This window comes from Diadema antillarum, unplaced genomic scaffold, assembly GCF_040938485.1.
Source record: "Diadema antillarum isolate AM-2024a unplaced genomic scaffold, OU_Dant_1.0 seq00001546_RagTag, whole genome shotgun sequence".
Classification (NCBI taxonomy): domain Eukaryota; kingdom Metazoa; phylum Echinodermata; class Echinoidea; order Diadematoida; family Diadematidae; genus Diadema; species Diadema antillarum.
In genome coordinates this window covers 77501-182957 of record NW_027272275.1, presented here as the reverse complement: position 1 = coordinate 182957, position 105457 = coordinate 77501, and the positions used below count along the sequence as shown (strand labels likewise).

Genomic DNA, 105457 nt, shown 5'->3' with positions numbered 1-105457 from the left:
TATATATAAAACAGATAGATAAAATGAATATATTTGGATTTGGATTATATCGGAAAATTGTTCTCCACACGCTCAGGCATGACGGTCGCCACCATCTTTCTCGAGTTACCTAGGGCGCACGCCTGAGAAGCCTGCGAAACGCACTTCGCCGGGCTGGTAAGACAGATCTGAGGGTGGCAACGTGGCCGTTTTGACTGAGCGAGGATAACAATAAATAATTATTTTTATACTTAAAAAAAATATGGTTGGAAATAAAAGAAATATGTATATTATAATAGAATTTGAAATTTTTAAGAAATATTGGTAATTAATTTATAGGGAAATATAGATATTATATAGTCGGGCAAAAATAGTCAAAATTATGACTGATTGCCATTAAACCTAAAACAACAACAACAACAACAATTACTTGTATGCGCCGCATCGCTTGAACGACGTAAGTACACCGGTGTAGTTAGAATGGATAGTAGATCTACACATAAACTGATTGCAAACACGTGACGTTACAAATTGTGGTACTAGCTCCCTAGTACCTCCTTGGTTATACTAGTTCTAATACAAGTACATTTTAGTATAATTATGATGTCGTGACTACGCTGTATCTTGATGTTTGTCGTTGATGGTGTAATTACACACGATGTGTAGCTAGCTAGGCGTTGTGATCAAGCAATTCTACTGACCTCAGGAAAGATAAAGTCAAGTGTCATCTGGTCATACCGAACGGTGTGGCCTATTTATCGTACGCAGGGGATAGGATAACAACTTAATTGTCTTGTACATGTACCTGTCACGGCGATGGTACTGGTTCGACCAGGGAGGTGTTACAGAGATGGAGTAGCAACTCTTCGTAATTCATGCAAACACATGTTTGGGTTCAAGGCGTTACAATTGGATGTCTAGCATTCCACAGCGCTTTGAAGTCATGCTCGCCACCGCTCTAGTTGCAAGATGAAGTTCGGAGACGAAGAACGCATTTCACCTTTCGTTGAATTACAAACTTTACTTCGCCGTAAGATTTTAAATGAAATACTCGAATTGATTTAGAATAGTTTAGGAAAGAATTCAATATTATAAACACGTGTTTCTCTAGTTTCTTCGTAATGCGCAAATCGAAATGAAATGAATCTTAGGCCCTCTTAAAAACATAATATTTTTCTATAATGCGCACATTTCTGCATGTTAGTTTTTCTATCTTTTAATCTAGGACATTTTGATCTTTCAACTAAAGTACTCCGCTGAAGCGTGTTCCAGCGTGCCTTTGAACTATTTGCTGTTAAAATTGTCAGTTTTACACTGCATTTTGTTTCGCTGCTCCAATTCAAGGTACACAAATCCATTGTTGCCATCACATTAAAAGAGAGAGCGAATTGCAGTAGGGGAAAGTATTTCTAGATGTTGGAGCGCTAGTCCTGATTATTGATGCTCTCTTTTGTCAAAGCACCTGGTTTCCACCTGTAGTTAAGCGCATAACTTCTCGGCGGTGCCGCGCATGACTTCAAAGGAGAGCAGGAGTTGCATCTCCTTCTCTAGCACCTCCCTGGTTCGACAAAGGTTCTGCTGCGCAATCACGCTGCATGGCACGCAGCAGTCGTTGGTTTGTGCGCCATGTGGCTTGTTCGAGTGAAGATTGCGCAATGTACCATTCCAAGATTGGTGTGCTGTAGTGTAGTTATTTCGGTTACAGTTCGTTATTCCGAAGGATCGTTATTACGAAGGCTCTTTGAATAGTCCGAAGATTCGTTATTCAGAATTTCATTTTTGGATTAACGAACCTCCGGGATACTGACTAACGAATCTTCGGAATAACGCCACAAAATGTTCAGATTAACGAACCTCAATAGGCCTAGGTACAGGGAATTTGTGTGTTTCGGATAAACGAATCTTCGAAATAACGAACAGCACCCGTTATTTCGAGTCGGCAAATTGTCTCCCCTTGTCCAATTCTGTTCTTGTCTCGTCTGCTTGTGCCTCCTTCCTATTTTTTTTTATTTGTTTTCGTATAGTACCATAGCAGGCTCGACACTTACGGTGGCTTGGGGCTACCAAGAACGCACGTCGGGCCACCAAAATTTCAGAAATGAAGATTTTGGTGGCCCGATCGGACCACCAAAAAAAGTCGGGATGTTTGCCTTTATTTTTGGAAATGAACAGCGGTAACAATTGGCTCCGTAAGATGCTAAAATGAATGTCAGATGTATGCTTTTAATATTGGAAATGAATAACGGTAATTGATTTCGACTCTTTGCTTATACTTTGGGAAATGAAAAACTGTAAGATGCAGCTCCATACGATGCTAATATTAATGACAGATATTTGGTTTTGCGTTTGGAAATGAATAAGGACAACATTCGGTTCCGGAAGATGCCGAAATAATGCCGAATGTTTGCTTAGACGTTCGGTAATGATAATAATATATTCAACTCCGAAAATGCCGGATGTTTGCTTTTACGTTTGAAACTAAATAACAATAAAATTCAGCTCCGGAAGATGCTTAAGCGCATTATGTCGAATGATCCCTTTGACGTTTGCAAATGAATAACAATAATATTCAACTCCATACAATAATTAAATAAATGTCAAATTAGTGTGAATAGCAGTCATATTCTGCTCCATATATGCTAAAATAACCGTCGGATGTTTGCTTTTTAATTTCGAAATGAATAACAGTAACATTTAGCTTCGTCCGATAGTAAAATTAATGTTTGATGTTTGCCTTGACGTGCCGAAACGAATAGCAATAGTATTCATCTCCATACGATGATAAAATAAATGCCGGATGTTTGCTTTTACATTCGAAAGTATAGCAATACAATTCAGCTCCGGAAGATGCTAAAGTAAATGTCGATGATCCCTTTGACGTTCGGAAATGAATAACAATAATATTCAACTCCGAACAATGATTAAATAAATATTGGATGTTTTTTTTTTGTTTTTTTTTTGTTTTGTATTTTTACCGACGGTACAGCAGGATTCGCCTTCGTCGCCCCGCACTCTACATCATCATTTCGAGCACTAGACGGATCTTCAACAGTCCAGGCAGAACTCGCAGCCATCAAAGAAGCCATCATCGACTAAAAGAACCAGCCGGAGGACATCATCGTCATCCACACCGACAGCCAAGGAGCCATTGACAATATCAGGAACCCTCATCGCGACAACATAGGACTCAACAAGGACATCCAACAGAACATGCGATCGAGCACCAAGAAGTACATCATCAACTGGATCCCCAGCCACGTCGGCATTCCAGGAAATGAAGCAGCAGACGCCGCCGCAAAGAAAGGAACGAGGAAACGATTACCAGACGTCATCATCAGAATCAGCCAACACCAGACCAAGACTCAGTTTCGACACACAGCAGATGCCAGATGGAGGAATGTCATCCAACTCAGCCAGAGCGAATCCCTCAAATGCACAACACAACACCAATGAATCCAAGGAAGCCCTCAACAGACTACCAAGAAGGACCCATAGCAATATCAACAGGATCAGGACCAGAGCGAAGACAAACAGACAGATCATCAAGAAGTCAACCAACTGCGCCTACTGCAACCAGGATATCAGATGCCAACACGTCCACGATCTCACCGAATGCCCGCGAACAACAGTACTACGTCAACGCCTACTAGACCAGCTGCCGATTCAGGACCACTCCATCAACAAGGAACTTCTAGCCATCAACATCATCAGATCACAGACCATTAGGAACTACAAGGAACTTCGCAACTACAGGCCGTTCATCGGACAAAGAGGATAACCCAGAGGAAATCAACAGGAACTCCAGGGGACAAGTTTTTACAACAATGTCCCGTCCCCACTTGAGGGAAAACCTACCTACCTACCTACCTACCTACCAGAAAAGCTGTCATTCTTCATTCAGAGTTCTTACTATCAACACGCTTCCCTACTTCGAGATCACCGTATTATCTTCCATCAATGATCATGAGTGTTCCCAGCTGGCTCGACGAAAGTCCCAAGAGGCGAAAACCGCGTCAACAACATACGGCCAAGCAGAACAAACCAGGACGCCAAACGCTACATGAAAAGTTTCCCGAAGTCATTCCCGCAGCGAGAGATTTCATCCAGGTCAACGGCTTTCGCGCTCATCGTCGGCAACAGGATGAAGTTGGTACCTGCGGCACGACTATCCCACAACTTAAGGACCATCTGCTGACTGCTGTCCCTGGCCTGAGAGAGTTATACCCCGTGCTTGGTAAATATAATACCCATTCCTGTTGCTGTCATAACTATACAATTGCAACGTTTATTTCTCTCTTTTTTTCTTCTACGATACTCCGTGATTGGTGAAAAATTGCTGAAAATGACTCTTCGTAATATGTAAACGGATATAACAAATTCATTCTTAACCACGATGAGATTTTCATACAAATGAAATGTTTTTTTCCTATTTCTGTAATCTGTATTTCCTGTAATCAGATAATTCAGATTTATAGTATCAGACATAATTTCATAAAATTGCCATGTTTTGTATGCAATTCTATATTTTTTTCTCTCTTTTTCATTTCCTTTTCTCGTGCAGATAATCGCACCATAGCTCGACTCATGGTTCCACCAAACAGGGGCAATCGAGCTGCGAAGAGGTACTTTGATCTCCGTCATCGAAGCCAGAGTCCCAGCCAAGGACAACTCGGCGCGCCCGGAGAACCCGAACAGCGGATGAAGTACATGTGGAGCATGGCGGCTAGGCTCGGGGAGCGTGCACTCATCTATTCTGCCGACAAGAATAAGATCAAGGTCGGCGACACCGCACCAGCTGTCGACAGGCGAATCCACATCAATAGGATCTTCCCGATCGACGACAGTCCGACGTACTTTGACCACGACTTCCCCATCCCTGGTTACCTGCTGACGCCGAGCGGCTACTTGGAACTCCGGGCCACCTCGGGTTCAACCGTTGACCATGGAAGAGAGCAGTATATGTAGGTCATGTCACTTATATTAAGGTTAATAAATTTGGGATGCGGATCATTACAGATACAACGCGGCAATGCCTGAAAAAAAAAATATTCGTGTTATTACTCTTGATACATGTATGTGTATGCAGTTGTATTTCAAATCATCCATTAATGCATGATTACGTATAAACATCCATGCCAACATGCAATGTCGATAAGATCAAACAAATGCTCAAAATTTTAATATTCAAGCAAGAATAATTTGTCTTATTTGTACAGAGCAGAGCAGCAGCCTTACGGAGCGGACTACGACTACGTCAAGACAACCATCGGGGGATCAGCCAGGACACTACGAGGGAGCACCATCGACGAGGAATACGCCTTCATCCACCAGCACACGGACAGACGGATCGGATGCATCATCTTCGCGACGTGCGACACTGCGACCTGCGACCACTGCACAGAGCACCCTCCTTCACTGAGCGCCGACGAACTTCGCATCTTCAGGGAGTTTCCTTCACCATCGCCGTCGACAGCAACACTGGGACACTTCATCACCTTCTCGGAAGCCCTTCAAGCGCCCAGCGTACCACCCTGCCAGCACATGCCCCTGTTCCACGAGAAGGGGCTTGGTCGCTGCACCCGCGACGGATGCCGCTACGTCTTCAGCAGTAAGAAGGATGTCGACGACCACCGACTGATGGTCCACAGGCGTTAATCCCAAGTTCGTTATCGACGAGATAGCCCGTTGAAGGTTCACAGCCGCTGCTACTATGCTGCATTATATATATTTATGATGTTGGAGATCTGGTATACATATCTGTGTTTATCCGAATAAATCTACATCTCCCGAATATATACACTTGTCTCGTCTCATTTTTTTATTTGTTAAGATACAACTTCCCTTATTTCGAAAGAGTGAATCTACCGTGCCGATGAACGTGTGATAGATAGATGCATGATTGCAGTGATACCGATATTTCATACACCAACAATATCTCACTCACAACACATAAACAAAAATATGACGTCATTCTCAGGGCAATAATGTTTTTTGTTTTGTTTGTGCGTGAAGTGTGTGCGTGTGTGATTGAAAAAAAAAAATGTCATCATATTCTTAAATATATCCAGCCCAATAACTTCGAAATGTTAAACGAACTTTCCTTTTCGCCGGGAAAATTTGCGGCAACATGGATGGATAAGATTTAAAAAAATGGACAATATTACGAGTGGTAATAGGTATGATATCTATCTCACAGAAGAAAGACATTTTCGCAAACATTGATAAAATATGAATACTATGGCAACGACCTGTTACTTTACAGTTCCACAAATTTGCCTGCTTATCAACATGGTCACCAAGGTTAGCTACAAACACATCATCAACTGGAACCAAGAAAAAAAAAATTAAAAAAAGATGGACACCACTTAATTGTATAACAATGTTAATGATAATTATAATATCAATGATGACGACGATGATAATAATAGAAATAATAAAAGAAAATGAATGATATATGTATAATCATAACTATATATATATATATATATATATTGTTTATATACTCCATCCTTGAAAGTAACTAATACGGAAATATTTCATTACAATACATTGCAAAAAGTCATGACGACGAACAGAGGTTATTTAATAATAGTACAATAAAAATAACTCGTGGCAGTCATCATGTAATATATATATAAAGCGACATATCTTACTGCAAAATTACAATGTATTCATAACACCAGGGTCGTCATCACAAAAAAAAAAAAAAAAAATAGAGAAGGAAATTAGGTAAATATTTAGCCGTGTCGTAATTCGAATTACTACTTGTACGCGACGCAAATATTAACACTGTGTTCGGAATTTAGTCGTGTATTTCTTATTTACAATACAACGCAATTACATGCATCGCGCTGTACAAGTAATTGCAATTACTACACAACGACTCAGAGCTGCCAACCGTTCCGAGAAAAAAAAAATCACAGGGAGTACGAAAATACGACAAGTACGAATTCACAGTGGGAAAAAATACTGCGTAAAAAAAAAATGGCAAGCGCACATCAATGTTATCAATGTGCAATGTTATCATAGAATAATGAGTAAAAATAGCAAACGCACACCGCATGTGCAATGCTATCATTCTATACCCGGCTGGGATATCGATGCAACGATATTTTCGTCCTTTCTCACTCTAAAACTTTATTTCATTTGCATGCATTTCTATTGATCTCACTCATTTTGACCCCTAAATTATTGCTACCAATATCAACAAAGAATAAGGAGAAAGCACGAATGACGATAAATCAAAGCGAAGAGATTGTGTTACATGCAGTCTCTTCGGCTCGAAGAAACTTGACACCCCACCCCTCTCCCCTTGTTGAAATTTCCACAAAAGCAGGTGCCACACCCAGGTGCGTGCCAGACGAAAGAATGCGCGCACTGGAATAAACAGTTTCTAATAGGTGTTAAATGAAGGTTATCACTTAACTGATTACTTTTCGGTTAATGTACTTTTCGGCAATTACTTTTCGCCAAACCCACTCTAAAAGATGACGGATACGTAATGGTAAAGACATGGAAATGCGCAAATACGAATTAAAATGAAAATCAGAATTAATCGATTGGGCTCGTGCGGGCGCTAATCTGACAGTTCGACTTATAATATGTATAAGTATTATACATTATGTAGGCCCTACTTAAAATTATACCACGATAAACTCCTATTCACTTTGCTTTTGATAAAAATCGGTTTTCCAGGAGGGAACAGTTCCAAAAAAAATTTCTCAACGGCTCGACACTAACTTTTTTGTTTGGTGGTCCGATGGGGCCACCAAAATCCTAAATTTCAAAGTTTTGGTGGCCCGAGAGAAAAATTTGGTGTCCCGAAAAAAACCCAATAAAAAAACATTAAAAGTCCTTCTTTTTAATGAGTCAAATATTTAAGTTTTATGATAGTAAGAATTAGAAGTTGGACATAATTATCTACTCATAAATAAACTTCAACAAACTTGCAACACTCACTCTCAGGCACTCATTCAGTCTTTTTCATCCATCCTTTAAACAAATCTAACTGCTAATTTCTGGCGCAAAAAGTTACGAATTTATTGACATACTTTTCAAAAAAAAAAAAATTGGTGGCCCGAGGCGGGCCACCAAATTTGCCCTTTTTTGAAATTTGGTGGCCCGACTTTCATTTTTGGTGGCCCCGGGCCACCGTTAGTGTCGTATAGCACTGATTTGCACTTTTGCAGATCTTTTAGGATGGGATCGACACTGTATTTTTTATCATAAGGGGAACTTTCGTTTCATGTTATTGAACAAAGGAGCAAAATAAATCCGATATTATGAAAATGAATTCTCAGATTGCTCAGAAAGAAGTCCGCGTCCAACCCAAATCACCAACAGCGCAAATGCATCTGTAGAATTCTTTTGCACATCAACAGAAAATATTCTTCTTTTTGTCATCATAATACATGTAGCCAGTTGGAACTTCAGCTCTTGAACCTCCTTGAACAAACAATAACAGAGCACACAGAGAAGTCGTCACGCTACATGTATCTGATCATGTCATAATTTAATGATAAACAACTCTTCTTTTTGCTCGTTTTTTAAGATAATACATTTTAATACATTTGCACAGGACCAGGGCATACATACAAATGCACATCACAAGCGACTTCAATACTTTACACGTTATTTACCTGTATACTCACAGTGATAATTATAGACTGTTACGAACTTTATAATAAACTCTGTTGTACACATCTAATTTTGCTATGTACACGGTGACCTAAACAAATGTTTGCTCTCTACTTCATCAGATACATACAGGAAATACAATATATTTTGGGTTTAAAGTAGCAATCGAGATGGTCACTTCAGCTAAAGGACACATAAACTGTATCATAATTATTACTGTATAGTGTCGGTCAAAGATTAGCCACAGGTTCAGGACTGTTATCATGGAATGTTGACCGTTCATTAATTTATTTCTATTCTACTGAGAAGTGACTCTTATGAATAAAACAATTTAAAAAACTAATAATCATACACCATAAGTAAATAATAGACAGTTTCGACTATCCACTACTTGATTTATGTTGTTATTGTTTGAAATGTTGATGGCTTATAACAAGAATGTCGCAGGTATTCACTATACAATTCGTACACTAATTTGTCACTACTTTGAAAACTTACAAATAAATTAACATCTGTAATGGAATGCATATCTCTTCTCCTTGAAATAACAGTATTATTTCATCTAGATCACTAAATCATTTCCTTCATCCAAAATGATCTCATATATTACTTGATAATGGTCTCCGTTTTCCATAAACGCAGAATACAGTTGCGCTGCAGTTTACAGAAAAAAAAACAAACACAAAGTCTTGTCTGACTAATTACGGATACAGGAAACTTGACAATAAAATATTCGAAAAATAATAATAATATTAGCTTCATGTCCCTGAAGGTCTCTGTACATTAAAAAACACAAAGAAAAAAAAACTAGAATAAAACAGACGGCACCACTAACTAATGAAAAATATTTCAACATTATGGAATACAAGAAAATGAATTTGCAGCTAGAAATCGTGTGGGGACTGTCAGAATCTATAATAGTCTCTGTGAAAGCAACTAAAAGTATTCGACACACTAGATTTGCGTGAAACAATCGTCAGGTGAACCTGAAAAACAACAAAATGTGTGTTAAAGTCAGCCTGCTGAACAAAACACAGTGTGAGACGCAATGTTACAAGTACGATGGGAAGTTTTAACAGTGTGAACACAGTGTCCCCACAGTGATTTCACAGTATGTACATACAGACTCTGTGAACACAGAAGGTCCATGTGTAAACAGAAGGTCAATGCCTAGATACAGTGTGTTGCCAGAGTAGGGCTATGTAAACACACAGTGGAACACTGTGTACACTGAATGTCCGGGCTGTGGACACAGTGTGTTGACAGAGTAGGACTATGTGAACATACTGAGGATCCCTGTGTGACACTGTGTGAAGACAGTGTCCCCACAGTATGTTTTACAGGGTGTTCACAGTATATTCCTACAGAATCTGTGAACACACTGTGTAAACAGAAGATTCTGGGCTGGAGTCTGTGTGTTCACAGAGTAGGACCATGTCAACACACAACGGGAGAATGTGGGGCACTGTGTAAAAACAGTGTGTCCCCACAGTGAGTTCATAGTGTGTTCACAGGATTTACACACTGTGTTAAAATTGAAGGTCCAGGGCAGGACACAGTGTGTTCACAGAGTAGGACTACGTCAACACTGTGGGACATGGTCTTCTTTCCAACATGGCAGCTTTGCATACATCAACCATACACAAAACAACTAGATCTTCTATTCAATCCCTTTAGTCTGTGATACTGTAATACCCCCATAGGGATAAATACGCAACACACTTGCCTCCCATCGGTAGTGAATTTGATGAAGTTTGACACAAGCCAACAGCCTTTCTTGGTTCCCGTTGACTTTGGTTCCAGTTAGTTGAACTTTCAAACTTTACTCAATTAGTGAACGCATGGTTTCCAGCTAGCTCTTCTTGTATGTCAATTACAAGAAGGCTATATACACACCAAAATAATCTACATATGACATCATTTGCCAGTAGGACTTTGGTCTACATGCACACTCGCATTCAACATCTACCCTGTGAAATATTATTCATCCAAAATGTACAAGTAATACATGGTTAGCACATCTATAACAATATTTTATTTCTTTTCTCTGCTGTTTTATCTATTTTGCTGCTGAAACAAAGTACATGTAGTTGGATACAACAGATTGTGGAAAATGACATTTTTTTTCTCCACTCTGAAAATTCAGTCATGTTTGCCATGGGATTATACTCATAGTTATTTTATCAACAGAAAAAAAAAACATATCAAAAATTATGCTAAATAGACAAAATGAATAAGAAGTTTCAACAAGGGACAGCCAAAGTTGCTGCTATGATCACATGTCCCTTTACCCATTCTTTATGGGAACCTGGTAAACCAGGTTCCCAAGATGAAGACAAGAGTGTCTGCTTTCGTGTCCTAAATTCATGTTTCTTTGTGTTATAATGCCCCCCAAAATTGGCTTGATTAAAAGATTATTAGAGTTTATTCTATCAGCATTTGCTCTCCTTTTGTTGGAAAATGCATATATCACAATTTGCGCTTGTTCTGCTGTAAAACTTGTATGAATATGTACATAGCGATCAAGGCTGAGCTCTGTAGATTTCGGTGTTCGCTGACCCCAGTCACCCCATTCAGGAGCCTGGTTTTGTGTAGAATAAAAGATTCTGTGAGCCCATCAGCGCATGCTCTATCAATACCTCCCACCTGATCGATATTTCCATTGTTCACTAGCACATGTACTTGACCGTGGAAAGGTCAACAAACCTTTTCCTACATAACCTACAACATATACCTACATCATTTTCATGTAACAAGTCTGTATCACGTAAGAAATTTCTAGCATAAACACACTCTTCAGGTTATTCCTCTATTACAATGTGTGAATAACCATTGTTAATGACACACATCCCTTGTGTATCATCACATATTCATTCTACAAGAGAGCTACAGTCTTTCTAAATGTCATGAGGATTGGTGCATTCACACTAAGAGGCAAGAACAATAAAGGTATTAACAATCGTGCACAATGGTATATTTTAGTCATTTTTGCCTGGTCCTGCGGGTCCAGGCTCACCTGGCTTCAAGCTGGCAGGCTGTGTCCTCTCCCCGTTCTAACCAACACCAAAACCCTGGACGAATGCTTTGGGCGAGGTCAAAGGTTAAGGTTCAGAGGTCAGGGAGATAATCTACATTCCCTTCAGATGCCCATCTGAGATGTCTCTGGCAAGAATTAAAAATAAAAGGATGATCACATATCTCTGTTGTTATCCACAGTATGTATGTCGAGTCATGTTCTCACGTATGTAATTGGAATCAACTACCGGTACTCCAAACTCTCCGCAACCAGCAATCAGTCAACATCTCTAAAAAAATATATCTTAATCATGGTAAATGTACTATATAAATATATTGTCATAATCATCATCACATCATCATAATTATTGTTATCACTATCATTATCGTTATCATTATCATGGTTCCATGACATTTGCTCCCTCGACAATTGCTCCCATGAAATATCTGTACACTATTAAAGCCAAACACAAATTCTACCCACAAACATAACCCTAATCCTAATCCTAATTCTTACATCAAACTACACCTAAAACCCTATCACAGCCCTATAACCCCTAACCCAAAGTCCTTGAAGAAAATTAAATCAGAACAATTGTCGCTGGAGCAAATGTTGCGTTATCTACTATGTGTACATCCACTATATTCAAACTGAACAAAGTAGAAAACAAATGATGGATTTTTTTTTTTAATCCACAAATTGGATAAACCTTGTGACCACAACTTGTTACAACTCCAACAAATCAATAGTAGCAGTATGACAGTCACACTAACATGAATCCGCACGATACCAATCTCATCATTTTGCTAGTGTGCACATGAAAATCTCACTAAATAGTGCTATCAGCATTGCTACTTTCAAGTCTTAAGAAATCCTGTGATTATTTTGGAATCAAAGCAACAATTTCAGGGAATAGTCTGATGATTTGCACTGCAGTGAGTATGGGAATACTATGGAAAAAAAAATCGAGATTTGTTATCCTGTCATTCAAAACACAAATCACAACCACATGCGAACTCAAGGACAAAGGTCATCATTTCAGTGAGTTTCAGGGATGAACAGTTTGGTTCACAAACTATGGAGATCAGCAATTAGCAAGATACATGTATTTCTGTCCATGTGAACACTCACAATAGTCTAAGGATCTGGATCACAATAAACATTCCACTATTGTGTGTGTGTGAATGACACTACAACTTGAGGGGTGTCTGATTTTGAATGTTAAGTAGTTTATTACCATGATGAGAAAACATGTGAATATCATTTAAAGGACAAGTCCACCTTCATATACATGTGGATTGAGTGAATGCAGCAATATTTGTAGAACACATTAGTGAAATATTGGGGAAAATTGGACAATCCCTTCAAAAGTTACGAATCAATGCTGAACGAGAAGTCTACTAGAGGGTATGATGTCACATGCGTAAAGTGATATAAGGAAAATATAAAGAGAATTTCAAAAAATGTTACTTTTTGAAAAAGGTGCACATTTCCTCGAATCATCACTGACGTATGTTGAGGGTAATATTTTTCCCCCTCGTGTTCTGAAAGAGGGAAGTCATGTGTTCTTTTATTATGCGAGAAAAGTGAAAATATCTTGAATTTTCCTTATTCTTCCTTTATATCATTGTACACATGTGACATCAAAAGCTGTAGTAGTCTTCTCAACCAGCAGTGACTAAGCAAAAACTTTGAAAATTCATAACTTTTAAACGGATTGTCTGATGTGTTCTACTAATATTGCTGCATTCATTCAATCCACATGTCTGTAAAGGTGAACTTGTCCTTTAACATCCTGCAGTCTCCAGTTTAACGCTCTCTTTGTCGCTGTCTGAAAAACATGTCTTTGCAATTGCACATGGGAGTCAAAGAACTAGCATTCAAGCAGTTAACAAGGTAATAATGGTTACCAGTCCAAAAACCAACAATCGTACTCTACAGTTGCTGCACTGTACTTTTTTTCTTCTTTTTTTTTTTTTTTTTTTTGGGGGGGGGGGGGGGGGGGGGCAAATCCATAACTGCGACTAAGTTTTCAATGTCCTGTGCCATATTGTGATTAATTGATCGGTTTGTGAGCGGCTGTGCATATGAGTAAAAATGATTGCGCAAAGTTGGCAAGCAGTTGACAGAGTCAGGTGTACAAACATGGACACACAGGGCTAATGAATGTTTTTTTTTTTTAATACAAACACAAGGGGAATTCATTTGCTATTTGTACAGCTTCATCCAACTTTTTTTTTTCACAGAATAGCTAGTTTCTTTTATTGTCTTACATTAACAAAGACTCTTGAGAAAGGAATTATTACAGTCAAAGACAAGATACTGGGGGGAGAGGGGACAGTATTGCCAACCCTATCGATCAAAAGAAGGCTCATTTTTTTTCTAAAATTTCCTTTATATTTTTCAACATGAAAGAGCTCAACCAGCATTGTGGCATTTGTGGTAAGCACACTCTAATAGCAACATCAACACTGTATAAAGCTTCCTCTTTAATCATCCTTCTGGTTTTTTAAGCACAATGTACATTTAACATCCAATATTGCAACCTGCCACAAACCCATGAGCGGAACAAAAAAATAAAGACATACTGAGACACAGAGACCACAGATAATTAACCCGTTGAGGACGAGTTGATTTTGCTATAGCACGCATTTCCCACAGACCCCTGCCGAGGCATACTCAAGAACGGTCTGCAATGGGTTAAAGGGGAGGTGGTGAAGTTCTGGATGACCACACTCTCCCATCGCTTTCCTTGACAAATCTACTTTCCTTCAGTCGCTCATCAGACCTTTTTCCAGGGCCTCCTTTTGTAGGTCCGCAAGTTGCCTAGACGAGGAGAAAACAAACGAAAAATATACTTAACCCTTTGACAATGAGCTTATTTCCTATATAACACGCATTTCCCCATAGACACCTGCCCAAGTTTATTCAGGACTAGTCTTCAATGGGTTAAAGGAGGAAAAAATAATAAGCTACGTGACAAGCAGGGCCGGCGCAGTGTTTTCAAAAGTGTGGGGGCCCACTTCCGGGTTTCATGAGCTAACAAGCAAAAAAAAAAAAAAAAAAAAAAAAAAAAAAGTCCTCAGCTCATCTCTCCCCGTCCCCGTCCACTTCCGGGTTTCTTCAGCTGACAAGCACAAAAAAAAAAAAAAAAAAAAAAGGTCCTCAGCTCATTCTCTCCTCCCATTTTAGTGCCATTTACGTACTTCCGGGTTGAAAAAAGTGTGGGGGCCCAAAGTGATGACACCTTATGTATTCCTTTGTATGGTGCACAAAAAGTGTGGGGGCCCGTGCCCCCACGGCCCCCACGGCTGCGCCGCCCCGGACAAGAACAACAGCATTCATTTTCTTTTAGTTCTCTCTTTTTTTTCACTGCTTTCCTAGAGAGGGAGAGGGTCATCAGTCAACAACTGACATATCTATAATACAATTAGGGGCCAATAATTAGCTTTTTGCGACTGAGGAAAATACACTGATTTTTGTTGTGCTTCATCTTTGTTTTCTATGAAAAACTGGATTTCAATTGATTGTGGTAACAGATCAGGGAGGTACAAAATATGTGACCCTGCATCACAAAACCAACAAAAAGTCGCCAGACATGGATTTTTAGTTAAGGGCAGATTCTGAAAGTGCGGACTCTAAGCTTTACAATGATGTATAACTCAATTGACATGGACTCTCCTAACCTATCTAAATATTGGAAAGAAAGCGCACACTCTGGAAAAGTGTGAACCAAGAAAAAAGGCTCTGAAGTACAGGGTCTATCTGTGTATTGAAGTGCTTAATCGTTACCAAACCGTGCTAGCTGTGCGATGAATGGGACAAAAAACAGGATGTTAACCACTGGAGCAACAACAAAGAAGGGATTATCACATTAAGTTGAAATTGAGCATGCTGTATCAACACATTCTGTCCATGATTGATGCCATTTTTCAAAGCAGTAGCATCATCCCTTCAAAAGTTATCAGACTTGAAAGTGAAGAGTGTGAAAAGGATTATCAAGAAATGAAAAGGGACCTCTAAGACATACCTGATCTCACTTCTCTACGAAATAGGGTTGTAGAAAAAATGCTGAAAATGCACTTTCCCATTCATTTTATGATCCCAAACTTAAGAATAATGTAGAATAAGGGTAGCTCTTTCAGAAACTATGAAAAACTCAAGATTGACCTGGTTGACTCGTTCCACCTTTTTTGAGTCCTCACATAAAATCAAGGGGTGCGACTTTTTGTTCGTTTTGTGGTGCACGGTCACATATGAGAGTTCCCAATGACCTGAATAGATATGTTAACTGTATAAGTTTCTGTGGGTAAAAAAATATGGAAACATATGGTTTTTGACTGCTCAATACTTGAATATTTGCATCAAAGGCAGCAGTGAGAGCATTTCTGACTTGTGAAGCAGGTGTCGCTACTAATGCTCTCTTGCCAAACCTGCTGGTAGAAATGAAGGAGTGGTACAGATGGGAATAAAATTTGAAAAAAATAGCCTTTTTCATCAATCTCTCCTGCTTCACAATTGCATGGAACAGATGTTCATAACAATGGGAACACAACATTTGCTGTACACTTGTATAAAAGCCAATCTCCTCTCTTTAAAAAAAAAAGAAGGGATTTTTCAATGAAAGAACAGTTGGCAGGAATGCTAAAAGGAAAGACTTGGTTTGACCTTCAGCGCATACACTACCAAGGTGATCGATCTGTATTGTATATTTTGAATTTGTATTATGATTCAATTCATAATGTCAGAATGAAGATAAAGTGGCTCCCCCTTCCCCCTCTAGAAAGTAGGCTTCCCCATCGTCCCTCCCCTCCCACCCCCGCCCAATGATGAAATTAGGACAAAGTGCCTTGCCTTGGGGCACAACAGCTGACTGCTGCAACCAGGGGATTTGAACCATGGACCTTGTTTCAAGAATGATGCTGTTTCTACTTAGACACACAATTTTTCATGCTCAGAATTCATCGTTTCAAAGAGAGAAATTTGAAAGAGAGAAAAAAAATAAAAAATAGCAGAGTGACCAAACTGGGCAATCCCTGTATAGAGAGACCTTGGATGCCGCTACCCTTGACCTTTGACCCTTGATCTTACCGTCTGAGCTCGTTGACCTTCAGTCTGAGTTCCTTGTCCGACTGCTTGATGTTGGTGATCACTTGAGACGGGATGAGGATGGACGAAGCGCTCAGCGTCCATCGCAGATAGAGACTTGACCACAAGGCCTGGGGCAGAGAGAGTTAATGGGGAGAATGTTTGTACAGAATACTTCTTACACCAGTCATCCCTTATTTGAAGACTAGTCCCATGTACTGTAAAACATGATATATACTCGCGGCATGAAATTTTTGCAAATTGGAGCTGGCGGCCTTTTTTGTGGCATGAAACTTTCGCGAATTGCCACTGGCATTCAATGCATATAGTGTAGACGAGAATTTCGCATGCACTTTAATTTCACGAATCTTGGCACTTGCGAAATTCGTGAAATTAAGATGCACGTGAACATTCCTCGTTTTACAGTATACTCGGACAGGTGTCTGGGTGAAATGCATGTTATAGCAAAGTCAATTCGTCCTCAATGGGTTAATGATCTTGACAGGCCTGTATCTGTAAAAGCAACATACAGAATGCTACACTCAGTAGTCTTGTATTGCTCTTTAAGGAGGCCATTTAATTTATAGTCCCCTTTTTCAGCTCTGGACACATCACCTTTGAAACAACAACAACAACCAGATAAACAAACCTAAATCTTGTTTGACCATTTTGCATACTGAATTTTGAGAACACAACACATTTCCTTGTATCACGTGAGCATTTCATCCAAGGTGAGGTGACAAGTACCCCATGCAGTGTTAATGATTTAGACCGGGCTGATTTTGCTATAACATGCATTTCCCATAGACACCTACCGAGTGTTCTCGGAACTCGTCTTCTATGAGTTACAGTTGTAAGTGGATGAAAAAGTACAAGAATGCAGCCCCTTTCTCTGTTGAAACTACAAGAGAGGTATTAAACTAGATTGCTGTCAGCATTTTGTAGCAAAATTCACAACTAATATTAAAGAAGGAATTCATTTGAAGAAGAAGCTCACATGCATTTACATTTCACACTGATGGCATATGGAGGTATCTACCAGCTGCACTGGTTAAAGTGACGGCATGAATTATGCCAAAGTAATGTTGTGTCTTCTCAGCTCTCTCCCAGCTCATAATTATGACATCATTGTCACAGATCTCAAAGGCTCTCGAGCTGTCCTCTGCTTTTGCTAATGCTGTGTTTATCGTACCATATTTCCGATGGTCAAGGCAGCAATGTTTCAGGGCACCATGGACAAAACAGGATTGACATGAGACAACACAGTGAGATGGGATAGGAAAACACGAATGGTTATAATTGCCTTGGATGCTGTGTCAGATTTTTAAACAGTTAAAAAATTTGCCACGGCAGTCTCAATGCTAATGAGGGGAGCCTTGTATGTTGTAATTAAATAATGGGCCGGATGCATAAACGCTAGCAATTGCTTGTGCTAGCCTTTTACTCGAATCCGTATGCATAAAAACAAGCAATTGCTTACAAGCGGAAGCTTTTGCTAGCAAGCACAAGCAATTGCTTGCTGCCCGCAAGCAATTGCTTAGAGACCAAGCGTTTGCTTAAAAACGTATGCATAAAACATGCCTTTTGCTTGTTCTTGCTAGCAATTGCTTACGATTTTCCAAGCTCTGTAAAATGAGCTTGAGCTTTTGCTTAACTGGGACATTCCCTTTTCAGTATCATTTTCACATTCATACAAGAAAGACCACACTTGTGCAGGAGTGGTATAAATCTACAAGAAATTACTCTTCAGCAGTGTAAGAAACTTTTTCGTTTCAACAACGGGAATGTCCAGTGGTCAGCATGCAAAACGTGATGAAAAACAAGTAGGATGTTTGACTTCGGTGGAGAGCAAGGAGACCTCTCTCCACGTGAGATCTGGCAGATCCGGGCTATCTCTATAAGCAGTGATGAGAATTAGCCAATACGTGTGTGTGTGTATAGATGTGTGTGCATCTGTGTGCGCATTTATGAGTGCCATTTCATAGCTCTATTGCTATGTCAGGAAATGTTTCGCACACACACGTCCTTTCAAATATTGTACATGCTATCACACTCGCATTTGTTCTTGTGTTCGCACAGGCGTGACGTCCCTTTTGTAGGAGTATGCAAGCAATTGCTTGTGGGGAACAAGCAAAAGGTATGGGCAGAAGCAAAAGGTTATGCATATGGATTTAAGCAATTGCTTGAGCTAGACCTTTTGCTAGACGAGCTAATGCTTTTGCTTGAAGCAATTGCTTACAAGCAATTGCTTGTTTTATGCATTCGGCCCAATATCTATGCAACAGGACATGATAGCATGTACGTAATAGGCCGTAACAAAACTTGGAGGTAGTAGCCGCAGTACATAGTGGGACACGATGAAAAATATTGATAGTCTAGCCTGACCAGACACCATGAGAACAGCATCTGATAGCTGTATACTGTAAAACACGATATATTCGCGGTATGAAAATTTCGCGAATTGCAGCCGATGGCCTTTCTCGCAGCATGAAATTTTCGCAAATTGCAACTGGCATCCAATGCATACTGTGTAGGCAAGAATTTTTGCGTGCATTTTAAGTTCGCGAATGTTGGCGTTCGCGAATGTGTGCGCTCGCGAAATTCGCGAAATTAAAATGCACGCGAACATTCCTCGTTTTACAGTATGTTCACCAGGGCGAGGATTGGGTCGAACAAGGCTAGAATACCAAGGGGGAGAACGGGAAACAAGTCTCATCTACCGACGGCGCACTATGTTTCACGCAAACGGGGCTGCCATGGCTGCGGGAACATAGTGTAAACGCAGGATTACTGGCTGGGCACTAACAACAGCGTGAGGGTGCTCTTGAAGAAGATTTATCCTTACCAAACTCTGGGGTGCTACAGAGGGCCAGATGATTGTCTGATTGGGTTGGTACAGGGGGTTGAAGTATGTCTGTAGAATCTTTGGCCTGTTGACATATGTCCTGAGAAGAAAATAAAAATATCATAGAGCATTAATGAAAAAACATAAATATGCAAATAATCTACTAAAATTACTTTCCAACAAAAGCAGAATCATACTCATACAAAAGTGAATGTCATTGTCCTTTCGTTTTGTTTTCTTTTGTAACCCGTTGAGGATAGGCTGATTTTGCAACAACATGCATTTCCTATAGACACCTGCCCGAGTAAACTCAGGACTCATCTCCAACGGGTTAAGAACTTGCAAAAAAGTTAATGCTGCAAAGCTTAAAGGTTCATCAATTTGGGATTCATGAGGGTGCTGTTGCATGGATCTATGCTTGCACATGTATCACGTCTGAATGTCTGAATAATTAATGCAGTAAGCATGTCCCAAATGCTCAGAATAATGTCCATTTCATTTCGACTCTTGATTCAGCCATTGCTCCTGGCTGGTTCTACCTACTGCAAAACGATCCTGCAAAGATGAAATTTGCTTGCTACTTTACGTAGCTAGCAACAGAAACATGCTTGCATGTACTTCAATCTACTTTGATTGAGAGTTAACTAGCTTGACATTATTGATCATTGTAATGAAGATGATGGTGATCATCATGCCATCAAACAGCGCCCTCTGGTCACGGGATGGCAATATGGCAATCCCTGTCCAGTATTTAAGTACATCATTTAACCCACTGAGGACGGATTGACATTGCTACAACACGCATTTCCCACAGACATCCCAGTGGCAGATCCAGGAGGGAACGCACCGGGTGCGTGCCCCCCTTTATTTTATGTTAAAACAAAAGAAATAAAAAGAAAAATGGGGGGACGCATGCGCCCCCCTTTAATTTTGTAAAGGCGCCCACTCTTTACGGAATTTCTGGATCAGTCCTTAGACATCTGCCCAAGTATACTTGGGATTCGTCCTCGACAGGTTAACATTCTGTGATATAGACTGTGTAGCCTTTAGTTGGCTAGGGTGTGAGACGTCAGTTTTCTCCAGGTACTGACGACAACACACCCACATCTCCTTCTCTCGGCCAGGCAGCACTACTCACCAGAGAGACACTGTCTTCTCAGACACTCTGGCCATCCTCCGCTCATTCTCATTATTGCACAGAAAGGTTCCTGGGGCAAAGATAGTAAAATTCATAATGATATATTAAGATATGAATATAAGAAGCTACATTGTTGTAACCCTCTGAACCCTGAATTATTTTGCATATTTCGTGAGCTATACCCTGAATTATTTGACATATTTCGCATATTTGATTCTTGTCAAAAACCTGTCAAAATAAAAGTCAATAGATGTAGGAATTTGAATAATTCTAGATTCCAGTAATATAAATTTCCTGTTACTGTCTACTATAAAAAGTATAACCAAGTAGGTTTGAGAAATGGAGTTCCAACTGGCTGTAAACATTCAAACAGCTGTCAGTTTTCTTTTAACGTTCAAAAAAATTCCACAGGTGAATTTGTGACTTTGATGATCGGGGTTCGGTGCCGCCATCTTTCCGAGCACAGAAATGATTCATTTTGGAACGCTAACATAATGTCGGCTATATTTAGTTTGTTTTTGTATCGAAGTAAATTAAATTTCAGCTAATGATAAGGCATATGAAAAAGAAAGTAACTCCTGTCCAGGATTATATGTCAAAAAGTGTATTAATCTGAGCCGTACGTTGTGAAAATATTTGAACTGCACCCTTACTGGAAAGTCGATTTTATCATCTTTCCGATCACATCCGACAAATGAAACTGATATGGTATAATCTTCAAGTGTAGTTCTTTATTCATTTATATGTTAGATTAGTGTAAAAACATGTAAAGTCAGGTAATTTTAATTCTCATTTCATCAATTTTCGTGGAATTTTAATTCGCATATCCCTGTCACCTGCCTGTGTCTGTACCTTTATGTACCGCTCATGTTTCATAAGAAGGGACAGCGAAAAGTAATTACCATCATAAAGACATTATCTTCTATTGAGAGTGATGAGTCATGATGCAGTGCCACATGAATCAATTGTCTTCCTATCTGTGAGGCAGCTCCAGTTTAGCACATACTTCAAATATTTCTTAGTAGCGGCATCAAACATGGGATCAAAGGGAATAACAGCGTTGTTACTCCATGTCTTGAACCTCCTTGGTATAACACAAAGAATAAAGTCATGATTATCATATTTGAAGGAATGTGCTGACACTTCTCACTATTACATTTTCTTCCATGTCTTCACTGTGACTATCACCATCTTGGCCATGACCACTTACTCCATCGGCACACTGACTATGATCTCCCCCACTTGCACCGGGCTGGAGGCGCTTATAGGAACTGCTAAATCCACCAACATACCTGCTGCAACCTCATCCTCCATATCAATTTTGTCCTCGAGTTCACTACCTTGACAATATTCAGAGTCATCAATGTCTTCCGTGGATTCTCCCAGTATTCCCTTGCAAGAGCCTCCTCGGCTGTGTACAACATTAGGAGGTCAGATATCACTGAGAAATAAATGACGCAAACCCTTGACTTGAGGCTAAGTACAAATTAATGTAGTATTATGGGATGAACACATATACACTTTTTGTACACTGACTTCTGCCAGATTGTATGCGTAACTCACCAAATTGACTGGCATAGGCATTCTCAAACAGCATTATGAGGAACTTCTCATTGAACTCAAAGGAGCACGGGAACTGCTGAAATATCTGAAATAGAAGAGAATTGTTTAAAGTATCACGTAATATTTGGTTGTGACCTCATTAACCCATGACAGACAAGTCATAAATAAATTCGGGCAGGTGTCTATGGAAAATGAGGGTTATAGCAAAATCAGCCCGTCCTCAGCAGGTTAATTTGGGTTTGTAAATTGCTCCCTGAGTGATGAATACCACAGCATCACTCAGATGAGGAAAGAAAAAGTCTGGAAAATCTCAAGAAATATACAACAGTTATCACAGAGCAGAAGAATTGGATCGATATCAAATGTGAAGAGAAGATAAAGTGTGGCTTTATTAGCAAGCAAGAGACTGAGCAGGCTTTGTTAATGATTTATGCTGGGTTCCCGCTGTTGTGCAGTCCGCTCCGCATACCATGATTGGCCATTAGTAGCTTATCGTAGAATTTGTGTGTACATGTATGTCTATCACAATTCCTGCCATTTTTGAAGCAGTGGTCTTAATTGCAGAGTAGTCATGGTGACCTTATCAGATCTTGAGGTCAGTAATGGCAATCACATTGATCGTAGACAATTTTTGAAGCACCTAAAGCTCGTTTGTGATCAAGGCAATTGCAACCATTGAAATCTAGATCTAAAGATCTGATACAAGCTGATAAGATCACCATGACTACTCCATGATTAAGACCACAATTTCTATCGTGGTGCAAACTTTTATAGACATGAGCAAAGATTCCACGCTCAGCTACGTACTAATAACTAATCGTGGCATACGTAGCGCATAGCACAACAGTGGGAACCCAGCATAGCAAAGAAAGGATTGCTTCGATTAGACTTCAGCTAAACAGAATACAGTCAAACCTGCCATATCGGTCACCTGCTGTATATGACCACTTAACTCAATTACCCCAATAGAAAAGTCATGTTGAATACACCGTCTATAGTGGCTACCTGTCTACAATGGCCACTTTTTTTGTTTCCCTTGGGTGGCCACTACAGACAGGTTTCACTGTAAAAATGTCATACTTTGTGTCCCTACATCTGGGAGAGTTACAGGGAGATGACATTATCATCTTACTCAATTTTATATGAAACACGACACAGAGATTTTCTTCCGAACAGTACCAGTCAGTGTACTTATCTCGATTGTTCAGATTATCAAACACTTTTGTTTTGTTAATCCTTTCCAAGCCCAGTACTTTGGACAGTGTATACAACGCTATGGGGTTATCTGTGCTAATTGACACTCAAGCATGCAAGGGGTTTAAAACCAAGCAAAATCCTAGCCTTTTGTCAAGGCCCTCTTGCTGTGTGGTGAAGAGAGCCCAGCCGAGTGGGGTTGCGCGAGGGCCTTTTGAGATCTGCTTCGCATCTTTTTGTTAGCCCTTTGAATTACCGACTTTTGCTCCCCGATTTCGGGAGCAAAAGTCGACCAATCAGCGTGTCTGTCCTGCCCGAGCCCGATTTGCATACGGCAAATGCATGCCACAGACCTCCACAGGTGGCAGGCGAACAGGCCGGACACGCCGAGACGAAGGACGTGGGGAGCGCACCATTCCATTTGTCGAATGGAACCTGTTAATATGACTATTCATTAGGGTTCATGTGTCATGAATAACAATGTGTGAAGCAGATCTCAAATGGCCCTCGCGCTGTCGCACTTGGCTGGGTCTCGCTTCGCTCGCCCGTTACAGCGAGAGGGCCTTGACAAAAGGCTAGCGAGATCCCCACCTGCCACACACAGTCCAGGAAGAGGAGAAAGACCGGTCCCGCGTACTTGTTCTTGCTCTGGGAGAAGACCGACTTGGCGCACCGGCTGAGGAACGGATGGCCCGCCTGGATCCACTCCCTCTCCACCAGGGCCTCAAACCTGGACGAGGGAGGAAACACAGTGGTCTCTTCTCACATACAACTTGATAAATGAAGAGCTTTATGGCAAAATGAGCTAAGCACCATTTTTAAACATTTGAAAGTACGTCTATCGTCAGATGGAGCAAAATTAAACCTTTCCAGTGATGCCTCACTCATGACATAACAAGGAATATTCTAAAAGTTATGATTAAAAATATCCGACATTTTCTTATTATTTCCTTTGTTTTTTAGCAGCTTTTAACCACAAATATCACAACTTAACAAGAATGGAGACGGATCGTTTTGTGATAAAACTCTTCCAATACCACCCAGAGGAACCCACCCTAGTTGCCATGGCAACACAAGAGGTATCTATCACAGTCATGATGACAAAGGCAATGCAGTCTTTAGTCATTACCGGAAGCTTCATCAGTGTTGATACTGTACAACGAGTAATGTTCCCGTGCATTTTGATTTCGCAAATTTCGCGAGCGCCAACATTCGCGAAATTAAAATGCACGCAGAAGTTCTTGCCTACACAATATGCATTGGATGCCAGCGGCAATTTGCAAAAATTTCATGCTGCGAGAAAGGCCGTCAGCTCCAATTCGCGAAATTTTCATGCTGCGAATATATCGTGTTTTACAGTAATACTGCTCTTATTAAAAAAAGGCAGTAGTGTAAATGACTTCAATTCAGCTCTAAACCCATTTTGGACTTTTGTGTCCACAGGAAACATCAAATGGACAAGCATCTTGTGAAGGGGAGTTACACACTCATCAGGATTCAAACCCTATAGATGAGGAAGTGAGCTATTAACATGCATCCTAATGCACAGTAACAAGGCAAACGGCAAGCAATGTCTTGTCTGCATATCGCAATTTGTGAGTAAAGGGTTTTTCAACGTAAGTTCATTGACCTCTTGACCCTTGACCTTGTTGGACTTCAACAATGTTCAAACTTGACTGGTATCTTTAGGTGATGTACATGTACATGTGGTATGAGTGTCATGGTCATAGCTCAAAGCTACAGTATTGAAAGGTTAATATCAAGAACACACCACAATGCTTTGAATGCAGTGCCTACAAGGCAAAGTTGATTGACCTTTTGACCTTCGACCTTGTCGGACTTTTGCTCTTGTTGAACTTTTGACCTTATCGACCTTCAACCTTGTTAGACCTTACCCATATATGCTCTTGATCAGTGTTTTAGGTTATGTATGTATGTCTACATCTTCCACTACGCAGGCAAAAAAAAAAAAAAACACCTACAACAAAAACCATCAGTATAACTCTGGTGGACGGACCTTACAGCTCTAATCATCCCTGCAACCAACAGATTTATATTGTGAAAAATTTTGCATTTGCGCAACAAAAGGAGGAATTCGTCCTGGCAATGGCTAGCAATTATCCTGAGGAATGCCACAACTCACCCTCTCGTTGTCCGACAGTCTGGGTCCAGGATGACCTGGGATAAGGAGGTCACCTGCAAGCTTGCGTCGATGCCCTCTGACCCGTGAACCAGCACGGCCGAATCTACAAAACGTTTGCAGCATGCACATACAGGTCAAACTTTGAAACCAAGTACACATGAGACCGCGGAAACAAAAACACTAAATTTACTGATTTGAAGTTTTTCATCCTGCTCCGTTTTTACCATATGTCCAAAAAAAAAAATACAACAGAACACTCTGCAACAATAACTTTAAAAATAGTGCATCAATCCAAAGACAATTTCAGGTATGAAACTTACTATAAAACTTATTATCCACATCCTACAGAAAACCCCATCGAATTTGCTTCAGTGGTCAAAGAGAAAAGAGTTCTGTCCATTGTGTTACACATTAATATGCAGTTCCAAGAGCATCCAAGTGCTAAACTTGGAAGAAACAGACCCATGACATGCTTCACAATGATCCACATTTCTCTTTGATCACTTAACTAAATAAAATTGGGTTTGCTCTGCATAATTTATGTAAAATATTATATTTTTAGACCCCGAAATAGCATTCAGACAGTTCAATCATATTGAAGTTATCGATGGGGAAATCCAATTGTAATTTTTGGGGGGAGACATACTGTACATTCTGATGGTACGTACATTGTACATGTATGTAATTAAGGAAGAACAAAAAAGAACAAAGTCAGGTGAATTCTTTTACTATATTCTTGCTTGGTGAGCTCTTAAAACAAGATTGAAAATTTAGTTTGGTGACAAGTGCAATCCCCCAAACAGATAGTATTGAACTCACTCTCTCTGTCCACACAGTGTTAAAACACACACACAAACACCAGACACAAACACACACACAAACACCAGACACAAACACACACACAAACACCAGACACACTCTGACCCAAACACTGCGCCCCGAGCACCACTATCACGCAGAAACAAAGTAGTACTGAACTCAGTTTTTCTGTCCACACACTGTGATCCAAAACACACACACAAAATACACACTCTCTCAAACAATCCCAAAATACATGTACAGTATTGATCTCACTCTCTCTGTCGACACACTGTGCCACCAGGCATGCTGTGGTGAGCGTCTCCTTCACGTGGTGAAGCCAGCCACAGTTTGTCAGCCGACTGATCCACTTGTCGGAGGAACAACCAGTATCCATACAAGCTGAAAAAGAGAGAATATTTAATGTTATCAATAATCATCATTTCAACAGTATACACCTTCCCCCCCCCCCACAAAATAATGGTGCAAACAATACAAATATTACAAGTCATGAAGACACAACAGCTTCAAGCAATTCATACACAACATAGGCTAAATAGGCTAAATAAGCATACTGCAACAGTCGTTTCCAGTCCACACCTAAAATTTATTGTTTTATTCAGAGAAGACTTTCTCATACTCTGATACTACACGATAATGTGCAGAAATACTTCAGAGATTTAAGTTTGCTTGTAGTCAACCTTGTGAAATCTGCCTTTCATGAAAATTGAAAACGCTCTCATGAAATCTTTATCACGTGCTTACACTTGTATAGCAATACAAGGCGATATCCAATATTCAGTCTGTCATGAACCAAGATGCATTTCTAAAAATGTAGCCCTACTTATATTTTGACATTTGCACTATTGCACTGAATGAATGAATGAATGAATGAATGAATGAATGAATGAATGAATGAATGAATGAATGAATGAATGAATGAATGAATGAATAAATGAATGAATGAATAAATGAATGAATGAATGAATGAATGAATGAATGAATGTATGAATGAATTAATGAATTAATGAATGTGTGAATTAATTAATTAATCAATTAATTAATGTATGAATAAATGAAGGAAGGAAGGAAGGAGAGGGTACAGAAATCTGTAAGTACTGGAGGGTTAATGTCTTTATTTCCATTAGGATGAAAGGATTTTGCTTGAATCAAATATTGGTTGACGGTGATAACAATACGGACTCTATTAAGTCATTGAATCTCAGACTTTATATTTCTATGGTTTGGATCTGTGTTTCGGCATCATTAGCTATATTATTCTTTGTGAGTGTTTCATAGGGTAGACTAAAGATTCATGGGTGTCATTTGATTTTCATGTTTAACTGTTTGTTCCAAATTCAACATTTTCAAAATTTCAAAAGCCTCTTGATTGGTCAATTTATCACATATTCTTAAACTGGCAACACATTGAAGTTCATGATTTCTCTCTCTCAAATTGTCGATTTCTCTTTTCTTTCTGATTTTAAATTTTATCTGAATTCAATACAAAGTTCCATCTAGGAGTCTTTTTTTTAGAACAAGAAATGAAGCATAATTTCGGAGTTGCCAAGTACATGTTTGTGAATGAGAATAAGAGGACAATTTCTGCATCTAAATTACCCCTCGACTTGATAAAGTAATGATGGTGGGCATACATCATAATCTCAACTTCGATGAAAATGAGTGCATCTGTTGATACTCTCTCCCACCTCACCTTCCAGCAACTTTGTCAGGGATTCCTGGAGAATGCTTGGCTTATCCAGAGGTTTGTTGACTCGTCTCCACTGTGGGTAGTTCACCTCCGTTTCAAAGCCACCCCCTGTCAACACAAATTACAATGCATAACATTGGCTTTAGAATCTCTGCAGTCTGATTGGTCAATCACCATGCACTGATTTTTACTGATCCGCACTGAGCCATGCGTCCGGTAAAATCCAAACGCACGGCTCAAGCATTGTATAGTGTTTTAGGTGTACTGGACGCATGGGACAAAAAGGTTGAATTTCATGAATTTACAGGCCCATTATATAAAATGAATGATGCACAGGCCTATTTCGTGGATCGGTAAGAATTAGATACTCTAAAACCCACTCGCTGTGCTCGTGGGTTTAAACAGTTCCAAAGTTAACTCAGGTATCCAATTCTCACCGACCCACTCTGTCCTGTGCATGATTTACGTATAAAATACACCACACTTAAAATAGTCTGCATTTTCTTGAAGAAAGGCTCTTTTCATGTGACATTGGGAATTAAAGTTCAGTGCACATTTTATCTGGCTTCAATTCAAAGTAGGCAACAAAAAGTTATATTTGAATACCTATATCTAATAAGAAATAAAGACCTCTAATTGGCACACTTTTCTATGTTGTTGTTTAGGAGTGTCAGGTGATATCAACAGGCGATAAAGACAAGGGAGCTAATTTTGCCAATATTGCTCATTCTTTTGTAGAGGTCCCAATCACCTTAATAATTTATATTCAGGGACTTTGGACAGTGTGTACAACCCTATGGCCCGAATTCACGTAGGTGGTACAAATGAAACCATGGTTTAAACCATGGACAAAAACTATGGAGTGCCAAGTGTCGCACAGAATATTTCGTTACGAAATTGGTCATTTCGTCGACAAAATGACCGTTTTGTTAACTAAAGACGAAATGTTCATTTAGTTACAAAATGTTGTCATTTCGTTACAAAATAATCATTTCATCGACGAAATGACTGATTTCGTAACGAAATATTCCGTGCGACACTTGGCGCTCCATGGTTTCATTTGTACCACCTTCGTGAATTCGGGCCTATGGGTTTTTTGTGCCAATGAGCACTCAAAGCTCACAGAGGATTAATTGGAAAACATGGGCAACTACATTTGTAGAATTCACGCACAGAGAGGGCCATCTACAGAAAACACACAAACAAATGAGCAAACCTTTTGTTCTCGCTGCCATGGCTCCATTGATTGAGCGCGTGTCGATGATGTAACCCCGTTTGCCGACACTGAGGGCAGCATTCAGGAGTCTCTCGTCGTCCTTGCTCCGCTTGGTGTTGGTTCCCGTCATCGGCTGGCCGCTGCGCAGGATGACGGTCTGAGGGTTGAAAGGGAGTCACAGATTTCTAATCAGTGTAAAATGGCACGAATTGGGGCGTAGCAGAGGAAGGGAGTTCGCCTACCTATAAACTGGCACCCGTTACAACAATGGTGTGTGTGGCGGGCAGGGTGAACAAATGTTGGTTGACAGGTTGGGTTAAAGGGATGGTATAGTATTGGTGGAGATGAGGATTGGGCTTTTAACTTCATGCAAGATACCAAGAAACCACTTATGAAATAGTACAGAGTGTACCATTCTAAGAGGAATTCCAAGTTTATATGATGAAACTCCGTGTTGGAATGGCTGAAAAGTAAAACAAAGCCATCCTAATAAAAGGTGGGTCCCAGCTTTTATCAGGATTGCTCTTCTTTGGATATCTCAGCCATTTCAAAACAACTTTTTCATCAAATAAACATTTAATTCCTCTTGAAATTAAATGATCTTTCAAATTTCATATGAGGTTTCTCATTATCTCACCAAAAATGTTAGAAACATGAAGTTAGGTCTCAACCAAAACTATATGATACCTTTAAAGCATCTTTACACTGTGAGGGCTATAATTATGTTTTGCAAATAAGGTCTCGTGCAAAAAGTTTACATGAGGCTGAACTCTGCATTCATGGATCACATACATAGAATAAGAAAGAGAAATAGAATGCAATAGAATGAGAAATAAATTATACGCCATACATTTGGCGAGACTATTTTCTTTTTCGTTCTTTTTTTGCAAATCAGGACTTTTGCAAATAAAATTCACTGTCATGGAGTACAGTAACGAACAGAGAAATGTATGGCTGCAATTCCCATTTAAAACAGGGTCAGACTTGATATTTTCACATGTTGCTATTGAATTCACAAACTAGAAAAGCACTCCGAGAGCGCAGACCTCCGTTAAGCAGTTACTTTCCACTGATGATCTTGCTCTTCCATAGAGATAAGTGATTTTCACCCACTGAAAAATCGCCCTATTTCCCAATATAGAAGCCTTTGTTACGTCATAAACCCTCAGATGCGCGGCGCGCCTCTCCCCAGCAGAAACAACAGCACGCACTTTAGTGCGCGCATGCAAACCTCAAATACGAGCAGCCTGATCTCCCAAGTTCATTGACCCTACCTGCCAAAATATCAAAAATCCTTCATACTGTAATTCCCCAAAAATTCTCGGATCACTACCAAAAGTTATCCGTTTGTTACTTGTGTCATTCTCAACCTTTCCTGCAAGTTTCATCTCAATCCGTTCACTACTTTTTGAGTTATTTTGCACACAGACAAACGAATGAACGAACGAATGAACAAACGAACGAACGAACTAACTACCTACCTGTAACTAACAAACAAACCAACGGTAACGAAAACATAACCTCCCCCCTTGGCGGAGGTAATAACATCCGACTCCAAAAATTTACATTCAATAAAACCTCCTGATTATATGACATACAATGTATTGTACAGCATTATACAGTTAATCATGACAGAACTAAGAAATGAATTGACCTACATGTAGGCAATATTTGACCTCTGCATGTACAGATGAGTAGCCCACGTAAAGCTATGAATGTGATCTGAGACCCTTTTTATTTTCAGCGACTAGGGCGACTATTTGAAATAAGCACCGTCAACTTGAATAGGCAAAGTTGACTTCGCCAGTCCGTAGACCGGTAAAAATCCCTGACGGGCTGGCGACTTTTCAGGAACTGCCAAATTAACTGGCAGGTCTAATATTTAATTCAATAAATCAAATTAATTAAAATAACATTGTAGGGGTCAGAAGAGAAAAAAAGTACAGGACCAGTAATTTTTATGTTAGGATTAGTAAAAAATTGGAAGAACCGACTATCTACTGGTACAACAGGTGCAGATTGGACCAGCAGAAAAAAATAGGTGAGAGTGCAATCCTGATTTTATTATACATCAGTGTGAGTCTCTGTGCTTTTATTCATAAAACCAAGATGGGACTCTGAGTTGAAGAAAAGAAGCAGATTGTTTGACACTGATACCGTAATCTGATCTGATGTCCTCTTCATTTCTCAACCAGCTGAGGACGAGTCCCGAGTATACTTGGGCAAGTGTCTATGGGAAATGCTCGTTGTGGCAAAATCAGTCCATCTTCAATGGGTTAACCCATTGAGGACGAGTCCCGAGTATACTTGGGCAAGTGTCTACGGGAAATGCATGTTGTAGCAAAATCAGTCCATCTTCAACGGGTTTAGTTTCGTAAATCCTCCATTCACACTTCAGTTCCTCCAATCACTCGCCGCATCTACTTTCTATACATCGTTGTCATGTTCATAATATTCTCAACTTAAACTTTTCAGATTCTCAAGTTACATAATGAAACTCTTCACTTCTCTATACGTTGAAGCATACTGTAATAATCGCCTTTTTAATTCACAGCTCACCCAACCAGGATGTGCAGTGCATCAACTCTACATGGAATTACCAAGTCTGAGTGACAATCGGTTAAGTATTTTAAAGTTCTTCTATTACAGATTGTGACTTGGCTCCTACCTTTTGAGATGCGTGCATGTAGCTGAGCACAGGAAACCTGCCTCCATGCCGGAATGCCGCCGACTGAACCAGGGTGTCGTCATCGATGGACTTCGGCACTATCACCGCAGGGGGGTATGATGGGCACACCTGAGGGAGGAAAGGGAAGGGGGGGAGGGGGAGAAGGAGAGATGTGAAAATTCTTCAACGGTCATTGACTGAAAGGTCATCGACCTCACTTGAACATTCGCACCATGTGGGAAGTTTAAATGGATGTGTGTTTAACCTGAATAATTTTCTGGTTCATCAGATTCTAAACTACAGGTTGAGACAAATAAAAAAATGATCTGTATATGCCTTTGTATCACTGTGTTCTTTATCACTACGGACTTTTCGATTGCGTGGACGTGGCCGCCAGTCTTGTACAAAAGCGGCTCGAAATGGCCGCAGTCCACTCGGCACGTCCGCGGTGTTATCACACATTTCAATTTCAGTGAACGCCGTTCGTGACATACTGCTATGACGTCATGGCCCCCCCCCCATCTCATCTAGAGGGCTGGCGAATGGTTGCGCCATGCGATGACGTCATCATGTCATAAATCTCGGGTGGACGTGATATCCATCGAATACGCGTTAGCGATTCTGGCGTTGGACGTGCTGGAGAACCTTGAGCATGCGCAGTTCCTTCAAATGACGTCATTTCCTCGACGGCCACGTCCACGGGGTGAAATTGAAAAAGTCCCTAAGCTGCTGAAAGAGGTGAACGACTGCCTTGAACACTCAGGAGGCAAAGGTACAATATGTGACCCTGCACCTCAAAACAAACAAAAAGTCTCCAGACATGAATTTTTAGTTAAGACCGTATTCTGAAAGAGCAGACTTTAAGCTTTAAAATGATGTATGAATCAAATCACATGGACTCTCCTAACCTATCTAAATAGTGGAAAGAAAGCACAAACTCAGGAAAAGTGTGAACTGAGAAAAGAGGCTCTGAAGTACATTCTCTATTCAAGCGCTTAATCTTTACCAAACCGTGCTGGCTGTGCGATAAATGGGACAAAAAACAGGAAGTAAACCACCAGAGTAACAACAATGAAAAGATTATCAGATTAAACTGAAATTAAGCACGCCTCATTAACACATTCTGTCCATAATTAATCCCAACTTTCAAAGCAGTAGCCCTATCCTCTCAAAAGTTATTAGAGTTGAAAGTGAAGAGTGTGGACAAGGTTTTTCAGAAATGAAAAAGGGATTCTAAAGACACACCTAATCACACTATTCTACCAAAAATGTTCGAGATAAACTGCTAAAAAAACACACTTTCCTGCCCGTTTTATGATACCAAATCTAAGCATAATGTAAAAGAAGACCCGCTCTTTCAGAAAATATGAAAAAGTCAAGTTCGGCTAGGTTGACCCATTTCACGCAATATCAGTGTGTGCGACTTTATGTTCGTTTTGAGGTGCACGGTCACATATGTGTGGCTGGGCGAGATTCCTAATCCATAAGTTGCCTTCAACTGAGACAGTGTAGACCTGGCAATTCTGACTATACCATAAAACCAGGAATGTTCACATGCATGAAACTTTTGCAAATTTTGTGAGGAGCCAAATTTCGTGAAAGTGTTTTTCCACACAATGCATTGAATGCCAGTGGCTTTTTGTGAAAGTTTCATGCTGCAATACAGGCCGTCGGCTCTAATTCACAGCAGTTTTATGCTGCTAATGTTTCTGGTTTTACAACACTCTAGACTGGGCGAAACCTTCAAAAAGTCTTCAGAATGTTAAAGGACAAGTTCACCTTCATAGACATGTGGGTTGAGTGAATGCAGCAATATTAGTAGAACACAACAGTGAAAGTTTGAGCAAAATCGGACAATCTGTTAAAACGTTATGAATTTTTGAAGTTTCTGCTCAGTCACGGCTGGATGAAAAGACTACTATAGCTTGTGATGTCACCTGAGTACAACGATATAAAGAAAGTATAAAGAAAATTCAACATATTTCCATTTTTCTCCCATAACAAAAGTACACTTGACTTCTCTCTTTCAGAGGGCAGGGGGAATAATATTACCCTTAACATACGTCAGTAGCAAGTCGAAGAACTGTGCACTTTATTCAAAAAGAAAAATTTTGTGAAATTCTCTTTTTATTTTCTTTATAAAGTTGTACGCATGTGACATCATATACTGTAGCAGTCTTTTCTTCCAGCAGTGACTATGCAGATACTTAAAATATTCGTAACTTTTGAACGGATTGTCCAATTTTCCTCAAACTTTCACTGATGTGTTCTGCTAATATTGCTGCATTCTCTCAATCCTTATGTATATGAAGGTGGACTTGTCCTTTAAAGTTGGAACATGTATCTAGCCCATGATTTTTTGTTTCTACAAGATGATTCAAGAACATCAAAACGTAGATTCTTAAATGTGTAACTTACAAAATTTGCCATCCCGATATGTGCTCTGGACTTGTACTGTCACTGCCTGGTAATAAATGTTTAATAAGTACAATTTGTCTCCTACACTGTATATGGCGACTAGGGATGACATTTCATAGCACTTTGTATCCAGTGGAAAAGGCGCTCTACAGATCAACCATTATCATTATAGAAATTATAGCTTATAAAAATAAGCTAAAACATTTTGTTTTCTCTTTGCAATCCAGACTCATGTCTTATGATGAGTGAGGATAGATAAGTTTCTGTATTCCTTTCCCACACATGGTACCCACTGAACCCATTTTGCACAGGTTAAAAAACAGGTCACGACGATGATTTGGTTTCGCTGTGTCGACGGACAATGTGCAGTACCTGCAAGAGGATTTCATCGAGAACCTCAACAAGGTTTTCACAATGAACACACACAGAAACTGAGACTATAAACTAGTTCCACTCAAAGGCTCCACAATAGGATGCAATCCCCTTCCTCCTCATCAGACAATATAGCTTGTCAGTAAAAAAACAAACCACTCAGAAAAGCACTTGAATCACAATTTAATAGAAAACAACACTCAACCTTTCCATACATGTAAGCCCTTCATTGAACAATACATGAATCGAACAGGCTATCATATGCAACAGGTACATAAGAATGTTGAACAGCACATGGCAAAAGAGAGAATTTGTGTCACATGATGGTGCAGCATTGTGGGTGCAGTGAGGGCACGCAATACGTTAGAGATCTGTCGGTCGGTTGTGCAATTTGATCCCGAAATGATGCAAGTCGTGGGCTCAAGATAAAGTTGTATCAATCAAGTTAACTGATGTGGGTTGAGTGGCAGTTTGGGAATGCTTAAAATTTACAAAGCAAAGCAAAGCAACTCGACTGCAGTGAGCATTTAACCAGAATGACTCCACCTTCTCAAACCATCACTATTATCATTCTATCATCATCAAAATCTTTAATGGCCTTCATTTACAACCAGATGGACTGGATTAGCCTTGACCACAGGGTCAAAGGGTCAAAGTAAAAGTCTCCCCTCCTCCCCCCCCCCCCCCATTAAAAGAAAAGTCACAAAAATGGAAAAAAAAAGTGATGAATGTTTTGACATACCTATCGATATGATACAGACATAATTTTGATGCAACGCCTACACGTTGTAAATAAAAATACAAAACAGGCAGATATAAAGCAACAGTGAAAGGTGTTGTAAAATGCACACAGCAGGAAGCATGGAAGAGTTTGCTCTTTTTTTTTGCTCTGTGTTCTTTTGATACAAAGGATAATCACACTGCAGCTGTTCAGTGTGGACTCTCCAAGAACTAAAACTACACATACACAGTTGTGAGGCAAACCACACAAACACATTTATTTCCTAATCTCCCAGTCAATATCACTCTCATATCCCAACTGAAAATAGAAAAAAAAAATTGAATAAAAAGATGGATGGAGAAAGAGAGAAGGAGAGTTAGGCTATTAACAAGTCATAAAAACTTTCAGGTATAAAGCATCAAACATGCCACAATTCCATTTAATAGCAATACAAGTAAACCACAAAAGCACTCGGATAGCGCAGACCTCCGCCAAGCAGCTAATTTCTACCCATACACACATCCTGACGAAAATCTTCCTTATCCGCAATGATACATGTACAGAATCCTTTCTAGCGCCTCAAAGTTGAGTCTATGACCCCGTTTACAGTGCGGGGCTGGGCCGAGCCGCGGCCGAGCCCAGCCTCAATTGCGAGGCCGGGCCCCGCAATTTTGCCCGTTTACACAGCCGGGCTCGGCCGCGCTATTGATTCAAACCTTTCAATATTTTGTCTTAGTGGCGCTCTGCTTGTAAACAAATGCAATTTGGTATTGTCCGGTTTTCAGACCCTTTGCCAAATGAATTCCGTGGTGACAAAGTCGCCGTTCAAGCAAGGGCCTTTGCCAAAGGAAAAAATCCTTCGCAGGACAATACCACCTTAAACTATACTAGTTTTCAACGTTGAGGGGTTAATATCCTGAACAGCGAAATAGTACAGGCAGAAGGTTTGGAAGCCAGACTAAAATTGGCCGCGCATTTGGCCCAGTTTATGTTTACACTGAGAAAAGGCCGGGCTCGGCCGCGGCCGAGACCACCTCCAGAGTGAGGCCAAATGAGAGGCCAATTTTGGCCTCGCATTTGGCCTTTTGCGCGTTTACACTGAAGCGGGGCTGGGCCGAGCCGCAGCCGAGCCGCAGCCGAGCCTCGCACTGTAAATGGGTATATGTCCCTCACTTTCCTGCTGCATCTAGAGCGCGTGCTCAGTGCGCGTATGCACGCCTCAAATACGTGCAGCTTGAACTCCTTCGTCTATAGTTTAATACCCTGTTTGCCAGTGCTAAAGGATCGTTCAAAAACATCAAAAAAATTCCTGGATCTAGACAATGGTCCAGATCACTACAAAAATGTAAATCATCTGTTTCTTGTGTCACTATCAAATTTTGCTGTAGTAAGTTTCATCTAAAGCCGTTTGAGTTATTTTGCAAACAGACAGACAGACGGACGGACAGACAGACAGACAAACAAACCAATGTCAGCAAAACATAACCTCCTAGACATACACGTACAAACTACATGTATGTAATTTAAGGACAAGTTCACCTTCATAAACATAAGGATTGAGAGAATGTAGCAATATTAGTAGAACACATCATTGAAAGTTTGAGGAAAATCAGACAATCCGTTCAAAAGTTATGAATTTTTGAAGTTTTTGTACAGTACCCGCTGGATGAGAAGACTACTGCAGTGTATGAATAACTTAGATGTCACATGCGTACAACAATATAAGGAAAATATAAAGAGAATTTCACAAAATTCCATCTTTTGAAAAAAGTACACATTCCCCTGACTTGTTACCTACAAATGTTATGGGTAATATTATTCCCCCTGCCTTTAGAAAGAGGCAAGTCAAGTGCTCTTTTATTATGCGAAAAAAGTGAAAATATGTTGAATTTTCTTTTACATTTTCTTTATACTGTTGTACGCATATGACTCACAAGCTGTAGTAGTCTCCTCATCCAGCGGTTCCAACACAAAAATTTAAAAAATTCATAACTTTTGCATCGACTGTCCAATTTTTCTCAAACTTTCACTGATGTGTTCTACTAATATTGTTGCATTTTCTCAATCCATATGTTTATGAAGGTGAACTTGTCCTTTAAAGGAGACCTCCAGATGACTTTTAGACTTTTGCATCTGAACGTCACTGGGTACAGAGTTTTAGAATCTATCATGATTGGGATGGGGAATAAGCATGTTTTTCTAAATTTATTCATAACAAATCACAGTGAATGATGGTGATGGCATTGCAGCTTAACATACACTGTAGTGCATGATTGGGTGCTCAGGGAAGCAGAATAAAAGAAGAAAATATGCATAAATTCTACACAGGTGAAGTGGTACACTGTATTGTAATGAAATGACATTTACTGGAGTATGCGAGCCTCCCATAGGCCATGTCATTATCCTTGTTCAGCATATATATTTTTTTTTTCAGAGTATTGTTTTATCTGCTTTAAGGACAACAATGAATTCCCACCAGTTTAAACACGGCACAATCGATATGTGCTGTGATATGAAATTACATAAAATTATGTGATATACTCCTTTAAAACTCATGGCACTCATATTCTGCTGGAACATCCACAGTAGCCAAGAAGGATGTGGTCCCTCACCTGAAAGTTTTTGTTGACGTAGCTGATGCGCCAATCTTCGTTGGTGAGGCGCGCAAACTCGTTCTCGGGAAGGAAGGCGTGCCACCCATCCTCCAGGGTGTCAAAGGTCACACGATAGAAGAACGGGTAGGTCAGCGTCACGGGTTCTGCAAGGGAAGCAGGTGCAATGCTCATACATCATCCAGGCATGCATTGAATGCATACTGAGACTCCTTCACAGGTCATCATTTAGAAACTTTAGTGGAATGACTCCCATTATAATGAACATGGTTACAACAAAATTCCGGTTACAATGAAGTAAACATTCAGGCCACAACATTACCAGCTCTTTGTTTTTTCTTGTTTATTTGTTTGGTTGTAATGAAATTTCGATATAACAAAAGAGAACTGCCGGTCCGGAGGACTTCGTTATAACGGGAGTCCACTGTAGTGTGATTATGTTTACAATGCCTCTATCAGAATATCAATTGAAGGGATTAGTCTAGTAAACATAGTCACTGTGCAATACAAATGCATGTTGACATGTTGATTCAAGATGCCCTCAACATCACTCATTTGGCCAAATAAATATCTCAATAATATACATGTATGTGCTGTATACATATTTTGTGTTAATTTTTCTACTTTTCATCACATTATTTGGATACACACTGTTTTATAGACTACACACACCAAAAAAAAAAATGCAAACCAAGATTTTGTCAATGACATCTTCTGTCAATCATTGCTAAAATAAAAATGCTGAAATAAAAAATGTGATTAACAAAAACAAAAGACATTGGAATGCCCCTAACTTGCATGTTTATGCAGCATATTACTATAGCTGTAATATGATTAGCAAAAGACAATGCAGGGAAATACATGCAAGTTATGCTCAGTCTATGGAAAGGTGCATCCCAATGTCTTTTCTTATTCATTATCGTACTAGCAGCACCCGTGGAAATCCACGGGTCTGAGGGGTTTTATTTTTTATTCTCATAATACGATTTTGCACATTTTTATTGAAGAAATAAAAAGAAAAGTCTTCTCATTCTTTCGTTAATTGTGCTGTCTTCTAAATGACCACCCTTCCCAGAAATTTTATACTTGTAATACATTTTTGTAGTATATGCCAGGCGATCCGGTCCATTGGTAGGGATCATTCCCGCCACTACTTGCTTTTATTATAGAACTTGAGTTTCGAGGGGTTATTTGTACCCGTTGAAGTCCAACCGTTGTCCTGTTGCCCCTCACCCCTCCCCCCCCCCCTCACGCACACACACATTTCCACCTCCGCAGGGCAAAAAACAAAAACATTCAGGGAAAAATTACCAAAAACGCAAATGAGATTCACCGAAAGTTCTGCCCACAGGTTGTTCCCGTCGAAACGGGAAGATATTAACACTATGACTTTGATTACCCCCTGCTCTTGCATCCACGCGGGCACCCGCGGGAATCCACGGCTGGTCTCAAGGCCTCGGTTTGTTTTGTGTTTTTTTTTTCATGTTTCTTTTCCCCACGTTATGAGAGAAAAATAAGATATTTTCGTCTTCATAATTTTGCTCCCTCCTTTTTGTTTTTAATCACCAAAACTTGGCTTGATATATCATATTAATATAGAACTACATCTGCTTCAGATTGTACATTATCATAATTAGGTGATACGCTATCAGCGTATCACCTATTGTGATTGTCAAAATCTCTCTTTATTTCTTTTTATTCTTCTTTCTTTCTGGACAATTTTGTGTCATCAATATCTCAAGAATGACATTACGGAATAACATGACATTTTCAGGGAACATGTCTCATGACAATATCTAGCCACAATAAGGTTTTCATGACAGTAACATATCTATGACGTCGTCTAGGCGCCATTTTGTGATTTTTGGACCATGTTACATGATCGATCATAACTTCATAACTAAAGGTCATTTCTGTATCATTTTTTGTGGACATAACGTTCAGGTCACGTTCTATCTTACTTCTTTTGATGCTAATTACCTAGGACATCATTAAGTGCGCGTAAGCGCGCGTCAAAATTTTAAAAGGCTCAAAACAACTTTCCAATGGGAAATCTCGAAGTTTCAGACAATTTTATGCGTTTCAAACAATTTTGCGCGTGCGCGTCCGTCCGCGCATTTTCGCGCGCACAGCGCGTCAGCAACATGAAAATACACTTTTTTTGACAGATTTGGATTCCTGATACTTTGAGCAACAATATCCATTGATTTCTAATCGATTCCTACAAATAACAAAGCAATGCACTTGCGTCAAAGTTCAAATTTCGCGTGCGCGTCTATGTGCAAATATAGTGAAAAAACATGTCTTTGTTTATTTCGCCATAGCTCTTTAAAACGTCAGGTGACCCTATGTTTTTATTGCATATTACAAAAGCATATAAATTGGACATGACGTTTCAAGTATCATTATTTCCATAATTACATTATGACGTCATCATATCGTCATCTGAAATCAAAAAAGTGGAATTAATTTTTTTGAGGTACTGTTTCTGACATTCATTTGCTCGTATCTCTGTTGTTTAAGCTCAATATTATCCCAAATTCAGATATGTTGTACTTTGAACATTTGCCTTTCAAGTCCATGTCATGGTTTTGAAATTTGATGACGTCATCATGCTTTAAATTGTGTTTAAAGGTAAAGACGCAAAATCGGACAAGTTTACGTGTTATGTCTATGGGAGGTGATTTTTTTAGAAACCATGCATTGACTTGACAACGTTTAAGCACCTTTATCTCAGCTGATTTTGCTTCATTTCCTCTGAAACTTATTTATGTTGTAGCTGTGACAATAAGCTGCAGTAATCATGCATTTTATTCTTTGAAATCTCCTCATGAGGTTGACAATTTTGCAATTTAAAACTGAAAATGAGAATGGAATGCGGACCAAACGATTCCTGATTCATCTTTCACGTACATAAGCTTACGTTCCTCTAATTTTCTCGTCGAGACGTATGGCCGAGTGGTTAGAGGCGTCGTCTTAGAAACGTGAGGTTGCACACGTACGGGTTCGATCCTCACAAGAGCACGAAAGAAAATTATTTATTTTTTTAACTTTTTTTCTTCAATGGAGTACTACACCTTCGTCCATGTAGAAATCACGTTTGCAAGTAAACACACCTATACGCACACACTCACACAGTATACCTTTGTTTTGCGTTGGAGACTGCATTACTTCAACTGCTGCAAAATTATAGTTTTGCAGGTTGGGCTTTTCAAACTGATATAGTATACTGTAACAAAATGAAATTTGTTCATATCAATTCAGTAACACAATGTAGTCGTGGTTACTTTGTGCTGATTTATACATGTAACAAGCTATACATTGTAAAAAAGGTATTCAGTCTTCTGTATTGATGATTATTTGTCAATTAGTGGTTTTTGTGGAGTTTCAGATAGTGATAAAAAGTATGGATGATAAGTGCAGCGATAATTCCTATAGTTAGTTCAAAGCTGTATTACAGATGTTTGATACATACATTTAGCATTGTGTGTGTGTATATACGTGTGTATACAGGTTGGCCATATGACACATTCTAGACAATTACTCTTAATTGATTAGCAAACGTGATCAGCTATGGAACTGAATATGGTACTAATGTATGATGTTAATGATTCTAATTAAACTGTGACGAGTTTAAAGGGATAGCGTAACTGTGTGTAAAAATAAGGCAATTATAAGGATATTTTAGGGCAATTTGATAACCATGCCTATAATAATTTCATACAGGTACTAATGCCTGCCTCATATTCATGTGGTAGATCGTCATGTCAATAGCAAACTGACAACGTACGATGAATGTGTTACATACTGAACAACTGTCTATCAAGTCCATAACGTTCCCCATATTTTCCCGTCGAGACGTGTCGCCGAGTGGTTAAAGGCGACGTCTCAGAGACTTGAGGTTGCGGGTTCGAACCCCACAAGATCACGAAACAAAATACTTAGCTACTTTACTGTTTTTTTTCTTCAATTTTGTATTACATATTCGTCCATGTAGAAATCACATTCGTATATAAACGCACCTATACACACACACAGACACACACACACGCCATATCCCTCTTTTTTGTGTGTTGGAGACCACATTGCTTCGACTGCAGCAAAATTTTGCAGGTTGACTTTGTCAAACCGATCATAGTATGTAATGACGACGACTGAGGTGTTGTACTTTGAACAATTTTCTTTCAAGACCATGTCATTGTTTTGTAATTTGATGACGTCATTACACTGAAAATTGTGATTAAAGGCAAGGTATCAAAACCAGCCGATTATAGGTTTTATGTCTGCGGGACGTATTTTTCCCAAGTTGCCAGAAATGGCATAGCGACCTCAGTCGTTACAAGGCCGCTTTTCCGTCTAGCAATGCAATAGATGTTCACACGGCCACGTTAGTTGAGTGGGCATTGACTTTCCCCCCGTTATATCAATACATTGTTGTTGTTTTTTTGTCTTACCATTTCCGTGGATGACCCGTGGCCGAGTGGTTACAGAAACGGTTTCGCATGCACGCTCAATATAACTTCAAGGTGCCTATATCACATTCTTTTCTTTGTCGATCACAGATGACTGTCATCTGATGACCACAAGCGTATCACCTAACTCGTCCTCAATGTGACGAGTTTTCATGTCTCGTTATTCTTCTTTCTTTCTGGCACATTTTGTGTCGTGAATATCTCAACATTGACATGACGGAATAACATGACATTTTCAGTCAACATGTCTCATGACAATATCTAGCCACAATAAGGTTTTCATGACAGTAACATATCTATGACGTCATCTAGGCGCCATTTTGTGATTTTCGGACCATGTTACATGATCGAACATAACTTCATAACTAAAGGTCGTTTCTGTATCATTTTCGTTGGACATAAAGTTCAGGTCACGCTCTATCTTACTTTTTAATGCTAATTACCTAGGACATCATTACGCGCGCATTAGCGCGCGTCAAAGTTTTTAAATGCTTAAAACGACTTCCCAATGGGAAATCTCGAAGTTTCAGACAATTTTAAGCGTTCCGCGCGTAGGCGTCCGTCCGCGCATTTCCGCGCGCAGTGCGCGTAAGCAACATGAAAATGCACATTTTTTGACAGATTTGGATTCCTGATACATTAAGTAACAATATCCATTGATTTCCGATCAATTTCGACCTATAACAAAGGAATGCGCTGGCGTCAAAGTTGAAATTTCGTGTGCGCGTCTATGTGGAAATATAGCGAAAAACATGTCTTTGTTTATTTCGCCATAGCTCTTTAAAACGTCAGGTGACCCTATGTTTTTATTGCATATTACAAAAGCATATGAATTGAAAATAACGTTTCAAGTATCAATATTCCCCTAAAAACATTATGACGCCATCATATCATCATCTGAAATCAAAAAAGTGGAATTATTTTTCTTGAGGTACTGTTTCTGACATTCATTTGCTCGTATCTCTGTTGTTTAAGCTCAATATTATCCCAAATTCAGATATGTTGTACTTTGAACATTTACCTTTCAAGTCCATGTCATGCTTTTGAAATTTGATGACGTCATCATACCTTAAATTGTGACTAAAGGTAAAGATGCAAAATCAGACAAGTTTACGTGTTATGTCTATGGGAGGTGATTTTTTTTTAAACCATGCATTGACTTGACAACGTTTAAGCACCTTTATCTCAGCTGATTTTGCTTCATTTCCTCTGAAACTTAAGTATGTTGTAGCTGAGACAATAAGCTTCAGTAATCATGCATTTTATTTTTTGAAATCTCATCATCAGGTTGACAATTTTGCAGTTTAAAACTGAAAATGAGAATGGAATGTGGACAAAACGATTCCCGATTCATCTTTCACGTACATAAGTTTACGCTCCTCATATTTTCTCGCCGAGACGTATGGCCGAGTGGTTAAAGGCGACGTCTCAGAGACGTGAGGTTGCGGGTTCGAACCCCATAAGATCACGAAACAAAATACTTTGCTATTTTACTTTTTTTCTTCAATTTTGTATTACATATTCGTCCATGTAGAAATCACGTACGTATATAAACGCACCTATACACACACACAGACACACACACACACGCCATATCCCTCTTTTTTGTGTGTTGGAGACCACATTGCTTCGACTGCAGCACAATTTTGCAGGTTGACTTTGTCAAACCGATCATAGTATGTAATGACGACGACTGAGGTGTTGTACTTTGAACAATTGTCTTTCAAGACGATGTCATTGTTTTGTAATTTGATGACGTCATTACACTGAAAATTGTGACTAAAGGTAAGGTATCAAAACCAGCCGATTATAGGTTTTATGTCTGCGGGACATATTTTTCCCAAGTTGCCAGAAATGGCATAGCGACCTCAGTCGTTACAAGGCCGCTTTTCCGTCTAGCAATGCAATAGATGTTCACACGGCCACGTTGGTTGAGTGGGCATTGACTTTCCCCCTGTTATATCTATACATTGTTTTTTTTTTTTGTCTTACCATTTCCGTGGATGACCCGTGGCCGAGTGGTTACGGAAACGGTTTCGCATGTACGCTCAATATAACTTCAAGGTGCCTATATCACATTCTTTTCTTTGTCGATCACAGATGACTGTCATCTGATGACCACAAGCGTATCACCTAACTCGTCCTCAATGTGACGAGTTTTCATGTCTCGTTAATATTAGGCCTACAATTATTGCTCCTATTATTGTTAGTATTATATCATCATTATCATTATCCTTATCATTATTATTATTATTATTATTATCATCATCATTGTTATTATTTGGGGAGGGGGAGATCATAGTCATTAGGTTTAATAGGCACTCGTGGGAGTAGGTTCTCACGACCTCGTATTTTTTTTTCTTTAATATTTTTCCCATGTTATGGAAGAAAGAAGAATATATACATCACTGCATTCGTCTTCATTTGCTCCCTCTTTTTTTTTTGTCACCAAAACTTGGTTTGAGAGACCATAGAACCACACATTCTATTTCCACTTGCAATTTTAAAAATAGGCGGTCGGCAAAGCGAGGTTTTCCTCTACGTCCGCTCATCTTATGAATATGTATGATTACAGCAGCTCTGCAGTAAACGAATGGACACAGCTGCGCGTGTAATCTGATATGTAAGGGTACGATCGGCAAATATATTTAGCCGCGTCCTAAACAGTCTGCGTACAATGACACCGGACTTGAGAGCAAACGGCGAGCAAACTAAATGACGTACCTGAGCTGCATATAGTATTCTGCAGTTGTGCAAAATACAATTACGTATCAACGTTCGTTGTTTTCATTTGGGGACGCCAATAATGGCGAACTGTACGTAAATGCCCTTGTAGTCCATATCACGCACACACAGAATACATTACATACAGTACACGTAACAGGCGGAGACAAAGGTACATCACAGAACTATACACACAGTGTAGAGTGTGTAGAGTTCTGCGAGATACATTGTGTGTGTGCGTGCGCGTCCGCCGGAAGATGTCAGAGATTTCGCTGCACCATCATCTTTAGTATCCCCCAATGTCTCTGCAAGCTAAAAGATGGAAGATCGAGAAAGCAGGAGGCCAGCGCAGGTTCCGTGAATATTGAAACGCTCGGCTCTTTCGTCACGCACAAAAATGCATTATGCATGTAGCTAATTAATTTTCCTTTTTCGTCCTCGACGTCGACACGGAGGCGGAGAGGGGACGAAACCCGCGCCATTCGATGTAGGATACTCTCCTGCGGCCGACGGCACCGGTCGCAGCTGCCCGGAGCCGACGGCTCTGGAGGAGATAGAGAAACCAGCAACGCCGAAATAAAACAGGAAATACATAAGGCCGCGACAACAACAACAACTTCGAGTATTATAGTATAGGACTCTACTAGTGATTGGCAGTATGATGTCATTGATTGACAGTATGATGTCATTGAGAAAATTGGAAGGTTTGTTTGTGTTTTTCTATTCTTTCCTTTTCTTTGTGTTGTTGTTTTTTTCTATTTGGTGGGCACATTCAAGTAACTTGAAGAAAAATAGTATAAAACTAGAGAAGCACTCTGAGAGCGCAGACCTCCGCCAAGCATGCAGCCCATTTCCACCTGCACTGATCTTGTTCTTCCAAGATCAGTGATTTCCACCCAATCACTGCATACGTACTGCATTGTGTGCTGAAAGCTGCCCGATTTCCCAATATAGAAGCCTTTGTTACGTCATAAACCCTCAGCTGCACAGCGCGCCTCGCCCTAGCAGAAACTAGAGCACGCGCTTTAGTGCGCGCATGCAAACCTCAAATACGCGCAGCCTGAACTCCCAAGTTCATTGACCCTACCTGCCAAAATATCAAAAATCCTTCAAAAATTCCAAAAAAATTCTCGGATCACTACCAAAAGTTAATTGTTTGTTTCTAATACTTGTGTCATTCTCAACCTTTCCTGCAAGTTTCATGCCAATCCGTTCACTACTTTTTGAGTTATTTTGCACACGGACAAACTAACTACAAGTTTGTAACTATTAAACAAACCAATGGTAACAAAAACATAACCTCCCCCCTTGGTGGAGGTAATGAACTACAAGATATACGGCACAGTTTTAGATATGATCATTTTTATAATAGCCATACAATGTAAGTGTTGAACAGGTACAGTATATTATTAATGAATCAATACAAGTCAACATGCATTTGAATTGCATAGTCCTGTTGAAAGCATTGTAGTGATGATTCTGACAAGGGATTACAGAGCTGTTACGTAATGAAATACTCATTTGCTATAATGTCTCATCGCAGGATGTGATTAGAACATACGTGACACACTATATGACACTCTATCACATTGTACTTTTCTAACTGTACATTATAACAGCCACAAGATTTCTGCACTCGGGGCAATGACATCGTCAGTTTGAATATTTGATTCGTTCAAGAATGTTTTCAGCAATGACATTGTTTTATGAAATGTGTGAAGCTTACAAATTCCTTAGTTTTCCTGATTCATGCTTGATCTGGGGGTGTGTTCATCAACTCACGTCTGGCACAGAATTAAGGTTTCCAAACAACTTTCTTGGAAATTTGGGCGGTTAATATCCAAAATTCAAAGCTGTTTTGACTATGGGATTAGAAATATGTTTCTAAAATACTGAAAACAGCGTCTCAGTAGAGTTGATAAAAGTAACATCATTTTTTTCAAACATGTTTAGACTTGGACCTGCCCACGCCAACTACTGCCAACTAGTACACATCTCCACTCCTCAGATCAAACTACACAATGGAGCTGAACAGTGATGAAGCCTTCCTCTTGTTTCACGACAGAGTTGATATGCACCAATTTGACAAGCGCAATCAGAAAGGCATTTGCAAACGCGTTTTGATAGTGGGTATTGAAATGCATCTAAAACAGGGGAAAGTCACTATATGTCGACCTTTTATTGTTTACTTTAATTGATTTTTATTACAGCCAATCTTAAGTTGGAGGCAAATGTCCCCATTTACGGAAGTACTCCTTTTCGACTATGTGAAGAAATTAATTGCATGCCAAGTTGGTATCACGTTGCACTTGATACTGGAATAAGGTGTAATTATGTCATTACACTATGACAGTAATACTAGGGGTAATGTATACCCTTTTTGACATACAGTGTATGAAATTCTTTAAAGTGTGGACAGGGTTGGGCATAAACCACAAACTAAACATCCATAGATTGTATATCAATTGCTTCCGTTGGGACAGCCCTGCCATTAAAAAGACAATTTGCGAAAGTTCTATATTATGTGAATTGGGTCTAGCACAGCTGCTTGTCATACAACAGAAACCTAATGGAAGGCTTGAATACTTTTAATAGCTCTCCAATTTAATAAGACTTTCATACTCCACTACATTCCCTGCACAATCAAATGGTTAGTACACACATGGTGTATGCAGCACACCTCAGTGAAGGCATTTAGAAGGAAATACTTGCACAAGGTACCTTTGGAACACATAAAGGCACAATTTACAATTTGCAGATGAAACAAACACCCAACATTAGTGCTTCAAAATAGTTATAAAATGTGAGTTAGGGATAAAAACAACCACTGTAAAAATTTAAATTGGTTTAATCGATGTTAAGTATTGTTAAATATGCAAAATGTGGACAATAGTTATAATAGAAATGTTTCCAGACTAAACTGTCTACAGTTACGGTTTATTGTGGAAAAAATACAGGTACACGTATCTCCTTATATTTTAGGCTTTATCACGAAAATTCTATATGATAGGGTATTTTGTGTCACAACAGACCTACACATGTGTATAATAGATGTCACATCTTGAAAATGTTTTAAATAACTGTTCTCAAAGGTAAAAAGGACCTTTAAACATCCCACCTACAATGTATAGCCAGGGTGTTTGAATTGTTTTGAAGGTACTGGGATGAGTCCCAAATACAAGTATAAAGAGTAAAATGAGAGGAAATGAGTGTTGTCCGTCCTCAACGGATTAAATCACATTTGATTATGACCTGCTCTGGACATCATTGTTCAGTCAGTCATCCAACCATGAAACTCTCTCAGATAAACACAGTTGTAATCTAATTAGCCTCAAAACTCTTTTCATCAAGAACCTTCTGCCATTAACCCATTTCAGTAGTAAGACCTGATGGAATTTTGCTGCAGAGATTATCATCTCATCATCACTTTTAAAATTGGCCACTCTGAATTTCACTGCATCAGTATCTTATCTTGGAGAAAAATTGTGCATTATTTTATAGAAATGTTTAAATTCATAAAGTCTGCACAAAGTAAAAAAAAGTAACATTGCCAATTTGAAACCTGAAGGAACGTTCTCTATTCTTTCAAAATGTGTTGCCAATTTAAGGACCTGTTATGAATGTACTTTAGATCATATGGATGGTTCTGCAATCAGAGTAAAAATGGTATGACCAAAATAAGACTGAAATATCAAAGAGATGATCTAATTGTCCCTGATATTAGACACTACAGTGTAGCACTAAATAGTAAAGGTTATATATCTAAGAGGTACAGCAGTGTATCAGCAACTTAGGAATGGTAAAAGGAACTAATGCATTGCAAACACATGTTGACTCAAATACATACATGTACCCTTTAGCATCACTTAGAAATGCGGCCAAATGAATATTCATTCATTCATTCATCCATCCATTTATTTCCATTTCAAACCATTTAAATACAAAAATCAAAACAGTTGCCCTGGTACAATTTATACATTTTGTTAAATGGAGGGATCATAAAAGCACACAAGAGGCTTCACAAGAGGAACACATCAGTGAAAGTTTGAGGAAAATTGGACAATCGATGCAAAAGTTATGAATTTTTAAAATTTTTGTGTTGGAATTGCTGGATGAGGAGACTACTACAGCTTGTGAGTCATATGCGTACAACAGTATAAAGAAAATAAAAAGAAAATTCAACATATTTTCACTTTTTTTCGCATAATAAAAGAGCACTTGATTTGCCTCTTTCTAAAGGCAGGGGGAATAATATTACCCATAACATATGTCGGTAACGAGTCAGGGGAATGTGTACTTTTTTCAAATGATGAAATTTTGTGAAATTCTCTTTATATTTTTCTTATATTGTTGTACGCATGTGACATCTCAGTTATTCATACACTGCAGTAGTCTTCTCATCCAGCGGTTACTGCACAAAAACTTCAAAAATTCATAACTTTTGAACGGATTGTCCGATTTTCCTCAAACTTTCAATGATGTGTTCTACTAATATTGCTGCATTCTCTCAATCCTTATGTTTATGAAGGTGAACTTGTCCTTTAAAGTGATTATAATACAAAACTTAAAAACAAAATCATATCCAAATCTACTCTGATGAAAAATACATGTAGTAGAAATATCATTATGAAACACTTGGCAAATATTTTTATAGATATTCTTTTGCCTACATGATGATCGGGGGTATTAAATCAATATATGTCAATATCTAAATATTATACATTTATAAGTGTATGCATTGTTAGCATTACAAACATGTAGTCCCAATAACCCACTGCTTGTATACTTTGTGAGTATGAATACAGTGTACCATTGGTACTTCCATCTTCTTTTACTTCTAATGCTTATTTTCTATTATTATATTTTTTTTTCAAACATTGTGCTGCTACTCACCAAGACTGGACAAAGACTCGATGGTCTCTGCAACTTTGATGCATTCATCCATGCCATTAATGTCCAGTCTGATAGTCAGGAAGTCCTTGCACTTAACCGTTAGCTGACCGGTGCTTCCAACGAATTTTTTCTCCAAGCTATCTACATTACTGTGCAGCAACTTCAAAGGAAATAAATATAAAGACATTGTATTTAAGGAAAAATTGTAATAACTTTGCTAAGATATCAACTTAAACTATTCTTCTTCTTTTTACAAATGTCTGTGTAGTGTAACTAAAGAGAGTTGTGGATTTAATGATATCACCGTCTCTTTCTATTCGAATGCATTCTGATATGTTTCATAAAAATGCTTCATTTCACATTTGATTTTGAAAACATTTCCATACTTCTGTTGGTAAGTTTGTATTCTATTTTCATTAAATTTCTATCTACTGGTCTTTCACACTATCTATTCTATTCATTAAAATTAAGGATGTTTGTTGCATTAAAGTTCTAGCATATTGGCATTAAAATGAGTAATTGAAAGTTAACTCTATTCCTATCACAAAAAAAGAAAGGAACAACCCATTCAACAATTGCTACATGTACATGTAAGAGGTTTAAGAAATTCCATAACACCCTTTGTAATAACCATATGATTGATTATCATTAAATGATCCTGAAAGTTTGCGTACACTTCAAAGCTTTTAGTTTAATGCTCATCCTATGTATGTCACCTTCAGTAATCATGATTTAAAGCTAAAGTGAAAGTGCAAGCTCATAAAATTCTTGGCAATATAAATAATCTGACTTTATGCTTAACGTCACATTTTAATGGCATGCAATATCTATTGCATATACCTCTAATGTATACTAACCTATTGAGGAAGGGCTCATTTTGCTTCAACACACATTTACCACGTAGACATTTGCACGAGTATACAAGGGATTCATCCTCAACAGATTAAGAGGTCTAGAGGAATTATATAACAATGTCCTATAGTATTTAAAGGGGATGGCTAGTAACTGATCAGTGGGAATCAGTGGGAATGCTGGAGGATGATTGTTCCAATCCTTGTGGGATTCATTTAAGAGTACATTTCTATTGTTGTGTGAAAATTATTTGCTTTAGAATGGTCTCATATTCAAGTAATGTGCAGTTTAATGTTTCCAGGTTAGCGTGCCTGGTCAGTGACGGGGCATTAATCTGCACATTACTTGAACATGAGACCGTTCTGATGCAAAAAATTTTCACACAACAGTAGATATATAATGTACTCTTAAATGAATCCCACAAGGTTTGGAACAATCATCCCTCAGCGTTCCTACTGATTCCCACTGATCAGTTACTAGCCATCCCCTTTATGTGGACAAGATTAAGTGTCCGAGGTCATACTTGTACATTAACTGTCAAATGCATGCACTAAACTTAACATTGGACTAAAATTAGGTTTCAAACGGACATAAGTCGCACTTTGTACTTTGTAAAGTTATTCAAGGCATGAAACTGCACTAAGATTTAATATCAAAAGTCATTCATGAGAGAGCAGTGTATCAATTTTTACATCAAAGACAGCTCACCAAGGCGCTTCATGCAAAGATTTGATACCCAAAATACAACCGACGTAAAAAGATATTACAAAGATGCCTATATGGTCAGATGATTTTGGGATGTAATTACACACACAATTTCTCTCATAATTTCAAATTTCAAACAGGGCAGTAAGTTTAATAAGATTAACTCTGCTAGTGTGTATCTCCCTAATTTCCATGGCATTGGTGTATTTGTTTCTTTTCTTTTATATGAATAAGTGCATCTGTGATGCTGATAGGCACAGCCTGAGAATACAACGTACTCAGGATTAGTCTTCAACAGGTTAAAGGTTTGCAAAATGTGGCAATTTCTTTTTTTTTTTTGCAGCAGATATTATCAACTATGACATTGAATTCCATATAAACATGGCTATTCATCCAAATTGCCAAGTGTTAAGTACTTCATTTAGATAAGGTTCAATTACACATGTTGATAATATACAGAAAGTATAGTACAACGTATCACAGACAAACAACAATACAAATTTGTAATTAAGCCATCTGAAAGACTGACTTGAAGGAACCAAGTTATTTTTCTAAGGATTTTCCAGACTTTGTGGTAGGTTATACTGACTGCAACAAAAAGATAGATAAGCTTTAAAAAAAAAACAGATATATTTCACTTGCTTCCATTTTAAAAGCTATTAAAGTATTGTGTTTCCCATCCCATTACCTTGTTATTTGTTTTGTTCTGTTTTGCTTTTTGGAGGGGGGTTACCACTTACCCATAATTCCTCTGAGTTTGTCTGCCTGGAGGAGAGAATCATGTGATGTCCTGTTAGGCAAAGTGTCCCAGTTACCGGCCGGTAACCATGGCGATGTAACACCACATCATCCACCTTGGGTATGCGGATGAAGTCGACAAACTCCATCGTGTGAAATTCTGCAGAGAAGTTGCAAAGAAGAAGGTGAAACTACATAGAGCTTTACAAAAGGACATTGTATTTTACAACACTCACTGCAGAGCAAATCCTGCCATAAACCATTTTAACCCATCCAGTCCCATTATATCTGACGTTTGGTGCAGAATCAACTGTTAAAAATGATATTTACTTTACTGTTTCATAAGACTGATTTTACCAGAAAAAAAAAAAAGTGTGAATTGAGCCCTTAGTTGCTGATGTAATTGTTTGCTTAAGGAGCAGAATTTTCAAAAGCCTTTTAAATGTTAGATTTAAAATGTATTTCGAAGTTGGCAACACATACAAAAGAATCAAGCTTTTTTTTTAATTTTGAATTTCAGTGCTTATCTATCATTTTAAAAATATATGTGAAAATGAGGAAATTCTGTAAATATGCAAAAAAAAAGAAAATGAAAGAAATTATGAAAATGTTCAGATTTGAGAGAAAAAAAAAATATCTTAAAAGTAAGTCCCAACTTAGAAAAGTATTTTATTTCATATACATTGTATGTGAATGATACAGGACCAACTCAGAACAAGGCAAGTGCCAAATTGTGTCTCGCCCATTCGCGTAGAAGAAATTAATGTTTTTCTAACTCCCGGCTCCCGGAAGTTCATTGACCCGCCTATGACCTTTGACCTTGTGGTGACCTTCAACTCCCCAAGGGACATTTACCATCCACGTTTGGTCACAAACGGACAAAGGGATCAAAAGTTATGAGCCATAATCGAAATGCGCCGTAAAAACTTGACATTGGGCCCTAAAAGTTCGTTGACCCCTGTCTGTGACATTTGACCTTGTGGTGACCTTCATGTTTGGTAAAATGTGTAACTTTGTATAACCACTCTTCCCTCCAACTTTGATTGAAATTGAAGTCCTCAGTAGAGAGCTATTCAAGTTTTTGTAGCATCACGGACGGACGACGGACGGACGGATGACGGACAGACAGATGCCGCAGGCGATCCCTTAGTCTCCCCACACCTCCGGTGGGCTCGACAAAAACAACTCAGACTTGCTATTAACCATTTAGGACGAGTGCCGAATATAATCTGAGGGCAAGTGTCCATGGGAAATGCATGTTGTAGCAAAATTATCCCGTCCTCAAAGGGTTAAAGGTAAAATGTGATACAAATTCTATTTCATTCTCACATTCTATGAAGTCAAAACTAGATCTGCAGTTGATGGGGAGATAATATCCTATTTTATCCCACATTCTTGAACAGAAGAAAGCCCAAACACTGCTAAAGGTATGCTTTGGATGAGTGTTCACAAGATGTTTTCACAGGAATTGTATCTGTGCACTCAGTGTCGTGTACATCTAAGGGCAATATTTCCAACTTCCTGCAGCCTTCAACATTCTGCATAACATGCAGAATGTCAATGCCAAACAAGTCTGTTTGGTCAGGATAATATTATCATCCTGACCAAACCAACTTGTTCATCCCTGTCAATGCATTAACCCATCCCACAACTGCTAGCATAAAATGCCATCTAATAGGCATTTAAAATAAATGAATAAAATGCCAGCAGTGATAACAGTTTAAACATTGTAATGTAATGGGCTGAATCCTTTACTGTGTCCCACTGATGCCCCACTTGCTAGGGCGTGGTTTCTGATGGGTTGTGGTTCCTGTTGGATCACAGTTCCCACTGGGTCATATTTCCCACTGTATCGTGATTCCTGCTGGGTCAAGGTCCCCCCAGGGTGCCATCAGGTCTAGACAGTAGTTTCCACTCGGTCATGGTTCCAAATGAACCATGATTCCCACTGGGCCATAGTTCCCACTGGATCATGGTTTCCATCGGTTCTAGACAGTAGTTCCCACTCGGTCATGGTTCCAAATGAACCATGGGTCCCACTGGGTTGTGGTTCCACTGGATCATGGTTCCCACTGGGTCATGGTTCCCAGTGGATCATGGTTCCCACTGGGTCATGGTTCCCACTGGGGTGTGGTTCCCACTGGATCATGGTTCCCACTGGATCATGGTTCCCATGCTGGGTCATGGTTCCCACTAGTGTGTGGCTCCCATTGGGACACGTTTCCTGCTGGATGGTGCTTCCAACTGGATCATGGTTCCCACTGGGTCATGGTTCTCTTAAGGTCATTGTTCCACTGGAATGTTGTTAATGCTAGGTGGAGGTTCCCACTAGTTCATGGTTCCCACTGGATTGTGTTTTCCACTGAACCATGGTTCCCACTGGGTTGTGGTTTCTACTGGGTTGTGGTTCCCACTTTGTCATGGTTCCCACTGGGTCATGGTTCCCACTGGGTTGTGGTTTCCACTGGATCATGGTTCCCACTTTGTCATGGTTCCCACTGGGTCATGGTTCCCACTGGGGAGTGGTTCCCACTTGATCATGGTTTCCACTGGGTCAGGGTTCTTACTTGGGTGGGGTTCCCACTGGGTTATGGTTCCACTGGGTTATGGTTCCCACTGGGTCATGGTTTCCACTGGCTCAGGGTTCCTACTTGGGTGGGGTTCAAATTGGTCATGGTTACCAATGGGTCATGGTTCTACTGGGTCATGGTGCCCAGTGGTTCACTGTTCCTGTTGTCTCGTGATTTCCACTGGATCAGAGTTCCAACTTGGTCATGGTTCTCTCTGGGTCATGGTTCCCACTGGGTAATGGTTCTCACTGGATCATACTGTAGTTTCCCTGTAGGTCTTAGTTCCTACTGGGCCATGTTTTCCACTGGGTCATGGATCCCACTGGGTCATGGATCCCACTGTGTGGTGGCCTCCATTACATCATGGTGTCCATGGGTTCATGGCTCCTACTGGGGATCGACTCGATGATGATTATCATGGTGATGATTGACAAACTCTATAAATGTATGGGCACAGATCCTCTTCTCTGTCCCAATCATGGCCCTCTTGCTAGAGCATGGTTCCTGCTGGAGCATGGTTCAAACTGGGGGGGGGGGGGGGGGAGGGTCCCACTTGGTCATGGTTCCCAATTGGAATTTATCAATCTCAATATACTGCCATTTGCTTGCATTGCTACATTTGTACACTTGTAGTGTTACTATGTACAGCAATAGGCACTGGAGAAAGAATACAGGTGTACATTCCATAAAGGTGTATACTTCACAGGCTTCTGTTTGATAATTAAAGCCTTTTGCACTTGTCTGCAAGTGAATGATAACTTTCTAATTGTAGTATTTCCATTCAGCAATTTCTACACACTTTCTGTCCATTCCCTCCCCCCCCCCCCCCACCCCAATTCATAATCTTTTAATAGGCAATCAGTAATTAGCAGAATATTGTTCCTTCAGTACTCTATGCAAAATCCTACTAAAGTTGAGCTGCCAAACAAACTTCTATTAATTGTCTCAGAAAATAAGTTCAAATCTAGAATGTCTAGATATGGCTCCAAAGGGATTAAATAGACACTATGGCATTTTAGTTAATATCAGAATGTGCATACGTACAGGTGACAACTGTTATGGGGACAATTTACTTTACACTATCAAACTATGCCACATAGTGTCATTAGCAGTGTGGAATGAGGTTACCCCTTTCATAAACTAAATTATGCATATAATATCTGCATTGCTTGGTAGTATAAATTGGAACAGGATCCAGAGTAATCTGCACTATTTCGACACTGCAGATTACTTACAGAGTTTCTAAAGGCCTTTTGAATTGACCGCTTTGCTCTTTAAACGCAGATAACTGGGGGATACATCAATTTGTCAAAGGGGTATAAGAGGTGCTTCAACTTTTGACCTCTTGTTAAAAAAAAAAAAATGTTTTATGGAATATGCACCTTCTCCTATGAGTGGGTGGTAACAGAAACACAAAAGATTGATTGTATTTGTTTATAGATAATGTGAAGTGCTACATGTATTCTGCACAAAGTTCAATGAACAGAGTATGATCATAAGACCAGTATCATATTTTCACTATGATAACAATATAATTCCCGAACAGAAAGTTTCACTATCAAAATTGAGCAATATACAGTGGAATCACTCAACTTTGAATAGGATAGGACAATACCCTTTCTGCTTATTCAATGAACCATAGAACAAATGAAAGGGTTAAAATTGATAATATAGCTTGTCATTTTTTTTTCCATTGCCTAGATGCAAAGGGATACCACTTTTACGAACAGCATTGCTGTATTCTGAGAGACAAAAGAGCATACTGGTGGTGGGGAAAACAGTATTTTTACCTTTCCTGAAATAGATGAGTAATCATTTGGGGAAAAAGTAATTTCCATAAACCTGCAGAATTTTTTGGTGGAAAGAAGTGCAAAATACAAAAAAAAAGAAATAACATATTTGCCATCTCTGCATAAAGTTAGTGTAATGCCCACAGAAACCTTAGGAACCCTGTACAGAAACCAATCTGAACCCTGCACAAACTCTACATGATTTTTGAGAAACTTGATGGGAATGGCTAAGACATATTGTGCACTTTATGACATCTTAACCAACACAGTCAGACAAAAGTGTAAAAACCATACATGCACACACACACACACACACACACACAACACAAATCTGTAAACTAAAACACAGCTGCCAACTAGACACTGTCACGCTACAATGCTAAAAGCCAGGTGGATTTGGGTATCATAATGATATTTATGTCAATAGTACATAATCCCTATTCACCAAAGTAACTTTAGGAATACCCTCACTCATCAACAAAGAAGGTGTGCATACTGATGTGCTCATTTGGGTCATTCCATGGGGTTGGGCCTGCTCTAGATTTTCATGTTGTGCAGGAAATAAAAGTCATATTCTGAAAATTTTATCAAATAATTGCTTGTGGTTTGTGGTTATTCTTGGAGAGAGATGTGTGAAGAATTATTTGATGAATAAAAAACAAGCCTGTGTACAAATTTATTTTGTCTGTGACTGTTTCATTGTTGATGTCTCATGGTTTTTTTGTGGTACCAGTTGTGACAAAAATATATGCCATTTTCATGGCAATGTAATACAGAAATACACAACCTTTCAGCATTATGCCTATCATAATTAAGAGAGGCAAGGTGACTTCTACAAAGACTATAAGGCACATAAACATGTGTCACAAAATAAGAACACCAGAGCATCTTGAAGCAACCTCGTACCGATGTTACAAACGAAGTCCGCGGCGATTTTTGTTGTAACATCGGTATTGCATGGTTTTACATACACTTATAATCATAATATGATCAGAAACTTGATTTCTATAATTAGACTCATATTTTAGGAGTATTATTGTCCAAAAATTAGCATCAAAAAGCTCCAAATAAAAGAGAAAACACAGAACATATTACCGTACTTCCGTCCGAAGTCCGGCCTCTTCGTGTAACATCGGATAAGAAAGTCGCGCTCGCGACAAAAAGAAGAGCTACTAACTTCAGCAATCGTATTTACGTCACTGGCAGTACTTCCCCAACGGCGGGAAGACCACTTACAGCCCCCGTTCACACCTACCTGGACGGCGCAAGACCCGTTTTTCTGCTGTAGTCCGTGTTACATCGGTACGTGAATTTCGATGTTTCCGATCGGGAATTTCAATGTTTCCGATGTCAATCAGTAAGCTTGTACGCTATTTTACGAAGTAAATAACTTTTGTCACATTTTGTAAACTGTATTGGAGGAAAAAAACGATATTAAAACCACTAAACTGGCCAAATATACGGTGGACGATGATGCTGTTAACACGCTGTAGTCCCACATACTGAGATATTTGTTACTTGTTCATGTTCGTAATTGTGATCGCCAAATTTCCCCTTTTATGCCCGTCTCTGCACAAGGAGCATGTGTTCCTCTCTTAGAAAACCGTACAAAAGTATGTCCAGTGTATCTTCACGGCAATATAACATTATTTTACCTCCCGATTCTTGTGAATTTTGGACCTTACTTATGTCATTCGTATCTACCAAGTAGATGTGCTGAACGTTAGTACGGTACTATGAAGTTGGAATACGTAGACGTCCAGACTGCGTCTGAGCTAAAGAACGAGTTTACCCAATTTTGTTGTTGATATTTTGGGAATTAAGAGCTGTTAGATTCTTTCTCTTGAACAGATTTACAATGACAGTGTTTTCCTTTCAAGAAAGGAAAACACTGTCATTGTAAATCTGTTCAAGAGAAAGAATCTAGTGTTAGATGGCTTTACGGTGCTCTGATGAAGCAGTACATGGGTTCACTGTTTCCATTCCACGTTCACCCACTGTAAAGTCTCAAAGCTAAAATGCCAGTTTCGTATTCATTTTGGATAGGTAATTGGTAGGAAATAGTTCCATATGTACCGCAATCAAAATTGGCATAATATTGGTCTATCCTATCCTAAAAAGAGGGCAAAAATTTTGAATTTGATGGGGATTGAGTACCGTAAAAAAAAAGGGGGGGCCTAGTATTTTGTTTGAGGTCTATTTGGAATAGGACCGTAACCGTAAACCTAACCCTAACCCTAACCCTAGCCATGACACTGGGGGCAGCGCCCTGCCCTTGGCCTTGCTAGCTTACATAGATGTGAAAAAAAAAAAAAAATTAGCGTAGAATATGAAAATGATTTTTTACATGCTATATTATTATTAATATTATTACAGGGGAAACTCGGTATAACGAACACTGCTATAACGAGATATCGGTTATTACGAGGAAATTTTCCCGGTCCCAAATTCCCTTCCACACAAGTCTATGTAAAATGCTACTCTTATAGCGAGATCGGCTATAACGAAATAACTGCTATAACGAGATAAATTTTGTGACTTCCAAACAAAGAAAAACACAGCCAATCAAACCTGTTATAACGAGGTAAAGCAAAATGTCTTCGGTAAAGCTTTACTTCGCCTGTGCTATCATCTTCCGAGATTGTAAAGCTCAATGCGCCAAAAACTGTCTTGTACACACATACTTATTTTCTTCAGTGCACTCCAGCTAGCACTGCATGTTGTACGTGTAAGTTTGTGTGCGCGCGCACACTGATACATGCAGAAAATGTGGTGGGACGGCCATATATGTATGCATGACATCATCATGACGTTTAGCAGGTGTGAGGCAATCTGATGCTGTGATTGGCTTTCTACGTAGGGAAATCCCCATCTTCACACACACGCAATCATTATGTACAGTACATACAGAATGTGTCACATACACACACTAGCATTGTGCAGACCGTATTCAATCTTTCCACACAACACACACCCATACCATAACCACATACACATGTACCAATCCACAGACGATCTTGACACAATCGCAAGCTATAATTATAAATTTACAAATTCAAACACCTACAATTAATAAGAAACACATTCTTGATATTGGGTTTCATTGGCGAAAAACATCTTCTTACCCACAATGGTGAGTAATTCCCTCTCACGCAATATCAAGTTATCAGTATTGATTGAAATATGATGGGTATAGTCCCACATGTGCAAATTAATGTCTTTATGTTATGCTTTCTTTTATTCCTACTGATATAACGAGATATCGGCTATAACGAGGAAAACGACTCGGTCCCGACCATCTCGTTATATCGAGTTTCCACTGTAACATTACTGCTGTACATCAATTTAAGCGTAACCCATTTTTTTTTTTTTTTTTTTTTTTTTTTTTGGTGGATGGTACACATGGAACTGTAGCCAACTGGTATGACAAGAGGTAGAAAGGTAAGCAAAATTGTCCAAATTTTTTAATTCCATTCATATACACAGATACATCAACAGGAATATAAAGAGTACACAGACACAAATTTTCTGTTAATTCTTTCATTTTATTTCTCTTCACACCTTTTGTCCAGTTTGTCGATGAATCTGCCATGGATCCTCCTCTGCCGTCGCTACGTGATTAAACTACGTGAAAGAGTGAAAAGGGCACAGCCACAGCACTCCACAAACAGAGAGAGGAAGCTGACAAAGCAACACCAAAGAAGAGCGAACATAACAAACTAGACAAAAAGAAAACTGCACGGAGGGAAAATGGACATTGTAGAAAAGAGCAGAAATTAACTTCAAACGTAGAACATGGAGAAGACAAGAAAACTTGTATGATTTCTCTTTATTAGTTTTCATAGTTGAGTTGACAGTTGATGAAGTTGTTAGAGTATATAAGGTCAAATTGTGTAAGGCTCGACATCATTCTTCTTCTTATTATTAAGTCTACCTTCTTTCATACCAGAGTTACAAAGAATTGAAGTCTGTGTAACATAGGTATTGTTCCAAAGGTATACAGCAGGTATAATTCCAAAGAACTGTTACATTAGTGTTATTCATGGGAACATACATAAAGTCTATGTGTGTAGGTTTTAACATCTGACACCACAACAAAGGAAATCAGTTGATATGTCGTAATGTACCTATGTTACGAAGACATACTGTCCGTGTAACATAGGTAGTATACTGTGGACAAGGTTGTAGTACGAAAACCCCTGATGATAACAATAAAATCATGTTTTCGCTTGAATGTCCATACAACTCACTTGCTTCGACTGTAGTTTTTTAAAGAATATTGTTATTGTGTCACTCTTGAGGAAAAAGTTAAACCTTTGGTTAAAATTGTAAATGGTTCGTAGAAAAAACATGTTAATAAAAGTGTCTTGCAGTTGATATCAGAATGGACAATCTTACTAATAATGATCTCATGTGCCTGTCAGATAACATGTTGATGTGTTATGGTGGAAAAAAACTGGGATATGTTCATTGTTATCATTTCAGAACACAAAATCATTGAGGATGTCACAAAATGAAGTCCATGTAACGTAGGTATTTGTCATACCTGTTTACCCATGCTGACTGAAAGTGTGTGAAGTAATAAACAGATTTCTAGTGGAATAAGTTGAAGAATGGGAGTAACAAATCAGGGGGAAAAAGAAAATTTCAATATACCCAACTTGAATTTTCAACTTGTATGTCACAATTTCAGTCCCAACCCCATGGAATTACCCATTTGCAAACTAAGATAATTTTTGTAGATTTTTTTTTTTTTTTTTGCGGTAAGCACCATACATTATCATTCAATCACATATAACTAAATTTTTTTTCTACATACAAATTTGATACACTCTTGGCAAAATAATCATTGAGTTGCAAACAGTGCCAAAGTAAGGCCATTATATGTGCCTAGAGGTGAAAAATTCAGTCTGCTTGTACAATGTACAGTCGTATAGAATGGGTGATTTTCATACATCATCACTGTAAGTACTCACTAAAAGTTGGTTCCATGGTACAGATCTCCACACATATAAGATTTCCTTGATGATGCAACAAATCATATCATACAAGTGCATGTGTATGGATGTAATCTCCCTGCCAGTAAAGGGGACAGAAAACTCATCCGCCACCTAGCTACGCTGAGTGTGATTCAATTGTGCCATCATGCTGACGATATCCCATTAGCACAAGAGGTTTTCCTAGTTCGACGGAGAGCAAAAGGAGCTCTGCTGCTCTGAAACTGCTGGATCAAACAATAACAGAAGAGTCAAAACTGATAGTAGAACACAGTTCGTCTGGGAGAACGTTCGACTTGAAAACACTGCACGCCAGAGCGGGCAGGCTTTCCTTCAGAATCCGACGTCGTCAAGAAGAGAGACAAACACTTGACGAGAGATCATGGGGGGAACGGGAGAGAGGTGCAAGTCGGGGGGAAAATAGGGGCGCGCTGGAATGAGCGTGAGGGTGCACGCACTGACTGTTGGAGCAGTGATTCCGAGGCAGCTAGCTGAGAGCAGCGCTGCAGATCGCAGCAAGTCAATTCTCCACGCACACACTTCTGGTTAATTCCAGATTTCCTGGGGGTAGTAATTATAGAGGAGGAAGTACAGACAATCAGGGACTGGGGGTAGGGGAACGGGGGTGGGGAAGAAAAATAATCTTTATGTGCAGCAGCTGTTGCTTCAGTAGTTCTTCCCTCTTTACGACTACATCTGACGGTATAATCGGTTTTAATTCTTCTCTTGTCATTCAGCAGAACTATTAATTTCAGCATATATATTAAACATGATAACAAATCCACTATCAATTTTTGTCCTTCTGATCCCATGATGCACATACTTCCTATGATACTGTAAAAGCAGCAATTTTTTTTTTTTTTTCACAAGGGCTTTTTTTTTTAAACTTTGTGAATCACTGCCAGGCTACGAATTTGACAACATGGGAAAATAACACTACACAAATTGCTATGTACACATACTAGTACCTTTTTGCGCACTCAAACTTAGCACATGTACAGTGAAATCTCAAAAACAGCATCTCACAAAAATGTCTGTGACCTCCTCATTCGCAAGAATATACTGAAAGCAAAAAAAAAAAAGCATCATAGGACAAAAAAATACATAAATTGCACACAACATTTTTATGTTAGTCTCACACATTATCAAAATATTTCTCACATAGTTACATGTACAGTGTATCTGCAAATGGTGTATGTATTGGTAGTATTTAAAAAAATGTCATGATGTAGCAATGCATATGATCTATCAGAAAATGATGCCATGTTTAATACAGTAACAAAAAATTCTAAAATTGTGAAATGACCTCTAGCCTTCTTTTAGAGCTTTGTGTAGACATAATCTATGGGGATTTTGTACCACAAAAGTTGCCATTTATGATACGATATTGACACTAGGGCTTTTTTTATTCTTTAGTTTTAATGTCACACTGAACAAATTGATTTAATAATGACAGAACATTTTTATGGTGGCACAATGTTCCTAAATGTTTAAACTGACATTCATATTAATAACAGCAAAATCAAACCTAAAGTGTGGCAAGAATCTCATTAAATTTCACATTCAAACAACACCACTACATTGAATTTAAATGTTTCATACATTGTATGTGTTTTCACAGAACAGTGATTTCAGTTGCAAAGTGTGTGCAAAGTCAGTCATAGTTTGCTAATTCCAAAGTTTCATTTTTCAAACAGTTTGTTTATACATCAAGTATCCAAAATTGAATTAAGGTTTACTCGAAGATTTCTTATTCTGAAAATTTGTTAAAATTCCAAAGGGTTTTTTTTTTTCAAAAATGAAATAAAATTTGTTATTCTGAAGATTAATTAAACCAAAAATAAACAAGGAAAAGTAGAAATTACGCAGTGCGTAATATATGTCCCCGCCGGAAGTAGCATTTTGTAGCAAAATGTACAATATAGGTAAAAAATCAAGGTCAAAGGTCAAAATTCTGTGTAAAAGTTTTGAAGCCCTCACCTAGTGCCATCACATAAAGCAAACGGAATCGAAATCGGGTTAGAAATGGCGAAGGAGTAGCATTTTGTAGCAAAATGTACAATATAGGTCAAAAATCAAGGTCAAAGGTCAAAGAAGGCAAAGGTCAAAATTCTGTGTAGAAGCTTTGAAGCCCTCACCTAGTGCCATCACATAAAGCAAACGGAATCGAAATCGGGTTAGAAATGGCGAAGGAGTAGCATTTTGTAGCAAAATGTACAATATAGGTCAAAAATCAAGGTCAAAGGTCAAAGAAGTCAAAGGTCAAAATTCTGTGTAGAAGTTTTGAAGCCCTCACCTAGTGCCATCATATAAAGCAAATGGAATCGAAATCGGGTTAGAAATGGCGAAGGAGTAGCATTTTGTAGCAAAATGTACAATATAGGTCAAAGGTCAAGGTCAAAGGTCACGACTGAAATTCTGTGTAGAAGTTTCAAAGCTCCCATGTAGTGCTATCATATAAAGCAAACAGAATCAAAATTGGCTCATAAATGACAGAGAAGTAGCAAATTGAAGATTTTGATCACACACGGACGCACACACGGACACACGGACGGACGGACGGACGGACACACGGACGGACACACGGACACACACACGTACGGAGCCCGTTTCATAGTCCCCTGCTCGAACTCGTTCGGCGGGGACAAAAAGGTTTGTTATTCTAAGGGTTTGTTAATCGGAAAACAAAGTAGGTTCGCAATTCTGAAGGTTCGTATGGTATGCACCTTCTGTTCATATTTGTATTGATGAACCTATTTCTTTTCTGGATTAATCAAACCTTCGGAAAATTAAACCTTATTTCATTTCCAGATTCAGAAACCTTCACAATAACAAACCTTATCAAATTTTCAGATTCACAAACCTTTGGAATGACAAACCCTGTTGCATTTTCAGATAAACAAAACCTCAGAACGACATTACAGTTGTTCAGATTAAAGGACCCTACTTCATTTTTGGAATAACAAGCATCTACATGTACATGTACATTGTAGGCATAAGGAGTTTGTGTGTTTAAGAATAATGAACCTTCCTAGTAACAAGCCTTAATTTTTTAGTTCAAGTGTACTTCGGAATAACAAACCCTGTTTCATTTAGGATCAAAGAAACCTTGGACTCATGGACCTTTAGAATGATGAGCCTTAATTCATTTTTGGATGATAAACAAACCTCTGCAATAATGAACCTCATTTCATTTTCAGACTATCAAACCTTTTGAATAATGAATCTTATTTCCTTTTTTAGATTAGCAAACGTTCACAATAATGAACCTCCTGTCACTGTGAACCTCATAATGTCATTTCCAGAGCAACAAGCTTTTTGGAATATCAAATTTTATTTTAATTTATTTTCGGATGAAGGAACCTACAGAATAACAAAACTTATTTCATTTTCAGGCAAAATAAACCTTCAGAACAACAATTAACCTTATTTAATTTTTGGAGTAAACAGACCTTCAGAATAATGAACATCACCCACAAATTTAAAAGACAATGTGATGATATTATCACCTCTTCCTTTGGTTTGAACTGAAACTTAAAATCTAAAAAGTTGTTTTTGTTGCTGTTGTTGCTGTTGTTGTTGTTGTTGTTGTTGTTGTTGTTGTTGTTGTTGTTGTTGTTAATGATGCAAATAATACTACACCAGCCCCATGCCATCCCCCCAAATAAAGAATCCTTATTGTTCCCTTCATAAAACTACAACAAAAGAATAATTTGATATAAAGGATACAATTTAATTCATTATGACAGCAGCAATAATATGATGATGGAAACAATTTAATTTTAGGAAAAAGGGAAATTTACTTAAAATTACTGTGCAGAGTTATGGCAGATTATGAGGCTATGACATCAGTCCCTCAGGGTTTTCTCTGGGTAGGACTACACGTACAATATGTGACCGTGCACCTCAAAACGAACATAAAGTCGCACACACTGATTTTGCGTGAGGACTGGAAATAAGTGAAATGGGTCAACCTAGCCGAACTTGACTTTTTCATATTTTCTAAAAGAGCAGGTCTTCTTTTACATTATGCTAAAATTTGGTATCATACAACGGGCAGGAAAGTGTGTTTTTTAGCAGTTTATCTCGAACATTTTTGGTAGAATAGTGTGATTAGGTGTGTCTTCAGAATCCCTTTTTCATTTCTGAAAAAACTTGTCCACACTCTTCACTTTCAACTCTAATAACTTTTGCAAGGATAGTGCTACTGCTTTGAAAGTTGGCATTAATTATGGAAAGAATGTGTTAATGATACATGCTTAATTTCAGTTTAATCTGATAACCCCTTCACTGTTGTTACTCCAGTGGTTTACTTCCTGTTTTTTGTCCCATTCATCGCACAGCCAGCACGGTTTGGTAAAGATTAAGCGCTTGAATAGACACTGTACTTCAGAGCCTCTTTTCTCAGTTCACACTTTTTCTGAGGTTGTGCTTTCTTTCCAATATTTAGATAGGTTAGGAGAGTCCATTTGCTTTGAGTTATACATCATTTTAAAGCTTAAAGTCTGCTCTTTCAGAATATGGTCTTAACTAAAAATTCATGTCTGGCGACTTTTTGCTTGTTTTGAGGTGCACTGTCACATATGCATGTATGTAATATGACTGACATTTCTTGAAAATGAACCGTGTAGCAAGTTAAATTTCCAAAACTCATTTCAGATCTGATTTTGATGAAACTTATAGAATTCTGTTCACTTGATTTTACTTAATGCCAACTCAAAATTGGAGTTGCATGTGAGAATTTCTGGCTGTGGCATAACTTGGCACATGTACCGTACATATGCAGGCCTACAATGTACATCGTCATGTTAAATGTATGAGTTGGTGTACAGCCAGGATTATTTTTTTCTTCTTTTTTTTTAAGCAAACATGACATTTGTGCCAAATTATACTCAGTAACTATAAATTAAATCATGGAAAGCAAAATAAATCTGATACATGGGAAGGGATAGTGTCACACACTTAGCACTGAATGTCAGGACTCAAGGTTAAGCCTTTCTGTGCCAGGGAAATTGGACAGTGTGCAACTTGTAATCATATTAGGTTTTCTGTGTCAATCTGCATTCAAAACATACAATTGTACAGTACACGTACTGTATGCTTGCTGTACAAAGGCATCCCCCACCATCTGTAAATGGGGATTTCAGCTTCTTGCCACAAAAAACAAACAAACAAACAAAAAAACAGTTAAGCTGGGCTTGGGGCATTCAAACTTTGAGATTCAGTCTGCAGTCTCCATACTAAATAGTTCACAATTTACATTTCCATCTAAGTAAATTTCATTTCATTTCATTGCAATTCATTTGAATCATACATGTATTCTCAATTACAAAATACATTGGATATCAATATGTGTACTTGTAAGTAGCACACGTACATGCAAACGTGTACGTGCTCCGTACCGTACGGATGTACATTGTACAGTACGGTCGATGAATAGTAAACACTGTAGAATACTCGTAGATAATATGTATAAAATCAGTGCTGACAAAGCCCAGGATGAAAATTTTTTGCCCATGATTTTGTTGTCCCTGGTGCAAAATAAAAAAGTAAAAAAAAAAAAAAAAAAAAAACCAAGAATAATTATTTAGCGTCTGGCGTTGAGGTCACTCACAGACTGAGACTGAAGTGGTGATTTTTTTTTTTCCTGAAGGGGGCAGCCATCGCAACCCCCCCCCCCCCCCCCATGACGCCCATATAATGGTAGAGAACAGGTATATCTTGCCATTAGGCAAGGTCTTATGTGCATGCGAATCAGCAATTACCCATCTTAATTGACAAAAAAATTGGTCATGATCTCAGGTTTTGCTGCTCCTCATCACCTGTATTTATTCAAAGACATTTCCATCTGAAAAAGGCACATCAGCGAAACAAGACTGAAATGATGGAAACGATTCTTTTGTTGGGATGATACATGATCACACAATCGTTATTGTCCAGACACCTGAATGTACTCATCAAGATGCACATAATCATGTGTCGGCGACGATGATTACATCAAAGAAAGACTGCCGTGAACAGTCCATGTATATTAGGTCCATGATCTACAAAAAGACAGAATTTAGATTCTCTGGAACTATCCATCAAGCCACTTGACAATATTGCAGTGCTCGTCATTTATTGCGCCAGATTCTACACCTAGACTACTTCAAGACAGAGCACGTGACGGGAGAAGAGAAAAGCTTGAAATGCAAAGGAGATGCACACAATTCAAGTCAAGCATAACAACATGTTTCTGTGTAATTACACCACCCAATCCATGCACAGTCAGTGGTCTGCGTTTCATTCTGCGCATTGCGCCTCGCATGCTGAGCACGAGACTTGAAGGATGATTGCTGTGAGTTTGCCGCAAACATTGATCAGCATCTATAGGCTTATATAATCAAAATCATCTGCAAAAAGCGCCCTCTTTACAGTAATGTCAGTGAAAGCTTATAAAAAAAATGAATTCATAGTCATATTCGAAAGCATGCTTCTTGAATGGACTCGAGCATTAAACAGGTGAGTCCTTTCTACATCTCAGGAATTGATACTTAATATGCACAGCTCATAATGAAGTAGAAATTATGGACAATCATACAAACTAGAAAAGCACACGGAGAGCACAAACTTCTGCCAAACAGCTCATCTCCACGTACATAATTTCCAGATGTCCTATATTTTGGTTCTACATTCATACATGTACATGTACATGTACTGTATCATTTGCACTATTAGATTCCTCGACCATACACCCACATTACCCCTACCGACCAGCTGGAATAAATGCAGTAGCTATGGAATTTAGCCTAAACCCACATTGCCTCATGGGTTGAGCATTCCATAGGATACTTTATGCACACCATTCCGACTGACGCACACAGACCTGTGCATCATTTGTATATTATGCAACTTTCAGCACTTGCATTGCGCACCTTGCCCTCTTTCAATAACAACCACATGCACTGCACGACACCTGTATTAGAAATTCTTATGCAACACTCACTGCATAAAAACATGATATCGTCGCACATGACAATACACACCACTTCACTGTTGGAATGTCAGAGCAGAGAACCCACTATATAAAGAATTGATATTTCCTACACACCTTTCTCATCCATTGCCTCATGGTTTTCCAGCCAGTGATTATCGTGGCCAACAACCGGTAAGATATACTCCCAGGAATACTGGGATATACTCCCATGAATACTGGTCTATACTCTGGGAGAAAGAGAGAGAAAAACCAACAGACACAGAGGGATCGAAATATATATAGAGAGAGAGATGGGGGGGGGGGGGGGGAGAGAGTGCGAGAAAGAAAGGGAGTGAAAGAGGGAGAGGGGGAGAAGAGAGGGAGATATAATGGAGAGAGACCTGATAAGATTTAAACAAAGGTGAAGAGAGAGAGAGAGGAAGAGAGGGTGATATAATATACCAAAAATACATTGTCAAAGGGATATATTATATATTACATATAATATATCAATGTATTGCAGAAGAAAGAGGGGGAGATATATAATATACCAATGCACATAGCAAAAGAGAGAGAGAGAAGGATATATTATACCTATGTACCTTGTGGGAGACAAGGAGAGAGAGAAGAGAGATATCGCTGCAAATATTTACTCAGCAAGGTGTATAATACCCTTCAAGAGGCAGTCAACAGCTGCAGCCCAAACTAATCATGGAACATACTACATGCAATCTGATTTCATCCAGTCATATCTAATATATAGAAACCTCAAAAAGTGTTCTTAGCATTGCTATACAGTCAGAGAAGGCAAGCATGGATGACATCTTTACTTTGTAATTCATGTTTTCTTGGTATTAAAGAAAAAAAATTAAATCAATCTGAAACTTGAAAGCGAGCCTAATTCCTCACGGGTGCGTATGATACAATATATTGATCAATATTACACGTTCTTGGTCACTTACAGCCTAGAATGTGCATCATATAGTGGGATTTTACACGTATGATACAATGTATCAGCCTTCTCAGTGGAGAAAGTATACTTGTTTGTTGGTGTGTGTGTCCTACATTCACTCTTAGACAAGGTAATGTACAATCACTTTCATGTGACAGCAAAGAAGGCAAAAATTGCCAATAATTTTTGCCAATTCCTTCAACTGAAAATCGTAACACAAAAAAATGCCTCGATGCAGAGCATGCATCACCATCATGTGACTCCACGCAGCTGAAATACCCTATTAGTGTGCAACCATGGATGTAATCACTGAGCGATATTCCACCAAGCCGAATCATTATTTGAACTGCACTGGGCCAGTGCAACAGCTGCTGCCTTCTCACAACACTTCCTGCACTGATCTTCATGTCCGATAAAAATGTAGTTCTTCCAAACCAATCCCTCCCTTCCCTTAACCCATTGATGACTAGTCCCTAGCATGCTCAGGCAGATGTCTATGGGAGACTCCTGTTATAGCAAAATCAGCCCATCCTCAATGGTTAAAAGAAAAGGCAAAGATTAAAAAATAAATGTGACCCGCTGCAACAAAAGGATCCTAAAGTTGGGGAAGGACAATTTTCTGAAAATGACATGGCATTATTCCCTTACTCTTCCCCTTTAATGTCATATATAACATGACTTTTAAAAGTACAAACTGTACTCGGTTGAGGAGATATCGATGATTTTATTAGCTCATGTCGAGTGGTTTAAGAAATCCGAGTTTCGAGAAAACCACCTTCAAAGTTTTCCTTCCAACGCTATCATGATCAAGGGGAAGCAAGACAGCTTTCACTGTTTGACAATAGAAGGTACGCTACTAGCAACCTCCGCGATGTTCATTCAAGCTTAGCGCCAGCGATCTACACCCAACCAATCAGTAACCAGGATGCCACGCACTGACCAATGAGATCACTCCCTCGTTGCTAGGGGCGGAGTCTAGCTGCGGCGTTAAGTCCAAATCTTCGGATGCCTTTCTGTTCCGTTGAACATCGGGAAATCATGGCCCAGAAAAAATGTTATTTTCTTGCCTTTCCTTTAATCATTTAGCTTCGAAATTTCGGGAGATACATTAGACTACAAAATTATGTCAAAAACAGAAAACCGTACGTTTTGACGGATTTTGATGATCTGACTTCAAACTTGATTTTCTTGGCTCACCCGTCAGCGACTTTAGGATCCTTTTGTGGAAGCGGGTCACAAATGAAAATGCTCTCTTTAGGCTTCTCAGTATGTTGATAATATCTACATTGCTACTACTGCAATATTTTGATTGCTTGCTTTTTATCTCCTACTGTTGGTTACTGCCCCTGCCATGCCTATGAAATAAAGAAGAAATAATATCAGTACCGGTAATATCAAAGGAAGAAATTTAACATGTCTTCAGTCCACAGAGGTTATCCTAGAATATTAGGACGTACTAGATGTCCTGTACAATAGTTTTTGAGTGAATAAAATAAGGCACAAACGATGGGGGCTAGTTCCTCTTCCCCCCCCCCCCCCCCCCCACACACACACATACACACACTTTTTGTTTTCTTTCCACCATAAATAGGGATACACAGGGTGTCACCACTTTGGACCCCCTCACATTTTTTACCTCAGAAGTGGTACTTACTAGAAAAAGGAACATAGAATGACACCTTGAAGTGTGAGTGCAGGCCTTTGCTTTTGCACTGAAGACCCTTTTTTTTTTCCTTGTTTGCTTGTTCACTGATGAAACCCAGAAGTACCCCCCGACTCTGAAAAACATGGCACTGGCCATGCTAACATTGCCAGATGAGCAGAACTGAGTGCAACTACGTATGATGTGACATTCTATGATGCAGTGACTAAAATCACTCTCAAGAGGGCGCTATTTCATTCTATCTTGACACTATTCTGCAGATCTGTAAATGTTATCTCTCAATGTTTCATATATTCTTCCTATTGCTAGCCAGTAGAAATCACAGAAGAAAGAGGAAAAGGGAAGAGAATATGAAGAAGCAAATAAACAATATAAAGGAAGGAAAAGAGAGAAAAATTTGGCACTTTACATTATGGACTCATTTTTTTATCTCAAAATTTCATCCAATCCACGCGTACTATAAATCTGAACTTACAACGCATAAAGGACTATTAAAGATTTCAAGGAACTACCTATTTGTAATTTGGAAGATTTCAAAGTGTAAGTTGCATCTGTGCAACCTGACTCTTCCTTCTCAAGCCACCCTCCCCCCCCCCCCCTCTTCATGATGATCTTTTTAAACCTATAGATCAAGTTCTTATGGGAAACTTTCTGGCAGAAATTATCATCATGTGAACTTATTAAATTGAAAATGCTGCATTTCACTGCATGTAAATATTCTATGTGTTGCAAAAAAAAAAAAAAGACTACAAGGAGCTGGTTATCAAATTTAAAAAAAAAAAGAAAAAAATCTGCTACAAACCAGAAACACATACAGAACTTTTATATTAGAATCAAGAAGAAGTATGTTTTCAGTCTTCTAAAACACATCAATTTCAGGAAACAGAATGAGCAATTCACATGACTCTGCTAAGTCTGCAATCAAAATGAATAGTTAGACCCCGTTTACAGTGCAAGGCTCGGCCCAGCCCCGCTTCAGTGTACAATATGCGCAAAAGGCCAAATGCGAGGCCAAAATTGGGCTCGCATTTGGCCTCGCTCTGAAGGTGGTCTCGGCCGCGGCCTTTTCTCAGTGTAAACGTAAACTAGGCCAAATGCGCGGCCAATTTTAGTCTGGCTTCCAAACCCTCTGCCTGTACTATTTCGCTGTTCAGGATATTAACCCCCTCAACGTCGAAAACTAGTATAGTTTAAGGTGGTTTTGTCCTGCAAAGGATTTTTCCCTTCGGCAAAGGCCTTTGCCCGAACGGCGACTTTTCATTTGGCAAAGGGTCTGAAAACCAGACAATACCAAATTGCATTTGTTTACAAGCAGAGCCCCACTATGACAACATATTGAAAGGTTTGAATCAAAAGCGCGGCCGAGCCCGGCAGTGTAAACGGACAAAATTGCGGGGCCCGGCCTCGCAATTGAGGCTGGGCTCGGCCGCGGCTCGGCCCAACCCCGCACTCTAAACGGGGTCTTTCACACAGTAAAACATAAAACTGAACAACAAATGGTCCCAATGAGAAAAAAGAAATAGTTTTACTGTATTGTACACTGTACCTTATACCACAATAATGTTGAACAGTAAAAGTTACATGTGTATAATGAAAATCCAGTTGTCACAAAACCACAGAAATGTAGTTTTTAGACATGATGGATTACATCATCCAGAAAGCAATAGAAGGCTTAGTGAGCTCAACTGACAGTAATCATTAAGATCTTACAAAGCTGTTTGGATTGTAATGAAGTGGGTTATTGTTCTGTTAATTACTACTATATAGCAAGTGTAGTCGTTCAAAAGCCACTATAAGGGAAAAAGATGTAGTCATCCCACCGACACATGCAACATTGACCTGGAAGTTTTAATTCATTATGTTAGGGCCATCTTCCTACATACATGTTGGAGGTTAGCTACAAAGCCATTAGTATGGGTTAATAGGAAGCTTTTAACTGACAGAACATTGTTAATGCAGTCTACTAAAAGTAGACAAAGTCAAAGTCAAAGTTATTGATATTTATCAACCTAAATTTTTCTTAACTAGAAAAGCACACTGAGAGCGCAGACCTCCACCAAGCAGCTACTTTCCACTGATGATCTTGCTCTTCTTAAAGAGATTTTTCTCCTCTCCACCACTGCAGGAAAGCTCTTTGGGCTCTTCCATAGAGATCACTGACCTCCACCCATTGGCATACATGCTGAAAAATCCCCCCATTTACCAATATAGAAGCCTTTGTTACGTCATAAACCCTCAGCTGCGCGGTGCGCCTCGCGCTAGCAGAAAGTGGAGCATGCGCTTTAGTGCGCGTATGAAAACCTAAAAAATGTGCAGCTTGAACTCTGAAGTTCATTGACCCTACCTGCCAAAATATCAAAAATCCTTCATAAATTCCCAAAAATATTCTTGGATCACTACCAAAAGTTAATCGTTTGTTACTTTTGTCATTCTCAACCTTTCCTGTAAATTTCATCCAAATCCGTTACCTACTCCTTGAGTTATTTTGCACACGGACAAACAAACTAACTAACAAACCAACGGTAACGAAAACATAATCTCCTCCCTTGGCGGAGGTAATAAAAGAATAATTATAAGAGAGCGGACAATAGGTTGTTCAAAACATTCATAGAAAATATGAAACTAAGGAAGGTTTCGATTGCATTTGACATGTATAGGATATGACTGACAGTGAATAGTATCTTCATCTACATTGTACATGTTCTAGTTGGAGAAGGGGATTGTCCAGCAGACAAAGTGTTGAAATGTTAAAGATTGTAATTTATTGATTCAGAAATTCAACACTGCTAAACTTTTAAATCAAATTGGAAACATGTTTTCTCTATGATTATCTAGTTTGTAGCAGGATGCACTTAAGTAGCCCTTGGAGATGATGTAGTTTCTGTGCCTTAAACCCGTTGAGGATGAGTCCCGAGTATACTTGGGCAAGCGTCTATGGGAAATGCGTGTTGTAGCAAAATCAAACTATCTTCAACGGGTTAAGAAGTTTTTGTGTTATGACGGCATGACCACAGTCACCGCAGAACAATGAAAGGTTTCTCTTTCGTTTTGATCATTGGAGACACAGCTACAAAAACAAAGCAATTAGATTTGATCATAAAAGAAAACAATGTCCCTCTTATCCACTCATTGCACACTGCGATAATAGACCTGGGGAGAAAAATGAAATAATATATTCTAAGAGTCGGAATGATATTGAAACTGACAACAATCCCCCAACATTGAAGCACATCATGCTCAAAATGGCATCCAGAGGCAGATTTCATCATAATGCAAGAAGGTACTGTCAATCACTTTGATCATACTGTAACTCTTCTTCTATTCCCATTTGCTGTCACTAGGAAAACACCCCTTTAAAGGCAGTGTTAAATTCTACATCATCAATAAGAAAAAATTGTCAATCAGTTGCAATAAAAGCATCTCAACAGAAGAATTTCATGAATTTAAATTTCATGAATTTAAATCATCAATATGATATAAAATTGAAAGGAGAATTTATTGTTCTGCACTAAAGTAGATGCCATTGTCTATACCTTGCTCTTGTTTCCATGTGTGTAGTCTTTTAGCGTGGAACGAGTCATTTTGTGCTCAAAATGGAAAATTCAAAATTACTTGCTTGATTGATTCTTGTTTTTCCTTCCCTGCCATAAAACAGAAAGAGTATCTTGACAAAATTATGGCAGCACAACAATGCCCCATCATGTAGGCCTACCAAATTTGGTTTTAAAAAGCTATTCCACATATTATGTAGCTGAAAAGATCACTCACTTTGTCTTTGAGGTCTCATTATTTTCAAACGTATGTGCAGCAGTTATTACCATACCTCAAGTGTTCTGGTATTTGACCCTATAAAAGATAGAACACTGGAGACAGTAGACCTCCAAATCTTTTGAATTGTAGCTCATATCATTATAGACCTTCATACCAAATTTGAACAAAATCTGTTGAGAAATGTAGCCTATAGAGCGCACACAAACCATTCACCAACAATATGACCTTTAATTTGACCCTATAAAAGATGGAACACTGGGGGCAGTACAAGTAGATCAAAAATCTACAGGCTTGTAGATTATATCATGGTAGACCTTCATACCAAATTTGAACAAAATCCGTCAAGAAATGCATAGAGTGCACTTAAACCATCCACCAACAATATGACCTTTGACACTATAAAAGATGGAACACTGGGGGCAGCAGATCCAAAATCTATAGGCTTGTAGATTACATCATGATAAACCTCCATATACCTCATTCAAACAAAATCTGTACACAATGTGACCTCTAGAACGCACACAAACTATGCACAAATATATGGCATTTTACCCTATAAAAGATGGAACACTGTGGGCAGCATTACCCAAAGTTATAGGTGTGGAGATATTACCAATATGAACCTCCATATGAAGTTTCAAAGAAATCTGTCAAGGTTGGTGGCCGCTAGAGTGCACACAAGAATGTGACGCGGCAACAGCGGCATTAAATGCTGCTTTATCCAAGTATCCTCCGGCATTAACAGCAGGGCCCTCTGGTAGAATAGTGTCAACATTGATTGTGAAGAGGCTAGGTTGATACATGTCAAATAATTATTATAATCCTACACTGCACACTGGCACTGGTCCGACAGTCCCTGACCAGTAAAAATCACTGTCAGGCCAGTAACTTTCTCAGGCATGGATCAGTAAACAATGGAAAAACTGGGTACCTACTGGTCTAACAGACAGGTCAGACGAGTGGAAAAAAAGTGTTGGAGTGCAGCCATGTAAAACTCATTACCTCTGCAAAGGAAGAATGCTTCTCCTGATTTATGTTTGAATATTCCAGTATATCAAATTGTACCTGTCCTAATTGTAAATTACCCTGTCCCATGCATACTTTTGATTCTATTTGAAAGAAAGCCATTGCACAACGGTGGTCAATGTAAAAATAGATGGTTGATGACTAGTAGAATACTACAAACAATGCAAGCTGCCCATGTTTTGACCATAATGCTTTCTAATATTTGACTACCTGCTGCATGTGGAAACCGGTGCTTTTGTGTCTGGTCGAATCTTGGCGCAGGTGCTGTATTTGATACAGCTGTAGAATCTATAAAAGAGATATATTGGATCTACACTGACAGTGACACAATGTCGGTCCGGGAAACCCACTCATGAGGGGGACTCCAGCTCATACATGTAAGTATCCCTCCTCGTCATGAGTATGGTCAGGGTGTTCATGAGACCATCTGGGCGAGATGCTCATAGTTATGAGGATCTCTGTTCACTTATCATCCATCTCACATCTGACATGTAAATTGTCATAAGTTCACACAGTGATTTTTTTTTTTTTTTTTTTACACACACACCACTCTCCATGATGAAAAGAAAAAATTACCGGTATGTCTGCGTTTTCAACAAAAATTGAGTTTTAATCAACTGATGTGCTGTAGCCCACTGAAACACGGACCCGTGCCAGCGGGTTTGCTCTATGTAGGGCTGCACACATATCAGCATGATCTGACTCAAAATTTAGAGTGTTTTTTTTTTCCCATGAAAGTGAAGTCTGACATCATGTACTCGTAATAAGAGGAAATATATTGCTCATCAGAACTTTAAACCTGATCTTGTACATAAATTCCAAATTACTATTCCACATTGATAGAGTAGGTACTCAAATCTACCAGCACACTAATCACTTTGTACATGCTGTAGGTATTTCCACTTTCTTCGTGAATTGGCCGCCCACCAGCCTTTCTTTTTGGGCGCCTTAGTTTCGGGCAAGCATCCTGCTGCATCCAGTGTAACTATACACAGCCCTGTTGCTGTACACAAGTGTCGCAGCAGGGCTGTACCGACTGGAGGCTACATAATCTGTAAATTCTGGGGCGCCGACACTATTCTGAATTTACTACACCATATTTGTTACTCAGACTATGTAAAATGAAAACATTATCTATTTAGCTACCGTCTTTAGCTATCGATATGTGACCCGCTACAACAAAATGATCCTAAAGTCGGGCGAGGTCGATTATTTGAAAATTGCATGATGTAATCCCTTATCTTTCTGCTTTACTGTAAACGTGGAAATTTTCGCGGTACATTAATTTTCGCGGATTTCGCGCTACGTTCGGCTAGCGCGAATTCAAAAACGCGCGAATATATCTTCACAATTTTCTATGCACATTTTGAACGGGATGAATTGTGTGCGCTTCATCGATGATACTGCTACGTAGTACAATGTACAGGCATGTTTACGCTACTAGTACTGTGCGAAGAGACGATAGACTGCTGTGTACTGTAGCATGCATGTGTGCACCGCGCGCACCGATGCTACATTCCCCCGTGACTACGGTACTACAGTCACAGCTGTACTACGTATTTGAGTGCTTGTACTCGCAGTCGAGCTGCTCGCTACATCGCTTGTCGTACGCTGGCATAGCAAGCTATGTAGCAGAGGCTTTGGATGAAAGCAGTGAATGTGTACTACAGTAAAGTAACCTGCTGCAGAGCGCGAATTTAAGAACCCGCGAATACGTTTTCGAGCCGCTCAGCGCGAAAAATTAATCGCGCGAAAATATTGACGTTTACAGTATATGATATACCTGGTAACACATTTTATAGAAATAATCGGCTGCGGAGATATTGGTGTTTACAAGAGAGCATGTCTAGACGTCTGGAAAATCACTGTTTCGATAAAAGCGCCCTAAAAGTCTTCCTTTCGACGCAATCGCGCTCAAGGGACATGCAAGTCAGTTTTCACCTCTGGACAATAGAAGGTAAGCCCTAGCAACCCCCGAAGAGTTCATTGAAGCACATCAGCGTCGGCGGTCTCCTCAGTCTCCAACCAATCAGTGACCAGGATGTGAGAAGCGGCTGAGCATAACGCACCCCGCCCGCACGCACCCAGTCGACTGGGCAGTGTGCGAGCTTCACGCTTGACTTAGCAGCAAGCAGCAAACTGACCAATGAGATCACTCTGGTCGTTGTTAGGGGCGGAACCTATCTGTGGCGCTCAATCCAAATGTGACCCGCTACAAAAAAATGATCCTAAAGTCGGGCGAGGTCGATTATTTGAAAATTGCATGATATAATCCCCTAATCTTTCTGCTTTACAACACATTTTATAAAAATAATTGGCTGCGGAGATATCGATGTTTAAAAGAGAGCATGTCAAGACGTCTGGAAAATCGCTGTTTCGAGAAAAGCGCCCTAAAAGTCTTCCTTTCGACGCAATCGCGATCAAGGGACACGCAAGTCAGTTTTCACCTCTGGATAATAGAAGATAAGCCCTAGCAACCCCCGAAGAGTTCAATCAAGCACATCAGCATCGGCGGTCTCCTCACCAACCAATCAGTGACCAGGATGTGAGAAGCGGCTGAGCATAGCGCACCCCGCCTGCACGCACCAGTCGACTGGGCAGTGTGCGAGCTTCACGCTTCGGTTAGCAGCAAGCAGCAAACTGACCAACGAGATCACTCTGGTCGTTGTTAGGGGCAGAACCTATCTGTGGCGCTCAATTCAAATTTTCGAACTAGTTTCTGCTTCGTTGAAACGCAAAAAAAAAACATGGCTCAGAAAAACGCTATTTTTTGGTCTTTCCTTTGATCATTTTGCTTCAAAATTTCGACAGATGATAGAAGACATGTTAGACTCCAGTAACATATCAAAATCAGAAAATCGTAAGTTTTGACCAATTTTAATGCTCTGACTTCAAACTCGATTTTCACGGCTTCCACCATGCGTGACTTTAGGACCGTTTTGTTGTAGCGGGTCACATATTGACATACAGATATCACAACTTACCAAAAATGAAGCCTTTTTTAATCGTATACGCCACAGAAATTCTAGAAATGATTCGAAATGTCGGCGCAGCACTGCAAAATGGTGGGCAAAGGGGGCGCTGTCGGCCGTGCAGGCGTATAAACTCAAGCAGCGCAATTTGCTTTGTTCAAAGCTCAATGATCACAGCATTCCGGGTTAAGATTGGACTTTTTGCTCAGTGTATGTTGCGTGAGGGCTGACTATGGACTGATAATCTCAGTGATATCATGCTCATAGTCCAAGCATTTCAATTCACATGAGTGATTCGTAAAATTTGTGATAAGAATGTAGAAATTTTCAACAGTTTTGTTGTTGTGTGGCGGTGTTTGAGGGTCTTTAAATAGTAGATTGGTGTATCACAGTTCGTCTAATGCCATGCTTCGTACGGTGTCTGGTCGGGCTAAGTCCACTGCAGACAGTGCTGCACATTGGTTGATTAAAACTTGATTTTTGTCAAAAAGCGCAGACACAATTTTTTTCTTCTTTTTGTCATGGAGAGTGGACATGTGTGTCTGTGTGTAACAAAACAATCACTGGGCAAGCTTGCGACGAGTTATTATGTCAGATGTGAGATGGATGATAAGTGAATGGGGGACCTCATGATCATGACATGAGCATCTCGAGATCTCGCGCTCACCCAGAGGACTGTGGGATTTTACAGAGCCGTAGAACCCTCTACATGTGCACCCCAGCCATGCTCGTGACGAGGGGTCCTTATGAGCCGGAGCCCCCTCCCCACCATGTCATAAGCAGGTTTAATTTCCCAGACTGATCTGAAAATATAAATTAAATGCCCTAAACAATGCACTCATCTTCTTATTGTGCAACACGCAGCTCAGGGCCTCATCTTATAGAGACTTCAAATCAATCGTAACTTGCAATAATTGCAGCTCTTGATAAACTTGTGATTGATTTCTATCACAAGTCTTTATAAGACAGGGCCCAGCTTTACACAATATGTTAGTGTTATTGTTTCTCATAACAGGCAGTAGAGCACAGGTGGCATTTAATATTCTAGAGCCAAAAATTATAAGAAATGATTTATATCTATTTGGCTCTACTACAGTAGATAGACAGAAATCCCTTTTTATCCCAGACTCAACAACACCAAAACTCATGCTTTCCTCAAACAGTCGGGTAGAATGCCCCCTAACAGACAATGTTGATGTTGTGACAGTGAGTGACAGCCTCCACGACCTCTGTCAACACCTTTCCTTTCGTCTTACTCTAGTCTTACTCTTATGCTGTCAGCATGCTGACCATTAATTATGACGGGAAATGGAAATTGAGAAAGTGATGAAAATACTTTATTGAAGACTACTAGCCTATTGTGAGTTTATTACAGCTCATTAGACAGTTGTTGTGAAACAGGAGTTGTTTACAAAGCACTCTTTGTTGAACGTGCTTGGTAATCACAGTCAGGAATTCGGAATGTTTTAGGTATTCAAGATGACCATGTCACCGATGTATCAGAAATTAATGTCTGGAATTAATGTACTCCCTATTTGTGATACGTAATTTGGTATATGTAGTTGGAAAATGGAAGGTTAGATTGGTGTGTTTAGAAATAGGAGTGAGAAGGATAATTTTCATAATTTTTGGAAATTTTGCTGTGAACAGAAATAGAAAGTAGGCGGATGAATATTAGTCATTTTCCAGGGGTTGAGTTGCACATGAATGCGCCCTTTGTGCTGGTCGTATGTACCGCGGGAAATTTGGACACTTGCACTGCACACTGCACGACACACACCTCACTTCGCACTCTCGCACCGTAGGACAAGCAACCTGCCGCAATGGGTTGAGTCTGGCTGTTTTCTGCCTGTTATGATGTCTTTTGGTTTTTGGCAGTTTCTTTTGGACAAGATAAACTTGTTCATGGGTGAGATGTTCAGCCCTCCGGTACTGGTGCTCTCATGTCTGAGGATGAGGGTTCATACTTCCAAAGAGCGAGTTGCTACCTGACTTAGGGGTTTCTTTTTTGTGTGTCGATTTACTGACACCAATAAAGTCAAGTGAACTACAATCCTGCGTCCACTCATTCATTTGAGTCCTGGGGGCTATCACCACATCATCACAGCCCCCTAACGTACCACCTATCCACGACAATTATTGCTGACGGAAGGCAACAGCAGCAGCAGCAGCTAATTTCGAGGCAGTTTTTACTTGCACCCTATGAATCATTGGCACATGCACCTATCCAATACCCATATGACACACACTATCACTATATAGGTTGAAGGAAGCAGACTACCGTCAAGATAGCAATGTCATGTAATTTAGAGTTCTAATCCATGGCAATGTATTAGCAATGATAACAAAGGTAACACCTATGTACATATGTGGGACTACCCATCAGCCGAGGAATATTGGGTGGTAATAATGATGTCAAATACCACCAATGCGCATCTGTTATTTTTGTAACACCATCGAGATTATAAAAGAATAGAAGTATTCTACTTACGACAAGAAGGATCAAATGATTTGAGCAATCTTTAGAGAATTTTCATGAGATTCTCTATCTCCGTAGTTCCCAAGCAGTGGCAACTCCACCTCCTGAAGTCGACTGAAGTTGTCGTCTGTATTCCCATGTCATTTTCGTACGATCGTGAAGCTAGCTGACAGACGGATCTGACAATGTACGGTAGCCATAAATACGTTTTGTTTTTGTTTTTGGTTTTGGTTTTTGGTTTTTGTTGGGTTTTTTTTTTTTGGTTTTTTTTGTTTGGTTTTTGTTTTGTTTTTGTTTTGTTTTTTTTTTGTTTTTTTTTTGTTTTGTTTTGTTTGTTTGTTTGTTTTTTGTTTTTGTTTTTGTTTTTGTTTTTGTTTTTTTTTTTTTGGGGGGGGGGGGGGGGTTGACTACAAGCTACCACAATCGAGGTGCAAGTTTCGGATGGCTGTTAGAAATGTCTTTCCCCCCCCCCCCCCTTTCCCCACCCTCTTGGAAAAAGAAAAACACCAAAACGTTTCATGGCCCTTAGAATATACCTTAGGCATATAGGGCTCCTATGGACAATGATTAGTAGAAAAAAAAACAGAAGAAAATTCGGCACATAATAATAATGATAATGAAAGAGCACTTGATTAATAGGGCTACCTCCGTTCAGAATATAACTAAGACCCTATTAGTCAAGGCGCTAATTCCTGTACGGGCCTTAATTAAGGAGTTCGTTCAACCCACCCCGCAGAAAAGGTTGACCACACAGAGTGGTAGATGGGACCTCCAGGAACACCCCCAGGTAGTATGTGAGTCGAAATTGTGGTATCAATAAAATTTTACAGGCCATTTTAGTTGCGACAAGACCTTATTGTTCGAAAAAGAGTCTGCGCACGCCAAGACTACTACACGCACCACTAGCACTGCTACAGGCGCCAGTGCCAGTGGTGCGTGTAGTAGTCTTAGCGTACGCAGACTTTTTCCTCGGCAAACAAGGGTTTTTGCCAGCAAACTCACTAGCTGAGGTCAGTGTAGTTTAGTTTCTAGCCGTTTTTATTTCGTGTATATTTTTTCCGAGTTGCAGCAAGCCGAGTGAGGTTGCATACCCAGTGAATGTGACCCCAAACCGTTCGGGCGTCGCAATCACTTGGTATGCGCCTTCGCTCGGCTTAGCACAATAAAGTGGGCTTCTACACATGCGCAAGCTGCAACTCGGAGAGATGAAAACGAAATAAAAACGACTAGAAACTAGACTGGGGTCGGTTACGGCTGGCACTGAAAATTACAACATAATCACAGTTTTTTGCAGTTATTTCATGAATAATTCCTCAAAACACCGTAAAACCATATATATATATATGTTGCTAGAGATGTCAGCAAAACAATGGGATACATTGTAAGTTAAAATATTGTGCATGGTTACCATGGTAACCAGATGTATACAGGTGATTGATAATCCAAAATATGCCTCCAACTGCTGCAAACTTTGGTATTTTTTGTTCAGTTTTTTTTTTTTGTAGATAGGTGAATTAAAAACAAACATTTCTATTTATTATTGTTCAAAAAAAAATTTTCCTGTTGCCATGGCAACCAGTAATATCCAATCAGGATTCAGCTGTCAATACTTAAGAACTAATGCCCATATTTTCAAAAAGCTCAATAAGCATGTCATTCTGCATAATTGTACCATTTACTGTACCTTTAACACATATTTGACTTCAAATTACAGGCAAATGTTGTTTCCACCAATGTATGGACACAAAATTCCCTTCAAAATATATGTTAATACAGAGAGCAAAGCCGACGATATTCTGATATTAGCTTTTTAGAGTATATATTTACAGAGAAATGGTTATTCGAAACAACCTTGGAAAAGAGCAGAAGAAAGCAATTGATTGTTCTTGTTCTTAAAGGAAATTTATTCAAGAATGCAGATAAATTCCTTTCTAAAGAAGGAATATACACGTACACTGCATTATCCATCAATGGAATTAAAAGCGTACTTTTTCGTTGGTAAGCTAGGGTTAAAAATAAAAAAATAAAATGAAAAGTCATGACATGTAAATTTGTATTAAAACGTGCAGTAATGAATTAATGCTATTAAGGAGAGAATGAGGGAAAATCTTAGGGGTACTATCCGTTTTATCCAGGTTAACTTTGTAGTGTTGAGGTGGGTAGTTTAACCCTATAAAGCCCAAGGGGGGGGGGGCACATTGTGCCCCCTACCATATCTTCATTTGCCGCTCCTAAACCCTTTACCCGATTTCAACCAAATTTGGTGGCTTTTCCTAAAATCTTATTACAAACATTTTGATATATAATTTAGGTATGTCCGATATTCCTGTTTGCTATGGCAACCGTAAACTGACAACCATGTTAGTCAGATTTTGTTTGATTTTCTGTTTCAATTTCAGTTAACAATATAATTATGGATGAAATTGGGGTTTTCTTGGCTATACATGTAGTTTGCTAAAGGAAAGAAATGTGAAGTAATTATGGTTGAGAATTACCCTGAAATGGTCTTCTTATTGTTTCCTTTATTTTCTATATAACATAGGCATCAAACAATAGATATAATAGAAATAATCGAAAATACAGCATTTTTCAAAGATTACCTTTTTATTTTGTGTTATCTTCACACAAGCTTTGCCTGGAATATCATTTGTTTATCATAATGTCAATCTGTAAACTTAAAATATCAGTATTTTGGAAATATGAAATGTGATACAAATATATGCACCCATTCCAAGCAATACGTAATAGGTTTCATATATTTCTTTATATTGTAATGAATTACGCCTCCACATGCTGACCTTGAGAAATTTCAACCATAACAAATAGTGAACGTTGACTTGTTCTTCCTTTGTAGTAAATATGAAAATGATTTATATAAAATAACAACATATTTACTGGGGATAAAGAAATAGAAAGAAAAAACATGATTTTAGCATATTTTCCATGTATTTTTATATTTTGGGAAATAGTGCCCTAAGTGGGTAACCTTGAGAAATGTTGGGTCATGTAGAGCATGAGTTGCTCTACCCATGTGCCAAATATGACGGTCATACATCATATAATAAAGAAGTTATGTAGGGGGCACAATGTGCCGCCCCCCCCCCCCCCCCCCCTTGGGCCTGGAAGGGGTCAAAATAGCTTGGGCTTTATAGGGTTGAGACCCGACCTACAATGGGTGATCATGAGCACGTAAGGCAAAATAAACAAACGTGTCTGGATTCCAGATATTTTTTTTTCTCTTTATCCTACTTTGTTGTGGCAAACTTGTAAATGACTGTGGAAAATAGAAAGTTATCTGAGCCCGAAATGTCCTTAAAATACCCTGATCCACAAATAAAATTGTTGAACAAAAAAGTTACAAAACTTGTACTGTAATGTATAACAAAGTACTGAAAGTCAGTCACACTGTGAGCTCTAGTAACAGGCATAACAAGAAATTCATATCTAACAAAGAACTGACGATTCGAACTTGGTTATGAAATATCACCATAAGTTGTCCAAATAATGATACCCTATATCGACAGAATGAATCAAATTTCGTGCACTTACAGTCCACGAAAAGCACAAAAAATGTATCTACACTTTAGATATAGCCTATAACAAACAGAATGATTCAAATTTCGTGCACTTACAGTCCACGAAAAGCACGAAAAAGTATTTACACTCGAGATATTTTTTTTTCACTTTTATCGCACGCTGGTGTGGTACAAACATAAATGCTGATGGTATATTTGAGACAGTGTCTGAATTGTCTGACCCTGAGACGTCCTTAAAATACCCTGATTCACAAATACCTCGATCCACAAATAAACTTGTTGAAAATAAAGCTAAAATACTTGTGTATATATATATATATATATATATATATATATATATATATATATATATATATGTATAACGAAGTACTGAAAGTCAATCCATCACACTGTGAGCTCTAGTAACAGGCTTAACAAGAAATGAAAAATTGAATTCATATTTAACAAAGAATTGGTAATTCGAACTTGATTATGAAATATCACCACAAGTTGTCCAAATATATATAGCTTACCAACGAAAAGTACGCTTTTAATTCCATTGATGGATAATGCAGTGTACGTGTATATTCCTTCTTTAGAAAGGAATTTATCTGCATTCTTGAATAAATTTCCTTTAAGAACAAGAACAATCAATTGCTTTCTTCTGCTCTTTTCCAAGGTTGTTTCGAATAACCATTTCTCTGTAAATATATACTCTAAAAAGCTAATATCAGAATATCGTCGGCTTTGCTCTCTGTATTAACATATATTTTGAAGGGAATTTTGTGTCCATACATTGGTGGAAACAACATTTGCCTGTAATTTGAAGTCAAATATGTGTTAAAAGTACGGTAAATGGTACAATTATGCAGAATGACATGCTTATTGAGCTTTTTGAAAATATGGGCATTAGTTCTTAAGTATTGACAGCTGAATCCTGATTGGATATTACTGGTTGCCATGGCAACAGGAAAAAAACTTTTTTTGAACAATAATCAATAGAAATGTTTGTTTTTAATTCACCAATCTACAAAAAAAAAAACTGAACAAAAAATACCAAAGTTTGCAGCAGTTGGAGGCATTTTTTGGATTATCAATCACCTGTACAATATTTTAACTTACAATGTATCCCATTGTTTTGCTGACATCTCTAGCAACATATATATATATGATTTTACGGTGTTTTGAGGAATTATTCATGAAATAACTGCAAAAAAACTGTGATTATGTTGTAATTTTCAGTGCCAGCCGTAACCGACCCCAGTCTAGTTTCTAGTCGTTTTTATTTCGTTTTCATCTCTCCGAGTTGCAGCTTGCGCATGTGTAGAAGCCCACTTTATTGTGCTAAGCCGAGCGAAGGCGCATACCAAGTGATTGCGACGCCCGAACGGTTTGGGGTCACAATCACTGGGTATGCAACCTCACTCGGCTTGCTGCAACTCGGAAAAATATACACGAAATAAAAACGGCTAGAAACTAAACTACACTGACCTCAGCTAGTGAGTTTGCTGGCAAAAACCCTTGTTTGCCGAGAAAAAAGTCTGCGTACGCTAAGACTACTACACGCACCACTGGCACTGGCGCCTGTAGCAGTGCTAGTGGTGCGTGTAGTAGTCTTGGCGTGCGCAGACTCTTTTTCGAACAATAAGGTCTTGTCGCAACTAAAATGGCCTGTAAAATTTTATTGATACCACAATTTCGAATCACATACTACCTAGGGGTGTTCCAGAGAGTCCAACCGACCACCCTATGCAGTCAAACCTTTTCTGCGGGGTGGGTTGAACGAAGTCATTTTTTCTGGGTCCCTGCGCCTGGACTATATGGGGTATGGGAGAGAAATATTGTTGTCCTTGTGTAGAGTTTTCCTTATATTTCAATTGTTGTCAATCCATGACCTCAATCATGAACTTTAGCAATCTTTTTTCAATATATCCAGAGATGACAGCATGCACCGAAACATTAGTTTGAACAAATTGCTCGATTTTCCTCAAACTCCGCTGATGCGTTGTTTATAAACTGATAGTGCTTTAATTTACTCAGTCCACAATGTATTCAAGAGGGTTGTGGTTTCCTTTAAACAGCCGTACCATGATCATAATGGGGTATTCGTACATGCAATCCCAAGGGCTAGAGCTGTAATAAAGGACTAATAAAACAGTCACTGCAATACTCCTGGTTCCCATGGTTACATCCGACTTACAAAACTGTCATTGCTCATGAAGGAGCATGTAGGAGATTGCGAAACCCGCCGGGTGAGTCTGTATGCCATCCTTTGAAAACATTCCCACACTTAAGTGGGCGAGACTGCTCTCTCCTTTGGAAAGAAGTATTATCCTTGCTCTTCAAAATACCCGTTTCTACTTTCAGCCTTGCTGAATTATGATACTTTAGTATGAAACCTGGCGAAGTCGGTTTTTTTTTTTCATAAAAGTCATTATCTCATTAAATGTTAAGAAACTTACGTTCTCTGCGAAAATGAAAGTACTCACCATCACAGACTTCACCAATCGCCCTATTACGTGAACGTACAGTACTGTCATCCTCATTAATCAACCTTTTGTCATGTTAATCGTTTATAGAGTATCTTGGTAAGGGTCTATAAACATGATAAATGATGCATTCGATCTACGCTTTGAACTGACATAACAGCAGTGCGTGTAATGCTTTAGGACAGAAAAAAAAGAACTGTTCTGTATTTCAGTAACCAAGAAGATGCAGTGCAGACTTAAGTTAAGTGACTTTCTTAAAGGCGCGACTAGCAATGACTAGAGAACACAGCATTGGTTGGCATTGATTATCGTGAACTGCATCTCACCTGTATTCTGTCGATACACCTTTTGTTCGATATGACGCGACATCATGAATCACAGATGGACTTTTGTTTTGTCGCATTCACAATATTTCCGGAGAGTGATTTATCGTTAATCTCAAAGCTCTGAACTCAGATCATTAAAGTCACCTGACGTGACAGTTGATGTGGATGGATCGTGTTTATGTTACATTTACTACGTCACTGGATACTTCAAATCGTGACAGGATTCGACATCACTGATTTTGGATTGTTTAAATCACTTCTACGTGCATTGCTGACAAGATGGAATCTCTTAATGCCATGTCCAATTTAAATTGGAATATTACTCGTCTAATTCTTCTAATGTTTTCTCTGTTGTTCTCGAAAGTCGGTGCTATATCTTATGGAGAGGACCTTATCAATATGCCTGTTAATGTGGGCGATAATTTGACTCTAGAATGCAATGGCTATAAAGGATCTGACAGCTATCGCTTTTCCAAAACAGGCCACGAAATGAATAATACTGCAGACGCCGACTATTTCGCGTTTTACTCCAAGTTAGACGAAAATTTGCCAAAGCTAGAAAGGATGAATAACCACACCATCAGCACATACGTAGAAGATGTGAACGGAACTGGTTCCCTGCACCTGTCTTTCACTAATATCTCCTACAGCGACTCCAACAACTACACATGTTCAATATCATCGAATAGCAATGAGGGATATGCAAAGACGAAAACGTTTCATGTTCGTGTGTTTGAATGCACGTGTTTCTTTGATGCAAGTTCAGGCCACAAAAACCCGAGAGTCAACACCGTGAGGTGTAACATCACGGGTCTACGTAGTGAAGAGTATGATTGGGAAGTTAGACCTTGTAAAACTCATTCGGAAGTCAAAATGACATTGACTGGTGGCTCTTTTACGTATGCAATGGAACACGACATTACAACGTATCCCTCATTAGATATTACACTCGTCCCCTTTTCAAATGTCACTCCAATCCGGTGTGTTCTTCCGATCACATCAGCACCCTCGTCACTTCCAGTTACTACCATGACTACAAAGGATGTGTTGAGCGATGAAGAATCCCCGTCGATTGGAATCGTCTCCACCGGCGCCATGATAGGGGTGCTCGTCACCAGTGTGCTGATCTTCCTCGTGGTCTTTGCTCGGGTGCTTATAAGCAGACATCCCGTGTCTCACCACGCACATGCGGAGGTGGAAATGGTAGAGCCGGAATCACCCGATGGCGCAAAGGAGAACAAATCTGTTCAACCACGGACACGTCTACGAAACGATCGCGACCCCCGATGAGTTGGCAAAGACGAGCCGTAAGGGACGGCGCCACATCAGCACCAGACGACCTGCACGCAAATATCAAGAAGGCGTTTGTCATCTCATACAACGAATTCAGCAATTGGGGAAACTTTGACGTGCAAACAGCACAACTAGGCCTATAATGCAGTATCTTCCTTGATTAGTTAGACAACGTGTATGTATAGATGACGAAGTCCAGATTAATAAGAGTCATCGAGTCAAAATTTGCTATCAAGACATCATAATGAAATGAGCAAAACATCCAAGCAATCCATATGTGTTGCATATTCACCCAGGCAAGTGTAATGTACGACCATGTTGACTTTATAAACCAATACAATTAAAGGCATACATGTAATTTACCATTTGTAGATGAAACAAAAACCCAACATTAGTACTTTAGAAAGTTCTTGAATATGAGTTAGGGATAGAAACAACCACTGTAAAAATTTGAATCAGTATCATAAATGTCAAGTATTGTTAAATACACAAAATGTGAAGAATAGTTATGACTAAAATGTTCCCAGTTTAAACCGTCTACAGTAATGGTTTATTGAGAAAAATACTATTATATCTCCTTATATTTTAGGCTCTATTGCGAAAATTTTATATGGTAGGATGTTTTGTGATACAACAGACCTACATAATGCATCAAATGTGATATCTTGGAATTTTTTAAATGACTGCTCCCAAAGGTATGTAAACAGGACCTTTATGTATTAGTGTTATATGCAGTGCAATCTTACTCTCACAAAAATATATCTCACAGATATATATATATATATATATATATATATATATATATATATATATATATATGTATATATATATATATATACATGATATGATATATGGACGACTGGTGTCGTGATTATTTCAAACATTTTCCTACAGAAGAGGGATATATTTGTCTGCACCGTATCCCCCCCCCCCAAAAAAAAAGATACAATACAATCGTACCCTCCGCAAAGATAACTTTAAAAATAGTGAATCGATCCATACAATTTCAAGGTATGAAACTATAACTCATTGCCCACATCTTACAGAAAACCCCATTCGATTTGCTTCAGTGGTCAAAGAGAAATGAGGAATTTTGTATAGCATGTCAGGAATATCTTCCTTTTAATTCTGTGTATTGTGTTCACACATTAATATGCAGTTCCAAGAACATCAGACTCATGACATGCTTTACAACAATCCACATTTCTCTGTGACCGCTTAACCAAACTGAATGGGGTTTTCTGCAAAAATAGAACTAAGATGTTATGTTTTAAGACCCTTCAGTAGCATTTCGACTGTTTAATCATATTGGGTGTTATTAATGCGAACATTCGATTGTAATTTTTTTTTTTGGGGGGGGGGACATACTTTATAACCCTTTGTGTCCTTCAAGTGCAAGTTCTCAAAGGAAAAACGCAGAGTTGTTCACACCGTCCACATGGTCCAGAGTCTCTGGCGCAGAGAAAGGGTGAGGTACCAAATGCTTCAGAAGAGTCTGAACAGTATTCGTACTTTATATGAATTAAAGAAGAGATTAATAATTCACAATGATTGTTCAAAAGCTGGAATGTTTTAATTATGTTTGTTCTGTTAAAGGGAAGGGAATACAACTGTTGAATTATTGTTGAGAAAAATATTTTTGAGTAATTATTTTCTTGTGCACACCAACAGAAGAAATGTGACGAATTTATTTAATGATCGTCTCCCATTCTTATTCGTTGTTTGATAAAACATGTTGTGAAACATTGTTATTCCATTATACAATGTACAATAGAATATTATCACTTGTGTAACTATCAAAACAACTTGAATATACAATGCTTATCTTTCTGTTTTCATCCCGTCCATATTATAGTTGTTATTACAGCTGTTGTTCAGAGAACACATTAGCAAGCAGAAAGCACCTATATCAAAACAGACATGCTCATGAGTTGATTTCCTATTCTCTACGCAGTGCACATATCGAGAGATGGTACAATACTTTTACCAGGCTTGCACGTGTCAAAAGAAACGGGAGAATGGAGGGACAGGGTACACTCGCGTATAGCATGAGAGTACATGTTTACCTTTGCATGTGGAAGTAGGCGGACATGCCTCTGGAATCATCATCATCATAACGCTGCACTTGATTTTTCCTTATTATCCATTTTTTACTAATTCATTCATTCATTCATTTATTCATCATGTTGTTCATTTTCTTTTACTTTCGTTTCCAAAGAATACATGCATAGTGGATTATTTCAAACGTCAAAATGATATTATGATAATTATGTCATATAACATTGTATTTTATAGGAACGCATCTTAATTGTTTAATATTGGGAATGAGAATCAATGGACTGCTAATAAGTTAGCTTGTGTAAAGGTACTGTAGTTCCATTTGGCATAAGCCGTGAGTTTAGTGTATGTAACTTAATGCAGTTATTATTCTAAATGAAATGTTTAATCCCCAAATCTGTCTTTGAAAATACGTACTTTATGTTAGGATCAAGTTCATGCCAATTTTTCACGTCTCTTTAACACCCAGTGGTACCATGGAGACCCGAGTATTATAAGTGTCAATGCGAGAATGATCAAAAGAAATATAGTGTATGATAATTTATATGCACTCTCTGAGAACGTATTCAACTCAGATAAGAGAGTAGGATAACTTGTTTAGTCAAAGATTGCCGACATGACACACAGGTATTGTCTGCATTATTATCATGTTTATAATGGTTATCAGTATTACGGTATTATTATTGTAATCATCTATGTTATAGTAATAATTGTTATAACACGATTATCATTATCATCATTATGATATCGAACTCTATGTGTAACACAGCTTTAGATGACTCTTATAAACAGTAGCTTAAGTCAAACCACAGATTGTAGTTTATATAAATATATAATACACACACACACACACACACATAAACATATATATATATATATATATATATATTGTATATATATAATGCTTAAACTCTGCATGAGCAGTGAGAGATATTGGATTGCTTGCGTATGTAGTAAAAACCTATTATCAGTAGTTTCCTTGAATAATAATATTACAATACTCGACGTTCCTAAAGTTAAGAGGTCCGCTTTTAACTGTATGCACTTTATCTATATCCTTTGAGCTTTGTATATCCTTCGAGGATTCTTGGAAGAGTGAAATGCTAGACGTTTGAAGTTAACTTGAGGTAAAACTTGTCCCTTTTTTGTTCCCATTTTGGCACATGTTTATAAGAATTTATGGGTTTCAAATATGTATACGATTCACACTATACACCTATAATCACTGAACGACTTTTCTCGAATTTCTCAAAAGTAAGTGATGTAAACGACATTTTAGCTTCTGTAAATCAACCGCGGTACCTGCACGAGTAATAAGTATTGTGCTCTGTAATTTGTAATGCAAATACACTATCAGCGGTATCAGGTATCTAAGTGCCATGTAGAAGTGTAAGGCTACATCGAATCCAATAAAAATAAGTTCTCAAAAAGAAATGATAATATCCCTTCCAAGTCTATTTGTGTTCATCTTATGGGATTCCAAAGCAAAGGGGAGCAACAGCCGTATGTACACGGTGAACTGCACGTTACAAATCCATTTTGTTGCCTCTGAAAGCAAGCACAAGGGGCCGAAATTGCCTTAGTCTGAAACGAGATAGCCGCGGACTTGTCAAGAATCCATTTCAGCTCTATTTTCTTAAACATCAGGTGACGCAATTAGAAACCTGGAGAGTATCTATTCTTTCTGTTCTATTTGGCATCGTGTCATTTCCTTGAAAAACACTGGACGCGGTTGGGCACAATAGATCGTACTTAAGCGGACAGTACCTGTCGCCTTCGATCATCAATCCCCACACGCGTCAAGATGACGTACAGTTTATCTTTCTTGTGCAAGACTTTTACGCATGCAACAGCAGCAAGGAAAGAACAGAAACATAATTATATCTTTACTCATTCAACAAAAGTCTTCCCGCGGTCTCTTCTCGTCTTCGTCATCAGTCGTCATTCCCATGAAGTTGACGTCCTGTTTACCGTGCGTGTGTATCACTTCTGATACGTTTTGAAGTCAGCGTGATGGTGAGACGGGAAGTGGACATTGTGCTTTAGTTGCAGGGAGATCATTCAAAAATAACACCAATTCGCCAAGAACTTGAGAAAGGGCACGAATGGCAATTTCCCACGACCGACATCTCGACTGATTTCTGTCGGTACGTTCGATCGAAATTACACTACACATGGAAACGAAATCGGAATAGAATGGATTATTTTGTTGTACTCACAATTGCAAAATTGTCATCAGTTGTGGATCTACATACACCTCTGTGATCTGCCTTTGATCAGACAGTTATTGATATCGATGTAACTTAGGGTTGTTACATGCAACGTCAAAAAATAATTCTTTTCGCGACTATAAACTCAACATTACAGATTTGATTTGAGCAAGTCGTCGATGCTGCTATGGCAGGATGAAGTGCCCTGATATGATTTGCAGTTTGCTAGTTAAAATCTGCTGTTCTTTGTTGTTTTCACTTGTTTTCGAGGAGTTCGTGTTCTGTAATGGAGAGGATTTTGTCAGGAAAGTTGTCAACGTCGGAGATAATCTGACGTTGATATGCGAGGGCCATAGAGGAACCGACAGTTTCCGAGTGTCCAAAAAAGGACATTCAATTGTTAACATAGAGGTCGTCCGCAATGCCGACTACTTCGCCTTTTATTCGACATTAGATGAAAATATACCGACGCGGGAAAATCTCAATGACCATACCACGACCATGTATAAAGAAGATGAAAACGGAACAGGATCCTTCCACATTTCTTTTACCAATATATCCTTCAGCGACTCCAGCAATTATACGTGTTCAATAGCTGCTGATGGCAAGGGGTACGCGAAGACGACAACGTTTCTCGTTCGCGTTTTTGGATGCACTTGTTCCTCGGTTGAACGCTCAAACAACAAGCAGCGAAAGATAAACGTGAGGTGTAGCGTCGAAGGTCTTCACAGTGCAGAGAATCCGCAGAGCGTTAGACTTCTTGACGCCGGTGATGACGTCGATTTTTCTGATGGTTCGTTTACATATCCGACAGAAGAAGGCTTACCGATGAATCGCACATTTGACATTCAACTTAATGATATCCTTTCGAATCTCGCTCCAATCCGGTGCTCATTGCCGCCATTTTCTGAACCATCGCCATCTCCAACTACTACGAATTTTTATACGACGACTCTGCGCAGCAATGAGGAAACACAGTCACCTGTTGGACTCGCCATCGGCATCATCATCGGAATTGTCATCGGCAGTGCGATTCTCGTCTTTTTGTTTACCTTTTGCGTGATAATATTGCACAAGAAGCTGGTCGAAACTTGCAAAGTTAAACAAGGGAGACCTCCGCAGCTGGATTCATCTCCTGGCGCAAGGGAGCATGACTACACTCCGCATAGACAGGTCCCCGAATTGACGCCCTATCAACACCCAAGATTAGCCTATGGCGACGATGTCGCACCACCGCCTGACATCGATCTACACATTTACAATTCCGTGATCATGAGCCTACGCAAGGAATTCAGCGGGCAGGGCAAACCATGAAAGTCCAGGTGTCACAGCGGATATGACAGTGCTCGAGGTGATGGATGGTTAGCTCAAATTGTTAATTGGAAATAATCGAACCAAATTTATTATTTAAGCTATCATTCAGACCAAACCGTAAAAGAAAGAAGTATATAATCCATGGTTATCTATAAAGGTGTATAGATGGGATAGGATTAATCTGATCATTTTAATATATTTTGATATATTTGACGCAGATTTGGAAACTAAACAGTGATGAAGACGTCAATATGACTGACATTCATGGACAGTAAATCATCTGTTATCATGGAGGTAATCTTTCGCATTGAACACATAGTATGTTACATCCGCTTTTGTCTTAATCGTATAAGACAATGTTTTCGTAATGTCTTTAAGATCATTCAGGGTTGTGCATACCACACAGAAATAGAAGATTTATTCCAATATTTAAACGATTCTAGATTTAGAAGGAGGTTTTATGATGCAGGCGTCATACTGTCTCGAAAGATAGCGGTAAAGGATAGATATCAAATTTTGCATTCTAAATTTTGCTGTACAGGGATAAAGGTTACACGTTGTACACTTGACGGAAAGCATAATGTGATGGACCATTTATGTCATATTTCTAATTCAAACACAGATATCAGTTGAAAATTAATTATCTTCGATATTTTAATTTGTAAATAGTGAATCGATTTCTTTTATGACAAAAAAGCACGGAATGCTTGCAAGGAAGCAATGGCAAAACCGAAGCTTATACATAAAGTTCGTTATTCCGAGAGTTTTTTATTCCGAAGGTTTGCTATTCCTAAGGTTCTTTGATCCCAGGGTATCTTTATTACGAAGGTTAGTTATTCTGAAGGCTCGCTAGTTCGAAAATGAAACAAAGGTCGTTTCTCCGAAGGTTCGTTAATTCGAAAATGAAAAAAGTTAGGTATTTCGAAGGTTCGCTGTCGGCTATTTCGAAGCTTTGTTAGTGCAAAATTGAACAAAGGGTTCGTTATTCCGAAGATTCATTAATCAAAAAAGAAAAAGAATTAAGGTTTGTTATTCCAAAGGTTCATTGTTCCGACTGATTGTAAGTCCAAAAATGAACAAAAACAGGTTCCTTATTCCGAATGTTCGTTAATCCGAAAATAATGTAAGATTCGTAATTTCGAAGATGATTAACGCATCGGACTACGGACTAACAAGTAACGAACATGACTAACGCATCTTATACCATTTTCGGATTATTGAACCTCTTGGAAAGATTGAATTACCCGGAACGACGTCTTCGGGTTTCTTCTGACGGATCAGACAATGAGGATATGGTGCTTTGTCTATAGAGGCACAACAACGAACCGGGACTCGAATCAGGGTACTCTCGATTGATCCGTGGCCAATCTGCCAAGCAACAACAGCTTTTTGTGACGTATGATGGTTTGTGTGACGCATTTCCGATTCTGATGAAATTGCTGTTTGGAACCTATACACGTATCGTTCTTGAAGCATTGCCTTCAATAATTCTGAAAATGAAAACCATGTCGGCATAGTTTTCAGGGTGATGGGCATTATGTGTGTGTATGTATATATGTTTATATATATTTGTGTGCGTGAGTGTGTGTGTGTGTGTTTGTTTGTTTGTTTGTGTGTGTACTGTAAAAGGACAATAGTCTGAAAAACAGTAGACGGTAAAAGAAAGAGTCTACACGGTCTAAGAAAATGTAACTGTAAAATCGACACCCAAACAATGATATTAAGGTAGTGGGTTGTATGGAGATTTTATCGACTTTTCTTTTCGATCAGGGGCCAATGATAACAACAGGCAGTTTCAGTTTGAGATAAAGAACTTATTTCTTTCCATGAATAACGTTATGATGATACATATATGGTCTTAAAAAATAGTGGAAAATAATAAACAATTAGACGCATTCATATTTTGTGTATTAAATCATTTATTGATTGATTTTACATCTGCACTTGTTTAAACAGAATTTAAGACAAAATCAATTAGACGTTATCGAGTAATAGTGGAATCTAACGGTCTGTTGAAACAGGTAAGGGACTCAAAATTATAATGACGATAAACAGCACTTGTTATGCGACATCGATCTAGTGAATTATCCTAAGGCGAAGAGGGACATACAAGACATAATTGCGAATTACATTTCACTGTTGTACATTATCATGAAAGTGGAAAGAACAAGGGAGAGATAGAAATAATTTAATTAAATATGAAATAATCAAAGAAATACTTAACTAAATCAATGTGCGAACATGTATGACTTAAAATCCTTTTTAGATGTGTCGTTGGATTCTGCTGATCGGATCCTCAGTGGAAGAGTATTCCAAGGAGGAGGGCTGTCTACAGAAATAAAAGCTTTTTCTTAGAGTTGAGATTGTTCTTTGACCTGTTAATTGATGGGGACAAGAGTGAAGATTAGTAAAAACATACAGTATTGCGTGAGAGTGTAAAACGAAGACGATCAGGTGTTCTTTCATGCATAATCATTCGATCTTAAGAATAACGTGTATAAATCTGCCGTTCAAAAGACAATATAAACAACTCTAAACATGGTAAATATAACAGAACTGCAGGAGACGATCATCATAAGCGAACGCTTGACAAGGGAAATGACCCCAGAAGTAGTCTTGTCATACAAAACGACAAATGAAAGGGAACTTGAGTCACCACTCTGTGAATGGAAAAAAAATATGAAAAACGTGCAGTAGTGCATAGTGAAAAAAAAAAAAGTTTGTGCGGGGTATGTTGTACGTATATGATGATTATAGTGAATGTGTCTTTATGTTCATTTTCATATTTGACATTATTGGTGGATTACGGACAAAACTGGAGTTGGATATCATGTCATGATTTGAACAGTTTGATCGCAGAAGGAGGTAATTTCATTCTTGTCAAGTTGATTTATTTGCGATTATACCTATTGAAAAAAAACAGGAAATTACAAGAAAATGTTATGATGATATTTTTGCAATGATATCTCCAAGAATGTTCCTTGTTATGCAACACATGAGATTTGGAAAGCTATTATTTTGCGCTGTTGGATGATGGACACATCTTAAAAATGTTTAAAAATGGCATTTAACAGCTGTTTAACCCAATCAAACTCTTCACTTTTTCAGGTTTTATAGACGTCATAGCTGTGATGCAAATGTCACTAAAATCAACATTATAATGGCGATGAGAGTTTTCCTTTCTGATGTCAAAGTGCAAATACAGGTTATCAATATAAGTAATGAGTGATGTGTCAGCTATGAAGTCTTACTATGGTAAGCAAAATAAAAAACAAAAATAAGAGAAGAAAAGATGAATAGGGGTCGCATCGACGTAAATAATCACTAAATTTATCAGTGTTTTAGTAATAGCCATGACAGAAAGATTTACGTCGATGTAGGGCAATTTGTCAATCAGTTGCAATGAAATCATTTTTTGACGGAAGAATTTTATGAATTTGAATAAAAGGCAAACATTGTCTGAAACTTATGCTGTAAAAATGTTGTTACTATCATTGGGTAATCACTTTCAACTATATCGCAAAATCAGTATTCAAAGGTCATTTTCTTTTTCTTTTCTTTTTTTAACCAAGCAGTATGGAAAAAAGTGCGTATACAACGAAACGTGTATATGTATAATAAATATAGATACATGTAGAGAATATGTGTGTGTGTCTATGTGTGTATATATGAAATAATAAGAGATTGAAATACGCCTTTTATTCATGAGGACAAACTAGCATTCACAGCACTCCGCGGTGGTCTCTTGGCTCGCATATATGTATATGCAGTTAACGTCAACCTACAAAGACAGCGAAATTGTATTGCAATAAGCCCCATTCGATTACAAAACACACACACACACACACATGTGTATATATATATATATATATATATATATATATATATACATATAAAGCAAAGTGAACATACTGCAACGTCTGCCAGCAGTCATTCGTCCGTCACAACTATACCAAAAATAATGCAGCACCCATCACCTACGGGGCCAATCCCACTTCATTATATATATATATATATATATATATATATATATATATATATATATATATATATAATGTGAAGCGGGCTTGGACTCGTACGTGGTGGGTACTGCATCATTGGTATATGTGAGACGGAAGGAAAACTTGCAGTATAGACGTTGCAGTGGTGTTCAGTCTTGCCTTTATTCCCCGAGCTTTCGGCTATTTCACTAGCCTTTTTCAAGGGCTTGATGAGACATAACATAAAAGCAAAATAGCAACAAATTTGCATGCATTTGAACAGAAATAGAAATAGAAATAGTAATAACAAGAAGCCAATCAAACGGAATGTAGGCAGTGACACCAATTCGCATACATTTCAACAGAATAAGGCAAACAACAGAACAGAAACAAAAACAAAAAACAAAGCAAAAGAAACATGGGCAGCAATATTACACTCGCTCCAACGGAAAGGTAGTATTATCACATACTGTTCTGTTGTTTGCCTTATTCTGTTGAAATGTATGCGAATTGGTGTCACTGCCTACATTCCGTTTGATTGGCTTCTTGTTATTACTATTTCTATTTCTATTTCTGTTCAAATGCATGCAAATTTGTTGCTATTTTGCTTTTATGTTATGTCTCATCAAGCCCTTGAAAAAGGCTAGTGAAATAGCCGAAAGCTCGGGGAATAAAGGCAAGACTGAACACCACTGCAACGTCTATACTGCAAGTTTTCCTTCCGTCTCACATATATATATATATATATATATATATATATATATATATATATACATATTTATATATACATGTATTATATACATATATATATACATATATATATATATATATATATATATATATATATATATATATATAAGAATAAAGAAATAAACTGGTAATGCATTTTTTGGCCAATAGAGAATGAGTTCATTCGACTCGAATTTTCGGTGGCCTCCACCTTCTTCAGGAGTCTCCACAATGACGGTAGCAAAACATAGATTGAACATGTAGAGCGCGCACTCATATACAGACTTGGTTGCTATGAGACACGGCCAAAAAAAAAAAAATGCATTCTGAAAATTCATTCAATAAAATGCATATTAATGAAATGTATTCAATAAAAATGCATTCAATAAAATGAATTCAATAAAATTCTTTATTGGCAAAAAATGCATTACCAGTTTATTTCTTGATTCTTCGTTATATTGGAGCCAATACGTAAATTCCCAACATGTTTGGACCTAGACTTTATTATGTATATATATTCACTTACGTTAATATTGTCGATAATTTTGGAAGGACTTAATGCAGGAATAGATATAAAAATGAAAGTTCATCTGAAAACACACTCAAACACACCCACCCACACACACACAAACAAACAAACAAACACATCTTACAGTCCAATCCCACAATATGTTAAAGTTGGCTCTCATGTAATCTGAAAAAAACAATGGTAGATATATTTACAAAATCGGAGCTAAATTATGAAGAAAATTAGGGAATATTACAGTTCCTCGCGTTGTCGGTGTAGTTGATGTTGTTGTTGTTTTTGTGTGGGCTATATTTCTTTTTCAAAGTTCCAAACGTTTTTCCAAGACACTGATATAAGTAGCAACCACGTGTGAAAGGTTGATGAGGCAGGGATGCAATCAGTTGTATCCTTAGCATATACTTGCCTTGCAATATAGACCAAAAACCAGGACTTCATTAATAATATTGTGTATAAATCCATATAGGAATATTGAAAAAATATGGTAACATTTCATACGGATAGAAGAAAGGCGGTATCATCAAAATAGGATCCACGATAGTGTACCTAAGTGTAATGTTATTGACATTCATTACTTCATTGTCAATAAACGAGCAAAGGAAATCATGCAGCACATTTTGATCGTCTTGATCAGGGGGCACTGTGGCATTGTGGATAAAACTCCTGACTGCGAATCGGAGGATAGGAGTTCGAATCCAGCCCATTGCTTACATTCTTGGACAAGGTGTTTCTACCACCCATATGTCAGGTGTATAAAAAGGTACCTGGCAACGATTGGGTAATGGTAATGTCAGGGCCCTCTGCATGGCAGAGCAGTGGCAACACTGAAGAGGCTACTCCAGATATAGGGGACCATGTCACTGCGTTGTTAAATCGATTTTACATCGTCCAGCATTCAAAGGTCTGTAATATCTAAGTCGTTTTCTTGCTTGAACGAGACGAAAGTAAAGTAAAAAAGAAAATATACATCGCATTTAAATGGCTTGCACTTGAGTTAATCATACATGAAAACATTTACAATGTACGTGCTAAAAGAAAAAAAATGACCAACTACCATGACTACAAAAACTTACAATGGAGAGTGCGGATTAGACACGTCTGTAGGCCTAGTATGTGCACTACTGAATGTGCTAGCCGTAAAGACCTTTGCTTCATTTTTTTTTTCATTTAACAGTATGATTTTGATCTGCAAGTGCATTATTGATTTATTGATTTTGCCAAGTTTTAATGTTCCAAAGCAGCAAGTTGCAGCCTACTCTCCAGTTTCTGGTTTGAAAGAAACTTGACAGTGCAGCCGGTCGAAGTATATAGACGAAGCGCTTGTTTCCAAAAGGTACTAAGTCACATCCATATATCACAAAAATAAAGAATAATGTCAGGCAACCTGTCATCAACAAAAGCATTCTAAATGTAAAAATAAAAAAAATAATAAATCAAGCTAAATTACACATGAAAGGCCTTTAGAACACGATCGATATTTGTGAAAGCCCGCAGTTTATTTAACAAAAGAGGAACTCTGAATACGCTTTTCACAAGTCCACTTTACTCAAGCTTTCCCTATCGTAGAGTCACTCTGAGATCGATAAGTTATTCAGCTTCATAGAGTGACTTGTATCATTTTGTATCATGACAAAGTAATCAGCAAATCAGCTAAGATACCACGATAAAAAAAACACTCCATAAGAATGTCCATTAAAGGTATAGTTTCGGTTGAAATGGAGCTTGAATTTTCAGACTTTTTGATGATTATTTTTTTTTTTTAGATGAGAAACTATTTATGAAATATGAAAGAGCATATAATTCTAAGATGACTGCAAAGTTTACTTGAGAAAATTGCTTTTAAAATGGTTGAGATATCCAAAACAAAGTAATCCTCATAAAAAGTGAGACTCACTTTTTATCAGAATTGCTTTGTTTCGCTTTGTTTGTTTGTTTTTTTATATCTCAGCCGTTTCATCAAATAAATTTTGAATTCCTGGTATAGAATTGTATGCTTTTCAACATTTCATAAAGGGGTCTCTAAGAATCTCACAAAAAGTTAATAGCTGAATTCTCATCTCAACCAAAAACTATACCATCCCTTTAAGGGTATACTCTCGGCGGAGATGACTTTTCAAAATGTCAATGACAGGTGACGTTGAAGCTCGCACTACTGAAAAATATTGTTCTTAAAGTTCTTCTTTTTTTCACTGGAGATGCTGGAGTATTTTGTTGAGCTAAAACTTCGGTTTCGCGCAAGTACATCTCATTTCGGATCTCCGCCACTCGTCACGTTGGTCATAACCTTCTGTCTCCCAGCTTCTCCTCGATAAACTGGTATGTCCCAACGAAACTTCGCTGTGTAATTTTGCTCTCTTGAGTTTCCATAACGGGATAATTTCAACGGAATATGTGGCACAATTGCTATAGCAATTCCGCCAGATATTCTTTTACTTTTGAATCCATATTGTGACTTATTGTGAAAAAAAAACCACCATATTTTCACCAACGATTGTTAGGGTTGATCATTTTTCAAATCATTCCTTTATCGTTTTCATTTCCACGCATTATACATAGATGATACAAGCGTCAAAATAATGGTTTATTTTTTGCAACATAATATGTTTCTTGTAACATAGACTACTGGTAATGAGTCTGGTCGTCATTAGGCTTTCACATTCCATTCCTTTCTTTGCTACCCATCATTTTTTTTTTCTTTAGTAAGCCCAAAAATGAAAACTGAATTACGTTTTTTCCGTTCTTTGATGTCGCTGTCAGAATTACAGAATCCTTCTTTAGACGAATTAAAAATTTTGTCAAAGCAATCGTTGGTCTTTACATTTTTTATATTATCTTCAAAGAAATTAGTGTTGATTTAATTAATGCTCGAACCGAGGAACTTAATTTCGAGATCGGTAAATATAGCGACCCGAATGCGACAGCGTTGTGCCATTCAGGCATCTTACCGACATTCCAAGACTCTTACAGCCCAGCGCATATGACTGCGAGATCACAACTAATGACTCAGACATGTCAGAGTCCCAACTTGCTTCTTTCAATAACTGCTACACGGAAATTGAATCTATGTTATAAACTGATAGCATTTCCACTTTACACCTTGATGTAAAAATTCTGGAATGAAAATTTGCTTCTTTAGCGCGTTGTGAATGATTCTAACTAACTTTTTAAATTGTTTTTCAGGATTTAAACAGTTATTACTGATTTTATTGCTAGTAATCTGTCTACAAGCACAACATATGTATTGCAACTATAATGTATACAAAACAGATAACCACCGTTGCATTAGTTGCGACATGCATTCGTCGCGACTAGGTTGTTTTTGGAAGACTAGGACCATTCATTACCGACCTACTAAATAATCCAACTTAATTCAGCTATACCTAATACGGAAGCTTTTTGAACATATAAATTATTATCATTATTATCATCATCAGAGTTAATAAGTGATATAACAAGTTCCATTAAATCTTTTATATGCAGCGAAACTCAAATATATTAGTTTCATAATGACGAGCTGACTTTTTTTCAGTAAATTTCGCAGCCCACCAGGACTTTATGCGTTCTGCCGGTGAAGTTTGTAATAGGGCCTGTTAATCACAATTATTTGGAAAATAACAAATCCAAATAGTAGAGTACGTTCCTAATAATCACTTTCCAGAATATTAATTACAATTTTTACATTAAAAAATTTAAATATAATATTTTGATCACTCTTGGTACATTTTGATTTCTCATAAACATAATTATTCTCATACAGATGGAGCCAAAATCACAGAAAATCATAGATTCGTCGCTAAGAACACCTGAAGAAATAAAACTATAGAACTATTAATTTTTCTTTGCGTGTTTCCCTAGAAACCATCGCAAGAATCATCGTCATGAGCACTCTCTCCATGAATGGCGTTGTCAATGTCACCGACGAAACGGTTTTCGTAGCGACCACGATATACCCATCTGCAACCTGGCAGGTGGTTGCTGTGCTATGCTTAACGGTGGTGACCATCGTTTCGAATTTTGTCATTCTCTTGGCGTTCTACGAAGAGAGGAAGCTGCGGACGTATAGCAACTACTACATCATCAACATGACCGTGGCCGACTTCCTCGTTGGTTTAGTGTGCATGCCGATTCGCGCGACGTTTCTTCTCTTGGGCAGGACCTGGGTATTGGGTCAAACTTTCTGTCACGTTTTCATTGGACTCCAGCACGCGCTGCAGGGCGTGTCCGTCTTCGGAATCGTCGTCATCTGCTTCGATCGTTACCTAGCAACGTCGTATCCTCTGCATCATTTCAAGATGAAGAATAAGCGATCAGCCATGATTGCAAACATGTTTACCTGGTTCCTCCCTTTCACTGTCTGGCTGGGCATCGGAACACTCTGGGACTTTCTTCGCCCAACCGGACGTAGAGATGCATCTGGCTCGTGCCTTCCGAACTATGCAACCAATTTTGTTGCAAGTGTCGTCGTTGTAATCTTGAGAAGTATAATCCCATTTGTGGCTGTCACTGTGCTGTGTATTCGCATATACTACAGCACGATGATGGCGGGCAATCTGACATCGGGGGATGACAGAAGATACCTTCACAGTGAGAAGGATTCTAGCGAAGAGTCGTTTCCGAGAAGTACTCTGTCGGGGAATTCGCTTGCCAAGAGTGGAAGGTCTCAGAAGATTGCAAACGTTAGCAGCGAATTCGAAGAATCAAAGGTGAGTGGTAGGCGTAAACTGGGCGAGTTACAAGAAGCAGAGCGTCATGTTGAAAAGCATTTGCAAGAAGGGTCAGGTGAACGACAAGTCTTTACCAATCAGTCAAAGGAGTTAGCAATTTTTCCAACTATACTGCTGGAACGAGAAGAACCATCATCATTTGGTCGTACACCTGTATCAGGAAACTCTAGGGTAACGTCTAATCAACGGAACATAAGCAAGGCACCAAGTACGTCGAAAGGAAACAAGGCGATGCGCACACTGACTTTTGTCGTGGTAACGTTTTTCTTAACATGGCTTCCGGCTACTCTAACATTGGTCCTTTACTCCTTCGATTCCTCGCTGATCACCAGGTTGCCGTATTCTACGGAACTGCGAAATATAGTGCGTTGGATATCCTAAGGTAACAGCACACTCAATCCTGTTGCCTACGCCCTGGCACAGCCACTTCTCCGCCTGACTATCTTCAAAGTGTGCTGCAACAAATGCATCCTGAGAAATGCTACTGATCAATCAAATAATTAACTTTCCCTCAGTATTTTTTTTCTGTTTGTTTCATCACCGCTAAAGAATTCACGTTGTGAGACGGGCTAATAGCTTAATATTGTTTGCACTACAATATTAGACGTTATATAG

The 105457-nt window shown here is 38.7% G+C and overlaps 1 protein-coding gene across 3 annotated transcripts; it reads right to left on the bottom strand.

The window, feature by feature from the left end:
* Window positions 1-13643: 13643 nt before the first annotated feature.
* Window positions 13644-81780, bottom strand: LOC139710585 (myotubularin-related protein 9-like). 3 transcript variants are annotated; one of them, XM_071622511.1, is made up of 15 exons: window positions 81691-81780; window positions 52506-52663; window positions 50209-50368; window positions 38120-38265; window positions 31997-32125; window positions 29329-29485; window positions 28116-28220; window positions 26678-26803; window positions 25604-25706; window positions 24052-24190; window positions 22267-22351; window positions 20704-20773; window positions 19566-19665; window positions 16724-16851; window positions 13644-14458 (listed from the first exon to the last, which is right to left on the bottom strand). In XM_071622511.1, the coding sequence occupies exons 2-15, from the start codon at window positions 52650-52652 to the stop codon at window positions 14404-14406; spliced, it is 1650 nt and encodes a 549-aa protein (XP_071478612.1). In that variant the 5' UTR covers window positions 52653-52663; window positions 81691-81780; the 3' UTR covers window positions 13644-14403. The 3 variants fall into 3 exon arrangements, with proteins under 3 accessions (XP_071478612.1, XP_071478611.1, XP_071478609.1); XM_071622510.1 differs by lacking the exon at window positions 81691-81780 and adding an exon at window positions 68951-69028; XM_071622508.1 differs by lacking the exon at window positions 81691-81780 and adding an exon at window positions 61840-62002.
* Between the last annotated feature and the right edge of the window lie 23677 nt (window positions 81781-105457).

Coding starts and splice junctions, on each gene's coding strand:
- LOC139710585 (XM_071622508.1), bottom strand. Junction 32,126..38,119: donor ACGTCAACAAAAACTTTCAG/GTGAGGGACCAC, acceptor TTCCTCCCTCAG/GTGTGCCCATCATACCCCCC. Junction 29,486..31,996: donor ACATGCACGCATCTCAAAAG/GTAGGAGCCAAG, acceptor TTCAACCCTCAG/ACCGTCATCCTGCGCAGCGG.